Genomic DNA, 124,526 nt, shown 5'->3' with positions numbered 1-124,526 from the left:
CCCAGTGTTCTGCATCTTAAAATTTGTAAATAGTGTAAATAAAACACATTCTTCCTTTTTTCTAAATGCCTTTCTCTGTTACATAAATAACTTTCCAGAGGTCAAATAGGTTGAAAGCGCTTCTCCTTCTGTGCCAGTATGGTTAGCACCTGTGATATTTAAATTGTTTTATCTTTACTGTACCCTATTGTAACAGCGCTGCAGAATCTGTTGGCTCTATATAAATATATATAATGTAATGATCACATAAAAAGTCCCTCTTTGGCTCTTTGAAATATTGGGAGGTATGGTATATATAATATATATATATATATATATATATATATATATATATATATATATATATATATATATCATACTGGCCTTTACAGAGCATTTAAATATAAAGATATACAGTTAAATGGCAAAATCAGTATACATAAACACATATAAAATATAAAATATTCTTTTTTTAACTTACATTTTATTGAGAGACATAGCGAAATATTTTTCGGATGGGAAACGTACATAATAACACAAAACCACTTTGTTGTAGCAGACAAACATAACAGATTGCGGTAATAATTACACTCCATACATAATAAAATAATACAAATCGGAAATCCTGCCATATCGTTAATTAATCGCTATTTGCAACATTCTGCCTCGCTGCTCCCAACTTAATAAACTTCAGCAGCAGATCAGGTCAATGCTGCAAGTGACCAAGGAGGAATACATGTTTCTAAATGTATCTATATACATATATATATATATATATATATATATCACTATACATTGTTGTGCACATTTAAACATATTTTCATTCCACTTATATGTACAAAATATAGCAGACTAATGATATTCAGCAGAGAGGACATTGATATTGTATGTATGTCTGTTGGAGCCAGAGTACCAAAGCAAGATCAGTGATAACAGAAGTGTTTCTTTTTTTAGAGCTAGGAAATCTTAATCACACGAGACTGATGTATGTGCATTATTATAGTTGCAGCATTGGTATCTGCAGCTACGTGCAATGATTTTCTTCCAGGTCACTTTTACCTTTTAAAGATAATAGGTCATGGTAACTGGGGCTGTCCCTAGGGTTTCTAGCACATTAGAGGAAGCATTAATCTAGAACCCCCTTCTGGTAGGTACACAGACAACTATGGACAGAAGCTCATGGTGTGGTCCAGGGAGTGCTGGCCCACTTCTATTCAAATTCATCCAACTTGGACCAGCCTGCTCTTGTAGGTGGGATGTAATGTTAGATGACCCTGCAGTACAAGCAGGACAGCTCCACCAAGCTGCTCCGAAGACAGGCTCTGCACGTAGTAAATGTCTTTTTGTGTTTTTGTGTAAGATGTGATACAGGAGGCCACTTGGCTCTACATGGCTCCTAGTGACATATCCTGGCCTGGACTGGCAGGTTCATGGGGGCAGCTTTCCTCCTGGTACAAAACCATAAGGAGGAAGATCACTGTCTTGGGCTATCAAGCTTCCCACTGTCCTGCCGCACGAAGGGTGGGTTGCAAGGGAGATCTTTGATCTTAGGCCAACTGGCCTATTTACTTTATGGATGGTCAGCACATCCTCTATAAACTTCATTAAAATTAATTAAGATACAACGCGATGAGATATCCCGGGACTCTGTTTGTTAAAGGTGGAGGGGATTGGGGGCACAGACAAAAGTTGGGCCTACAGCAGCCCCAAAGGTGAATACAGCAGTGATGCCCCCATGACCAGAAGGTGCCAACCTTTCCCTGGTGGGTCCCTCCACCAGCTTAGCACACTTGGATATTAAGTAATTTGCCTTTATAGTAGGACCAAAGCGAAACTAAACAAAACATCTTGTAATGAAGTCTAATTATTGTGATTTGTGAGATACCAACCACAGTTACATAATTTGTATGGTTCCTTTTGTGTTTAAGGCTGGTCTTAATAGCTTTGCGTTTGGCTTCTTTGTCCTTCTCCATTGTTACAGTAACATCCATGCACTGTAATCAACACACAGGCCCACCCCAGCCTCCCACTCCCTTTATAAAGAGTTTCTCTAAGCTGCTAAACACTTTCTCTGTGTTATCACAGCAACAATTTTTTTAAGTGGGCTGCTGGCTCCAAAGAAACATTATGTACAGCACTCCAACGCAGAAAGCTGCACGCATGGTGCGATTTCCAAACAATCTGTTCTCCATCATTGCAGGATCCTTCTAGGGTCCTTTTTCTAAAGTCTGGTTCTTAGATGTAACTACTTTAAGCTGATCAACTATGTCACTAGGATGTTTAAGACATCTCAGAATGACCCTGAAATCCCACAATGACACAACCCCATTGGAAAAATACCTTGATAAACAACAAAACATCAGAAAAAGATGCGTGAAAACCAGCACCAAAAGTGTTAACACTAGCAGCAATAAAGAAACAGTGTGCAATTCCAAAATCACACCAAAAATAGTAACTCATCTGAAAGAAGGAGGGGAGTTCAATGTGTGATCAGTGTATAAAAAGTGAATAATGGGTGGAATACAACCTGATATATTATTATGTTATTCACTTTCCAGGTTCTTAGTTGTCTAGTGCTTGATCATGTAGAGTCGTGTGAAAAAGAAAATACACTCTCTTTGAATTCTATGGTTTTACATATCAGGCCATAATAACAATCATCGATTCCTTAGCAGGTCTAAAAATTAGTTAAATACAACCTCAGATGAACAACAAAACATGACATATTACACTGTGTCATGATGTGTGTCACATCTCAGAATCTACAGGCCTCAGCATGTTAAATGTTAACGTTCATGACAGTACAATTAGAAAAACTGAACAAGTTTTTTTGGAAGGGTTGCCATAGCAGTAGGGCTTAGGTTTGCTAAATTTTGTCTGAACAAACCACAAGGCTTCTGGAACAATGTCCTGTGGACAGATGAGACCAAAGTGGAGATATTGGGACATAATGCACAGTGCTGCGTTTGGCGAAAACCAAACACAGCATATCATACAAACTGTCAAGTACGGTAGTGGAGGGGTGATGTTCTGGGCTTGGTTTGCAGCCACAGGACCTTTGAGTCAATAATAAACGCCTCTGTAAACCAAAGTATTCTAGAGTCAAATGTGAGGACATCTGTCCGACAGCTTAAGCTTGGCCGAAATTGGGTCATGCAATAGGACAATGATCCAATGCTCACCAGCATAACTGCAAAATAAAAAGAATCAAGGTGTTGCAATGGCCCAGTCAAAGTACAGTCCTCAGCCCGATTGAAATGCTGTGGCGAGACCTTAAGAGAGCTGTGCATAAACACATGCCCTCAACCCTCAATGAACTGAAGCAACATTGTAAAGAAGGGTGGGCCAAAATTCCTTCACAACGATGTGGACTGATAAAGTCATACAGAAAAGGATTGCTTCAAGTTATTGCTGCTAAATGTGGTTCTACAAGCTATTGAATCATAAGGTGTACTTTGTTTTTCCACACATGGCTTCTCCATTTTGGCTTTATTTTTGTTGAATAAATAATGACATGTAATATGTCATGTGTTGTTGTTCATCTGAGGTTGTATTTACCTAATTTTTAGACCTGCTAAGTCTATAAAAAGTTACCAGTTACTAATAAGGTTAGGTTTCTTTAATTCCGCTTTGAATCATTGGCAATTTCATATATATAGGATATTTCGAAACTGGAGTATAGACCTTTTTTCTGGTGACCCCCTTTCTCTTCCTGGAATGTATTTTTTGTATAAATCATCAATTTCTGAGTTTGAGATATTGTGGATTACATTTTCTAAATCTTCGCAGATGGAACACAAAAATTGTTAAATGCATGTAATGGATAATTTCTTATTCAGAAGGCTTTTTGTGAATCAGCACCACCATTACATCAATCAGGATGTTCCAGTGTACCTAAACTATCTGTGTTTAAGAATTTTGTTACTTTCTCCACAGTTCAGAAGTTGAATCAGTAAGCCTAGACAAACTGTTCCTGTGATGCTGTTGTCCACTTTCTGTTGTGTTTTAAGTGATCTGATAGCAAGAATGGTGGCCATAGTTAGCGGGATAGCAACTCAATGAGGGATGAGGTAAATGCAGCTACAATGAGTCACCTACTAATTAGATCAGTTAGAAGTAAAAGTAGGAATATTAATAAGCATTTAGGAAAATAAAGAGCCAAGGGGTCAATTTCCATGATGTAGGAGATGGTGCGAAAGGCAAATACATTACAAAGCAAGAACCAAGTTAAAAGTTAGGTCCTGAAGAAGTTCCACCTTACAGTAGCAGGGATAAGTATAACTGTGAGTACAGGCTACAATAGTGAGGAACATTAATGGTTAGCTTACTGCTAAAGATGCAGAGGCTTCATCATTGGTCCTCCTGTAGATGGCACAAAAGGAAATATAACCCTTAGGTGAGATGGCTGGGGTGGGTGTGCATTTTAGCTTTTAAAACGTAAAGCCTGCATACAGTACGACAAGACGGTTAATGTTATGTAGTCACACCAAATGGATGCCAATGCCAGCATCCTGAATGTAGAAAATTAACATATTGCATTAGTACCTGAGAAAGAAGGGGTAATTAACCTGCGTTCTTTGTTTCATGTAGGGCGAAGGAGAGTTTGAGCCAAGAAACTTTAGCTGTGTTATCTTTTTCATACAAAAGACACAGAGAATGTACCTTTAATAAAACTACATTTGAAAAAAAAAACCAAGACCAATATAAAGGAAAGATAGATGAAAGAGAAATCTATGAAGAGAAAAATGGCTACTATTACGTAACGATGTCACCAGGACATTTCCTTTTTATAATGAACTATTAGAGAAACCCACAGGAGACTGTTCTTCAACAGTAATGACATAACCACAGTTTCCATGGTAACTATCTATGATGTCATTTAAGAAGCAGTGTGATTCCCTTTGTTAATTTGGTAACAGTAAATTGGTTTGTGTTAGCGTTCCTGCTTGTCACGGGGTCAGGTAGCGAAGGAGGATCCAACTATGCAGATATATGGTCTTAGCGTAGTCCAGTACACAGTCCGGTCAAAGGGCAACGGCAAAACAGCGAGGTCAAAAACGTATCTGAGGTCGAGGCAGGCAGATCAGTAGCATAAACGGTATAAACAGGTCCGAGGTCAAGGCAGGCAGATCAGAAGCATAAACGGTATAAACAGGTCCGGGTCAGAGGCAGGCAGCGCAGAATCGTAGTCAAAAAACAGGCAAAGGTCGGTACACAAGGCAATAGAGATATCTCAAGGAACAGCAAACCCAAAAAGCAAAACACTTTGAACGGGTAACGTAAATGAAAACAAACAGCCTTTAATAGAGAAGGCACTCACAGTTAGGCCACGGCGTGGCATGCGTGGCGTGCGTGGCGTGCGTGCGCCGTGTGCGCCGCGTGACGTCATAGCGGCCGCGGCAGACATCCGATCCGCGGTCCCGGCGGTCAAAGAAGGTGATGTGCCGGCATGTCCTCGGCGTGCAGGCACTTCCCCGAGCGAGGAAGTGGAGGCAGGACTACCCTGCTGATGTCGGGTCGCGACGGAGGAGGCAGCGGTGACGGGCGCGCCGCCGCGATCCCCAGAGGTGCAAGTCGTCATCAGCATGGAGGAATGAGCCGCCGCGAGCACTTGAGGTACGTGCTGCGGCGGCGCGCGTGACACTGCTCAGCTCAAATAAAATATGCTGTAATAATTTAAGGATCAATTAATGCATTATAATTTATATTATAATATATATATATATATATAGTTATCTATATATATAGTTATTTGTATATCAACAAACACAAATGCTGGCTGGTGGTATAAATACACAATGGGGGCTGGCTGGAGGGCACACATAAATCAATCAATACTAAAGGGGGGCAGACAGGGGGCATAAAAACATTTTTTTAATTGTTATAGCTTAACCTGTGCAGGTATGGGTGTTCGTGTGGCAGAGCCTGTCCTTATGTGTGTGTTTGGGTGTTGGTGTGGCAGAGATTGTCCTGGTGTGTGTGATTGGGTGTTGGTGTGGCAGAGCCTGTCCTGGTGTGTATGTGTAAGTGGGTATCGGTGTGGCAGAGCCTGTCCTGGTGTGTGCGCTTGGGTGTCAGTGTGGCAGTGTATGTGTCTATATGTTAGTGTGAGATGGTCAGTGTATGTGTATGGTCAGGTGTGTGTACGAGCAGTGTAGGTACTTGTGTGTTTGTAAGCTGGTGTATATATATATATATATACATATAGGTGTGTGTGTAAAGGCAGGGGTGTGTGGTGAGGGCAGTGTATGAATGTGTATGTATGGACAGGCATATGTTAGTATGTGTAGATATATATATATATATATATATATATATGTGTGTGTGTGTGTGTAAGGGCAGTGTATGTATGTATATGTCTGTGTATGGGCAGTGTATGTGTATGGACAGGTGTGTGTAAGGGCAGTGTATGTGTGTATGTGTGTTTGTAGGCTGGTGTGTACGTGTATATGTGTGTAAAGGAAGGGTTGTGTGAGAGTAGTGTATGTCTATACATGTGTGTGTATGTTAGGGAGAGCTGACCCACCCAATTCAAGCAGGCTTTGTATACAATTACCAGCCAATCACCGGTAAGGTACATCGCTTGCCGTGATTGGCTGGTTGTTGTATACTGGGTAGAGGGGTAGTCTTATACGGTGAGTAAAGCCCAAACTCTATATTTTAACTGGAAAAGTTGGGGGTTGCCTTATACGCCCAGTCGTCTTATACGCCGGAAAATACGGTAAATATAATTAAAAAAAATGATTTATAGCTATTTGGATGGTAAATAGTGTGGCCCAGTCGTCTTATACGCCGGAAAATACGGTAAATATAATTTTTAAAAAATGATTTATAGCTATTTGGATGGTAAATAGTGTGGCTCAGATAAGCATGTGTAAGGGGTGTGGCGTGTGGGCACGAGAGCTCGACCATGCGATACAATACATAGGGCCGGTATCCAAATAGTTCCAAGGCTGCTTTTCATTCCCATTCCAGCCCTGTGGTTTAGAATAACTCCAGTATATGAATTAAATAATTACCAGTATATAACGGGCAAGACAAAAAAAACACAACTGTTCTGCAAAAGGCTTAGATTTTATTATTGATCTTTTAGTGGAAAAAATAGTGCCCCTTTCTTTGTCATTCCGTCGTATGAATTGGGAGTGAGTATCTTTTTTAAAATTATTAACTATTTTTGTTTTCATGAAGCCGAATCTTAGGTGCTGCAACAGTAGCTTTACGTAGCCTTCAGTGCACCTGATAATCCTACCCTAGTGCCATCATGTGTACTTCTGCATCAGAATGGCACTACATTTAATATTAATTCATTTAAAAAAAATAAAAAATAAAAATTAATATTTAAAAACATGGTATTGTATGATTACCAAGTAAAGCATTCAACATCTCTTTCAAAAGTTTCAGTGCCAGGACTCCTTATAGTGTTACCTCCCAAGATTTCAAATGGCCAAAGAGGGCATAGTTGCCAACTGTCCTGTTTTGGTAGTTATCATGTGGGACATGTCACAATGCTTGGTTTTCCTAAAGAACTGAATAGCTGAAGCTCCAGTAACCATATGCCCTTCCAAAATTGGGACTGTGCCACAGAAATAAAGACTGTTGGAACAGAATGTATATTTTACAGCAATACAGTGCTGTAACAATAAGTACTTACCTAGGGAGAAACTGGTCAGAGGATTCTCCTTCATGGTCCAAGGTTCCTTGCCACTAAATGGCTGCTCTGAGAAGCCAATGGGTGACAGGAATGTGCTCCTATTGAAATCATTGGGAGCTGTTTTGGCCGCCTCTCAGCATTCACAGAGCCTTCGCTAGAGCGGAAGTATAGAACATGCATTGAGGTTTGTTTGGCCAATCGGGGGCAAAGGGGGGGGTCATATGCAATGTTCCGTCTAATTTTTTTTTTTTGAACATGACATTTTTATTGAGATATACACGTTGATGGACACATCACAATGCAAGATGGTAAATGCACAGAAAAAAAAACAATCGGAGAGTTCACAATACATAACGACCAAAACCCGCCTAGTACAGACAGAAAAGGAGTGACATGCATATAAAAGTAGCAACTGGACTGCCAGTAAAATCTCAAGATTTTCAAAATTTTCGAAATGTGATGAACCAATGAAAACACACAATCCAAGAAGAGGATAGGAGAAGAAGAGAAGGAAAGGAAGAAGAGAGAGAAAAAAAAAGAGGAAGAAGGGGGAAATAAGGACACAGCCCTCACGAGTCAGTGATTTTCTTTGTGTGCCAGGGAGTACGCATATTCCCCAGAAGAAGGCCACCCGCCACAGGAGGGAACGCGTGCGTATAATAGTCGTCCCAAGCCTCCCAGGTGGAGTGAAAAAGATGCAACGTGTTAGAGGCCGTATGAGCCATTTGTTCATATATATACGGGTCGTGGTGATGGAGTATAACACCTCTCGGACCGTGGGGGGGGGAATCCTTCCATTTACGAGCAATGCAGATCTTTGCTGTGAGCAAAACATGCGCTAAAAGTTTCCTACTCGGCGCCTCTAGCGACGGTGGGAACATGTCAAGCGTAGCCACCTCAACCCCCTCATCTACAGGAATGTGCAGCTGTTGAGTAATGAGATGGAAGACATGCTTCCAAAATGAACGAAGGGCAGGGCACGCCCACCAGAGATGTAACATAGTGCCCACCTCACTGCACAGCCTCCAACAGAGTGGGCATGAAAAAGGACACATTTTAGCCAGAGTAGCAGGTACGAAGAAGGATACATCATCTAATTTTTCTTAGTTGGCGTGCGCAGAAAATTTCTCTTGTGCAAAAATTTTCACAGAGCAAAAATGTTGTGCGCACAATATCTGCGCTGCATAAAGTTTCAAAAAAAATCTTATTATTTTATTTTTTGGGGAAAAACTGTTGTGCGCACAATTTTTGGACGTGTGCGCTCCCTTAAAAAACTATGTGCACAAGCGCACAGCTTAGAGGGAACACTGGTCATATGGATATTTTGCATAATACCCCCATGCATTTGCAAGGGGAACACCATGTAAATTTTAACCTACCCCTAAGCTATCATATGTGTATATGACTGCTGCAGTGTATGTTTAAATACAGGATAAAGGGCATCTGAAAAATACACTACAGAAACAAACGTCAGAGCAGAAGGAATGACAGGACAAGAGGTCATAGTCTAAAACAAAGGGCCATAGCTGCAGATATAGTAGCACAAGTACTTCTTTAATAGTAGTATATACGGGAAGGCACAGGTAAGGCAGAGGTAACTCATTTTACACAAACAAATTAAAATATGAATCTCCCCATCTGCCATCAAATTCCATGTTCCTATTAAAATTAGCAACTGTGTCATTTCACGACGTATGCACAAAACCCTTGTGTGAAAATTCAGCCGTGTCTAGAACAGGTGAGTGTAAAGGGTTAAAGAAAGTTCAATTGCAGAGGAGGAGCATGCGGGGGAAATGATGTCAGGGGAATAGTCCTGATCCAGAGCAAGCTGACAGTCACGCAGTAAGTATTTAGGCTTTTTCCTGTCCCCCTGTGTATTACCGTCTCAGAGGCAGCGAATGATCGTACCGTATTGTTAAAATGCTGTTTCTGGAAAGAGAAGGATTCTTGTGTTATTATTTTGTGCTCTCCTTTCAGAGATAAATATCGCCGGATCACACAAACCAGCCCGCAGACTGCGATGTAAAGAAAGTTCCTCTTAGTTGGCGTTACTCTGTCAATTCTAGTTTTGTCAGACCCTTCGAATGTATGTACTATAAGCCGAGTAAATTGTTGGCGGTATATAATTAAAAGAATATAACAATATAGGGTAGTTTACGTAGAAGGAGGTCATCCAGGGAATGGTAAATAAATGTGTTTTATTGGGGCTGCCTTCTGAGCATTTAGATAATGTTTAAAATGCTCGTAATGTTTATATAATACCTATACATCCTCTATTCCTCCAAAATATCATTAAAGGGAAACTCTGGCAATCATATGCACTTTATATTTCTGTGTGATTCCTCTTGCCAATGTGTTAGGGGATTCTTCTCTTTCCTCGCCTTACATCTTGCTTACATCTTGATCCAACGTGTATTGTTATTATTATTATTCTTCCCCATTCATTTATTCTGTCCCATGGCATAAACTAAACATTTAACTTGTTAGAAAAAAAATATATCCCTATATATATATAATATATATGTATATATATATATATATATAATATATATGTATATATATTATATACATATCATACATATACATATCGATATATACTGTTTGGCTGAAACGTTGCTTTTTTTTTGTTTTGCTTTCTCTGAATAAAGTAACCTAAGGATTGGAAGCTGTTTGGAGTGCTGGGATTCTCTTCTGTGTTCGTATACTTCAAGAGGGTTTATGCTGTCCCTTTTTTCCTGCTAGCACCCAGCTTCCTGGGAGTTGAGTGCTGAACTTTTTTATTTTTAAAGTGGAGGCAGGGTTGTGTGGGGTCACCTAAAGTTGTGTGACCTCGCTGTAGAATGTGGCAGTTTGCACTGCATAGCTGCATTGAGGACATGCTGAGTAAGTAAGGGTAAGTGTGTGTGTTAGTATGAGTGTCTGTATGTGTGTTAATGTGGGTGTTTGAGTGTCTGTGCATTTGTGTGAGTCTCTAGGCGTGTGCTTTTTAATGTTTTTTTTGATTGACATTTTGAGGGTCAGCTTATCCACTAATATGTACGCAAAGATATTTTTAAAAGGAACAATTTTTTCACGATTTTACCTATAAAAACTTTACATGGCCAGTGCAGGTAGAAAAAAAATATATAGGTGTATTTAGGTATTTGTCTTGATTTCAGAAATGCTTCATATACCATGGTATGTCATGTTTTTTGGATGTAGAGGGGTTAATAAACTTTTCCAACAAAAGGCATGTGAACATGGGCACCTGGGAACTCTCTTGCCATATGAATTGAATGTAAGTATCTAGTTTGAAATGATCCCATTTTTGCATACAGGAAGCAGAATCATAGGCAGCTGAAGGATCTTCTGCTTCTTCCCGCAGTAGTTTAATGTAAGCTTTAATGCACCCATTTAATATTATACAGTTTTTACAAAGCAATGCTTGTAATTGTACAGTATAAACCAAGGGCGAGCGTGTGTGTGTGTGTGTGTGTGTGTGTGTGTATATATATATATATATATATATATATATATATATATATATATATATATATATATATATATATATATATATATATATATATATATATATACACACATTATCCTGCAGGATTGGCTGGCCCTGTGAAAAGCAAAGTTACATTAGTGAGATTTCTTGAAAGACTCCTTACGCATTGAATTATGCACCATACAAGGTGAGCTCGGAGCTTCTTTCTGTAGAAACTTAAGAGCGTTAAAGCCAACTCTTCCTTTAGCGAATAAAACCGAAAGGGGTATAAAACACTAGGATGCATAAATTCCCACCAAAAACCAGCTTGTAAGCTCCTGCAATAGAAGCACATTAAGGGAGGAAAGTGCGGCTGCCCACCCTCAACAGAGACACTTGCAAATTAAGCTTACATCTTTAAAACAACGATACTGTTTGAAAAACAAAGACATAGTGTATATGCCAATACTATGGCTGGAGAGTTTTTAACATGTGAGCTATTGAAAAATAAATATCCCTGTTGTAAGGAAACCCATGCTTCTCAAAAAAAAACCTGACGTAAGGTGACAAAAGATTCAAAAGAGGGATAAGCACGCAAAATAATAATTCAGGAAGAAACTTGAAAAAGAATTGAACAAGAATTGCCAATGATTAGAAAGTTTAATTATATTAAATAACGTACTAAAGAAATCAATTCATCATCCAATTTATTGCATTTTACCTAATTCATGATTCATTAGAACTGCATTAACTGTGATTAGAAAGCTTCACATGTGGGAGCAAACCACTATTTGTACGATTCAACTGAAATGATAATTAGGAAAATCAATTCAGCCAATAACTTTTCATCAAACATGATAGAGAAAGCAGGGGAGTAACTATAAGCCACAGCTCCTCGGTGCAAAAATTGTCCCGGGCCCCAAAATTTCACCAAGCAACATGTTCCACAATGCCACCTTTGCCCCAAATAGCTTGTGTGTCACATTTGACCCAAGCAGATTATCAGTACCATCCTAACCCCTCAAACAGCTCATCTGTGCCATCTTTGTCCCCAAGCAGCTGGTCTGTGCATTCTTTGCCCCTACACACGCATATGTAAACCCACTAACACAAATTTACACATGCTAACACACATACATATGCTTACACATACAGTTATTCATACTCACACTAACACACATACACACTCACATCATTTATAGATACATTTTAATGCACACACAAACACAACACATACACATCTATTCTAACACAAATGTACACATTCATGTTCATGCATAGAAAAACTTTCACATACATACATAAAACGTAAAATTAGATGCCCGAACACACCTTTTTGATTACTGTACCTTTTTTTTACCCACTAGGGGTAATTTTACTCAAAACATTTTTAGTATGATGCAGCCCAGGCCTAGGCTGAGGAGGCTTAAGCCTTCTTGGCCTTAGATTCTGATGTTTGTCAGTTCACAGATAAATCTAGTTGTGTATCTATGACTGCTGGTTCTCCTGTCGTCAAGGCAGTGATTTTGCGGAGGGGTAGTGTCTAATCCTTACAGGCCAAATATCCCTTCTTTTACCATTGATGTGCCAGAATTTCTTGGGATGGGATTCAAGCAGTATATTCTTTCCAAAAACTTCAAGCAAGCATGAAGTAAAGGTGCATAAGCTCTGTGAGAACGGAACTAGGTACACTCAGGCATTCCAGGTATATACGGAAAAGGATTGCCACCTTGACCCTACAGGTTGGCCAGAACATCTAGGAACCAGTGCCAGTTTGGAACCTAATATTCCCCCATTATGAACAAAGGGTACCACTTGTATGTAGATAACTTCTTTACAAGTATCCCTTTATTCTAGCTACGGTATTGTTTTTGATAGTTTGAAATATCCTGGGGTGTCGCGTTTTCAAAAATATATGGTTTGATAGGGTTGAGTTGAGCTCTAGATGTCCCAAATAAGACAGGGGTGCAAGATGTCAAAAATGGGTAGTATTACTGTACTCACAGATGTTCCTGAATACATATTGGGTTTTGTTTGGCAGTAACTCAATACACAGCCATTCATTTGTAAACCTTGGCAACAAAAGTGAGGGGAGTTATTGTGAGGGGACAGCAAATTTACACTGTTATACAGGCTGAACACTCACTACTTTACATTGTAGCAGAGTGTCATTTCTTCAGTGTTGTCACATGAAAAGATATAATTAAATATTTACAAAAATGTGAGGGGTGTACTCACTTTTGTGAGATACTGTATATGCCATCTGGCTCTGACCAGGTCACACAACATTGCCTTCACAGATGCCACCTTTTCCATGTATATTGCTATTTTTTTGTATTAAAAGTTGCTTTACTTGCATTGCTTTATTATGTGTTTGTGCACAGTGCAAGGTTTTTGAACGTAGGGTTCTGTTCTGCACAGCCTGATCCTGGTCAGAATGAGTAAAGCCAGGTAGAGGGTCTCAAGTTCCTTTGCCATGACATTCCTTACAAATCTAGGTTTTATTGCCAACTATATACCTGTATGGTCCTTGGAAGGGTGAATGGCAAGATAAGCCTCTTGCTTTCTGAAACTAACAGAAGAGCTCTGCTTAGCGTGGCCTGTCAAGCCCACACCAGGATCTGGAATGTCCTTAGCTTGTGTAGCCCCTCGTTAGGCTGCCATCTCTAGGCATCTCTACAATATATGTGGATTACACCTGCAGTAGTATGAATTCTAGGGTCTGGATTTAATGGTGGAGTGGTTAGACATATGTATGATTATATTTCACATTAAAAATCAATGGTTTTATTCACAGCTTGCATAAATGGGTTTATTTACTAAAGTAGAAGTTGGCAGGAGAGTTGCAGTTTCAACTTAACATTTTTTCATACTTCCCTCTCCTGTTGAATAAAACTTTGCGTTATCTCTGTAGTAGTGCTGTGTTTTGATGTTCTTATAATTGGAATAGTTTAGCTGATGTTGGAAAGCAGCTTACCACATGCATATACACCAAATGTTTATATTTTAACTACTTATTTTTTGCAGATGATTAACTGAGGTCTGATGCTGTTTGAGGAGATGTTCTAATAAAATTTATATTTTATTGTCATTTTGGTGGTTTAAGGGAGTTCAGTTATAGCTGAAGCATTTAAAGAGGTTGTTTTTTGATAATAAGACTACCTTTAAACATATATTTTCATATGTAAACCCATACTTTGTATTTAGCATAGACATTACTGTAAGTATATCTGTGTATATAGCCTCTACCATGTATATTTTTTTGCTAGTCATATATATATATATATATATATATATATATTTTACTACTATGTACTTCATCCTGAAGGTATCTCTAATACATGTCTCCCCATAGGGTATGTGGAAGATATAAACGTATTCTGTTCTGAGGATGAAAGTTAAGAGATTTGTATTGGCGTCAAGGCCAGGTAAACCATAGGTTGGTCATCCATATTAGAATCAACCAGATCCTTTGCTAACTTTGACATTGACTAAAGAGACTTTGCTAGGATTGTGCGGTGTCACAATGTCCAGAATGTTTTTAATACTTTTCGTTGCAGAAACAAATACCCTTTAAATTATTAGAATGATGACTAAAGGCTATAAGGAAACTGCTTTTTTCTGTTTATAGCATTTCCTTAGAGACGGTGTTTGTCAACGTAGAGGTAGATGCAGATCCTTCCATTAGTTAAGGTTTATGCACATCTGCTAAACTACTGTCTTAAAAGTAACAAGGGTCAATAAATTCTGTATATTTGGGGAGACAAAACAAAATCAGTAGTGTCATTATTAGACATGTAAAACACATAATGAGATATAATTTTGACCATGAAGTTCCCATGCACAAATTCCCATATTCGATGCTTTGCATGCACTCTAATCTTGTACTCTCATTTTGTAGGGTCACCATTGCAGATATGTCTCTAAATAACATATTGTAACCCTCTTATCCAGGAAGTGATGGAGAGCCAGTGGCAGAAAATTTCCGTCTTGAGGAAGCTGTGCTTCAAGAAGAGCTACTGGATGGACAGGTCCTCGCTCGAACCTTGTACTTATCAGTGGATCCTTACCTGGTGAGTGTGGAACGTCTGTCTCTTATAGTTTAAGAGGTTTCAGTTTGCAATGCTTTGCAACCACTTCTTGAAGTCATGGTGTTCTTATGAAAAACACAGTAAACAACCATATAGTCATCCAATCCACTAAAGAAAAAATAACTTCTCCATGGAAGAAATAACTTTATCTGTGTGTGTAATATATACATTGCTGTGAGGGAATGAGTTTAACCATGAATACTCTAATCAACAACTATTATAAAGATTAGTATAAGCCTGCCAATTGTTCAATGGCTGATTTTCCATACCCTTCCCATATATATAAAATATGTATGTGTAATGATGTACACGCGTGCTTATGTTATGAAGCAAATGAACCCAACACGTGTTTGTGGTCAGTTAGAATAACCATTTGTTGATATTAGTATTTTCTACTTGTAGCAGGCTTGGCATGGTGTTTACTGTAAAGGGTATTAGAAGGTTAATGGGACAGAGAAATGGTACTTCAGACAGGTTGAACGGTGGGAGCAGCGGGTTATACATCCAAGTGTAAATTTATGTTTACATTTGTATATTCATATTTACTGTCTATGGCAGTTAAGCAGGGGTCGCAATTGTGGCTGGGCCTGCCACTCTAGGTGGCCCGCTATAACTTCTGCAGGGGCCCTGCTTCTTACCTGTTCATTGCTCTTGTACTGCCCCGGGGAAGGAGGAACCCAGCGGAGTTATGTGAATTTACGTCACCTCTGTTCCTACTTCCCCTGGGCAGGACAAGAGTAGTTGTTTGCACAGAGTGCGAGCAAAGCAGAGGGAAACAGCGACCCCTGCGGAAGTCTGTGAGTGGCAGAGAGAGATCTGCAGTTCAGGTAAGGTGGTGGGGAGGGTGTATGAACGGGTATGCGTGATTGAGTGAACAAATGTTTGTGAATGAGTAAATGAATGAATGTGTGTAATAGCATGGATGTGTAAGTGGGGGGGCATGGCACAGGGAGGCTGTTTGAGGCTAGGATGCCACATGGAGGCTGTTCGGGGGCAAAGGTGGCAAGTCCTATGCTTCCTAACTGGTTGTTGGGCAGGTCCTGTTGATGCAGTCAGGGTGCCAGGGCTAACGTGATACTAAAGGGGGCATTAATTCACAAGAGGGTGCTTGCTTGGAGCATCACATAAATCAATACTAAAGGGTGGTGGGATAAATATAGTTTGTGGGGCTAGCTGGGGGCAATACACAAGGGTGTTGGGCCATTAGGGTGACCACATCGGCCATGTTTTCCAGGACAACTTTTACATATTGCCGACCAGCCCAGATAACTTGCTGCCCTGCAATATGGGGGATGTATAGACTCTTGGAAAAGAACCAACTAGTCAGATATACATCCCCATACTGCAGGGCAACATTTTAACTGGGCTGGTGGCATCAATTCCCTAGGGGTGGCAGCTGGGGCCATTATATAAAACAATACTAAAGCTTAGGGGCAGACTGGGGGCATAAATACGCATAGTGCTGGCTGGGGGTGATACACAAGGGGAAAAAGCACAAAAGGGGGGTCAATGACAAAGCAATGTGGAAAATACTTTGTAAAAAAAAAATATTATTGTTTTAGATTAGCCCGTCCGGATGTGGGTATCAGTGTGGCAGAGCCTGTCCTACTGTGTGTTTTGGGTGTCTGCTGGGCCTCACCTGGTAGTTGCTCCCCCTATGCAGCTAAAATAGCTTCCACTCTTCTGAGATGACTTTCCACAAGATTTTGTCTGTTGAAAGTTTTGCCCATTCTTAATATTTGAGGTCAGGCACTGATGTTGGACGAGAATTCATGGCTCATAATCACAAAGTTGTTCGATGGGGTTGAGGCCAGGGCTCTGTCAAGTTCTTTTACACCAAACTCATCCAACCATATCTTTATGGGCCTTGCTTTGTGCACTGGGGCACAGTCATACTGGAATAGAAAAAGGCCTTCCACAAACATACCAAGACATTTTGGACAATGCTATGCTGAAATGTCATAAAAGTCACTGTTGGTGCAATGGTCAGGTATCCCCAGTACCTTTGTCCATAAAGTGTACTGATGAAATAAAAACGAAGTCAAATGATGATCACATGTGACGGTTCCCTTTTAATTAAGATCCAATTTACATTTTACTAGTTGTCAGAAATAAACATTCTTTTCATGCTCTTAAATTGCTCAAATTTTTTTTGCTTGTGTTCCAGCGCTGCCGCATGAATGAAGATACAAATGCAGAATACATTAAGTCATGGATGATTGATAAGGTCCTTGACAGTGGTGGGATTGGAGTTATAGAAGAAAGTGGAACCAGTCAGTTCTCTGTGGGAGATATTGTTACCAGCTTCAACTGGCCTTGGCAGACACGGTGTATCCTGGATGGCAAATCTTTGCAAAAAGTAATATATGTATACATAGAGACGAAATACGAGCAACCAGCAGAAATGAATTCTGTTCTGCTGTGTAACATTAATTGGTTTGACTTCCTCATTGTCATCTAATATGTTACCAATTATCTTAAAGAGAAAATTGAGTGTGATTAAAGGAACGATATGATATTTACAATAGCTTTAAGGAATATTAATATTCTTTAACTCAAGTACAGCTCAAAAAAAGAGAAGTAGTGGTCATTTGCCAAGTTGCTGCTGTGTTATGGGTGGATATTATATACTTTTTACTAAATTATGTTAGCTTGTAACGAACTTACATTTTTCAACATTTGCCCCCTACCAGCTAGATCCTTCTCTTGTGGATGGGCACCTGTCTCATTTTTTGGGTGCCGTAGGATTAACTGGCTTGACTGCCCTAATTGGTGTGAAGGAGAAAGGTCATGTGATTCCAGGAGCCAATCAAACTATGGTTGTCAGTGGCGCAGCTGGAGCTTGTGGATCATTGGCTGGACAGGTATTCTCTTATTTTAAGTCTTTCATCTATCAACATGATAGGTGACCATGAAGAGCAGTATAGTGCAGTTCAATTCCTGCTCAATTGGATACTGAACTTATTATGCCTGCTTGTAATGTGCAGAAACAATACTAACAGAAACACGTTTTGTAACTTGGAACACATTGTGGTGACAATGTTTTTGTAAGATGTTTTCCAGAGTACAATGAGTTTATAAAGCAATGGTTTTTTTCATTATACATAGTTATAAGGCTCTCTCACTCAATACACAATCTGTTTTTCCTCCATGTTCTAGATTGGGCGTCTCCTAGGCTGCTCTCACATTGTGGGAATTTGTGGTACAGATCAGAAGTGCTCTGTTCTGACCTCAGACCTGGGGTTTGACTGTGCATTGAACTACAAGGATAATAACCTGGCAAATAAGCTGAAGGAGTGCTGTTCGAATGGAGTGGATGTATATTTTGATAATGTAGGGGGAGCTATCAGTGATGCAGTTATCAGTCAGGTAACATTTATTACTATACGTGTAGGGCACCCACATTAAAACAAGCACTCTTGCTTCTGGTCCTTTTTCAGAGTAATTTTTTTGCAGTTTGAACCTGTTTCTAGATTAACTTTGTCCAGTGATTTTTAGTAAGCTCTAATTTGTGTCAGGATGAACAAATTAGTCAGGCCATCCGACCTACGGGTTCAAAGGCCAATATAGAGCTCTAGAGATGATCAAGGAGCTCTTGCCTTTACAGACCCCGACAGCGTCTTGGAGCTCATTCGGGAATTGTTCAACTTATAATTCAAGAGTTTGATCCTGCCCTGGCTAATTGCTACAGATAGGACCTCAGATGGTCAGTAATACATTTGATCTCTCTTCCTTGTGAGGTGTAATTGAGCCTATTTAAGGACCTGTCACAGCTTTAAACTTTAACCGGATCGGCCAGTCTTTATTTACCGGCGTACAAATGGACGTGTCAGGTGCACATGAATCCAGTTTTCTCTGAAACAACCAGGGAGTAGTAGAATAACCCTGTAAATGCTAGACAATCATTACTGATGGATGGATGCCTCATTAAAGCAAATGTTTTATAACTGACACATGTTTACTTAATATTTTTCCCAAGCAGATGAACCAGGATGGCCATATCATTCTGTGTGGCCAAATATCACAATACAATAAGGATCTTCCATATCCACCTCCTCTGAATCCCCAGACTGAGGCTGTCCTGAAGGAGCGCAACATCAAAAGGCTGGTGGAGTCTAAACTTTCTATTTGTGTAATACCATCAGTGGTGGATATAAATTTTCTGCTGCCCTAGGTCTGACTAAACTCATGCACCCCACCTAATTTTCATCTGCCCCACCTCTTCCTGCAGAAGGGAGCACCTCTTCCTGTTTATGATCAACCCCTTCCTTGTTTGGTGCCACTACTTCCTGTTTAGGCTCCACCCTTTCCTCACTGTTTCAAAAATATTATCTATTTTAAGATAATAAATTCAACCATTTTAACCAGGATCAGACATCCATGTCAGCTATACTAGAAGGAATCACAGCTCCTCAAATTGGTTGAATTAGTACGTCGTCAGTCCGTTATGTGAGCAGTAAGGCCACACCAAGGCAAAGGCTCTCTGTCATGACCCACATCATCTTACCTGCTGCCATCAAAAATATGTTTTACCTGCTCTTCTCTATCTTTTTGTGTCTTTTAATCCATTTTCACTGTGCCACCAGTGTGCCCCAAATCCCATTCTGCAGCACCACAAAAACAAATCCCTTTTTTGCACTCGCAGCTTCAGTAAAAATAAACAGACATTGCATCATTGAAATTAAATAATACCAGTTATGGCACCCCAGTTTCTGTGGACTGAGTACAATCGGAACTGTAGTCCACAGTAGCTGGAGTTTCAAAGTTAGCCATTAGGGTTGCCACATTTTCTTCCAAAAAAAATACCGGCCGTAGTCACAGAACATGATCAGTCCATAGGGGCTGAGTCAAAACCCCATCTTGTGCATAGATCTGTGTATAGGTGTCTATAATATGTAAGTGCCATCTTTGCCCCCAAACAGCCTGCCAGCTTACCTAGCTGGAAACTTTGGAGTTGCTCTGACTGTGCCTTACTCCCTCCAGGCCTTCTCCAGACATGCAATAGAATAAAATTATTGAGCAAATGGGCTCAATTCCTCGAGCCTCTAATGATGCTGCCCTAGGCTTATTCGGTTTAGGCCAAGATACAGCACTGAATACCATCAGGACTGTAGTGGCTGATCTATCACATTGGATGATTCTGGCAGTTTTCCTGCACCTTTGGGGTCGTGATGTTCTTTTCTGTCCAAAAGGCTACAGTTTGCATAGGTAATTGTAAATATTATGGCTATTGATTCAAATACTGCAGATAGTCCAGATATTGCAAAACGTGCACAGGTGATAACCGATGGGCTACATTTGCAAATGTTTTCAGTGCCACGGCTTCCTAAAAAGAGCTATGTGGAATTTCAGACATACTAGTCAGGCACACTGTTGTGGCAGCCACCCTTAAATAAAATGCAGTACAGAATACAGAAAAAAATATTGTGTTTATGTTAACTCAATCTCTGCTTATCATCAGACCTAGAGGACGCAATTTTTGGTAGTCAGAAGATACCTGTAGTTGCCATCCCTGCTCTGGTTGCTTTAGAGCAAAGGTTTTAAAACCATTGTCATTTATAAGTGAAATTATGTTAGGACTTTGCATTTCTATCTACAACATTTGGCTAACTGTTGTTATTATATGATGCAAACAGCTAACCTTACATTATGACATAGAAACTGGCGCAGTACTGTAGCCTTTTATTAAATGATAGTCCTAATACTACGGTAATAGCAAAACCATGTATTCCCCTTGAAGTCTGTTGGAGGGTGCAGGAACACTCTGCAAGCCAAGCTTTATACAGTGTTTAAAAAAAATCCACCACCATAAATGCTGTTTTCTTTCCCTTTAGGGAACGGTTTCTGGTTCTAAGGTATACAGACCAATTTGAATCTGGTATTATGGAGCTTAGTCAGTGGGTTAAGACTGGGGAACTGAAGGTAAGAGTCTGTCGAATTTACTCATGCCTTCATAATGTGGAGACATCGGAATTTACCATTTTTAAACTTGGAATTAGAAATAAAAGATTTTTATTTTCGCTTTTTTTTTTGTTTTGTTTTTGTGTTTACGTCTTTCTCACTGTTCTTAACAGCAACCATACATCTTAAGCCTGTTTGGGATTTTTTTCTTTTATTTGACTCAAATGAAGGCTTGAGGCACCATACTCAGAAGGCAATAACTTTTTCAGTGGAGTTGCTACACTTTGTGGCTCGGTATAATGTTTGGAGGAAACTGATTTAACGTAAACTCTCCTCAAACATTGAATTATGCATTGTGCAGGACCAGCTCGGTTGTTTTTGCTGAAGAAAGTTGCTAGTTTTCCAAAATAAGGACATTGTAACCACTAAACAATTAGTCATGCTTTTTGTACATCAACGTCTCATTTTGTACACAGTATTTCTCCACATGACATTATGTAACACTGAATCTGTTCTGTATTTTATTTTTTTTAAAGAAAGTTGCAAGTTGTGATTTCACAATCTGTAGCCTGCCAAGCTGTTTTCTGGAAAAACTATGAACAGACAAATGCATAACTGTGTTTAATTTTGTTAGGTAAACATGAAATAGAGTGTTTATTAAGTAAAAGTAATGTTTTAAATGCATTTTCATGTGTTTGATAGGTGAAAGAGACTTTTGCACATGGCTTAGAAGAAACAGCAGGTAATGTGACTATAAACCTTCAATTTGGGCTAAAATTCAATTTTAAGTCAGTAAAATCGAATAATTGTGCGTGCTTTACAAGTAAAACATTGTTTGGTTTGCCAGTGGAAGTCTTTGAGAAAAACCTACATTAAATTAAACAAACTCCATAAGAGCTAGCTGAGAATATTCCTGAAGATCATGGGAGATATAGTTCAGCAGCAGAAACAGGGCTACTCTTTATATACTGTATGACCAAAGGTATTTGAACACCTGGCCATCACCTATATGAGCATGGTGGGCATCCCATTCCAAAACCATGGGCATTAATATGGAGTCCCTCCTTTTGTAGCTACAACAGCCTCCAATTTTCTAGGAAGGTGTTCCATCAGATTTTGGAGTGTGTCTGTGGGAATTTGTGCCATTTAGCCAAAACAGCATTTGTGAGTTTAGGCACTGATGTTTGACAAGAAGGCCTGGCTACCAGTCTGCATGGTTAACCGCAACCAATTGGTTGATGCCAGAGGAGGCCCCTACAGGCGATCAACAGATCGCTCGCACGGACCTTTAACTCCTTGCGCAATCCTACGGATTCCCTATCCTGTTAACCCCTGCAATGCTGCTAGAAGGGGAATTGACCAGGGAGATTAGTTAGGAGATACTTCCGAAGACAAACATAAAGATTCTTCGCGTTGTGCATCTGTGTACGTTTTGCCGCCGCCATGTTCGTTTCTTTGTGTTAGTTTTGATGTTCGCCCGAATGCGAATGCACAAGTCTAATATTTTTTTTCTCTATATAAATTTGTATTTGTCTAAGAACTAGTTTCAGATGTCCCTTGATATGGGAAGACTGGGTTAAAAGGACACTCCAGGCATCATATAGACTTTAATGTATATAATAGCTGTGTGGTCTCTTTAAATTGTGCGTCGCGGTATAATGGGATGGGTGTATATAATGTAACACAGAAGTAAACGTGCATGAAAAGCACTAGCTGTGCAATGGTTTTATAAAAATACAGATTTGGATGGTTTTCAATATTGGATTCAGTTCACCTATATGACAGTTCCCTATTGTCTTTTCTTGAAGGGCTACCATTAGCTTCTCCTATTTGCCATACAAATAGTGGTACATATTATTTGACACATAACCTGTGGACGTACATTAATGCAGGTTGTGTGTTTAAAATGACAATACCACTTTAGAATATTTTTGCGCGTTGAATTTGACCACATTCCTCTTCTGTAATAGGTGTCCCGTTAGTTTAAGTTTATAGGTTTAGAATACTGTATTGTACATATATTTCTACTTACAGCCCATTCTTTTGTTGCAGGGTCTAGCATACATGGTGAAGAAAATAATGTGTAATCTTTATCTTTTTAGGTGCTTTCCTGTCAATGATGACCGGGGGTAACATTGGAAAGCAGATTGTGCAAGTTTCAGAATGAAACTTTATAATACAAATAAAAGCAGACTGCTTAATTGGCTTGATTCTCAAATGCTTTTATCTCAAACTTTTAATACTGCAAATATAGGTATTTATACAGTTATATTATACATGAGGATCAGGTGGAATTTAAACACTCACACTATGATGAGTGGAGTTTTACCCTCATTACAAAAAAGACTAGAAATCTGATAAATTCCAAAGCTAGGGGTAAGAATTGTAGGGCTGCAACTAACGATTATTTTCATAATCGATTAGTTGGCCGATTATTTTGTCGATTAATCGATTAATCGGATAAAAAAAATGAATGTAAATTTTTTATTTATTTAAAATAATTTAATAAACAAATGATGTTAAATACAAACAGCAGAATAAAAAAACTTTGATAAAATGCATTTCTTGTCTTTATTTCCCAACCAGCCCCCCCAATTTATGCACATTTGAGCCCAGACATGCCACGCTGCCTCCCAGACATGCCACGCTGCCTCCCAGACATGCCACGCTGCCTCCCACATATACCACTCCACGCTGCCTCCCACATATACCACTCCACGCTGCCTCCCACATATGCCACTCCACGCTGCCTCCCACATATGCCACTCCACGCTGCCTCCCACATATGCCACTCCACGCTGCCTCCCACATATGCCACTCCACGCTGCCTCCCACATATGCCACTCCACGCTGCCTCCCACATATGCCACTCCACGCTGCCTCCCACATATACCACTCCACGCTGCCTCCCACATATGCCACTCCACGCTGCCTCCCACATATGCCACTCCACGCTGCCTCCCACATATACCACTCCACGCTGCCTCCCACATATACCACTCCACGCTGCCTCCCACATATACCACTCCACGCTGCCTCCCACATATGCCATTCCACGCTGCCTCCTACATATACCACTCCACGCTGCCTCCCACATATACCACTCCACGCTGCCTCCCACATATACCACTCCACGCTGCCTCCCACATATGCCACTCCACGCTGCCTCCCACATATGCCACTCCACGCTGCCTCCCACATATGCCACTCCACGCTGCCTCCCACATATGCCACTCGACCCCCACATATGCCACTGTGCCTGATACGCCTTATACCCCCTGATACACCACTCCATCCTCCCCAGACATGCCACGCTGCCTCCCAGACATGCCACGCTGCCCTCCCCATATATACCACTCCACTCTACCCCCAGATATGCCACTGTGGCCCCAGATATGCCTTATACACCCTGATACACCACTCCGTCCTCCCCAGACATGCCACACTGCCCTCCCCACATATGCCTTATATACTATATATGCCTTATACCCCCAGATATGTCACTCTGTCTTCCCCAGATATGCCTTATACCCCCCAGATATCTCATAGTCCCCTCATAGAGTCACAGACCTGTTCACAGCACACTGACACCATACTTTTATAAATAAGTAATGGGTTACTCTTCACTGCCCCCAGGATTTAGATTCCCCTTAGTTTGCCCCCCTTTATCTCTAACTGCACCTTAAGTTAACTTTATTAATTTAACCCTCAGTCCTCATCATTAAATTAACCCTAAACACCCCATTAACCATAACTACCCCTAAATTAACTCTAAATACCCCATCAAAACAACTACCCTAAATTAACCCTAAACACCTCATTAACCACAGCATCCCCTAAATTAACCCTAAAGACCCAGTCAACCACAACAGCCCCTAAATTAACCCTAAACACACAACTGCCTCAAATTAACCCCAAACACCCCATTAACCACAGCTGCTCCTAAATTAACCATAAACACCCCATTAACCATAGCTGACCCTAAATTAACCCTAAACACCCTATTAACCATAACTGCCCCTAAACACCCCATTAACCATAGCTGCCCCTAAACACCCCATTAACTATAACTGCCCCTAAATTAACCCTAAACACCCCATTAACCATAACTGCCCCTAAATTAACCCCCACCTCCCCTGACTTTCAGTAGCCCAAATATTAATTTTATACTTACAGTTAGATGAGTGTCACAGCCATGTGGTTCTGGCCTTCTGGGAGAAGGAAGGGGGCGGGGCCAGTTGTCACAGTGATTTACAGGGAGGGACTGGTAAGTAGGAGCTGCTGCTGTGAGTCAGACTAAACTATTATATAATGAGGGGTGTTTTTCAGAGCGTTTGCTCTGAAAAAACCCTCATTTTATAATCGATAATAATCGATTCAACTAATCGATAATGAAATTCGTTGGCAACGAATTTCATTATCGATTATTATCGATTTTATCGATTAGTTGTTGCAGCCCTAAAGAATTGCTAACCATATTGGCGGCTGTAGTTCCTGATCATAAGGAGAGACAAACAAGGTGGCAAGTTCAGCCCCAGGATTAACCACCCGACATGTGCAAGATTTTTGGCACACAGAACTATGAGCAGCTTGGTGGAAAGTCTGTTGGGTGCAGACTAAGTCAATGGGAACCTGAAGCTATAGATCTTGGTGATGTCCCCATTACATTTAGTCAGCTATAACGTCAGCATTCATTTGGAATGAAATGTACCGGTAGTTCTTGCACACAACTTAGTAAAGAAGCAAAGGAACGCAAACATTTTTCAACACCTTTAATTTTGATTAAAAAAATAGAACTTTCACAATTACATAAATAGTAGTATAGTTCATAAAGTGATTAAAACCCTATAATATCTGTCAAGGGTTAGGTTATATGTGTCAAACTGCAATTATTTTATACCAAAGGTATAGCCTTGGCCAATAATATCAATTTAGTTCCAAATAAAAAAGGCAACTTCAATTAACGTAAAAATATAACTTTTTGATTCACACAGAACTGCAGCAAACATAAATCCATGTAAACAAAACACTAATATTCCAGATGAGCTACAATAACATGTTTGGAGGACTGAAAGAACGAAACAAAAAGACATTTTAATAAAATAAGATCACTATAAAACTATTATAATTAATGGGACACAACAGCCATCATGCACTGTAATCCATATAATAACTGAGAGGTCTGTGATGTACTTATCGCCAGTCAGCTGCAGACGGGGTTCAGACCCCCAGATTTCAATGAGAGCACTTTCCTGCCACAGATTGGCTGCTTAAAGCAGCCAATCAATGGCTAGAATCATGGCACCTGCGGGCAGGAGGAAGAAGGCAGCTTATGTATACAGACTTCAGGTGTGTGATTTTTATCTTGGTTTTTGAAGAATGCATATGAAAGTACAGAGTACAGTTATATGCATTCTTCCTTAGAAATGGGAATATACTGTATACAGTGCTATAACAAGCAACAAATATGTACATTGAACACGAGCATAATACATAATATTTAGTAACGTTGCCTTCAAGAAGTGATAACACAAAAACGACCACTGTATTTTTATAATGTGTATCATGTGAGTATATTATGAAACTACATAATCAACCCATTTTAATACTGTAAATGTGCAGAGAGGATTAAATATAGAGATTACTATACTGCCAGCATCTGTTCATTCTTGTATATTTCATCCAACTTTATTCCATAATTTGGATACAGGGGTGATGGAGCACAGCATTAGAATCTGAGAAACAATCATTGGCTCAAATAGGTGAGGATGTTAGAAGTTATGCGAGTTTGTGGCGTGAGAGCCAGGTAATCCACACATCATTCAATCAAAGGTTTGCTCATCTGCTAGCGCTCACAGGGTTAACAATATAGAGGGGAAGCTGTGTTTCACCAATATGTCGATTGTATGCCATGTATAACTGCAATGCAGGGCTCCCCGAGTGAGTATTCAAGAAACAGGATTTTTATTCCTTTACTCTATTTTAGAAATTATTTTCTCTGCACCAAATGAAGTAAATCTATTTCTACAGCAAAGGATAAGGTTGCACCCTTAATACCCCAAGAACACAGGACTGCTATACGATGAGTGGAGTACGTGCATTTTGGATATATGATACAGATGATATGAAGAAGCACCTGCCTTCTAGCAACACAGAACGAATTAGGTGGTCCAAAACTTTAGAGAACCCATAGTATACGCAGTGTTGACTTTCAGCAGTCCAGCTGCTATTACTCTATACTTGACCTGCTGAAGATCAGAGCAGCTTTAATGCCACATATTGCATATTTATTTTACATAGCAGTCAACAGGTCTGATTGCAGGTCAGCCTGACCCTTAACTAAATTTCCCACTGAGAACATGTAAATAGCAGAAACGCGTAGCCTTTATTCCTAGTTACTGAAGGTTTTCATTAGTGGGTCATCTATAATACATGTTAAATGAAACAGAAACCATTAGTTATGATGCCTCTAGTATGCAGTACACATTTTTAGATAAATTAAAACACATTTCTACAGGATCCACCTTGTAATTACTATTACCCATGAGCTTAGGGAAAGGCTTTCGACACACTCCGGGACAGTTAAAATGTAAATTCCAAGAGAAACATGGAATTATAAAGCAAAACTTCTTAAAAAAACTTCTTAAAAACATTAACTAACATTGCAAACAATGCCAATCAAGATTTTCATCTATAATGAAAACTGATAGGGCTACATTAAAAGGGCTGCTGAGCCGTTCAGGAGGGGAGATCGCAAAAAAAAAAAAAAGAGAACAATGTAATGGAGCAGGGAAAGGAGAGCGATAGAAAAAAGTGTAAAATGTAATGGGGGGAGAGAACGGCAAAAAACAGGCAAAAACAGGTGAGAGGGGTTTCAGCAGCATTGAAATAAAATTATGCTGCATAACGGGAAGGAAAAAAAAAGTTTATCCAGTGAAGTTGGGTGAGCTGGACAAAGCATGGCAGACGTTAACTCTTTCTCTGACGAGCTTCCATAAGGATGCTGCAAGGATTGGGTGCCAAAGAGCACGGTCATACTTTCAGCCTGATATACACTTTCAGAACTATCTTAAGCGAAATCCCCTTCCCATGTCCAGAACTACTTACCCACCAGTCATACTATCCACTAAGGCAACAAAACACCATATGGAGAATTCTAACTTATTCAGGCTAATGTAAACAATAAATGATTGTCCTTCAACAATTAAAAACATGGGAAATGTTATATGAGCTTGAAACATAGAATTACATAGCAGCTGCTTCACATAAAAAAAGGAAAGACACAGCCACACCAACTGGCCAACCATTAAATACAAAGCTCCAGTACTGGTTGGACTACTTTATGGGCCGAATTAGAACTTGGACTTTACTGAGAAAGAAAGCCTAGGTTTCACCATTATGTTTCTGCACAATCCTAAGTATCAAGTTAACTTGATGTATTCTGGATGAATACAACAGGGGAACTTCCAATGCAAGGGAAGTACTTTATAATCCGGAACTAGACCTATATTTTCAAGAGCAGCACTTTAGTTGCTGACTTAACAGCTCCAGGCAAAATACGGTAGATTGCTGTGGTTGTTCGAGCAGCTCAGAAATCAGGGAGTACAATGATACATTGCAGACAGATGATCTGCCTCCCTTTGAAATCTGAAAATTACAGCGTTGACGGAATTCACTGATCGCTGGCTTAGTTGAAACTCAAAGGATCACTTTTCAAATCATTAATATAAATGGACATGGTTTGATAATTGCTTGAACTTTGTGACATTAGATGCCAATAGGACCTGGCAAAAAAAATCACGCACTAAAACAATTAGATTGTCCATTGTTACCTTTAACAGAATATTCGACCTACAAGCATTTTTTGAAACTACATCAATTTAGCAAAATTTAGAAAAAAACAATTTGGTGACCTCCTCAATCTGCAGCGTACTGAGAAGAATGAACTAAGACTCTGTGAAACAGATTTTCTATTTTAGAGACCAAACTAAAATGGGTTTTTAGTTAGAAGATTGAAATATTGTTCAGGTTTAAAAGCATACTAAATAGGGCTTTATCCAGCATTTACAATAGTGTCCTTCAATAATAAAGCTACATGGGATCACTCACTTCACCCACTTCATTATGCATTTCTGTAATACATCCAATATTCACACATCTATGTAAATAATTTCATGGTTTGATGTTAGAAACCTGGAAGTATATTGCAGACATTATAATCTGACATATTTCCTTTGTATTGTACGTCAGTATGCTACTCAAAAAAGTGTTGAGGTAACTTCTGTGCTATCAATCATTACTGTGACCGTGAGTCATGAATGTCAGTAATAAACTGTTTTGCAAGTACTTGGGACTTTATACTAACGTTCTTTTTCCAGCAGTTAATAAGATACCCGTGTAATTAATTAGAACTCTAGTCAAGAGCTTTGACAGTTCTTGAGTTCTGTTATATAAGCTCTTAGTTCAGGGGAATTGAACATCCATAATTTCCTGTACATTACTAATGTAGCCACCACAAGCCACAGCTTCATGGGTGAGAGGAATACTGCTAAGGTCCCATAGGTCAGCAACAGGAAGACACAAGAGTAGACCTGCCAGGCCAGCAGGAGAAATGCAACCAAATGGATTGGCAGGTAGATGATCTTCCTGCTGTATCGCAGATGGGAACAGAAGCCATGACCATGGCATCGAAGCAGCAGACACCAGCACGCGTACGCCATCATGGGGAAGTTGAAAAACGCCAACTGCAACAGTTCACAAAAAAGACATTATGTATTAACAACAAAAAACACCAGAATATACGATTATTAAACCAAGACAAACTAACAAAAATAATTTTAAAAACTTGTCGTTTAAGTCTTAAAAAAGTATACAAGATTTATTTTCTCTTTTGGAAAATATGTTGCCTCGCTTTCTGGTTTTAAGCACCTTTTCAATAAGGTGATGTGTTGCACTACAGAAGGGTCATTGGATGGAACCAGAAGGAAGAAGCAGTTCCCAAATAGCGATTTCTAGTCTGATTGAGAACACCACAGACTTTATGATAAGACATCTTGACAGAGCCTTCACAACAGATTTAGAAATCAGCTCATGAAAAAGACAGCCCTAGAAAACAGTCTACATCATGTGACAAAAGGTGTGGTAAAGTGATAGATGGCAGGTATATTAGACCAGCCTTGGTCAATAGTAGCCTGCTTTAACCCCTTCGCGACCTTTGCCGGTTCAGGACCGTCATGACAAGAAGGTCACTAAATGACCTTTGACGGTCCTGAACCGTCAAAGAGTTAAATAAGCTTAGAAAGTGATCAAGGATCACTTTCTTCGCTTAAACGGCCTTGCTGCAATGCCTCGATGTCGAGGCATTCAGCAAGGCCGAGATCGGCATCGGGGGCCATGTCTGGCCCCTCCCCGGGGCGTCAACAGCTGCCATACATTGTATGGCGGCGGACGCCCGTTTTAAAAGCGTTTAGGAGGCGATCAACGATCGCCTCCTAAACTTAAATGGTGTCGCTGGAATGCCTCGATCAGGAGGCATCCAGCGACACCAAACACTTACCTTTAGGTGGGCTGTGACCGCTCCGGAGAGCGGTCACAGCCGCAGCTGCCGGTGATCTTCGCCATCAAGTAAGATGGCGGCGGCCCGGGAAATAAAACAAGAGAGACGAAAAAGTTCGCTAGAGGGTCTCCAGACCCTCTAGAGAACTGGCTCCACTTGCTGGTTGAATACAGGTACTGCATTCAACCATGCAAGTCAATGGAGCCCAGCTTTCTAATCACTATGTGATTAGTAAAATATTCAAAAAAAAAAAAAAAATGGAAAAAAAAAAAAAAAATGTGCTAACATTTAAAAATAATTATGCAGTGATGTCACTAGATGAACCATCCAGTACCAGCAAAATGTGTAAAAAAAAAATATAAAAAAAGTATTAAAAAAATAAAAAAAAATAAAAAAATAAAGTTTATTATTTTGAGCAAGTGCTAAAATTTCTCAAAAATCTCAAAGAGTTAAAATAAAAGCACTTCAAATACCCAAGGGGTGTCTAATATATAAAAAAAATGGCTGATGGGGTAAATTGGAGTGGCCTAGCTCACAGATAGGGCATAAGTACAGACTGACCAAAATGGAGAAAAAAAGCGCACTTCCCAAATGTGGCATTTTAAATCTGAAACAACCCGACAAACCCATGCATGTCGGGTATCACTGCACTCAGGAGATGTTCCTGAACACATATTGGGGGGTTGTTTGACAGTGACATATACCAGAACCTGTATATCTATAACTAAAGTACAATTTGTGTGAAAAAAATTACTATTACAAAGTTTGACAAAGTGTAGTTCTATAATTGGTGCATGGAAAGGGTTAAAATAACAGCATTCGGAATACCCTGGGGTGTCTAGTTTTCCAAAATATATGGTTTGAATGGGTTAAATTTAGTTAACCGGCTTCAAAGATATTCCAAAGAGGAGATGGAGGCAGAATGACCAAACGACCACCTGAATTACGCATGCCCCAAAAGTAGCCTTTTACCAGCCAAACAATCTGACAAACCCATGCATGTGGGGTATCGCTGTACTCAGGAGATGTTCCTGAACACACATTGGGGTGTTGTTAGACAGTGGCATAGACCAGAACCTGTATATCTATAACTAAAGTACAATTTGTGTGGAAAAAAAAATAAAAAAAATTACTATTACAAAGTTTGACAAAGTGTAGTTGTATAATTGGTGCATGGAAAGGGTTAAAATTACAGCATTTGGAATACCCTGGGGTGTCTAGTTTTCAAAAATATATGGTTTGAATGGGTTAAATTGAGTTAACCAGCTTCAAAGATGTTCCAAAGAGGAGATGGAGGCAGACTGACCAGATTTGTTAAAAAAGATTTGGAAATCATAAAACGCTGCTTGTACTTATTGCCCTATAACTTACAAAAAACAGCAAAAAAACATAAAAACATTGGGTATCTCTAAACTCAGGACAAGTAGTAGAATCTATTTAGCTAGTTTTTTTACTTGCTTTTTTAGGTGAGTAAAAGATTTTTCAAATAAAAGTCATAAAATGTCTTTTTTTTCAATTTTTCACCATGTTTTTTTTATTTTTTTATAGTAAATAAGATGATACGATCACAATAATGGTATCTGAAGAAAGCCCATCTTGTCCTGAAAAAAACAATATATAACTTATGTGGGTACACTAAATGGGTGAGGAGAAAATTACACCTGAACACAAGCACCACAAAAGTGTCAAAACAGCCTCGGTCCCACAGGGTAGAAAACGAAAAATGAGCCCGGTCCTTAAGGGGTTAAAATATGTCCCAGGGAAATATGTTGTTTGTTTACAAACTGCACTACTGGCAGTTTGCAAAACATGGTAAGGGTCCCTGGGGCGGAGCACCTGGAAGAGCAGGGTGGGCCAGTGCTCCAACAGCACTAATTGCTGTTTTGATCCAGTCCAGAGCCTGCATTCTGGACAGGAGCTCCACAGGTGTGGGCTAAGTAACAGCTCACCTGTGGCTAATTAATTAGCAGGCAGAAGGTTAAAGGGTTTGAGCCTGATTCAGAGGAGGAAGCCACTGTTATGCCAGCTAGGAGAGCTGATAAACTGAGGGGTGGTTTCTCTCTGCAAAGCCATATTGATGGTAAATTGTGACCTGTTTTGTCCTAAGCAAAGACTGTTATTCTGCTTACAACCGCTGCTGTTTATTCCTTTAAAATAAACATTGAAGCTGAGCTGGATGTGTCCTGGACTTAATTTACCCTAGAAGACTGTGGTTACACCCAAGATCCTTGACAAAAATCCCAAGGAAAAGGGAGGCCTGTCACAATCAGCAGTACTAATCTTTGGCCCTCAAAGCCCCATAATGGGTCAGGTTTCTAGAATTCCTCTTGACTAGTACTGACAGCTCAAACATCATTGAGCGTTTGTGAGGATATTCTAAATAACCCTTCCCCCTGAAAGTGAAACAACAAACTGGCTGTTGACAGATGTGTCAAGTGGTTTACAGTCATTGCTCAACGCAACAGAAATAAATGTTCAAACCTGAGATATTCCAACAAAGTACGTCAGGCTCCCTTGTAAAAAATGTCCTCCAACAATCACTCCGAAGGCAAAGCATACTCCCATATGGCCATCTATTATCTCACCGATAAACCAGGGACCTAAGCGTTTGAGAAGAGAAGCAAAAATTATGAAATCGTATATAAATCAATCATACAAATTAATCTGTAGGGTGAAGTTGAATTTGGAAAAAACTGGAAACAGAGAATGAGTTCTAAACAGTCTTTGGTCTTGTAATAGTACTCTTCCCACGGTAGGGTAATCATATTGGCCCTTTAACTACTGAAAAGATACGGGTGCAGAATTTCATAAGTGTCCTTATATCCATGGCAAACTAATGAAAATGTTGCTAGGCTTATATTTTTTACACTATGCTTTTTGCTTTCTTGGTGAAGCCCTCCACCAGCTCCCTATTAACAAAAATTAAATTTAAAATCCCTGTACCAAAATATAAAGCCTGCTCCGATATACATTTTTACTGAAATGAAGTCTTTCATGCGTGCTTATCACCTCTTTCTGCTTACAAGTCCTCATTTCTGCTGCCCCATACATCTGGAACCTACTTCCACCGAACCTCCAGCCTTCATGCTCCTTCTAAATATTCAAGAAAAATCTGAAAACCCACCTCTTCAGAGAGAGACACCATCTTTGCAGCTAGAACTTCCAGCAACAGGACTATCCCCCTTTCTTTATACCTTATGCTTCTCTATACCCAATATCCTCTAGAGCATAAGCTTGTGAGCATCTCCCTCTAAGACAAATCAGTACATTAGGTAGTGTGTCAATTTTAGTTTTGTCAAAAAGATAAAGCTAGGAAAATATTTTAAGTCGCCCATGGTGCATATGAACGACAAAGCCTACTCATCACCACTCGAGTTACTCTTTCATATCTGCTCAGCTGAGAATAGAGATGTGAGTCCAACACACAGTGACATTTGGTGGCTGCATTACAGTACCCACAAAGTAAAAGCTTCTCCCAATGCACGTTTAGTCATCTTATTTCCTGAGAGATTGTTACTTACCAACCGCAGTGTACAAGTTCAGCAGCAAGATGGCATAAAAGAAAGTGTTGGTTTTGCCCATCACGTGTACAGAGAAGGACGTTAGTGCAAGAAATCCGGGAGGCCCTGGAAAAAATCATGTGAGGAAAATTGGGACAAGGACTGGTTAAAACAAAGGTTTATCACTTAAACATTCTAGGTATCAATCTTAAGGAACTAGATTACACTCCACCAACCTCACCTGGCATCAAACAAAAATCACCGAAGGTTACCTTTGTGGTTCAGCACATTTCAGAAGATAGCCAAGCATAGGCTCCAAAAGTGCCGCTTGTATTGTATTTATCTATTAGATTTAATAATTGCTTTTTTTTCTAAAATATTGATTATAACCCACTGTAGCTAGACACTGTGCGGTCATAGGTTACATAGTTAAAAATCTGCACACTGTACAGAAAAACAGGATATTAATGGGCCCCTATCTAGATATTCTACACATCCACAAACTGCTTTAATAAACCGATCAATTATATGCATGGATATTCAGGGGATATAGCAGATTCCCACTAAAATGTTTATCCAAATGGCCAACTCTCCACGTCATCCAACACAAGAATTCCAGGTTGTTCTATAACTACTGTGACAGTGAACCGGGCATGGTGGTGGATAACATATATATTTCTAAGAAAATACTGCAGTGCAATGTATTTGATAACCCCAGGGAGAATGTTTTTTTACCAACAAAATAATGGTAATGTTGTAGTTATGTTTGGGTCCCTGGGGTGGAGCATTTGGAGAGAAGGGAGGGCCAGTGCTCCACTCCACAGTTTACTTGCAGCAGGTGATGAAGCCAGTCCAGGAGTTCTGGTTCTCTCAGATTGTTACTCACCTGTTACCAATGAGCAGCAGGGGGCTGCTACAAAAAGGAGCCCTGTGAGTTATTCAGGTGAGAAACACACAAGCAGTGAGTGAGACTGCATTTTTCTCCTAAAGAATCTGCTGAACGGTTCCTAAACAAAAAGGTCTGTGCTAAATGTGTTTGTTGGTAGCGGGTAAGCCATCCAACGAGAGTTAGTGGCTGTTTGTCAGTAAGTGCTCAGAGAGCAAGGCTTTTCTTTTTGTTTGTTTTATTTATGTTTGTTTAATAAAAAGGACTACAATTTCTAAAAAAAATTCAGCCTTATGTGGTATTTCAAACCTTGAGACTGTGTGGTTACCTGATCCCAGCTCACACTACCCAATCTAATGGTCACCCTATAAGCACCTTCCAAAGGTACGAATCACATAAAATCATAGCACAATGAACACCTGCAAGATCCTTGTGAATTATATGGAGCCATCTAAGTTCCTTGTCATCCTATGAGCATCACCTAAAGGTCCTAGTCAATATCAGGTCCTTGTTAATGAAACACAATTGTGCCGATTGGGATACTTGTCAGAATAAAGCATTGCACGGTTTCCGCACTATTAATTGAACATAGATAGTGTAGCCGCTTTCATCTAAATAGAAAATAGTTTGGCACCCACCTTTAAGGACTGGTTTCTTCTTATACCTGAATATGAGCAGCACGGTGATTTGGCTCAGCACAGCCAGTACAAACAGCACTTGCCCCTGGGGAGAATTCCAACAACCCTTAACAGAGTTTCATTTTCATCACAGAAAACAGTTTTCAAACCAGCTATAATCATACAACATCATCAAGGAATGAAAGAACCTTGAATTAAAGAGATAGTGTCACTTGACAATTAACAGTATTTATTGCTGTAATTGTCCATTAATTCCTTGGTGTGGGAGGCATGATGTATAAAGCCCAAATGCTTTAAACCATGCTTTAAACCATAGATACATGTGTAAAAATAGATCATAGATGTAATAATTAATCCAAAGCCAAAGTTTTAGCAGTTGGCCTGCTGGCCTGGGGCATTCAGGTGTGTTAACACAACGCCATGGGGCATCGGTTTTAGGGAAGCGATTGTTGCTGCCCATCAATCCGGGGAGGGTTATAAAGGCCATCACTCAATATTACTCAAAAGTGAAAACATTCAAGACAATCTTCCCAGGAGTGCTCAGAGAAGTTGCAAAAAAAAAAAACACCCCAAGAGATACATCTCAGACTCTACAAGCCCAGGGTCCCTCAATGTCACCTTTGCCCCCATATAGCTTGAGAGCAGCTACTTTGCCCCCAAACAGCTTGTGAGAGACCAGCGCAGTCCAGGTCAGAAGGGCCCTTTCTGAACAATTTAGAAGCGTTACAGAGAGAGACAGGAACAAATGGTTGGAGGAGTCGCCCGGGCCCTGTCGCACTTGCAACTGCTGCAACCCCTGTAGTTATGCTACTGGTTATATTTACCTAATTTTAAGACCAGAAAGGAACAGATGATTGTTATTATGTCCTAATATGTAAAAACATAGAACCTGGAGAGAGCGTACTTTATTTTTTTTTTGTACGCAAGCGTATGTGTTAACCGCCCCCTTTACATTGTACAGTGCTGCGTAATTTGTTGGCACTTAAAAATAAAAACATAATAATAATGATACAATAATATACATATGCCACTATAAGTTAACAAAAAATACACTTTATGTGAAATAATTAAATATATAAGATCACAAGTCACTTCTATAATATACAAATCCATTTTATCAACACACCTTATACTACTAAATCCAAACTTTGTTCTGTTTTTATTTTTAGTACCAAATAGATCTTGTTCTACATTGCTATATACGACTTGGATTGTTAAAATGATTTATGCTATAGAGTTTTATTCAAGTCTTGGAGTAAATATTCATCAGGAACCTTGAGGTCTATAAAGGGGGGGGGTGTAAATTTATGGGCAAGTTAAATGCGTGGATTGCATTCCAGCTGCAGCCTCTCTGACATTATCCGAATCACCGATCGCCTGACTGATGTAGCTTCCAGTAAGAGGTATACAACAACATTATTGTTCTCATGGTTATGCCAGGCATCTGAGTCTGGAATGTGCTGCATAATCCATCGCACTGGGCTGCTCATACGTTACATACAATAACAGGCAACGTAGCTTCACCGTGCTCACAAAACACTGACCAATCCACTGCAACAATGTTACAGATTTCTGTGATTTCATGAAAATTAAACATACATAGACTTAGTCACAGAATCAATGGTTTCTTCTTGACCACATTTGCAAAACAGGGATGACCAATCTTTTGGTACTTTCTCAAGTAAATATAACTTCTATTTTTAACTTGGTTGGTCCTGCTTTTGACAACTACTACTGTCACATGCAATTAAATGAAATTCAATTTAGGTCTTCTGTACAGTATATTCCTAGTGACCCCTCCATGTTAGCCACAGGTGATTTGATCATCTGTAACACAATGGGTTTGCAGAACAACAAAACTGTGGCCACAAAAGACTTCCCCAATCATGTTTTTTAGTTTCCTGACCTAGGGGTCAGTCTAGCCATACATTCTAACGTCATACAGTCTCACGTAAACCTCTTATGCTCACAACACACACTATACATTCATGCTAATGCCATACGGTAACAAACACCATGCAAGCTAGCACAGCGCTATTGTACACATGCACGCGCACACACACGGGCTAACACTATAAACAAATTACACGTTCCAACACTATCGACACTGACACTGACTCTGGCATTACAATACAATAGACATACTGACTCTGGCACTATACATTTATACACACACACTCACAGACTGACAGCACTATACATATACACACACTGACTAACACTACGGTATACACACACACCGACTCAACACTATACATATACACATCTATTCTACAGTATACACACAGACTGACTCCAGCACTCCAGCCTCATTGGCAACAATGAGGCCATAAATGTTTGAGAAGGCGCCCGGTCTCACTTTTCAGGCTGGCTCACCCGACTATACAATAATTGGTTAAAAATTACACACCATGTGCCTTTATGGAGAGTACTTTACATGTAATGCACACCTTTAAAAAAAATATATGTCTTACTTACCAAGATATAATGGTCGGTAAGCAGAATAAGAGTTGGAAGCAAACTGAAGCTAAGAGATATATCTTCTTCTAAACTGAACAAATGGCTTCTTGTCTGGCTGTTTTCAGCTGTATCCTGGAATAAATAATACACTGATTCGCCACAGAAAAAAACAACAAAAATACGCACTGTTCGGTGCTTGTAACCCGAAAAGCCATTTTCACCTGTGTGCTCCTAGCTCCTAAAATTCTTGAGGGAATATCCCGATGCAGCGCAAGGGATTGGAAGGGGGTAAATGATGCATGTGTCTGCAGAGATTTGGGGTTCATTAACTAAACCTTACATTCCTCCATATGGATAGCCATGGAGCTCACAGATCTTGACATCTGGAAGCTTGGCAAGATCGATGTAAACATGCTCACAACTTTCCCCTGGGTTGAAAGAAGCCACTGGGGACATGGAAAATTGGAGCTACTTAGAGTTGGTTAATTTGCAATACCTTTTCATATGCATAGTAGCAGAATGCAGTCACCCAACAACTTCAAGCTCATGGTTTGGTGAACCAATATACCAGGGTGTCTCAAGTAGGAACTCAATACTGCAGAAGCAGTACCTTAATATTAATCTGTTGCACAATTTATATTACTGTCTCACCAGTTGTAACTTGTAAGAGCTGTACAAAGTGTTTTGTGACACTGTACAGCCCCAGGGAGATGTTTTGTGCATATTTTATGTACAGATGATGTGCAAATACTGCGTATGGGTACCTGGGGTGGAACCAGGGCCGGCCTTAGGGGTGTGCGATCTGTGCGGCCACACAGTGCACCATGGTAACAGGGGCGCCTGCCCGGGACTTAAATTAAAACATTTGGGTTTTTTTGTTTGTTTGTTTTTTTAACATCCTCCATGTTAAATAACGTTTTTTCCACTTTATTTAACACGGAGGATGTTAAATAAAGATTAAAAAAAAACAAAAAACGGTCGCTCGTGAATGAGCGCCCCTCATTCTCCGTGACTCCGTTCCGGTGCCGGCGTTTCATGCTGAGCACAGCGGCAGAGCGGGAAGACAGATGCCTCCCGCTCCCACCGCAGGTAAGGAAGTAGGGAGAGTGGGTAGATAGTGAGAAGGTGCAGAGGGGGGTAGATAGTGAGAAAGGGCAGAGGGGGTAGATAGTGAGAAGGGCCAGATGGGGGAAGGCAGTGAGAAAGGGCAGAGGTGGTAGATAGTGAGAAGGGGCAGAGGGGGGAGATTTTTTTCCTTTCTATTTTTTTGGGGATGGGGGCGCCAGAGGAGTAGTCCGCACAGGGCGCCAGAACACTTAAGGACGGCTCTGGGTGGAGCATTTGAACAGCGGGGTAGGCCAGCACTGCAACAGGTACAAGAAATGGACATTTAAATGTCCCCAAGCCAAAGAATCAGAGACATTGTTGAGAGGGAGTCGGTTCCTCTGTGCTCCCAGGAGAAGGAAAAGCCCTGAAGGAAAGTATGTGAGCCAAGCGTTACCTGCTTGGACTTTTGTATGCATTGTCTGGGGAGGTTTTCCAGAGCCTGGCTTAGCCAAGTCTGGCAAGGAGGTATAAGGTAGAGAGTGCTTAGGCTGATCAGCCAAGACCAGCAAAGTATAAGCCATTTTATTTTGGAGATGGTGGTCTTGTGCATAAAAAAAATAAAAAATAAAAAAAAGCACGGTTTGCTGAAAATACATAGATCCTGAGCCTTATTGCCCAAGAAGACCTTGCTTATCATCATTGGAAGTGACATTTATGGCCTTCAGTGACATGTTTTTGTCACACTGTATATTCTGAATTTTGAGAAAGCAGTTCTAAAAGTCTGGTTTCATATGTAAATGTAGCATCTAGTTAACACAGTCTGTTTTTGGATGTACTGCACACACACACATCTGGTTCCTATGAATAAAGTGAAACTGGCCAATGATTACTAAAAAGCAACAGCTCATGCAAGTAGAACATAGAAATAAATGAATTTCTGAACTGTTACATGGACACGTCACTTAAAAAGCAAATGTACTTTACTCCCAAGCTCCTCTCTTCTGTTGTTAATTAATTTGTTGTAAGGACGTAATGGTAAGCAGGCAATGCAATAGGGATTCGGATAAAGCAAGCAAGATGTTGGGTTGTATAGCTGGACGCATTACTAGCATAAAGAGATTCACAGATGTCTGATGAGACCGCACCTGTGCTGTAGTGATTCTAGGAGGTGGCCTTAAAACCGTAAACTAAACCAAACGCATGATATCCTACCTTGGCCTGAACTTTGATCTCATGAAGGCCAGTGACGTAGTCTGCAGGAGTCCACTCCAAGACGTACAGAGGTCCTGATACATGGCCAGCCTCACCCAGCATGACTTTATCGATGCTCACCTTCACGGAGGTGATGGGATTTGGAGAGAACACCAGGATTCTTAAAGGGGTGGGAAGTTACATCAGCTTGCGATGAATAGATATTTGCCATATGCACAATGATAAATACCTGTTTAAATTACCTTCATATATCCTACCACAATAAGCAAGTACTTCATTATATAATTTACCATCGGCTCCTATCTATTTACTCTAAGTGCAAAGTTGAACTCTTTACCCACAGCTGGAGGGCCTTATGGACCTAATGACTGTACCCTATGCAAACCCGAAGCTATTACCAAAACATGCTCTCCCTTTCATGTGTCTTAATTAAAAGCAAGCTAAGAAATAAAATTATTTAATCAAATATAGGTCTATGTATGATAAATGTTACATTAACAGTCTGCAGCTCACTTTTCTGAAACCATGACCTGTAAATACAATACAAAGTGAAGCTGACCAAGCCCACAAAGAACATGAACCTGAAGAGTAATCTGCGGTCAATTCGGCAAAACCTTATAGCCATAATATGCAACCAAGATGGGAAAGCGTGCATTAAATAAGAAGGGGGTTAGCACTTGCGCTAGACATCCTCCAGTTAAGATGTAGGAATAGCACTTATTTCACTGTATCCATGACTATAATGTGAATCTTATTATTAAAAGCATACTGAGTGAGATGATTTTCTGCAAAGCTGTTAATCACAGTTTGAGCTTTAAAATGTAATTAAAGTAGAGAGAACTGACAAGCATCCAAGCAGATATACTTTCAAAAATATGGTGTTGCAAATTTCTACAGTAACTGCAATTTCTATAAATTATTTTTTTAACAAGATAGCAAAGCATTGTCTACTCACAATGTCAACTGAACCACTTTACTTACTTATCAGAACACAGCGGAAGTTTTAGTGACCTTTTCTCCTAAGACCTAATGCACAAATACTGAGATTTGTTATTCTATGAACTATGGTAAATTCTAGTGCGTCAGTCTGTGTTTCAGAGATAATAATGGAATACAAAGATACCTGATGTGCGTAGAAAGTTGGATCCTCCTTAAAGGCTCCTGAGCAGGATTTGAGTACAGTGCAGATTTAGGGTTGGTGATGAGAATGGCTGGCCACTCCTCAAATTTTAGATCTATAAAGCTAAACATGTCATGATCGAAGGTGAAGATACGGTACCTGGTACAGAAGAGACAGAGAAGATGACACATGAAGCCTCTATGTGGTGTGCATGCATGTAAGTAAATTTATTGTACTTAAGAGGGGAAATGTCACATCCAATATGAATCAGTGTGTTAATCCAGTAGGTAAATCCTTATGGCACTTGTATTCTTATTAAATGTATTCACATTTATTATTTACAGCTCATTTCATGATATTTTATTTCCATGTGGTTCTTGGTAAAAACTGCACTGGGACCCTGGTAAGGAGTTCTAACATACATACTGCACTCTTCCTAGGTCCATGAGCCAACACTGCTATAGATTATCTTTCTATAACGCTATTATCAGAAATGTCTTAGGGCAAGGCAGTTGTTTAAAAAATGTTATGACAGCAAGATGGCAGATCCAAAGCTGCATAGCGGTTTAAGAACTTGTCAGGAACTTGACAACTCTCCTTTAACTACACTCAGCCATAAGTCGGTGATAAACAACCTTTAGCAGCTTTCCATCTCTTACAGACTATTACTCCAACGGTCTACAGAAGAAGGAGAAACATATTTTCCCCTGTGGTGTCTTAAGCAGGTACCTTCTGTTACTCATCCAGTCTCCGAGTTCCAGCTCCAGGGTCCCATGCTGATGTTGACTATGCAAGGCCGGAGCTAACCCTCCCAGGGTGTGCAGGTGTCCACACAAATACGCCACAGCTGAACTAGGAACATAGACACGCATATTACACTTATCAGCACTAAGAGTCCAATGAAAAAATGCATTAATAGTGGTTTCTGCCACAGACACAAAAAAGATTTAAATTACTGCCAATTATACGGAGCATGAGATAAATGCAGCCTTAATGGAAAATAACTAGTTCTAAAAGATTTAAAAGAAACAAGAACATTGTCAATGAAGTAACCAGTATTTCCAACTGTTTTTCGACATTCAAAATACTTTGTAGGTAAGGCTTATTGTCATGACAGCATCTAACAGGAAAACTCTGGCTATGTAATCTGGGATAAAGAAATGGTATTGGGTCACATGATTTTGGCCACTGCTCCGTGATATAGACTAAGCCTCCCTGTTTGTTCACTTATGTCCCCCATTATGTCACATCAATCTCCCTATGGATTGCAGGGAATGCAACCCGTACCTTGTTATTGATGAAAGGATTGTCTGTACAATAGGGTTGTTAACCAGTGTGAACCTGCTGACTATCCGCTCTCCATGCAATTATACTTGGTTGTTGGATGCAAGACTGGTAGCACAAGTCTCAACACAGAGAAAATGACAGGGGCATTTTAAAACACAAATTAAAGTCGCAATGTGTGGTTTGTTGTGACTTCTGTATCTTTAGAAGCCCAATGAAAGCATGGAGCCTGACCTCATTACAGCCCGGACACCTGGGGAAGAGGAGACAATGGTGGAGGTTGGGTAGTGACCAAACCATACTGAGTGATTGCTGTAGAGGCTGTCCGTTGCCAGCGTGGAAAGCTTGTGCATTTGTTTCTGTAAAGGAACAAAACATACCATTAGAAGTGACAGTTACAAATTACATGTTGGTAAACACCAGTAACAGTTTTATGCACAATTCTCAAAGTAAAAAGGAAAGCATTGTGATCATATTGCTGAACAACTCTACAATGCTACTCGTTTCTCTTTTGATCTATACACTTGCTAATAACGCAGACAGGTACAATGCACAGGCATTCTTCAAATGCACAGATTTTTCTACCGCTGATGAGCTCGGAGCAACCATATGGGTCGATATAAATAAAGAAAACTGAGGGGAAGACTATTGTGTATTACACTACATGTCTGAGTAACCAATGGTCAAGCATTTAAGAGACAAAGAATCAGGGCACTCTACAGCAGATATGCAAATAAGGTACTTTTTCTGATTTCAAATTAAAGAAAAATAAAATTGTCCTAGATTCAAGCAATGGACTAATCCTCATGCATCAGCTAGCTAAAAGCTGTTAAGCCTCTGAGCACCAGGGGAATGTTGACACGGCCCTCAAATACAATAGATTAATACAGATTAATTTATAATAGAAAATGTACTGCTGCGAGCGATAACTTTCTAAAATCAGTCACAATACAAAACCTGTAGTGAGCGTGTAATGAATTTAATCTGAATTAGACCCACAAATGCTAAATTCTGCATAGTTTACCTTATCTAGGATGCCAAAGAAGTTGTATGGTCGCTTGGGCCCTGGGGTAAGGGTGGCATCTACACAGATAAATGAATAATTCCCAAACGGGGTACGGTGAACATAATGGAAAGAGCCTTCTTTCTGCCATGCAGAGTATTTCCTTAAAAAATATTGAAAACAAATGCTATATTTTTGCACTTTTGCTGTAGTTATATATAGGAGACAATCTTATCAACAGGTCAATACCTACAAAGGAAAATAAATAATAAAAGATGCTTGTTCCAAAAGCATGCAGGTGATAGTATACAGCACCACAGGGTCTCCACACATAGGAGGGGGGTTAAATGCCACAATAATTTCCAAAAAAGTATACGTCAAATATATAATTGGACATGGTTTTTCCACTGTTTTCTCAGATTACACCTTCATAGGAGCTGTACTCACCTGTCCATTGACACACAGACACACACATTTTTATTTGTGTGTGCACCCTGTTATGTCACTATGTTGATTTTTCCCTATAGACCCCTTATTATTTTTAATAATGCCACCAAAGAAACCGCCAGTTACACTGCCAATCCCATATGCCAATCCATGCGGACAGGCAGGGGATGCCAAAGATCCAGCAGCAGTATCCTCTCTTCTGTCAATACCTTTCCATATAAACATGAGTCTTCCGTGTATGAATGAAGTCTCACCTGTACATCTAAAGTTACAAAACTATGACTGAATGTAGAAGAAAGTGGTGCCGAGCGGATCACCAAACCCACTACACACAGTACAGCCACAATTGCTGTTTTTTCTGTGTCAATTGTTTCCATGCCCTGGCAACTCTTGCAGTCTAGCAAGACAGTGTGTTTTTGCTGAAATTATTATTGGTCTATAAAGAAACATATCACACAGAAATCCAAGATGAGATGGTACACAAGGCTGCAAAAACAGTGCTGAATTAGGTATTTACTATATTTAGTTAACCCATTATGTTTCCCAAATCCAGCACTTTACAATTACATACACCAAATAACTTCTCGTTCTCTGCATTTTCTTCCCCACTAATCTCTGTCCTACTGTTAAGTTACTGGTTGTTGCTGATTGGTTCAGGCAGCCTTTTTAAAGGTGGGTGGGGGAGAAGATAGAGAGGGACAGGAACCTGATAGATTATGCTTACCCTGCCACCCTGAAATAAACACATAAACAAAAAAACACATACAAAGCAATCACACGGATTGCCAAACAAACGAACATGCTGTAGGTAGTCAATTGATATATGTGGCTAGGCTGGGTTGGGTAAAGCTGGGTTTATAAATAGTGTCTAGAAGACGCCTGCAAGTTAGAGTAAAGGGATGGTAAGGTGGGCAGAAGATTGCCCATTACACATCGTATAGGTAAACTGCATTTTAACTCTTTTGTGTTTTATTTTTTTACCTGTAGTAGTTCTTAAAGCTGTTCAGGTCAGCAATGTTAAATGAATCTGAATTAAAAGAAAAAAGTATTTTAAAACAGATTATGGTTTTGAGCTTCAAACTAAATAGATAACTAAAACCTACCCAAAAAGTCCATGTACAATATGGAGGCAAGCAATGTGTGACTCGTTGGCCTTCTTTCAGAACATGAGTTAAATATATAGCCCTGGAGACCTACCGTGGTTCCCTCGTATATCAATCCATTTGGTTTTCTCCAGAATCCGGGACTTCTTCAGGACAGATTGGTAAATCTGCCATTCGACTTCAAACTGATCTGAGCCCATCTTATCCTTGGTCTTTCCATCCGTAAGATCCCCTTGAATACATGTTAAAGTCTTAGTAAAACAGCATGCAAAATCACATGGGCACACACAACTAAACTTGTTTAAAACAATAGTGTTACAAAATAAAAATGTTTAGTTTTAACAATACTTTATAGGCTTAATAAAATGATCTTAAACTTGACTGACCCACACAAAGCCCTGGCCTCCATCCCATTGAACACCTTTGGGATGAACTAGAATGGAGATTGTGAGCCAGGACACAATCTCACAAATATTCCAATGAATGAATTCGAAAAATTCTCACAGAAACTCTAAAATCTTGTGGAAAGTCTTCCCAGAAGCGTGAAGCTTTTATAGCTGCATAGGTGTGTGGGGGGGGGCAAATACATAGTAATGCCTATGTATTTAAAAGTCCCTGTTGGTGGGATGGTCAGGTGTCCCAATACTTTTGTCTATATAGGGTGTGTATATATTTGTTTACAGTCTGTATCCATTACAGATGTTTGTATCCATTACAGATGTTTGTATATTTGTTAGGCAAGCCTAACAAATCTATAGCTCCCTCTAATGTCAAAACTCTACCTCCTGTATATGTGCTGGACGCAGCACACAGCAATAACAGTTCTGACCTCTCTGTGAAAGCCGATTCAAACTGAATCCATGGTTTGCTTAAAATTTTAATTTAGACTGTTGTTCTCATGCCTCCCAAACCCCCCTATTCAGAAGTCCTTCTTTGGGATCCACGTCACTCTGTCTTCTTTTCCTTCCCCCAACGTTACTCTTTCCTAGAGCTCAGAACGTTTGGTGGCAGTGTAACACAGGGACATTTAAAGGGACATTTCAGCCATCATATGCACTGCGGGGAACTCTTTGTGTCTGCTCCCAGCTAATGCGTGTTTTTTCTTTATTTTTGTTTTTAAGAATGCATATTAAATTATAAATGTAAATAAAATACATGATTCTTGTACTATATGTCTGTCAGTTACATGCACAGCTATGAATAGGTCACAGCCTTGTTGGTAGTTGTTGTTATCAGGATGCATTTTGAAGCGTTCCATGCCACGCCGATAGGTGGCAGTATCCTTTCCGCAATGTATTTCCTGTAAATAGAAAGCACTCACCTGTGGCTAAAACCAGTGCTGGGCTGATGACAGGGAGGCTTTCTGTGCAGAAGCTTTCAAACTGCGAGACCCTGATGGGATCCAGGAACTTACTGACGTGGATATCAGTCACCTGCGTCATTCAAAGCCACACTTTCTTACAAACCCACAAGGCATATTATTATCAGAATATCACAATCACAGAACCTTTAAAGGATAATCTTAATTACCATAGAATATTATAAATTAATCGAATGAATCAGTGATTTTCCTAAATATGCGCACGCTTCTCCCGTATCATAAAACTAACCTCAATATACATTTCTCTCTATAGCAATATACGTGTATAATGTATTTATAGCATGTGTGTCTTTCGCATTCCTCTACAACGTTTATCTGTGTATGCCCACTCAGGCTTATTTCTTCAGCCCCCGGTCCTCTCTATCACCCCCTTTTCACCAGCCATCTCTCACCTGCACAGCCCAGAAGATGTTGCTGAGCTCCCTGCCGGGCACCGGTCCCCTGTCATTCTCCATATGGCGCCTCTTGAAACGCGCCCTGCGTGGTGTTGAGCTGTACCTGCCCAGAGCCAGTGCCAGCAGCACCACCAGCAACAAGCCACCTGCCAGCTTCAGCATCCCGCCCAATGCCCACCAACACCGCATCCCAATCCTGCCCTTCACCTGGAAACCTGTCAACCTCAGCTCTTTCGCAGCAGTCACTTCCGGCACCGGCAATACCATAGAGATGCGCCGGGGCCGCTATAGCGGCATGCTTGTTTGGGGTCAGTCCGAGGACCGTGTGCGGCGGGATAACTAGTCTAATCCTTTATCGAATGTGTGTTCCCAATCATATTCTTACATATCACGTATATTATCTGCACATTATTTCATTTAGACAAGAAATGTAACAGTATTACAAAACAGATACGATCCGTTTACTGAAACAACGTAATGCTATTAAGATTGAATAATGATTGACATATGCCTCTCAAGAGTTTCTATGCTATCTTTTTTAGTCATGGCGCGTATAAACAGTGTAATAATAAAGCATTCATACAGCGACTTTCTTGACGGTTTTCTAGTGACATGCGAAAGTGCCAGTGCCACGCTGCCGTAAAGCGACGTCTTGCACGGATACTGAGCCGCACACTCTGAATTGCTGCCACACTGCCGCACGGCGAGCGCGTCGTCGTAAATCAGAACCCATCTTCATCTGAGTTTTTTTTTCTGCGCACTGTCGCGAATCCGTGGTTCGGGGTCAGCGATACTAAAGGGCTGAGGAGATGGAGTCAGGAGCGAGAGACACCGAGGAGCCCGGGGGAGAGCATATCCCAGCGATGGTAAGACGCACAGTACAGGGGCTGTCATTTTAAACACTGTTGACATTTTGTCCTACGCTCCGGGTATCATTGTCATCATCTTGGGGCAGATGAAGGAGATGGGGCAAGTAGAGGGGTAATAAGACATTGTCAGGCTAGGCACAGGGCTGCACATCTGGGGAGAGTGAAATATACTTCCACCCCAGGGCAGCAAGGCTCACATAGCGTCTAGCAGAATAAGATGAACTCTAATTCCTATAATCCTGGCCATAGAAGTTGTAGTCCAGTAGCGGAGGAAGTGCTACAGGTTGCTCGGCCCTCAGTGATCACGCTAATACAGAGTAGCCGTGGATGTATACATTATATCATGTTATATTCTCTGATCTTATATAATATTACATGCAGTCTGAGTCCCGCGGCCGCTCATGAAGTGGGGGGGTTAGTATAATAAGTGGGTGTATGTAAAGTAACGGGAAAATTGTGATCGGTCACACCTGGATAAAGCGCCTCGTCGCTATGGTGATAACAGTAAGAGGGTCTCTAGTGCTGGATGTTGTTGGGACATGTACGAAAGGGGTACACGGATGTTATGGTGTTAGTATGTGGTCTGGTTGGAGATTGGGATCTGGTATAACGGCGGAGGTGCTGCCGTGTTTGTAATAAGGCTCTGCTTGAATACTGGTGTATTAACACTTACCTGAGATGCTGGCACAGGGGGGCTCATCAGGCCGGCGGGGCTAGTGGGCTCTTAGCGTGGTTAATAAACATGCCTGAAAGGGGGGGTGGCAGTATGATCCATCTACTTTGCCCATTTTGTTTTGCTTTAAAAACCTGAAAGCTTTTTAGGTCCTTTGTCTTGTCAGGTTAGATCTATGCACAACCCCGTGCACATTTCAATTCCCTTAGTATATTAACCTCTTACCACCTCCACTGGGAGGCTGCGCTCTTTCTAGACAGCTTGCAGTAATGGTATTGACATGGCACAGCCGGAACCTTGCCCTGGTGAAATATTATTATTATTATCTTTTATGTAGCGGAATTAATTAAAAGACAGGCAGCCGTCAGTCAGAGGTTATGCTGGGAATCCCGTGTGTCTATCTCTGTGTTTTAACCCTTCGGAGACTGACTTCTAGTACATTCTCTTTTACCTGGCTGGTTAAACTTCAATAAATGTAATGCGGCTCCTCACATCGTTGATTTGGTGCGTTATTTATGCGAGTTGGTGACAGATTGTGCCTTCCACGTACAAAAAATATTTAAAAAGCTTTGGGACATTTTGCGTTCAATAGGCTGCATTTCTGTTTACATGAATTATTCACTAGGCCCATGAGCATCTAAATGAATTCTAATGTAATAAGAAGTTTCATAGACCACAAAGCGTGTACATAACATAACGTTACTGAATGTGTATATGTTTGAATAAATCTGCAAATGGAACAAAAGCATGAAAGCGTGTCAGGAGAAGCTGCAACTACTACTCCCATGGCACCGAGACAGTGGAGCAGCATCAAGCTCGGGGGGGGTTATGCTGCCAGCCGTGGTGGGCTTCAGAGGGACTTGGGGGAAATCTGAAGCATCCAGCTGTGAATATGGAGCGTCTCGAGACTGCTAAAAGTTTGGTTCTGCAGTGAAAATGTAATATAGCCTATTGATGTGCGGTACAGTGCCAAGCATACCCTTGGGCTTGCCTTTTAGCAGTGTAAAGATTAAATATAATCTTCCCGTATTGCTGGGTGCGGCTGATTGTTTGCAGTCTGTTTTTAGGAACTGAGCCTGTTTTGGAAGTTTATTGTCATTATGAAGACAGATAAAGAATATACAGCCTGCCCCCTGAATGCGAAATGGCTGGTTGCAAACGCAGTCACTTATTTTCTTAAAGTACAACCTATAGGTTACAAGTTTGAGGCAAGTGAATATATATATATATACCGGTGTGTATGTATGTATGTGTGTATGTATATATATATAATAAAAATCTTGAGTCTAATACACAAACTACATCTTCTGGAAATATTTTCATCTATGTTTTTTTGCTTTGAGTTTGAACGTAGAATGTACCCATTTTCTAGCCGTCGTAAAAAGGGGAAAATTGTATTGTGTGTGTGTGTGATTTTACAGAATGTATGATGAACTTGTTAGCAGCCATTTCTGATAACGACTTATTTTTGCTGTTAAAAGATTGTATGTAGGTCTGGTTAATGTTGCATCCACTTATAATTTAGTCTGGAGTCGTCGGTGAGCGCGATCAGGTTACTGAGCCGAGCTGTTATCTTGGCAGTAAACAGGGAAACAGATGCTGTATGAAAATACACCTGGCTAATGCTCAGGGGTTTTGTTTACAGCAATAATCAGCTCTGTTTAGTGTCTGACACCCAGGCGCTCTCTAAATCAGGCTTAGTGCACCTGCAGATCTCCAGCTTTTAATGCACTATAACTCCCACAATCCTCAGTCATCCACACTCTGAACGCACATGATGACTGAAATGTCAACCACATGCTCAGCTTCCTTACCAAACCATACAGGTCCAAGACAGATAAAGCTGGTTTGGTAGATTCAGGCATACTTTTTGGTATTTACCAGTGATTTCTGGTTCATTGAGAGCAGCATATACCGTAATAAGTAATGCATATTATATAATGTATATGACGTATTTGATACATCATTATAGAATTTTTTCCCCTCAAAGATTTCAGTTTGCAATTGAATTGTTCACGTTATAGATCACATTAAAGGTGGAAAAAGCTCTGACATGATTTATCTTTGTCTCATTCTTTAAAATCACATGAACCTGGCATTTTATCAGGGGTGTTTAACCTCTTAATGACAATTGCCGGTTCTGGCACGTCACGGAAAAACAAGTCGTTTACGACAATTGACGTGCCAGGACTGGCATGTCTTTAAACGGGTGCAGAAAGCGATCTACGTTCGCTTTCTGCACCCAAACGGCGTTGCTGTAATGCCTCGACCTCGAGGCATTCAGCAACGCCACGATCAGCACCAGGGGCCATGTCTTGCCCCTCCCCAGGGCGTCAACATCCGCCATACATTGTATGGCGGCGGACGCCCGTTTTAAAAGCGTTTAGGAGGCGATCAGCTGATCACCTCCTAAACTTAAATGGTGTTGCTGGAATGCCTCCATCAGGAGGCATTCAGCGACACCAAATACTTACCCCAGGGCGGGCTGTGACCGCTCCGGAGAGCGGTCACAGTCGCAGCTGCACGCAGTCTTCACCATCAGCAAGATGGCGGCGGCCCAGGAAAAAAATAATAAAGATGCAAAAGTTCGCTAGATGGTCTCCAGACCCTCTAGAGAACTCTGGCTCCACTTGCAGGTTGAATGCAGTACCATGCAAGTCAATGGAGCCCAGCTTTCTAATCACAGTGTGATTCGTAAAAATAAAATAAAATTAATAATAATTAGAAAAAAATAGTTAAAAAAAACCAGTAAAATGTAAAAATAATTTCCCACTGATGTCACTATCAGGGGAACCTTCAAGTTAAAAAAAATAATAAAAATGTAAAAAAAAAGGCAAAAAAAATAAAATATATTTATAAAAAATATATTTTTGTGAGCAAGTCCTAAAATTAGCACATTAGCTTAAAACAATTCTCGCATGGAAAGAGTTAAAATACTGGCATATTAAATGCCCATGGGGTGTCTACTTTTAGAAAATGTGTGATTTGATGGGGTAAATTGAATTGGCCGGGTTCAACAATGTCCCAATTAACATTGGGGAGCCAAGGATGGCCACACATCTAATTTACAATTAGAAAAATGCACACGTACCAAATGTGGCCTTTTAGTTCCCCCAAAAAATGACAAACCCATGCATGTGGGGTATCACTGTACTCAGGAGATGTTGCTGAACACATATTGGGGTGTCGTTTGACAGCGGCATATACCTTGTAAATTCATACATAAAGTAGGTGTGTGGGGGAAACATACACACAAACAAATACTGGTGAAAAAATGCTGGTGGTAAAATGTGCGCATGCAAAGAGTTAAAATACCAGCATTTAAAATACCCTGGGGTGTCTAGTTTTCAAAAATATATGGTTTTGTTGGGCACACTGAAATGGCCCGGCTCAAAGATGTACCAAATAGGGCATGGGCAGTGGATCCCCAAATGCCAAAGTTCAACATTGAAAATGCGCATGCCCCAAATGTGGCCCTTTTGCCCCCAAACAGCCAGGCAAAATCATTCATGTGAGGTATCGCTGTGCTCAGGAGATGTTGCTGAACACATATTGGGGTGTTTTATGATAGTGACATATACCAGAACCTTTTAATTCATACCTGAAGTAAAATGTGTGTGAAAACACAAATGCAAAAAAATGACTACCACAAAGTTTTACAAAGACTGGTGGTAGATATGGTGCATGGAAAGAGTTAAAATACTAGCATCTGAAATACCCTGGGGTGTCTAGTTTTCAAAAACATATATCATTTGATGGGGTAAATTGCATTGTCCGGCTTCAAAGATACCCTAAATAGCACATGAGGGTAAGAATTACCAGATTTGGAAAACCTAAAAAACATAAAAACATTGGGTATTTCTAAACTCAGGACAAATAGTAGAATCTATTTAGCAGTTTTTTTCATTACCTTTTATAGATGAGTAAAAGATTTTTCCTGAATTTTTCACCATATTTTATACTTTTTTTAATAGTAAATAATATGATACAATCAAAACAATGTCATCTAACGAAAGCCCTTCTTGTCCTGAAAAAAACAATATATAACTTGTGTGGGTTCAGTAAATGGGAAAGAAGAAAATTACAGCTAAACACGAGCAGCGCAGAAATGTTAAAACGGCCATTGTCACGAAGGGTACAAAAAGTAAAATCAGCCTTTGTCACGAAGGGGTTAAACTTTTTATATCCACTGTAGGTGAAATGCAGACATACCTCAGTTTCCAGAGAGAATGCTAGAGAGAATGATCCAGGTCCCCTGCAGCGCTATGGTGGATCCTCCTCTCCAACAGCTGGCTAACGTTGCGCAGTGCGCGCAGACCACCTCCACTGTGCTGGCCGATACTTCCGCCAGAAGTGGAGGACAGTAGCAGAGGTTGTCTGCGCGCATCGCACAGACAACCCCCCACCGGCTGTCAGAGAGGAGGATCCGGGTCCCCTGCAGCACTGCGGGGTATTTGGATCTTATTGTTATTATCAGACCTCTATTTAAGGTCGAATTACAAAACGATACAATCGATTCAACTACTCGATAATTAAATTTGTTGGCAATGATTATCGATTATTATTTTATGGATTAGTTGTTGCAGCCCTAGTATGTGTCTTACAAGTTTGTGGGTGACAGGTCATTTTAGGCACCTTTACTTTTATCTGGATAGTGCCCTTTTTGCATTCAAATTGGTAAAGATTAATTCCAACCCAAAAGCTTGTCATACGTAATTGATATCACTGGCTAGCACAAGGATAAGCATTTCATACGCTGGACTACGTTGCTGTGACAGCTTTGAAGCTCTTGAGGAATAACCGTTTGAAGGATATATCATTCAGGGCCTGTGATTCCTGCTTACTCCCTTCCATCAATGGCTTTTAACCTAAATAGTCTAACCTAAATTGTGTGTTCCTGAGTCTTTGAAGATGAAAGAATGTGTTTAACTGCTCCTACAGGAACAAGGAAGCAGTCTGCTGGGTTATTGTTTCTTCATTATCTGATAAGATGCTGTTTATTGTATTATGTCCTACTGTGTCGGTTGCAATTGTGATATTCATAGAGAAGGACAATCCTCATCTATATCCATTCACTTTAACTTCCACTAATGTATACCAGGTTCTTGCACTTAGAAAACATGTTCACCTCCTCAATATCCTTCTCAGCAGAAGCTGAACCACCCACGTGTAAACTATTGCCTAGCCGCAACCATAGGTTAATTACAGAAAGCTCTTAATAGAATATAAACTCACATGTAATATCTTGGGAAAGCCTATCCATGCCTTTAACTACACCCCCAAAAATGTATTCCTCTTTGGCTGTTTGTAGAGGGCTGTGTGGAACAATGTTTTTTCATACCCTGAAGACATTCTGATCCCTAGAATGGTAAAGGCGCAGAACATGGGCGCCTGGTGGGGACGCCATCTAGATGTTCTTCCCTCTGTTAGCAATCAGGTGCCTGCAAGATGGGTTCACAGGCACCAAACACTGAAGGGGATCATTGCTGAGGATGACTGATACATGGACAGAATAAATAATGACTCATTTGGAATCTTCTATCAATTTGAGAAATAACTGACCTGCAACCATGTTTTGTGAGGCCTGATACAGAGAACCTACCTTCTGAGGTGCAATGTTTCTGTGCTGCCCGCCCAGACTCCAGCCAGTACTTATCTCTGTAATTCTGTACCCACTTTATTTAGTCCCGTCCTTTGTGGCAAAAAGAAGCATATACAGGCCTTGTCGTTTCAGACCATGGTATCCACTGTGCTTCTGTGTCTAAGAGGGCCTATAACCGAATAATGAAAAGTATTGACGCAGCACTGATAAAACAAGGCCTGAGAGTGATTACTGTTTTACAGAGAAACGTGCGAGGCGCACTATTCCCACAAAGTCCTATCTATTACGGCTGACATTGTCACACTTTACTGTTTTCCCGTTTTGTCTTCAACAGCTACAAAAAATAAATAAATAAATAAACCACAAATGTACTTTTAAAACTGTGCGTTTGATTCTTACATTAGTGCAAAGATGGTTTTGTGTGTTGAATTCCCATTATTTGGATTATCATTTGACTTTTCAACCGACTAGATTGTAAGAGCAGGACCCTCTTTATCTTTTGTACCAATTTGTTATTGTGTGTGATTTTAAGTTTATCTCACCGAATCGAGTGTGAAGCGCTACGGAATCTGCTGGCGCTATATAAATAAATGTAATGTTTTCATATGTAGGCAGGCTACTTTTCGTTACTTTAGATACTGTGTTCTGGCTCCTCTTCTTCTCCCTTCAAGATGTCAGCTGTGTAAGATGTTTGGATATTAAAAGGTTACAAAGATACAAGGAAATGCTATGTTTTGTTTCATGTAGAATGGGAAATTATTCTTGTGTTTAGAAATACAGACCCTAGCTGGATCTTGACTGTTACTTGGCTTCCGGCCACTAACATTTGCCACTGTTTCATGCTCTCTCTCACGCTCATCCCAACTCTCTGGAATTTCCCTGGAAACATAGAATTCTAACCATGTTGTAGTTACCGGATGAACAGGCTGCTAACAAACTGAAAACTGAAAATGTCCGGTATTATGATTATAATGATCATACAATGTCTAAACCCAAGTGGCTTGTATGCAAGGGTCACCCCACAGTTACTGATGCCTAGGTGTAGGATTTCTCTGGTGTCCCCCCTCCCCCGTAACACACGCTTACACCATACAGTAACACAGCATACACTCATGGTAACACTAATACACTAAAACACTCTTAACATCATGAAGTAACCCAAACCCACCATACACTAACATACATGTCTTGCATCTAATAGTTCAACACACAAAATACAGTATCTCACAAAAGTAAGTACACCCCTCACATTTTTGTAAATATTTTATATCTTTTCGTGTGACAACACTGAAGAAATGACACTCTGCTACAATGTAAAGTAGCGCAGGGCTTGACAAATTTGTTGTGAATCTAGGCGCCAGGTAAAAAAGTTAGGAGCCAGGATTTTTTTAAACTAACAGTTGATCTGGAGTGATCTGATCATCATCAGCTCACTTACTAAACTCACAGCGTTTGACCCGGAAGCACCCTGGACTTTCAGGTCAGTGCTGTTTTTTTTTTTAAATTTTTTTAACTCTTTCGATGCTGATGTTCCATTGGAGCACAGCATTGACTGATATTTAGTCCCCACAAGCTTGTGGGGACAAATGTGTTATACACAATTGTGGCATTGAAGGGGTTAACGCTGCACTGTCGCTCTCATGGAGCGATCAGGCAACAGGGGAGGGTTGGGGCTGCTCTCCACACTCATGGGGAGACCAAAGAACCCTCTCCCCTGTCCCTGAAGCTGCCTCTGGCAGCTGGGACTCAATTGCTGGTCTATAGACCAGACATTGCAGGGGGGAGTCTCTTTGATGACTGCTGTAGGCTTCCATGCCTACAGGAATCATCAAAGGGCTTGTGGGGGCTCGTTTTGGTTGTTGTTGGTCTGCCTGGGCTTCCAGGCAGACCACCAGCAGCAGAGCCCAGTACAAAACGGGAATTAACCCCTAAATGCCGCGACCGCGGCATTGAAGGGGTTAACGCTGCACTGTCGCTCTCATGGAGCGATCAGGCAGCAGGGGGGTGTTGGGTCAGGTCCCCACACTTGTGTGGGGGCCCAATCAACACACAACCCCCTTCCCTGAAGCTGCCTGTGGCAGCTGAAAACACGATTGCTGGTTTTGCAGCAACCGCGTTTTCAGCCTACAGGCTCACTCCGTGGGAGTGTTCTCAGGCTCGGGGGCGGGCTCGGAGTGGCTGTGCTGTCTGCCCAGACTTCTGGGCAGACAGCAGCAGCAGCGCCCCCATGTGGTGACTCAGCCTCTTACATCCACAATTTTTTCTGGTTGTAAGAGGCTGACAAAACCTACCGTGTTTCCCCGATAGTAAGACACCCCCGATAGTAAGACGTATCGGGGGTTTCAGAGGGGTCGGCTAATATAAGCCGTACCCCGAAAGTAAGACATATGTCTTACTTTCGGGGAAACACGGGGGATTTGCCGGGTCCGCCACTCTAAGGGGCCGGGAAGTCCCCACCAAGGCCGGCCTTACGTGTCTGCGGCCGCACAGGATTTAAATTAAAACATCGGGGTTTTTTTTAACTTTATTTAACATCCTCCATGTTAAATAAAGTTTTTTTAACTTTATTTAACATGGAGGATGTTAAATAAAGTTGAAAAAAACCCCCGATGTTTTTATTTAAACCCTGTGCGGCCGCAGACCCCTAAGGCCGGCCCCTTAGAGCAGGGCCGACCTTTGGGGTGTGCGACCGCACAGGGCGCCACACTCCAGGGGGTGCCAACCTGCGGCACCCGGCACCCCTCCAGAGACGGACAGTAATGTCCGCCGCTGGAGGAGCAGGCTCGCAAGGGAGCGGTATCGGAGGTCTTTAACAGACCTCCGGCTCCCTTGAGTGATTTTAAGCCGGGTTCAACCCGGCTTAAAATCACTCAAGGGAGCCGGAGGTCTGTTAATGACCTCCGATACCGCTCCCTTGTGATCTGCGCGGCAACAGCTGTTGTGCGCCGGGGTTTCTTGTCAGATCCCGGCGCACAACACTGAAGCCGCGCCCACCGCTGTCCGTGCCCTCTGAACCAGGAAGAAGACAGAACTGAAGAAGAGGAGCGAAGAGGAGGAAAAGAAGCTGAAAGAAGAAAGGAAAGGTAGGAAAGCATTAAGTGAGAGTGGATTGGTGTATGTGTGTGTGGATTGGTGTATGTGTGTGTGGATTGGTGTATATGTGTGTGGATTGGTGTATATGTGTGTGGATTGGTGTATATGTGTGTGGATTGGTATATGTGTGTGGATTAGTGTATATGTGTGTGGATTTGTGTATACGTGTGTGGATTTGTGTATATGTGTGTGGATTGGTATACGTGTGGATTGGTAGGTGTGTTGATTGGTAAGTGTGTGAGAGTGATGGGTGTTATGCTGTACCATTTCCAATGTCTTTTTCATGATCTAATTATGCTCTAAAAGTACATCATAACTCCCATCACTCTCAATTTTTTCCCAATATAAGACATACCCCGAAAGTAAGACATAGTGGGGCTTTTAGGGATAAAAAGAAAGTAAGACACTGTCTTACTTTCGGGGAAACACGGTAGGCGCCAGGACAAAATTCTCTGTTGCCATGGCGACCTGGCGCCTGGGATTTGTCGAGCCCTGAAGTAGTGAGTGTACAGCCTGTATTACAGTGCAAATTTGCTGTCCCCTCAGAATAACTCAACACACAGGCATCAATGTCTAAACCTTGGCAACAAAAGTGAGTACACCCCTAAGTGGAAATGTCCAAATTGGGCCCAAAGTCAATATTTTGTTGAGCAGCACTCATGCATCATTATTTTCAAGCACTACCTTAACCCTCTTGGGCATGGAGTTCACCAGAGCTTCACAGGTTGCCACTCGAGTCCTCTTCCACTCCTCCATGACGACATCACAGAGCTGGATGTTAGAGACCTTGCATCCCCCCACCTTCCTTTTGAGGATGCCCCACAGACAGTGGCGGAACTACCGGGGTCGCGACTGCCACCGGGCCCTGGAGTTCTACCAGTCAGGGGTGCCCAAGGGGTGCCGAGCGGTCGTTTTCAGCAACCACTCGGCGCCCTTCTGTCTCCTCTGCTCGCTGCCGCTGCCTGCCTCAGCGTTGCCCCGACTGCAGTGGTGCAGTGGTCTGTCTCGGGTGACAGCATGTGACGTCATATGCCCGTGCTCAGCAGTGAAGCCATGCGCACCGCGGCAGAGCAGTGAGACAGAGGCCTCGCGCTCCCACCACAGGACTGCACGGGGATAGAGAGAGGGTAGATAGTGAGAAAGGGGGATAGAGAGAGGGTAGATAGTGAGAAGGGGGTAGGGAGAGGGTAGATAGTGGGGGGTAGATAGTGAGAATGGAGGGTAGGCAGAGGGTAGATAGTGAGAAGGGGGAATAGAGAGAGGGTAGAATCGGCGGAGAGGGGGTAGATGGCATGAGAAGGGGGTAGATTGGGTTGGGTTGGCCTTAACAGATTCTCGCACTGGGGCCCTGAGGCTTCTAGTTACGCCCCTGCCCACAGATGCTCAATGGGGTCTGGAGACATGCTTGGCCAGTCCATCACCTTTACCCTCAGCTTCTTTAGCAAGGCAGTGGTCGTCTTGGAGGTGTGTTTGGGGTCGTTATCATGTTGGAATACTGCCCTGTGGCCCAGTCTCCGAAGGGAGGGGATCATGCTCTGCTTCAGTATGTCACGGTACATGTTCCCTCAATGAACTGTAGCTCCCCAGTGCCAGCAGCACTCAAGCAGGGCCAGACCATGACACTCCCACCACCATACTTGACTGTAGGCAAGACATACTTGTCTTTGCACTTCTCATCTGGTTGCCACCACACACGCTTGACACCATCTGAACCAAATAGGTTTATCTTGGTCTCGTCGTTCCAGTTATCCATGTCCTTAGTCTGCTTGTCTTCAGCAAACTGTTTGCGGGCTTTCTTCTGCATCATCTTTAGAAGAGGCTTCCTTCTTGTACGACCAATTTGATGCAGTGTGCGGCATATGGTCTGACCCCCACCCCTTTAACCTCTGGATATGGTGCTGAGCATGTGCACTCAGCTTCTTTGGTCGACCATGACAAGGCCTGTTCTGAGTGGAACCTGTCCTGTGAAACCGCTGTATGGTCTTGCCTACCGGAATGCAGCTCAGTTTCAGGGTCTTGCCAGTCTTCTTATAGCCTAGGTCATCTTTATGTAGAGCAACAATTATTTTTTTCAGATCCTCAGACAGTTCTTTGCCATGAGGTGCCATGTTGTACTTCCAGTGACCAGTATGAGAGTGAGAGCGATAACACCAAATTTAATGACACCCGGGAGGGAAAATGGCTAATTGGGCCCAATTTGGACATTTCCACTTAGGGGTGTACTCACTTTTGTTGCCAGGTTTAGACATTAATGGAGTTATTTTTAAGGGAACAGCAAATTTACACTGTTATACAGGGTGTACACTCACTACTTTACATTGTAGTAGAGTGTCATTTCTTCAGTGTTGTCACATGAAAAGATATAATATATTTACAAAAAAGTGAGGGTGTACTCACTTTTGTGAGATACTGTATATGTGCAATAATGTGGGGTGTGATAACATGGTAATCAGGCCTGTGCTGGCCATGTGGCACGATGGGTTGGCCATTAGCACCACATACTTAACCTTACCCTTGTTGGAATGGGTTCAGCTGTGTGGGGGCACTGTGGGAGTACCTCATTTAGTGGCCGCTGGCTTACATCCCTGGAAACCTGCCCATCACCACCTAAAATGTACAGGTTACAACAGCAGAACCTCTCCTTTATGGAGTGAAGAAATAGAAACACATGTGAGACCCTCTGATCATTAATATATTTCCTCGTTATTCTGATCTATTACAGTGGTTGGACGGCTCTATTGATTTCGCAAAGGCATTTCACCAGCATTTGTCAAAGTATGTCCCTCGTATTTACTCTAACGAGATGCAGCCACAAGTGGAAAGGCAGGAAGAGCTGGCCCAGACCTCCATCCTTACCCCACTGGAGTGGTATCTCTTTGGAGAGGACCCCAAAGACTTTTTAGAGAAACTACGGCACAGCGAGGCCCCTCCACTCTGTGGCAAGGTGTTTAGAGGAGGGGAGACCACCTATTCTTGCAGGTTAGTGATCAACATCAAAGTTAAAAATGGGAAAGGTTAACATTGGGAGTTTGTGTTCAACAATCAGTTATAAATCATGAATGCATTTTGTTCTCATTAACACAGAAATCATTGCCATTACTAACAAAAGCTATTTCTCAGTAGTCAATTACCGTATTTGCTCGATTATAAGACGAGGTTTTTTTCAGAGCAAATGCTCTGAAAAATACCCCTCGTCTTATAATCGGGGTCGTCTTCTAATCAGACCTCAAATAGAGGTCTGATTAGGAGACTAAGATCCAGATCCCCCGCACCGCTGCAGGGGACCTGGATCCTCCTGTCGTCGCCCCCCCCACACACACACACACACTTACCGGTGCTTCCGGAGGTGAAGTTGGCAGCGGGGGTTTGTATGCGTCCGTCGCAAATACCTTCCCCGACTGTCAGAGATCAGAGTTCAAGAGTTCCTGATCTCTGACAGCCGGGGAAGGTATTTGCGACGGACGCATACAAACCCCCGCTGCCAACTCCACCTCCTTCCGGCTGCCGCGGAATGAGACGTCAACCCGCTGCCCCGGCAATACAGCAGGAAATTGGAAGCACCGGTAAGTAAGTGTGTGTGTGTGTGTGTGTGTGTGTGTGTGTGTGTGTAGGGCATTTCTGGAATGCCTTACACCCCTATATGCCACTCTGGCACTTAGGGGGTTAAAAGGCATATTATGGGGCAGAGTGGCATATAGGGAGGTATAAGGCATTTCAGGAGGCAGAGTGGCGTTAAGGGGGCATTTAATAGTGCACTCTGCCTCCTGGAATGCCTTATACCTCCCTATATGCCACTCTGCCCCATAATATGCATTTTAACCCCCTAAATGCCAGAATGGGATATAGGGGTATAAGGCATTTCTGGAGGCAGAGTGGCACATAGGGGGTCAAAAGGCATACCATGGGGCACAGTGGCATATAGAGGGTTAAAAGGCATATCATGGGCCACAGTGCCATATTGGTGTGGCAAGCCTGGGGGCAGATGTGCGTAACTGGGGGACAGGTTGGAAAATACAAGAAATAAAAACAAAAAATATATATTTTTCTCAATCATAGCTTTTATTAAAAAAAATAGTTTACATGAATTAACATTTACTGGTAAAACTTTTTTCCTTTAGGGTCGTCTTATATTCAGGCTTTTTCTTTTTTTCCTAAGTTAATATTCAGATTTTGGGGGGTCGTCTTATAATCAGGGTCGTCTTATAATCGAGCAAATACGGTATGTTTTAAATTCTAAATTAATTGCTGTTTTAAAAAAGTTTAATGTATTAGTAAACAATTAGATCCTATCCGTTCTTATAATCCGATGTATTAATCTAGTTACTAGAGATTATGTGTTTATTGCAGGGACTGTGCGATAGACCCAACCTGTGTGCTTTGTATGGATTGTTTCCAAAACAGCGTTCACAAGAATCACCGATACAAGGTAAAAACTGTGTTATAAGTTACATTTAATTGGGTTGTCCATACCAACATTGAGACTAACAGCAAAGGAAGTCGAAAATCTTTAGCAATTTCAGAGTTAGTTGCCATTGCAATAGGTGTGTGGAGATCCTAGGAGAAGAGGAACTACAGCAGAATGTATATATATTGCAGAGGACTTTTTGTTTTTAGATAAGGCAGTTATATACAATATGTGCTGGTAAGTGTATTACTTTAACGTAACTGTGATAGATAATTATTGGAATTAAAATAGACAATTGTAACGGAATATGTTACTGAAGCTACTGGGACTTCGTCATAACATACTGACATAGTCTCCAGGGAATGCAAAAGAATGTTCCTGCAGTTTGTTTCACATTTAGCATTCAGATCCCCAGAAGTGTGCTTTGTAAGTACAGCCCGGTGTGCGTTTTTTCAGATGCATTCTTCTCTGGGAGGTGGATTCTGTGACTGCGGCGACACAGAGGCTTGGAAAACTGGACCATACTGCAAGATTCATGAGCCAGGAACATCTGATCAGGTGATCTTTATACTGATATTTATTACCCTAAAATCATGAGTTATGTACACCCAAAGTTAGAAAGAGGTAAGGTTTTGAACAAACGTATCCACTCATCTAGTGTCCTTAAATGATCATGATGGATGTAAGTGTGATCAGATCAGATTTTAACAATATGAATATGTCTTTGCTATTGGGTGGTAACCTGCCATGTGGAAGGAGTTCTGAGAAGCATGGGCATCATGACAGATAGTAATGACTTCATAGCAGTACACAATGTAGTTAAACAATGGATTGTTGTTAAAATCCCTTCGGAAATATATAATTGATTCTGGACGTTAAAGCTAGAGAAGTTGTAGCAGCACAACTAGAAGAAATATCTTTAAGAGCTTTGCAATCCTAAATGTGGGTGAATTGATATTTTATTAATTATTAGAAATACTGTAAGAAGGGATCTTGGCTAATTAGCCCACATAGTAATTTTTCAGAAGGCAAATGAGATTCTCAATTGATTTCCTAAACACAGCAACTTCTAGATGATGCCCCATAAAGAAATATCCTTTGTACTTGTGGAATTTGTCAAACTAACTGCTGCATTTGTATTTTGTTAGCAGTCACTGTGTATGCAAACCTGGAAGGTCCTCTTACTAGGACATATCAAGTCACGGCAAGCAGACTTTGCAAATTGATAACCTACAGACATGATAAGTGTTTGCAGTCATAATTGGGTTGGTCCCCCAGAGCTTTCCCCTCCTGCTCCTAAAGGGAGTCGGGGAAGTGGAGGCTGTGTTGGGAGCTGGGGCTAGATGAGCACAGAGGAAAGTCAAAACTCCCATAAAAACTTAATATGGGACAGGGAGTGGGTGCAGCTGGGAGGGGAATAGCCCGTGGACGTATGATCAGATACACAGAGCCTTTTAGGTATGATGGCAGTCCATTTTATTTTTTTTGTTGTGATTAGTGCCAGGCCCACACTTAACTGTGGATTCCTCTGACATGCAGAATGCGGGCTTCCAGTTGCCTGAAGCGCTCTTGGCCCAGACGAGAAAGGTCTTCCCCTTGGTCATCCAATACATCGTTGACATGCTGATATGGGAGGAACAAAAGAGTCTTCCACGATATTTGGATACAGGGTAATATCTAACCCTACATTGTTTTTCCATATATATGTTGTTTATATAGGTTTTTGTATGTAACCCTTGTATAGCTAATTACAGCTAGTATACCTAGTACTGTTATGTATCTAAATCATTCCTAAAGTTTGCTAGGCGCACTAAATTAACATTTGGCACAACAACAAGTTGAAAAAAAGCTGAAAAGTTTATTAAACCTTCAGAGAAAAGGACCATTAATATTTTGTCCAAGTAGGGGCGTGGCTTGGATGGCTAAGGAGTAGGTCGCGTGATAGAGGAGCTCCTCCGATTTTATTCAATTTATACTACTTATTTGGCGTTTTTGGAACCTGGTGAATAATTTTCCGTTTCCACTCTACTTCTGCGATGTCGGTGCACAAGAACCGCTCGTCGTCTCAAAACCTACCTGGCTTTTTTGAGCCAAAACCGAAGAGGAAAACGGCTTCCCGCGCTTTGGCCTCTGCTCGTGAGGGTGAGGGGGAGGAGGAGACCACGTTGTTTCCAGACACTGCTGAACCGCCGACTTCGCCGTCTCCTTCTACTGATGACCCTGAAAATCAGATTGTCACTATCACAACGATGAAGCTTTTATTGGAAGACATGAGACACAAGTTTCGTCAAGATATTGAGACCACCTTCGCTGCCGTCCAAAAGGACCTACACGATTTGGGAGAACGCACACACCACCTGGAAGACAAAATGGAGGACTTCTCCACTGCCCACAACACGGTGGTTGATGTTTGCGATTCACTTCAATCAGAAGTGGACTCTCTACGACTCAAATTGAGCGATTTGGAAGACCGATCGCGTAGAAATAATATCCGCATTCGAGGTATTTCGGAAGATGTTTCGCCGGACAACTTACGTTCGTATGTCACTTCTCTCATACGAGCTTTGCTGAATTTCCCAAGCTCGGAAGAGGTTTGCATTGACCGTATTCACCGTCTACCACGACCTGCCTCGCTGAAAGGCTCTCCCCCCCGTGATGTGATTCTCCGTGTTCATTACTATGAAATCAAAGGGAGGTTTATGTCGAAGGTGAGGCTCAACTCCGATGTTCCTGAACAATATCATCACTTACAGTTTTTTAATGACCTCTCTCAATATACCTTACAACAAAGGAAATCCTTCTCTGAGATCACAGCTGTTTTACGATCCCACAAGATTTCCTATAAATGGGGTTTCCCCACTCGCCTTTTACTCACTAAGGGCGGGGCTTCGCATTCGGTTCGGTCCCCTAAAGAAGGTGCAAAATTGTTATCAGAATGGGGCTTGGATGTGTTGCACCCGAATCTACCACCCACGATGCCGGCGGCTCGATCCTCTTCATCCTCGCCTAAGCGGTTGGCTAGGGAATGGTCTACACCGTCTTCTAAGCGTCTGGTTTCATAGATGTACCTACCTCGCATCTCTTCGCATCTACACGACAACGGATCACTAGCACCCTCCATTGTTTTTTTTTGTTTGTTTTTTTCTTTGTTTTTTTTTTTCATTTCGGCACATATTTTCCTGTCTCCACGGTTGGCTGTCGACTTCTACCTTGCTAGCTCTAGGTGATTATGTTCCTCCGGCTGCCTGGGACTTTTGCGCAACGAAGACACTTCTCGACTGCTTGAGTCTGCTACCGTCTCATGCCTACACTCGTTTTACGCTCAGGTTGACTGTGTTCCTGTGGATACCTGGACCGTAACGGTGGCACGTCTCGTCATATGAGTGAGATATTGTGACCTTTTCTTGTGCCGTTTACTTGTTTTTGTTTTAATTTTCTTTTATCTGCCTGTTTTTTTTGTGTTTTGTATTCTACTACTTCTCTCACACTGGTCATCTTTGCTATATATACCTGGGAGTCTCTCCTGCTTCTTTCTCTCGTTGAGGGACTCCAGAGGGAGTGGGGCACTATTTGCCATTCTCTTCTGGGCCGCTAATTACTCCAGGCCCAATGCACACATATACGCACACATATATATACAAACTACATTTTTTTTTTTTTTCTTCTCAGACTTCCATACACCATGGTTCATTCCTTTTCACGACATTTCATTTCTCACACTACTTATACTGGGGGGCTCCTCCGTCACACCCTTTTCTTCTCAGGTAGATCTCTTTTCTCATCCCCTGTGTGCCTGACCCACAGGGCTTTCTGTCTACCACCCCCTTCTGCGGCTTCCAGCTCGTTGGACCACAAGTTTCGGACCTTTGTTCTATTCATAATGTTTTGGTTTCAACGTTATTATTGTTATGGCTTGGATCAAATGTCGGGCACCAGTTATGGTGCTCTTTCCATGCAATGTCGGCCTTCCGCTATCTGGTATGATTATAACTATTTCCTGGATATTATGACCCACTATGTCTCCGTCTTTGATTTTATTTTCCTTATTGTGTGCTGGGTTTTTTTTGTATAGAGACCGGGCGCGCTGTTCTTTTCTTACTGTCCTTGGTGGTCTTCCTTGGGGGTCTCCGTTGTTCTACACTACTTGCGGATTGTACAGCTCCCTTTTTCTTTTTTCCTAGTTTTAATTTATGGCGACCATTAAATTACTGTCCCTCGATGCGAATGGGCTTAATACACCATACAAACGTAGGATGCTGTACTCAGAAGCTAAAAAAGCTAACGCTCACATTTTATGCATCCAAGAAACACATTTTAAACACTCTAAGCCCCCGAGTTGTTTTCTAAAAGATTTCCCGTGGCAATTTCATTCGATGGCCACAACATGTAAGGCGGGAGTTTCTATTTTTCTATCCAAGCACCTTTCATTCCAGCTTATCAAAAAACGGTTGACCCCCAGGGTAGATTTCTGATTATTACTTGCATTATTAATTCCACAGAATATACCTTGGTCTCCTTCTACACACCAAACACTTCACAATTACACTTTGTCACAAAGTTACTGTCCAAGATTGACCGCCTTAAGAGAGGCCGTCTGATTATGTGCGGCGACCTTAATGCCCTCCTAGACCCGTTATTAGACACTTCTACTACTTTTAGGGGCAGTTATGGTAAAAGGGTGAAATCTCTGGCTTCTTCTCTTACTAAGTTGTTTCACTCCTTTCAACTGTATGATGCGTGGCGCCTCCATCATCCTTTGGACCGGGATTATTCCTTCTTTTCGGCAATGCACAAATCCTACACGAGAATTGACCTTATTTTAGTTGACAAACTTACACTCCAACTGGTTCGGGACTGCTCTATCGGTGTTATCAATTGGTCAGATCATGCGCCTGTGATTTTGACGTTGCAGGTCGCTCATTCTTTTATTGGTAAGGGATCTTGGCGCCTCAATAACTCCATACTCTCTGATGAGTCGTTAAAGGCTCAGGTCCAATCACATTTAGCTTTATAATTTCAGGAAAACCAAGACCCACATACTTCGATAGAAACGTTATGGAATGCCCATAAGGCGGTCATTAGAGGTAAATTTATCAGTATCGCTTCCCATTTAAAGAAACAAAAAGCACACGCCACCGATAAAGATTCCTTGCTTTTGCGACTTTATGACCTTGAAACCCTTAATAAACAAAACCCCTCCGACCAGGTGCTTGCTGACATCGCTTCGGTTAAGCTCCAACTCTCCACGATTCAGGCTGAACTTACATCCCAGATGCTATTGCGCTTGCGCCAACGCTTCTACTCCAAGGGCAACAAAGCTGACTCTATGTTGGCAAACAAGCTTCAACACTCGGCGACCCTCTAATGGACTCCCACTTAAAAACCCTTCCCATATTGCTGATAGGTTTGCCAATTTTTATTCCTCCTTATATAACCTTCGGGATGATCCCTCTACTCCTCAACCCACGGTTGAATCTATTAATACATACCTTTCCTCCGTATCTTTGCCCACTCTTACTACAGAGATGATCTCTCAATTGGAGCTAGATGAACTTCATTCCACAGTTCGTATGTTGAAGAAAAATTCGGCTCCGGGTCCTGATGGCTTAACGTGTTATTATTATAAAACTTTTTTCTCAGTATTGGGCCCGCACCTCCTGTCCCTTTTTCAATCCTTTATGTCTAAGGGTCATATCCCTTCCGAAAACTTATATGCCCATATCGTCACAATCCCTAAGCCGGGAAAACCTACTGATAAATGTGAACATTTTCGTCCGATTTCATTGTTAAATAATGATGTCAAACTCTACGCCAAAATTATTGCTAATAGGCTTTCTTTAATACTCCCTCCCCTTCTTCATTCGGACCAGGTTGGTTTTGTATGCCATAGACAGGCAAATGACAACACCCGTAAATTTATTAATGTTCTATGGAAAGCTTCTCATGATAAGATCCCGAGTGTTTTATTATCTTTTGACGCGGAAAAGGCTTTCAACCGTCTCCATTGGCTGTTTTTATCGTCGGTCCTTTCCAAATTTGCTTTTCCACCTTTCTTAATTCGTTCAATTATGGCTCTATATTCCTCTCCCTCGGCCTCGGTCTCTTTTTCGGGTTTTATTTCTTCCCCATTTTCTATTTCTAACGGGACGCGCCAGGGTTGCCCACTCTCTCCACTCCTTTACACCTTAGCGCTGGAGCCTTTGGCTCAGCGTATTCGTTCAGATCCACAGATTTCAGGCTTTCCCTCTACAGAGGGCAAGGTCATTACTCTAGGGCTCTTTGCAGATGATATTTTGGCCTCAATCACAAATCCTTCCACCTCCCTTCCGGCGTTGCTTCACCAATTTTAAGCAATATGCTGCAATCTCGTATAATACAATCAACGTACACAAAACTCATGCGATGTCTCTTAACTTACACAACCAGTTGCATGGGCGTAGGAACCCCTAAAAATCTGGGGGGGGACAGCATTTCCCCCCATCAGATCCCCACTTTCTCACACTATCTACCCCCTCTCCCCCCTCTCACACTTTCTTACTATCCACCCCCCTCCCTACCCTCCCTTCTCACTAGCTACCCTCTCCCTACCCTCCCTTCTCACTAGCTACCCTCTCCCTATCGCCCCCTTCTCACTAGCTACCCTCTCCCTACCACCCCTTCACACTAGCTACCCTCTCCCTACCCCCCCTTCTCACTGTCTACCCCAGGGGTGTCCAAGTTTTTTCTGCAGTGGGCCACTTCATCAGAATTGTATACGTGCGCGGGCCGCACTCATTTTTCACTGTGAGAAAATATGGCCTTTAATAAAATATGCAGATTAAAATAAAGTAAATAACACAAAACCTTTACTTTTCCTCTCACTGATTTCTGGGCCTAGAAAGTTTTGTGACTACAAATTCAGGACTCAGGATAATTAAAAATGAAATAGTTCTATGTATTCTAGGGATGCACCAAAATGAAAATTCTGGACCAAAACATTCACGGTTCACTTAGCCAAAACCGAAAATGACCCCCCACCTTTAAAAATAATAATAAAAACTCACATTTTTAATAAAAGTAGATAACACACCACAGTTGGACAAAAAAATTAGCAATATGACTTGGCATGATAGGAGTGTGATTGCTAACAGCAATCACAGTCCCATCATGCCTAGGTTCCAGCATTTACACATCCAACCAGTAAATGCTGTAACCTAGGCATGATGGGACTGTGATTGCTGTTAGCAATCACACTCCTATCATGCCAAGTTAGCCAGTACATGCTGGTACAGGGTGGCTGTAAGTGATGTGCAGACCCCATACTGCTGGCAGCAATCACAGTCCCATCATGCCTAGGTTCCAGCACTTACACATCCAACCAGTAAATGCTGTAACCTAGGCATGATGGAACTGTGATTGCTGTTAGCAATCACACTCCTATCATGCCAAGTCATGCTGGTACAGGGTGGCTGTAAGTGATGTGCAGACCCCATACTGCTGGCAGCATCAATACACAAGGGGGGCAGCTAGCTATGTTTCAGCATGTACTGGCTGACTTGGCATGATAGGAGTGTGATTGCTAACAGCAATCACAGTCCCATCTTGCCTAGGTTCCAGCACTTACACATCCAACCAGTAAATGCTGTAACCTAGGCATGATGGGACTGTGATTGCTGTTAGCAATCACACTCCTATCATGCCAAGTCAGCCAGTACATGCTGGTACAGGGTGGCTGTAAGTGATGTGCAGACCCCATACTGCTGGCAGCATCAATACACAAGGGGGGCAGCTAGCTATGTTTCAGCATGATTGCTAACATCAATCACAGTCCAATCATGCCTAGGTTCCAGCACTTACACATCCATTCTATCACACACACACACTCATTCATTCATATACTCATTCATTCACAGATTCATTCCCTCAATCACGCACACTCATTCAAACACCTTCCCCACCCCCTTACCTGCACTGCAGCTCCTCGATCCCGCTCACAGTCTTCAGCAGAGGGCGCGGCCTCCCTCTGCGTTCTCTGGTACTGCACAGAGGATGTGATGTAATGTCATGTGAACTCTGCTGGGTTCCGGTTACTCTGTGCAGTACAGAAGACCCTGCCACAGGTAAGTAGCAGGGCTTGAGGTGCGGACCGCGTAGGATCGGTTGCCCTTGCCCTGGGGGGGATTTCTTAATTATCGGTCCCCCCCCGCATGAGTTACTGGGGGGGATCTGTCCCCCCGTCCCCCCCCCCGGTTCCTACGCCCATGACCAGTTGTCTGCCTCGCTTCAACTTTTGTATGCCTTTGACTGGAGGAAAGATTATCTTTCCTATCTAGGCGTTAAGTTACATCGCACTATAGCTAAATTACATGATTTCAATGTTCGGTCTCTCTGGAAACAAATTCTTCTCGACCTTCAGAAGTGGCGGTCTTTTGACCTCTCATGGCTTGGCCGTATATCTTCAGTAAAAATGGTGGTTTTACCGAAACTATTATACGTCTTTAGGGCAGTCCCGACCAGTATTCCCCATTCATTTTTATTCCACATACAAACGACCTTGGACTCTTTTATCAATGTCAAGGGCAGGTCGCGCATTTCTAGATGTGCTTTCTATTCCCCTAGGTTTAAGGGAGGTTTGGGGGCCCCGGACATTCGGACTTACCATCGTGCCACTATCCTTTCTCAGGCAATTTTGTTCCATTATAGTGCAAACCTTCCTCAGTGGGTCACGCAGGAGAATTGCCTTGTTCGCCCCTACTCGGTTTCCCAATTATTGTGGCTTAAACCACGTTTTCGGCCGAAATTATTTCCACTCCCTCCCACAACGCTTTGCTCGTTCCAGATATGGTCTGAATTAGCTAGACGCCGACCTTCTCTATTTCACATTACTAGGGCTACCCCGCTTACTTCCCTAGAACTCCTGATCCCAGAACTGCGACTTCATTGTTGGCAAAGTAAGATGCTCCTGAGGGTGGGTGACCTTTATGATAAGGGCTCTCTGCGATCGTTCTCTGATGTCAGCTCTGCTTATGTGATACCTAACTCTGAATTTTATAAATTCCTGCAAATACGGCACTTCCTGCTCTCACATTCCCCCTCATACATTCTTTCTGACGACCCTATTGTTCATATGTGCACCAAAACCTCCTCCTTTAGTGGCATGATTTCTCAGTGCTATGTTTCCCTGTTGATGCGTCTTTGGGAAAATAAACTCCCCCATATGTTAGCTTGGGAACGTGATTTGCAATCTACCTTTTCCCTTGAAACTTGGTTAGATTCCGAAGAATCCATGCGGGATGTCTCTCATTGTTTTAACCATATTGAGCTCCAAAAGAAACTGGCGTGTAGGTGGTATCTCACTCCGCAAAGGTTGGCCCATATGTTCCCCTCTTGCTCTCCTCTATGCTGGAAAGGTTGTCCAGATGTTGGATCCATGCTGCACGTCTGGTGGTCTTGTCCCCCTATTTATGAGCTCTGGGGGAAGGTATTTCATATACTTGAGTCTGAATTACATTTTCCTCTCCCTCGCACCCCGCAGTTGGCACTACTTCACATGTTTCCGGATGATACTCCCTCGCATGTTCGGAAATTAGTTATTCATTTTTTTTTGTCTGTTAAATTATCAATTGCTCGGAACTGGAAATCGCCTGCGCTTCCTCGCCTTTCTGATGTCCTACACCATCTTGACCATATCCATGTTCTGGAACGTATGTCTTTCCAAAATGACCAAATGTTACCTTTGTTCATGAAAATTTGGGCTCCCTGGCCCCAAATTCGTCTCTCGCCCTTGTGGCAAGCTTGAGGGGATTGGTGTCTATTGATGTGTTGCGCCCGGTCTCTACTTACCTTACAATGTATTATTCTTTTTTTTTATGTGATTATTGGACGGCTCTCTATTATACCTGACTATAGCTATCTTTGATGTACCACTTTGCCTGACTGGATCCCTATAAGTCCTTGCCTGTTTTTTTTTTTTCTTTTTTCTTTGTTACAAAGTGTTTCGAAGCCAAGGTTGTTTTCCATCATCAACGCTTTCTAGTACTGCGTAAATGGTCGAGTATCTTCTGTTTTGAGGGGCTGCCGTGTGCATCCTTTCTCGTTTTTATATTCCTATTGACTTCTCCTAGCTCACTACTGAGTTTTGTGTGTACTAGATGTCGCTATGTTTATTTTATCTACGCATGTACGTGTCATGTTACCCTGTACATTTTCTAAACTCAAGGATATTGCTCTACGTGACCGCTTTGATGTGAAAGCTTGTTCTTTTGTACTTGTACAATGTATTGGAAACGATTAAAAAAAAAATGTTGAAAATAAAGAAAACATTTAAATTTAAAAAAAATATTTTGTCCAAGTAAAATAGCACATTTAATTGTCATCTGTTGGTGTATTGTTGGCAGAACACAACCTTCTTAATGCTCTTAATGGAGCAACAATATATTAGTATAAGCAGATGAGCACACACTGGGCCCTTGAAATATGTTGGTCCACTAAAACTTGCTACAATCTCCTAAAAGGGCTACCTTGAATTTTTTTTTTATATTAGCCAACCAAATCATGCTTTTGTATTGCAGCCCAAAGAAGTTGGATCACCACTACTGTGTGCTGTTCAGTGATGAGCATCATTCCTACGATCACTTTATCTACAGCTTGCAGAGATCCTTGGGCTGTGATCTGAAAGAAGCACAGACATTAATCAGTGCTGCAGAGAGGGAGGTCAGTAATATCAATGGTGGCAGTGATACCCCTCATATTTGCTTGGGATGATTATTTTTGGTATTATAAAATGTCCTTAACTTTCTAAGATGGAAGGGGGTCATTTCAATGGAAATGCAGTCCCTTCAGCTCAATTATGCCTTATACAAAGAAGAGGCATACTGCAGCATCCAAATATAGTATACTCACGTGTACCTACAACCTACACCAATCAGTCATAACATTATGACCACCTGCCTAATATTGTGTAGGTCCCCCTTTTGTCACCAAAACAGCCCTGACCCGTCGAGGTCGACTCCACTAGACCTCTGAAGGTGTGCTGTGGTATCTTTCACCAAGACGTTAGCAGCAGATCCTTTAAGTCCTGTAAGGAAGTGGGGCCTCCATGAATGCATCCTGGTGCCATGTGTTCTCCAGGTAAGCGACACGCCTGGTAATCCATGTGATGTAAAAGAAAACGTGATTCATCAGACCTTCTTCCATAGCTCCACGGTCCAGTTCTTATGCTCACGTGCCCATTGTAGGCCCTTTCAGCAATGGAAAGGTATCGGCATGGACTGACTGGTCTGCAGCTACGCAGCCCCATACACGATGCACTGTGTGTTCTGACACCTTTTTTATGACAACCAGCATTAACTTTTTTAGCAATTTGAGCTACAGTAGCTGGTCTGTTTGAATCGACCACAGGGTCAGCCTTCGCCCCCCACGTGCTTCAATAAGCCTTGGCTGCCTGTGACCCTGTCGCCGGTTCACCGCTTTGCCTTCCTTGGACCACTAACCAGCACCTGTCAGTGCTCATAATGTTATGGTTGATCGGTGTATATGCTTATAGCTTCTCTTGGTTGACTGTGGCTAATCACCAGGGAACTGACTGTATTTGTCTTGGTTTCCTTTGCACCACAGATGGTCCACTTTGGCATCACTGAATGAGTTATATTGCAAACATGTATGTTTTGGGTTTTAGTGTTCTTTGTCAGTCTGGCATAGCTGTTCTCTGCAGGAAACTCAGAGCAAGGTGTCCGCATTGTGACTTCTTTATGACCTACTGAGTAGTGATGTCCGGATCATGAACGAATCGTTCATTTGATCCGGTTCTTTTTAGTGATCCGGATGAATCGGTTCACTAGACTGAACGATTCATTTGTAGCGGTTCAGTCTGTGAATCATGCAGCTGTAACCTGATCCTAGAGCTGTGAGTCATCTGCAGAGCGCTCAGACACAGACTCTGGGGTCAGGTTACAGCTCATTAATTCACACAGGAACGATGACTCATAGAGTCAGAGAGTCGTTCAAAGAGTCGAATGATCCGAAGAGTCGAATGATCCGAAGAGTCGAATGATCCGAAGAGTCGAATGATCCGAAGAGTCGAATGATCCGAAGAGTCGAATGATCCGAAGAGTCGAATGATTCGAATCTTACAGGGATCCGGATCTTACAGAGATTCGAATCATTCAGAGAATATTACTGATACCATACTTTTATAAATAAATACTTTAATAATGTTCACACTGCCCCCAGGATTTAGATTCCCCTGAGTTTGCCCCCATTTACCTATTACTACACCTACAGTTAACTTTATTAAATTATTTAAATTAACCCTCAGTCATCAGCATAAAATTAACCCTTATACCCCATCAACCATAACTGCCCCTGAAATTAACCGTAAAAGTCCCATTAACCATAACGGCCCCTGAAATTAACCCTAAAGACCCCATTAACCATAACGGCCCCTGAAATTAACCCTAAATACTCCATTAACCATAACTGCCCCTAAATTAATTGCATATACTCCAGATAAATTACCTAATAAATTGGTATGGTTGATGGGGTCTTTAGTGTTAATTTAGGGGCAGTTATGCTTAATGGGGTGTTTAGTGTTAATTTAGGGGCAGTTATGCTTAATGGGGTGTTTAGGGATAATTTAGGGGCAGTTATGCTTAATGGGGTCTTTAGTGTTAATTTAGGGGCAGTTATGCTTAATGAGGTGTTTAGGGTTAATATTGGGGTAGTTATGCTTAATCGGGTCTTTAGTGTTAATTTAGGGGCAGTTATGCTTAATGAGGTGTTTAGGGTTAATTTGGGGGCAGTTATGCTTAACGGGGTGTTTAGGGTTAATTTAGGGGCAGTTATGCTTAATGGGGTGTTTAGGGTTAATTTAGGGGCAGTTATGCTTAATGGGGTGTTTAGGGTTAATTTGGGGGCAGTTATGGTTAATGGGGTGTTAAGGGTTAATTTTAGGGGCAGTCATGGTTGATGGGGTGTTAAGGGTTAATTTTAGGGGCAGTCATGGTTGATGGGGTGTTTAGGGTTAATTTAATGGTGAGGGTTAATTTAATAAAGTTAGCTTAAGGTGCAGTTGCAGGTAAATCGGAATGTAAATCCTGGGAGCAGTGATTATTAATGTATTTATTTATAACAGTATGGTGATATTCTCTGAATGATTAGAATTCCAATGAAGGCAGAGAGTCGTTCAAAGATCCGGATCTTACAATGATCCGGATCACTGTAAGATTCGGATCCCTGTAAGATCCGAATCTTTGAACGACTCTCTGCCTTCATTGACATCACTGGAGGCAGGGGGGAGGATTCATAATGAAAGGGGCGGGGCCAATCGTTAGTGTGCCTGCACGGAGTTACTGGAAAACAGTAACTCCGTGCAGGCACACTGAGTGATCTGAAGATCCGGATCATGAATCGGATCATTTCAGTGAACGAATCGAAATGATCCGATTCACTTTAATGATCCGAACTTCCCATCACTACTACTGAGCAGAAAAAAACTGTTACAAAATGACAGTGCTGCTCAATGGTTACAAGCTGGCAATTGGACTAACAAGTTCCAGCACATTGGAAAAAACAACTTTACTCAAGCATTTTATGGCCACCGTCTAATCTGAAGACTGGAAGTGCTAGGGTCAGGGTCAGGAGAAAGATCAGGGCGATTACCTAAGGATCTGAAACTGATAGAAAATCCAGGGCTAGATGTTAGGATATAAATCCAGTCTTAACTAAAACAACACAATTCCAGCCTAACACATAATAATCCAAGAAAACAAACCGGAAATCAGGAGCAGAAGTTTGCAAAGCTTTAGAGTTTAAAGATGATGCCATTAGATGCCCTCCAAGTTGACTTGCAACATTGCAACTGTGTGACCCATTCATTGTGTGTATTCTCAAGAAAGATTGTGTTTTACATAGTAGTAAGGGCCCTCCCATATACATAACATGTGTAAGCAGAATGTTGACCGTATTTCAGCCAGAGTTGTTGTTTTTATGTATTTTTTAATTTTTTTAAATATAGAAAATTAGATTTGTGTACTGTTCACACCTGCTCACTGTTCTACACCCTTTAATGCCTTTTTTCTGCACAGGGTCGAAGAGCCGTCAAAGAGGGTAATTTACAGGAATGCCAGGGAACTGCCGAAAATCTCAAGGTAACTTTTTTTCATATTTAAAACACACGGCTGCATCTTTGGTTAAACAACTATTGCTTTGATAAACACACATATGGCCATCTTAAGTTTCATATGCATTGGAGTCAATTTGCATGGATTTTAGTGTATTTTATTTACGTTGTGCAAACTGTGCATGAATTCCTTTTTACAGGAGTTTGAGAAAAAAAAGACTTCCGTCTCATTTTCCTTTTCCTCATACCTGCTTGTGGTGAAGTACGCAGCATACTTAAGTATGCTGGCCATCTGTACAGTAGTGCTTGATAGCTTGACACACATATGTGCTAGTTATAAATAGGAAAATATTAGCAAATAGAGTGTGCCTTTAATAACAGGTGGTTCCCTGGGGACCAATTCAGGTCATATTTGTATTTATTTGAACTTAGGGTTCTTGCCATGCTATGCTGTTGCCACTTTTGCCCAACCTCTGCCTGTAATATCCCACTGATGTTGATCATCAACTTGAAGATTAAACTGTACAGAATGTCATTCCAGTTTACACAAAAATATCTCGCCATCGTATGGTTAAACACTTAGTAACCCTATCCATCATCAAATGGATTGCTACAACTGTTCCCATGTTTAGTTTATATGTTGCTTTTGTGAAATTTTTCTGGATACGCATACACTACCGTTCAAAAGTTTGGGGTCACTTAGAAATGTCCTTTTTGCAAGAAAAGCTATTTTTGTCCATTAAAACATGAAATGGATCAGAAATACAGCGCATTTGACGTTAATGCTGTAAAAGACTATTCTTGCTGGAAACGTGTGGCTTTTAATGGAATATCTTCATAGACGTACAGAGGCTCTTTATCGGCAACCATTACTCCTGTGTTCCGATGGCACGTTGTTTTGTTTTAAGTTTAAAATGCTAATAGATCGTTAAAAACGTTTTGTAATTATGTTACAGCTACAAATGTCCTAGTTTTCCATGAAAACAGCTAAGTCAGACCAAACTTTGAAAGGGCAGTGTACTAATTTAGGAATGGCATTGTGTTTGAGTGTCTCCTTACGTAAACTGCCACACCAGAATTTTTGTTATTAATAGGATGCTGGGTGTGTGGAGTTTTTGTATTTCCTTATTGGGTAGAAACAAAATTCAGTCAAATTATTCTACTTAAAATGCCAAATGTGGCCCCCTGCTGGCTGGCTGGGTAACAGAGCGATCTTAGATTAGCTACAATAAGTCCTAACATTCATCTGTATAAGAGTTTGGATACATGATGTACCATAACATCTACTCACAACCCTTCAGCAGAACAATAGTAACACTAGATGCCCCAAAACGCTGTGTTATGTCCTTGTAATGTAGTGTAATTGAACTTCCTTTCTCTTTTCCAGACGTATTCAGAGAACGTGTCCCTGCGGCCCCTGCGTGTGGAAGTATTGCCAGCCCTTGTGATGGCGCACCAAAGCCTTGCTCTGAGTCTAGGCATTTGGCTGAACAAACTCTTGGCGTACTCTAGTAAGCATCTCTATCTCTTCATGCCCGCGATCAGCAGGTCGTTTGACAGGCATCCATCATTCACATAACATTAGAAATCAGAGAAGAACTGTCTGACCCATTCAGTCAAAAACTTTTAGATGCTTTTCCAAAAATATGTAAATCACCTTTTTGAAGGTTCCCACTACACATACAGATTTGTCATGTGGCTGATATACATTATATTCATGTTTGCCCCAGTATTCACTGCAAAATCTCTGTTTACCCACCGCCAGGTGACTTTCGTCAAATCTTCTGCCAGGTTTGTCTGACGGCTTCTTCCAACCAGCAGTGCTATGTCAGCCAGCTAATTCTATGGGATGCCAAGCTCCATAAGGGTATGAACACGTTCGTTCTTTCAATGACTTAAATGACTTCTCCATTTCTTTCTCTTCTCTCATTTCTTTTGTGCAAGAATACACCTCAACAGGAATCTTAAACAATATGTCTTCTTATTAGGCGTCCGGAAGGTTCTACATGACCTGATATTCAGCAGCTTCTTCATGGAAGTAGAGTATAAGAAACTATTTGCAGTAGAGTTTGTGAAGGTAAGGGGGATAAGTCTCTCCGTGTGCTGTTTCACCACTGTTCAGATTTTACAATTTTTTTGTCTTTCTGCATTTTTAACACAAATCATGATCATATCAGTAATTTTTTGCCTTCGCACTTATTATTTTTGTTATTATCTTTTATTTATATAGCGCCAACAATTTACGCAGCGCTTAATACAATACATATATTCAAGGGGTATGACAAGACAAGATAAGAATTGACAGACTAAGACAAACCGATACATTAGGTGAATAGAGCTCGGCTCGCAAGCTTATAATCTTGAGGGAATGAGGTGACAAACATAAGGCACAGAGAAAGGGTGAGAGGTAGTGTGGCGGTCGTATCAATGACAATGAGGTTCTAGCAGCTAAGATGGTGCGGCTTCTCTGAAGAAGTGAGTTTTGAGATGTTTCTTGAATGTTGGGAGGGAGGGTGAATGCTGAAGGTTCAGTTCCAGAGATATGGGGCAGCTTGAGTGAAATCTTGTAAACGGGAAAAGGAAGCTGTGATAAGTGAGGAGGAGAGCCTTAACCCATGGGAAGAAAGTAAGGATCGAGTAGGAGAGTATTTTGCTGAAAACGACCGCTCGGCAACTCTTGGGCCCCCCTGACTGACAGAAATCCAGGATGCCTCTGCTCCCCGCCACCGCTGCCGCCGCCGCCGCTGCCGCCGCTGTCACCTGCCTCAGCGCTGCCCAGAGTGCAGTGTTGGGAGCGTGAGGCGTTTGTCTCGGGTGCCAGCGTTTCACACTGAGCGCCGGCATATGACGTCATATGCCGGCGCTCAGCAGTGAAGCACCGGCACCCGAGACAAATGCCTCACGCTCCCAACACAGGAGTTGACGGTAAGTGACCTACAAAGGGGGTGTAGGGAGGGAGTGGGTAGATCGTGAGAAGGGGGGGTAGGGAGGGAGAGGGTAGATCGTGAGGTGGGGGGGCCCTTAACAGATTCACGCACCGGGGCCCTGAGGTTTCTAGTTACGCCCCTGGTCATTACCAGGATTTTAAATTTAACCCCTTGACTGCTAACGACGGCATGGTGTCGTCGCTAGCAGTCCCAGTCAGGTGCTAACGACGGCACCATGCCGTCGCTAGCACTATCTTACCTTGATGGAGGTCTGTGGACCCCCATCACCACCTACCCCGGCGATCTGCCCCTCATATTGAAGGGCATCACTGGGACCCCCCGATCCGGCCGGTGACGTCGTGCGTAATGACGCGATGACGTCACCGCGCAACTTTATTGAAAACTGACAATTGTCAGTTAAAGAGGTATGGGGGCATGCTGCTTAGATGCCTGTATGTCAGGCTTCTAAGCAACTACAGACCCCCAACATATACCGTTGGAAAGGTAATCGCCTCACCTTTCCAACGGTATAATGCTTGTGAAAAAAGAATAAAAAATATTAAGTTAAAAAAATAAAAATCTACAAAAAAAGTAAAAAAAATTATTTGGGGGTCTCTAAAGGCAGATAAATAAAGATCAAAATTAAATTATCTAAACATAAACTAGTTTAACTTTAAAGCGCCTTGCATTTTTACTGCAAAACTTATTTTTTCTGTAAAAGTGATTTTTTTTTTCTCCCTTTACAATCATTTCTTTGGGATTGTAAGGGGAAAGAATGGTGTGTGCTTCTGTGAGTGAATGGAGATATGAAAGGCGTGTGAAGTAATTAGGGTTGAAGCCTTGACGTGGCATTACTGCTCACGTAAGAAGTTAAATTATGGCACAAAAAGTACATATTTGCAAAAAACTACACCCCTTGCCGCATCAAATGAGGGGCTGCATGTGTTTCTAGTACAAACCTGGAGTGCGCAAGACACAAATGAACATGTCTCTATGGTTAGAAAAAACATATTTTCTGGCCAAAGCGACATATTCCATCATTATTTGTGCACTCAACTTTTGTCCTAGAAATACATGTAACCCCTCATTTGAAGCTCCAAAGGGTGTAGTTTCTTGAAATATGTACTTTATGTACCCCAATTTAACTTCCCAGATGTCTAGACCACTTTAACTTCAGATATGGCAGATTGGAGAATCTTGTTAAAAAATTGTCTTAAAACATTTAGGGGTGATGCCTGCATTTAGACAGCTCTAGACAGCTGGAAAGTTAAATTATGGTACATAAAGTATATATTTTCAGAAACTACACCCCTTGGCGCATCAAATCAGGGGCTGCATGTATTGGTAGCACAAGTCTGGAGTGCGCAAGACATAAATGAACTTGTCGCTTTTAATTTAAATTTTTTTTTATTTTTAGAAGTGTGATATTCACTTATTTGTTGTGCACATCAGATTTGTGATACACATACAACTAAGACCTCATTTGCTGCAGTTAGGGGTGTAGTTTCTAAAAATATATAGTTTTGTTGGCATATTTTAACATCCCGGGCAGCTAGAGCTGTTTAACTGACGGCAGCCATGCATTAAATTTAAAGATGTCTTTTGTGATAGTCTAATAAATTTAACTTTTAGCTATAAAATATTAGAAAAACACAGTCTACTGTTCTCAATTTCTGTTTATTTTAGACCGGTTACCTACTACAAATATTTAGCAACACAGCTTTTGATATTAGAGTTTAGAAAAATAACATTACAAACTAGTTTTTATTGAGTCAGAAGTGAAAAATTACACTTTTTTCCCATTTTTGGCTTTATTTTGCAAACCTAATGAGACATACACATATAAAAATGGTATATTTGGAATCTGCTGGGTGTGCTGAAAAAACCAAAATATGGTTTGTGTAGTTTATTCCCAAGAAATTTACTTCTAAACGCGTTTAAACGTGAGATGCACCAAAATGCCAAAAACCAGCTTAGCACCAGGGTAGGAAATGGCTTAGCAGCCAAGGGGTTAATTCTAAAGGAAATAGGAAGCCAGTGGAGGGTTTCACAGAAGTTTAGAAGTTCAGTTCACAGAAGCTGAATCAAGTTCCTGAAGTTCTCTCCCTTCTCCTCTTGCCCTTCTAACCGCTGATACGTCCCAAATTCTGCATATATTAAAGTAAAATAACATTTGTAGATGTTTGGTGATGCTGTTCCCGGAATCTCTGGTAACTTGGCTGTATGGTATTGGTTTTTATCCTTTCTGCAGCATTACAAACAAGTACAGAAGGAATACATGGATGACGATCGAGACAGGAACATCTCGGTCACAGCATTTTCCGTGCAGGTGTTCACTGTTCCCACTTTGGTATGTACAGGACATGTTATCAGCTAAATCACATATCCGATTCTACATGACGCAAAGAAAAATTACCCTTTTACAATAGCATGAAACATGAATCCGTTAAATCGGTACATACCACGTGCTTAAAGGAAAACCGTCACGTCATTACGGATACCCACATTCTCATATTAAACCTACTATTATATCTTGTGCTTTTTGTTTTTAAATTAGTGTAATTGGTTTTGGACATATTTAAATTATAAAAAGCTCATGGAAGATATATGACAAAAGGTAGCCGAACTAGGCTTTACAAAGGACCCCTGGTCCAATCAGAGGGGGACAGTGGCATCACGAAAAAGGACTTGGAACCCATGATGGAAAAATAGTTATAGAAATCCTTGGAATGAGAAGCTAAGATATCTGCTCCCACATAAGGGTTTTTTTTTTTTTTAGTAACAGTACTACATCGATCTATTTTGTTTACTGACCTAAAATGTATTTATTAGGGAGAAAGGACATATCCACTTTAATAATCTGAATAACTGCACCCTAACTCTAATCCAAAATGTAATGACCATTCCCTCTTCATTGTATGTGTGTTGCTCTGCATCACAAGTCCTAGCTCTACAACCATAATCTAGTGTTCTTACACCAAACCATATCCAGATATATATTACTCCTTACTCTTTTCTGGGACTGTTTTCTCTCACTTTGGCATAATATACTTTTTGGGTGCATTTTGTCCTGAAAACAGAACATCATGTTAGAATTCTACCTCCATTAACCTTTTTTCTGTCTCTTGGGAACCAACACTGCGGATCATGCTGTGTTTGTTGATCTGAATATCTGCATTTTTGCACAGGCTCGGCTGCTCATCGAGGAGCAAAACGTAATAAAAGTCATCACTGAGACTCTTCTGGAAGTCCTGCCGGAATATCTAGATTCAGACAACAAGTTTAACTTCCAAGGCTACAGCCAAGACAGGTTCTGCAGAGTTTATGCCACAATATGTGACCTAAAGTAAGTGGAGAAAGAACCCTTTGTTGATGGATGTTCTATGGAGTGTCTGAAATATCAAAAAACTAATGTACATTCTCATATAATAACACAGCATTTAGAGATTTTCAACTGGATAGGAAATATTCCAGCCAGATGTTACCTTGTCCATGTAAATCTTCTGCCATTTTTGTATCGTGCGCAAAATACGTTGCATCAGTACAAGTTGTTTTACATGTATTTTCCTGTGTACTGTATTGATTCACTGTTCTCCTATATACTTTACGCTGTGAATTAAATAAAATGTAATCTCTAAAATACAAATGTGTTTATTTTTTTTTATTCTTTTAGGTACATTCTTATCAGTGTACCAACATCATGGTCGGAGAAGTTGAGAGTTAAGTTCCTGGAGGGATTTAAATCATTCTTATATGTATTATCCTGTATGCAGGTAACGATAATGAGTTATGGTGGGGTTTGGCAACTGTGTTTGATGCATGAAAACAGCGATGGCTCGTCAGTAGCTTCTATCTTCTGTTGCACCTTTAATTCCGAGACTCTTTTGGTTTGCTGTTCTGTTTAGTAAGTGGGCGCCTTTCAATGAATCAAGGCAGCTTTGATGATAGTTAATATTGATCTGCAAGAAGGTGCTAACCCACCTATGGCATACAACACTTGGTGAAAGTAAAGAAGCCAGAACCTGCCAGAAATTAATCTTGTGCCTACTCTGACCCATTTATATTTTCACTCGGTTTTTTTAATTTTATTGTACAGTCATGTGACACAAGAAGAGGGCGCTGACAAGTGTAAGGCTTTTTTGTTATGGGGTTTGTTTGTTTTTTGCATTCGTGGTAGTTTTTTGTTTTTTTTCCACTTTGTCTTATTTGAATGTAATTACCATTTTTAATATTAGAATATAATGACAGATCTGCCAAAAGATCTTTGTTGAACACACTGGACCATTCACAGCCAGATTCATATAACACTTGGCTTTAGGTAGGGCACCAATGAGGGCCCCCCATGCTTTTTTTATAAATAAGCTATGGTAAGGTGTCACCACTTTGCCTTGCGGGTGATGCATCTATGAGGCCATTCAGTGAAATCATTTTCTGACGTTGAGCTTTACTCCGGCAGGGCATGGAGGCCATCAGTAGGATGATAGGGCAACATGTGGAGATGGACTCCGACTGGGAAGCAGCCATAGTCATGCAGATGCAGCTGAAGAACGTTTTAATGCTGATCCAGGAGTGGTGCGCCAGTAACGTAAGAGAAATAAAGAAGAAAATCTTCTGTATCCAGAAAATATGTAGTTACATGGAGAGGACTGCTGTGCAAATCTCCTGATAAATAAAAATAAGCTAGTTCCATTGGTACCAGGGGCATTGTGCAAAAAAGGACTTCTTTTTTCTGCCCGGCACAAGTTGCTGCTCTCATTTATTTCACAGATGTGTACTATCGTACATTCTTTACACAGAATTATTAATCGGCTTAATGCTTGGAACGGATAATGACACAGAGTGTTTTTTTGGTTTGATTTCTACTTTTCGTCTACAAAAGGAAGAGGTCTTGCTGGAGGCCTACAGGGAATGCTACCAATCAGTCCTCCGGTGTAGCAGTGCCAGCAGCTGTCAGGAGAAGACACGGATCAATATGTGTGGCCATTCTTATGAAAGTTACCCATTTCGTGTGTCTGTAGATCCTGTCAGTATCCACCTACCTCTCTCTCGGCTTTTGGCAGGTATGTATTACACCAGCATTTTCCATATCTCATCATCTGTGAAATCTATTTAATCATTTTAATGTGTGTTGTTTTTATGGTGGTGTAGAAAGTATTGCGTAACATAGGTGAGATTTGCCTAATGGCGATGCACTCATTAAAGTAAGAGGCTAGAGAAACAGAATGAAGCTAGATATAGATCTAGTAACACTGTGATCTTCATCTTCATTTCTTTAACCGTGCTCTTGTGTTTTAGGTCTGCATGCGCATATGAGTAAGACGGGCACCATCGCCAGACTACCTCATATTATTCCCACTGTAAGTACAAACGTATCATTAGTATCCTTGCACAGTAGATATATCCTGTCAAATATTTATTTGATTTAATCAATTAAAGTGTCTGAAAACAGGGCACTATAGAAAACGGTTTGGATTTTGTGGACACCCAGTTGAGTAGATCTCTCCTTTTTTTTCTTCATAATATTTAAACATAATTACTCTGAAGATCTAGGTCTTTAATATTCTGATTTGCAGCTGCATGGTCGCCACTCTTTATACTACCGTTATGTTCTTGTATATTTCTCGCCGCTGTTTAGGAGGAATTCCTGGTTGAAAGTCTTATCGAGTGCCCTCTGAGGTGCCTAGTACTAGTCGGGCAAGTGGCCGCTGAAATGTGGCGGAGAAACGGTCTCACCATTATCAGCCAGGTATTGCAAACTCATGCATAAAATATATGCACTTGTGAATTTTATTTTTTATAGTAATACTTCTTTGTAGAACAATATATTTTTGCAAGGAGGCCATGCAACCTTTTAACATTGTGTTATTGTTAACCTTTTTCTTCTAATATGAAGACTTTTTTTTTTTTGCACATTCCATACATTGCTTATTTTAATGTGTACAAACTTTGCCTTTTATTTCAGTGAAAGTATGTTACTTGTAGGGCTGCAACTAACGATTATTTTAATAATCGATTAGTTGGCCGATTGTTTTTTCGATTAATCGGATAAAAAAAATACATTATTTTAAATTGAATAAAAATTGCAATAAAAAACGTACAATTTACACTTTCATCTCTTTATTGCAATGGCCTCTCTCTATTCACCTTCTTATTTTACTGACATAATAATAAAAGCTACAAGACCCCAAACACAGTGTTTCTCAAACTAGGTTTTAATACAAAGTTATTAGTAAATATTAATTCATATGTTAACTATTTCTCATATTTAATAAAAACTGAGAAAAAAGCCTTGTTTAAATTTTTTTATTTACCAAACTGACCCCCAGCTTGCCACTCTGCCCCTATATATGCCTTATACCTCTTATATGCCAGATTCCACTGTGCCCCCTGATATGCCACTGTGCCCCCTGATATGCCTTATACTCCTTATATGCCAGTGATATGCAACTGAGCCCCCTGATATACCTTTTACCCCCAGATTTGTTTTATGCCCCCCTGATATGCCTAAAATCGATATGTCTTATACCCCCTATATGCCACTGAGCCCCCTGATATACCTTTTACTCCCAGATATGTTTATGCCCCCCTGATATGCCTAATATCCATATGCCTTATACCCCCTATATGCCCTAAAAATTCATAATACCCCCATACACCATTATAACTCACCCATACACCACTCTGGCTCCTCCCCCTCCCATACACCACTCTGGCTCCTCCCCCCTCATACTCCACTCTGCCTCCTCCCCCCTCCCATACACCACTCTGCCTCCTCCCCCGCCCATACATCACTTTGGCTCCTCCCCTCCCATACATTACTTTGCCTCCTCCCCCTCCCATATACCACTCTGCCTCCTCCCCTCCAATACATCACTTTGGCTCCTCCCCCTCCCATACTCCACTCTGCCTCCTCCCATACACCACTCTGGCTCCTCCCCCCTCCCATACTCCACTCTGGCTCCTCCCATACTCCACTCTGCCTCCTCCCCCTCCCATACATAACGTTGGCTCCTCCCCCTCCCATACATCACTTTGCCTCCTCCCCCTTCCCATACTCCACTCTGCCTCCTGTGAACCTCCGTTTCTGACAAGACACCAGGGAGCCGGGTAGAGAGGCAGAGTGGCGTATGAGAGGGGGAGGAGCCAGAGTGGTGTATTGGAGGGTGGCTCCCATACACCCCTCTGACTCCTCCCCCCTCCCATACACCGCTCTGCCTCTCTACCCGGCTCCGTTACTGAAGGCACTTTCACTGCAGCTTCATAGAAGCCTCAGTGTAAGTGAAGGGCAGTAACAGAGTCTGTCTGTGCGATGCAGACCCTCACCGGCTATCAGAGAGGATGATTCTCTGTCATCCGGTGGGGGTCTGCATCGCACAGACAGACTCCGTTACTCACCTTCACTTACACTGAGGCTTTTATGAAGCTGCAGGGAAAGTGCCTGTGTCAGTAACGGTGCCGGGTAGAGAGGCAGAGTGATGTATGGGAGGGGGAGAGAGACGGAAGTGAGAGACCGGCCGACAGTGAGGGGAATCCAGGTCCCCTGCAGCGTAGCGGGGGATCTGGATTCCGGTGTTATAATCCGACCTCAAACAGACGTCGCATTTGCTCTGAAAAAAAACTTTTTATAATCGATAAAAATCGATCCGATTAATCGATAATGAAAATCGTTGACAACGATTTTCATTATCGATTATTATAGATTTTATCGATTAGTTGTTTCAGCCCTAGTTACTTGCCTAAATTATTTATGGTGGGGTGTTCTTTTTAGGTGTTCTACTACCAAGATGTTAAGTGCAGGGACGAGATGTATGACAAGGACATTGTGATGCTTCAGGTACTTTTGTTGACTGCTGTTGATGTATTTGGTCTTAAAGTGACAGTCCAGCCATCATTGAAACTTTAATGCATAATACATCTGCTTTACCTTTTAATTAGCATTTTTTTTTTGCATGCAGATGCATTGATGGCTTAATTGGAATCCTTTTTCTTTTCTTTGCTAGCCCTCAGGTTATTCGCATTGCAGAAGATTAATTTAGCTCAACAGTCCTGCTATTTGGCTTGTGTGAGAGTTCCAGGGTGTAATGCGTAATTTGAACACAGTTTTTTAATCACTACATTCAGAAATGTATCTGTTAAGAAAGAAGATTAAGCCTTCTGCCAGTCCCACTTGGCTTACTAATAATGCAATACATCATATTAGTTTACTAGTAGCTCATATTGGTAAATGTATGGTTCTTTTAATTATTTCTCTATTTTCTTGGGAAAATAACATTTTCTGTTGTTTACTATCTTGTTGTGTACTGTTAGCATAAACCTATGGCCTGTAACCACTTTTTTGTATGATGTGGTGTCCACAGATTGGCGCATCCTTAATGGATCCCAATAGTTTCCTGCTGCTGATGCTACAGAGGTTTGAGCTTGAGGAAGCCTTCTCCAAGACCACAGCACCCCCCAAAGATATGGTATGAAATTCTAGGCCATCAGAGCGCCCAAGCATTGGGCATTCAGGTGCCATCAGCAAGCAATACTTTTGCTATTTTAGTTGTAGGGAAAATAAGGGAAAGATGGTTGACACTGAGGAAGAACAAAACCACGCGTGCTGTGATAAATAGAGGGGTTCCAAATTTGTAATGGGGAACACTGGAAATGTGGATGCTTTGTGGAATTTTAGGGGTTGCTCAGGGCACTATAAACTTTAATGATGATGGAGAGAAAAGGGTACTTTTCACTCACTCACATGCCCAAATTAAGTGAATATCTCAAAGAACAGTATTCTTTTGTCATACCTTAAACTGGTTCCCTGGTGTGTGTGTATATGTATGTGTATGTATATATATATATATATATATATATATATATATATATATAGTCCTTGTACTATATGTTTTTGGTGTCTGGGATAAATATTCTACAGCCGGGGTAACCCGCAGATAGCTCTTCACCTGTTGTATATCATCCATGATGCTTAGCAATTATTTTTACCTTCTATTAAGATCACAGAGTCTTCCCTTTCATGCAGTGATTCAAGTGTGAAACCTACAGATTCCACGATGATAGATGCATAGCGTGGAATCGTCCACCATGCACCGCATCAGGAACTTATTAATTGGACCCCAAGGTTGACATAATTTCGCTTTGTTCGGTTTACACAATCCTTATTGTACTTTACCGGTTTCAGGACCTGGCAAGGCAAAGAAACATACTTATTGAAGAAATGCTAGATGTTCTGATTTGTGTAATTGGTAAGTTATTCATAAATCTCTTTCGCCTGTCAAAGAAAAAAATGGTGCTAAATAAAAGCATAATGGTATCTTAAAATGTTCTGTAAAGACTTGAAACACATGCGTTCTAACTACTGATCTATTTCTCTGAAGTGAATGGAAGTTTATTGCGTCCTCTTTCTGTCTGCACTCAGGAGAGAGGTACGTTCCCGGCATTAGCGACGTGACCGCAGAAGAATGCATGATGCGGGAGATCGTTCACCTGCTTTGCATTGAACCCATGGCCCACAGCACAATTGCCAAGGCCTTGCCTGAAACTGTACGTCTGTGTCTTTTTGAGTAATTTCATTCATTAAACGCACTTTACTTCCGGGTGAACTGTCCAGGGACGGGCTAAGGGGAATTACTAATCCACCCCATTGCCTCTCAAAGCCATAAAAAAGATCTCTACTGACACAGATTGGAGCCTGTGTATAAAAAGGGATTATGGAGCCAAATTTGAAAGGTAGTCGTATCACCATAGCAACCAACGGAATACTCTTATTGATGAAATCACTTTTTAGACATAATCCTCGATGTGTCTGTCTGTTTCATTCATTGGAGGCAAAGGTCATAATATGTCTTAATGGATTAATGTGACAAGAGGCAGAACAAATCAGCTAATCAGGCCCCCTAGGCTGTTACTCTAGCTTTAAAATAGACTTAAAAATAAGGTATACGATCTAATTTATAGGGTATCTTTTTAATTAGAGCTTTTATGTGCAATATGAATTATATATATATTGGTTCGCCCCTTAATGACAATATACGGAACCTCGGAATACAGTAGATGATAAACTGTTATATGTTTATTTATGCATTTATTTTGTAGGAAAACACCGACGTATGTTTGGATAAAGTGATCAATAAAGTGGCCACTTTTAAGTAAGAATACAAAATATGTATGAATGTGTATATAAGTATGTGTATGTGTGTGTATATATGTAAGTGTGTGTATATACTACTGAAATGATAAATATGTCACAATAGGATATACCGTATTTGCTCGATTATAAGACGAGGTTTTTTTCAGAGCAAATGCTCTGAAAAATACCCCTCGTCTTCTAATCGGGGTCGTCTTCTAATCAGACCTCAAATAGAGGTCTGACTATGAGCCTAAGTTCCAGATCCCCCGCACCGCTGCAGGGGACCTGGATCCTCCTGTCTCTCCCCTCCCCCATCATACACACACTTACCGGTGCTTCCTGCTGTATTGCCGGGGCAGCGGGTTGACGTCTACGCGATCCGCGTAGACAACATACGCTGCAGTCGGGAGGAGGTGTGGCTAGCAGCGGGGGTTGTCTGTGTCTGTGTCGGAAGGAGGTGTGGCTAGCAGCGGGGGTTGCACCGGTGCGGGGAACTCTGATCTCTGACAGCCGGGGAAAGTATACGCGACGGACGCATACAAACCCCCGCTGCCAACTCCACCTCCTTCCGGCTGCAGCGGAAGGCGACGTCAACCCGCTGCCCCGGCTGGAAGCACCGGTAAGAGAGGGCTGAGAGGGGAGAGAGGGGTGAGAGAAGGGGGGAGAGAGAGAGTGTGTGTGTGTGTTAGCTAAATGGGGGTATAGGGTGTGTGTGTGTTAAATGGGGGCATAGGGCATTTCTGGAGTGGCGTTAAGGGGGCATTTAATAGAGCACTCTGCCTCCTGAAATGCCTTATTCCTCCCTATATGCCACTCTGCCCCATAATATGCCTTTTAACCCCCTAAATGCCAGAGTGGCATATAGGGATATAAGGCATTTCTGGAGGCAGAGTGCTCTATACAATGCCTTTTAACTCCCTTAATGCCACTCTGCCTCCTGAAATGCCTTATACCTCCCTATATGCCACTCTGCCCCATAATATGCATTTTAACCCCCTAAATGCTAGAATGGGATATAGAGGTATAAGGCATTTCTGGAGGCAGAGTGGCACATAGGGGGTCAAAAGGCATACCATGGGGCACAGTGGCATATAGAGGGTTAAAAGACATATCATGGGCCACAGTGCCATATTGGAGTGGCAAGCCTGGGGGCAGATGTGCGTAACTGGGGGACAGGTTGGAAAATACAAGAAATAAAAACCAAAAAAATATTTTTCTCAATCATAGCTTTTATTAAAAAAAAAATAGTTTACATGAATTAACATTTACTGGTAAAACTTTTTTCCTTTGGGGTCGTCTTATATTCAGGCTTTTTCTTTTTTTCCTAAGTTAATATTCAGATTTTGGGGGGTCGTCTTATAATCAGGGTCGTCTTATAATCGAGCAAATACGGTAATTGAATGCTATAATACCCCAAACCTATTAATCAACATAGAAAGAACGGACAGTGTATGAGGAATGAGATATTAATGGATTTGAAGTGGGTATGGCTTGGTAAAGTTGGGTGCAGATGTATGAGTTTGCTGGGCCAGCATTAGGAGTAGTCAATTTTACCTTGAGCACACAGGTGGGGTAGGTATTGTGTAAAGTTGTGTTATCTTCATACAGGAAACCTGGGGTATCGGGACATGGCGTGTATGAGCTGAAGGATGATTACCTCGATCAGTTCAATGTGTTCTTTTATCATTATACCAAGACCCAGCGCAGTAAGGTAAGAGCCGCCCTTCGTACAAGAGGTTTTGTTTCATTTGTTTGTTTTTTTTGTTTTTTTTTTTCATTTATTCTTTTTATTAAGTTTAAATTTTTTCATCATACATTCTTTAAAATTTATGAACAGATTTACTTATAAGTGCTATATCATTTCTCAATATCCAAACAGAGATGTTAATTCCTAAAAAAACAGACATTCATTCTTCAGACGGCCAACTAACATACAGCCAAATTAGTTTCATCTTCAGATTTGATAACTGTCAGGGGTATAACTAAATAGACCTAACTGCCAAGGAAATAAAGTCAAACTATGTCAGACTGTGTCGTGTTGTGTTTTTCGCCAGGGGAGCCAAATAAGATCATATTTTTTTAGGCTACTGTATGTTCTGAAATAATGTTTCTCCATATTGTATTGATAATCAATTTGACTCAAGATTTGTGACCACGTCGGAATTATTTCTAACTTCCAATTGCGCGCAATACAGATTTTAATCGCTGCAAATATATTGATAGCTAAATAAAGATTTGATTTATTTTTAAGAGGTATATCTATATGAAATAGAAAGGATTCAGGAGAGAGATTCCATTGAAATCCAAATAAATTTTTAAGAAGATCCATAAGTTCAAATTTTAAGTTGTTTAATCTGTCGCAGTTCCACCACATGTGAGCCGCTGTTCCTACTTCAGTTTTACACCTCCAACATTTGTTGGAGTTAATTCCTGCTATTTTGAATAGAGTAGAAGGAACATAGTACCATCTATGCAATAGTTTAAAAAACTGTTCATGAAGATTTATACAGTGCATAGCTCTTCTAACATTAACCCAAGCGGAGTACCAAACTTCTGCCGGATAGCAGATGGCTAATTCGGATTCCCATTTCATAATAGTGTTAGATTTCTCTTGAATAGATAGCTGTTCTGACAATTTCCCAATTTTAGAGATTAAGTTTTTCTTATAATGACTTCCAATAAATCTATCGAGATTGTTTGGTAAATTTTTGGTAAAGTTTTAGACTTTTTTTTTTTGTTTTTTTTTTTTAAGAAGCCGTGAGTAAGCTTTAAATTAAGCGATAAGCATGCAGCCAGTAAATTTGACCCACAGCTCAGCTCAAACCTATTCCTATATGCCCAAGGCACCCCCTGTTTGCCCATGGCTCCAACTCTATTTTGTTGCTTTTAAAGTGGCCCTGTCACCTATAAATACATGAAGGGCACGGTCTGCTTTCAGTAGGTAATACAAACACTAGCCATTTATGTACGGTGCTAATTATATCTATTGAGCTATATATTCACATTTATTCTCTTCTGTATAGGAAGAGTATGTACTTGCATACTAGTGATAAGCTTCTGTTTATGTGAGCGGATCTATATTCTCAGAGGCACAAAAATCCATCCATGGTGCCATCCATGCTGATAGGAAAGGGTTGTACTTGGGAAAGCATTAGCAAATGTGGGCGGAGCATGTTCAATGTAGGCAGAGTGTGCGCAGGGCAGGACAGGGCTCAGGTCACACCCATTATTGGTTTTAAATACACTTCTGTTCTCTTTGTTTGCATTTGTTGTATTAATGTGTTTGAAAGCGTTCTAACTTTACAGCATGTGTCCACACCTGCCTAAAACTTTTGAACAGTACTGTGTGTATATATATATATATATATATATATATATATATACTTATGTATGTATTGTGTTCCTCATTCTTCTGGTGTATTATTACCGTTTGTGTGTATACGGATATTATTTTGTGTGTTACTGCAGGCTGAACACACCCAGAAGAAGAGACGAAAGCAGGACAATAGCTCTGAAGGTAAAGGTGCAGGGTGCTTTGTCAGACTTGCTCCCGCATTGTGTGCGTGCTTTGGCATAGTTTTGGTTCTTAGGTCACAAAAGCTACTTAAGATATTGTTGTAAGAGCTTGATATTGGAACCGCTGTAATGCCATAGAAACAGTGTTGTAAGTTTTACACTAACACAAAGAATTTATGGGTTTATTTCTATCTTACTTGTACAGCTTTGCCTCCACCACCCCCTCCAGAATTCAGCCCCGCTTTTCGTAATGTGATTAACCTCCTGTGTTGCGATGTCATGATGCATCTACTCCGAACAATTCTCCAGAGGGCAACAGAGGATGAGCCAAACACATGGACAGAAGCCATGATCCAGATGGTACAATGATCTTGTCTCTTGTAGGAGATGCTGGCAGTTCAGTTCATGACTGCTTTTATCATTTTTCTTTCTTCTATGAAAAGATAGAAGGTAACAGTCAGGGCTCTTTAATGAGCAGGCTTTCAAATAGTAGTTTTTTCATATCTGAAAGAGAACCTATGTGTATTTGGAAAACATGTAGAGACTTGTTTTAAGCAAAGGCTACACTCTGAATGTAGGATAGCCACATGGAGGCAACATAATGTGTGCTGCAAGTCTTCTAACATGGAATTGTAGGTGAGGTAAAGAGGTCTAACACCTTCTATGAGCATGGTCTAGGAAGCACAATAGACACCTCATTGTGGGCTTTGGATAGGCGCGAGGCAATCAAGCGAAGGGACCTTGCCAGTGGTGTAACTACAGGGATTGCAGTGGTCACAGCTGCGGCCCCTGCGACACCTTGTTCCTGTCTCCTTGTACCGGTTCAGAATAGTTTTGACGTTGCGGTGCCATTTCTAAACCATTTTGAACCAGCACGGGGAGACACAAACGTAACATGTGACCTTGCTACCCCTTGGGGATGTTGTTCAAGTCGCTGAGATTTTTGCTGCATCTCCATGCCTGGTATATGAACATATATTTGTTTTGTGCCTGCATAGGTGCTCCACCTCATTGCCCTGGGTTTGCTAGAGGAGAAGCAGCAGCTACAAAAGGCAGCCGAGGAAGATGTAACATTTGATTTCTATCACAAGGCAACAAGTAAGGCATTGCTGTCTCTGCTAAGATTTTTTTTTGACTTGATATTCTAAAAGAGCAACACTGGCACGTTCTGTTATTTGGTATTATCCATTCAAAGGATGCATAAGGGCTTTGCAGGAGGATTAACCTTTTCACCTACCTGACTTTAAGCATTATGATGGACCAACTCTAGTGAGCTTCTCTTTCAAAAAAGTTGGCCCTGTATAGTTCTGCCAACATTTGAATTAATGAATGCAACGAAAAACACTTATTTAATGTCAGTTTCTTCATATTTCTCTATTTATTATGCGTTTTGAATCTTGGTTTTTGGCTTCTGTAACTTATACAATGCTTTATATACACATTGAGTAGTTATCATATATAAAGAATGCATCCACTTCAGTTTTCTCGATTGGTATGTTCTTTCTCCCCTGTGTAGGAGCCGGGAGCGCGGATGTGAACTCTGGGAGCGTGCTCACGCTTTTGGAGAAATTGAGGTGTGTTGCCCTGCTGGAGGCTCAAAAAGATATGGTCGGCTGGGTGCGGCAGGTGAGTAACTAAAATAATCTTGTTCCAGTTCATAAGATGGATTTATTTTCGTATTGGCAGTGTAGTTCTTCTATGGCCCATGATAACAAACACAAGGGAGCTGAGCTGATATGGCCAGGCAGTGATTTTGGGGAACATCAAGACCATCAGTGCACCCTCTGCCATCAAACCTGACATTGCGTCTTCAGCTCTGCTAGTTTGAAAGGGAGGAATTGGTGCTTCAGGCTCATATTCTTAGACCACAGTTGTTAACACAAGGCAAACATACATAATATCAAACAACTCAGCATTAAAACGGATTGCCTTTTTGTTCATTTTAGATGTTTGAAACTGTGAAGAGGCTTCGAGAGAAGTCCAGCCAGACCGCAATGGCATCGATTTCTTCTGATGTTATTTCGGTTGACGAGGTAAGAGCAACATGGTGGGAGAAAAATCGAGCCTTGTAATTTTTGCAGTTAATGAAAGTGTATTAAAGTATGAATTTCTTGAAAACAAAATAAGCTTTGTAATTAGATTACAGCCCGCCATAGTACGCTATTGCCATATAATGTGAAATCCTAAAATGTCCTAATACAGAGTTCCTGATTCATAAAATATCTGACGTTTAAAACCAAGCCTGAACCCTGATAATTGACATATTTACCAACGATCTCTTTTTTACAAGCATTACACATAAGAAACGTGTTACTTATGATCTTAAGTTTGTTTTAATAAAGCCCACACTATACAGATATAACTTTGAGGAATCTCTAAGACCAATGGGGGGCCAAAGAGGTTGCTTTATCTGCTTTTAAGGTGGCATTACCCATGAGTTGTTTCACCAAGGCTCGTTTTTTTTCTTGATTATTCTAGATTCACACACATATAGTGTACATTGGTATTAACTGGCTCCAGTAGGGTACTTAGGGGGTGGAGGGGCATTCACCTGGGTGCCTCTCATCATGGGGCTGCCTCTCATCATGGGGCTGCCTCTCATCATGGGGCTGCCACTCATCATGGGGCTGCCACGACGGCACACAGAGCTCCCAGCTCCCCAGGAAATTCCCTCTCTCCCAATGTCTTACCTTCCCCGCAACTGCTTGCGTGTCCCTGTCTCGTTTCCCGCAGCTCCGCTTCTTCTTCTGTCTTCATTTGCTTCTCCCTCCGGTATCAGCTCCGTTGACCAGGCCCCCTGGAATACTTCTTGGACAGCCTCTTCCCGGTTCCTCCACTCAGGGGAATGGGCCCTTTCGAGGAAGCGATGGCCCTGGTGGGCATATGAAAGAACATTTGGGTTGTTTTGCTATTGTATGTTGAGGATCTCTGTATCTGCCCCTTGTTTTCTTTCAAAAACAGAGTCCTGTAGAGAAGGAAAAACGGAAACGGAAAGCAGAGGCGGCACGACTTCACAGGCAAAAGATTATGGCTCAAATGTCTGCTCTGCAAAGAAATTTCATTGAAAGTAATAAGCTTCTATATGACACCACTCCGGAAGCGCAAGAAAGGTCCACTCCTATGGAGGAGAGGTGAGAGACTTGTAAACGTGTAAAATAATGCGTCTTTCCAATTGATACCATGTGTTCTACTACAGAATACTTGCATGCATAAAAATACTGTTTCAGAAGTAGAATCATAGGTTTCTATGGGAGGTAAGAACCAAATGACTGTCTATTCCCTCATTAAAAAGCCCACAAACGTCATTCTTTTCATCTTGTTAGTATTGCAATTATTGTATCCATATTTCAGGATGTTTAAAATGTGTAGCATTTGATACTGTTTTATCCTCATTTCAGTGTTCTAAATCCAGTCATGAAATTGGTACTAAATAAAAGGACTTTTTTTTTAGCTCAACACCCGAAGAAGGCTCAAAGATTGCCTTGGGTCCTAAGCGCGGCCCATGTGTTCCTGAGCAGGAAGTGTTGACTTGCATCCTCTGTCAAGAGGACCACGAAGTCAGACTGAACAGCGCGACTATGGTGCTAACTGCATGTGTGCAGAAATCTACCACTCTGTCCCAGTGCCGGGGCAAAAGTCATGTACACTCAGGAGGTACGTGCCTATATTCAGACAAAACAAGTCATTGTTTCTTGTCTTGTTTTTTTATGCTAAGCAATGTTATTATGCAAAAGAAACATAGACCTTTTTAGTGAGTGTCCACTGAAGGTAAGATGTTAAATGATGACCCATTCTTGTTCTGTAATTGAGTCAGGGCAGACTACTACATTTTAGCCTTGCGACCATACATTGCTAAATGCTGATGTGGACTCTTCTGTAGTATGCAGTTGACAAAAGGAACTACATAAAAAGCACAGATAGGACTTCTTGTTAGGTTGCTGCTGGTTATATGTGGAATTGAATTACTTAGCACAAGTCTCTTGTAGTGTCCCATAATCTTCAGATCCGACCAGCACAGCTGCTTTCTACCAAATCAGTTTTTATTTTAAAGTACCAAACCCCTACAATTGCAGTTCTCTAATGGTATGGAAATGTTTTTTAGTATTTAAACAGCTATACAGATTTATTTTTCCTGTCTAGAATTGGTAATCAGTGTTTTCCTATGAAGAGCAACAGATCCCTCAAAATATGTATTATGTTGCTGAAAAATTGTTAAAATACATGGTAAATAAATTAAATGCCAGAATCAAGCCAATTAAATATAGTAAAAAATTGGGATCACGTGGATTCAGCGTAAAATGCTACAAAAAATGGTCCAGAACTATATAATAAGGTTCTTTCTAGCCAGCCTCCCTCAAACAATTTTAACATAGCCAGAATAACAGAAACCTTGAAACCTTGTAGAATGAATTGAATTTCATAGATCTTTGAAGTGAAAGTAGACAATAATGTCTTCTATCTTTTAATACAAATTTAAGAGCAATGCTGAAGTGTGAAGGCAAAGCAACTTGATGATTTAGAACCCAAATTACCTGCATTTACTTTGTATTTTTTATCCTACCCCATACAAGATCTACAATAGATACTGCCTATTTTCAAATAGTTCAACAAAGCAACTGGGCTTTTTCTGTATTACTCCAAAACCACACCAATATATATATATATATGACGGCACAAGTGAACTTTAAATGAGCATTCCTGTTTCATTGAGTGTGTATGTGAGTTTGCAGAGGAGAGTGTGTAAGTGTGTGTTGAGTAGTAGTATGTGTATGTTAGTGGCCAGAAGGTCCCAACCCCCCCCCCCGTGTGTATGCCAGGCCAATGAAAAAAACTAACTAAAATAAATCCTTGAAGAATGGTCACCATTTAGAGGAGACATACTTCCACATAAACCCCCTCTAAATCCTACTGTATATTGTGTATAATAACCTTTTAGGGGTGATGCGACCTGTCCAGCTGTGACAGTATTAGACAATAGCAATAATGGGATTAAAAGGAAATTCTATTGGGGGGGGGACATGTTGTTGATGGGAATCTAATTACCGTCATAATCCATTATAAATGTTATTTTTGTGTACCTGTGTTATCTCTGAAGGAAAAGAAGACATGGCACAGGGGAACAAGGAAGTAATATTAATGTTTATTGTTAAACACACCGTGTGTAGTATGTATAGGTATAGTGAAAAAATACACCGTCAAATCCACTGAGATATTTCACTTGTAAGGGGCCATAGTAAGGAAAGCCCACCACATAAGCATTTTACCCGTTTTTTTCCTTAAGAGAGCTGCATTCATTTTTTAGCTCTTTCCCCAGAATCATTTGATCCACTTTTTACAAACCCCGAGATGCTGTGTGGGACGCATACAGGGAGCTGCGGACACGTAATGCATGTCGTATGCTGGCAAAAGTAAGTTCTGATATTGTTGCTTTCTGTTGTGTCATAACTATGACTATGAGACTAAGATCCAGATCCCCAGCACCGCTGCAGGGGACCTGGATCCTTCTGTCTCCCTCCCATTTACCACTCCCCCACCGCACACACACTTACCGGTGCTTCCAATTTCCTGCTGTATACCGTAGACAACTTACGCTGCAGCCGGGGAAGGTCTGCGTGATGGACGCAGACAACCCCCGCTGCTAGCCACACCTCCTTCCGGCTGCAGCGTAAGTTGTCTACGCGGATCGCGTGGACGTCAACCCGCTGCCCCGGTATACAGCAGGAAATTGGAAGCACCGGTAAGGGTGTGTGGGGTGTGGGGGGAGTGTTAAATGGGGGGGAGACAGAAGGAAGACTGCTGCCCCGGTATACAGCAGGAAATTGGAAGCACCGGTAAGTGTGTGTGTGTGGGGGGGGTTAAATGGGGGCATAGGGCATTTCTGGAGGCAGAGTGCTCTATGAAATGCCTTTTAACCCCCTTAACGCCACTCTGCCTCCTGAAATGCCTTATACCTCCCTATATGCCACTCTGCCCCATAATATGCCTTTTAACCCCCTAAATGCCAGAGTGGCATATAGGGGTATAAGGCATTTCTGGAGGCAGAGTGGCACATAGGGGGTTAAAAGGCATATCATGGGCCACAGTGCCATATTGGAGTGGCAAGCCTGGGGGCAGGTGTGCGTAACTGGGGGGCAGGTTGGAAAATACAAGGAAATAAAAACAAAAAAATATTTTTCTCAATCATAGCTCTTATTAAAAAATGTAATAGTTTACATGAATTAACATTTACTGGTAAAACTTTTTTCCTATAGGGTCGTCTTATATTCAGGCTTTTTCTTTTTTTTCCTAAATTAATATTCAGATTTTGGGGGGGGTCGTCTTATAATCGAGCAAATACGATAATTTATCACATGCTAGGGTTCTAGTTTTACATGTAGCATCAAACAAATGCAAATGTCACTGATTATACAATTACCACCATAACGGCATTTTGCTTATATATGCAAAAAACTAGATGGGAGCTTACTTGGTGAAAGCATTACTTTATTCCCCATCACAAAAAATAACAAACTGGAACATATCAACAAAATGCAGACAACCTCATGCATTTCAGGCTTACTGGGGCCCTCATTCATAAGCCCGAAATACATGAGGCAGTCAGCATGTCCAAAACATCAAACCCACTTTGTTACTTTATCAGCCAAGCGTAAAAAAAGAAGTGCTTTTACTGAGACCGAGTGGGCTCCCGTCCAGTATTTTTGTATTGCTTGGGGAGAAATCGGAGAGGTTCCCAGGTGGAGATGCTCCCTGGTTAGATGGATGATTATTGGAGCGACCAGCAGAAGCACCTTCCTTCTTAAAATCCTTTTCTACTGACATTGTGGTAATATATACCATAATTACCACCACATCTGCACATAACAGATACATAAACACAACCCCTCTGCTCCTGAATGGGGAAACCACATGTCAGTAACATAGTGATCGGATTCCTGAATCTGTGCTGTACAATTGCCTCACAGCAACATTCTTCATCTGCTGGCATCACTATGTAGATCCTGCATAAACACCAGTCACTTTTGGACTGATGGTTAGTTGTTGGTGAAACAATCTCTTTGGTCCTGCTTTGGTACCAACAAAAATAAAAAGAGAGATTGACCATGTGAGCTTTAGCTCCTGCCTTTTCTGGAGATAAAACAAGACACTCTTGCTTGCTGTAGACACCATGAGATCCCTCCGGGAGAACTGTGCATTCCTTTGGGGATTCATCTTACAAATAAGCATCATAATAACTATGAAGTGAAAAATGAAACTTAGAGTAGGTGAGCTGTTAATAATAAATCACTAAATCAATATAAATCAAAATAAAAAACGTGTTGTTCACACCCTGTGGTATCAAAAATAAATATAAAAAATGGATACATATACTTATATCCGAATGTGGAAGGATCTTCTGTCCGAATATTGTTTGTTACATTAGATTTAAAATTTGTAACTCTTTTACTACTAAGATTGTTTCTAGTTACACAGGCTTGGCATTTCCCACAGTGAATAAAACCTTTTACATCATTTAAAAAAATGTTGGTTTCTTTTCTTTTATATAGCTCTTAACTAGCTTTTTTTTTTAATTTGGAGCTCCTCTAAAAACGATCCTAGGAGAGGGAGTGAGAATTTTATTTAATTCTTTGTCTTTCAGGAGTATCGGCCAGTGAGTTTGTATTATGCTACGTACTTGTTTATGATTTGCATTGAAATGGACAATCATGAGAAGCTCATTTTTTATAGCTCTTTCTTCTTTTACTTTTGGCTTCAGAGCTTTTTCCCTATCTGTTTGTTTAACTTCTGTTATAATAATTTCTAATTTTTCAATTTTAATTTAACCATCTGTGTATCTAAGGTGTCTATATTAGAACAATTCCTTTTAATCCTATAGAATTGGCTTTTAGGAATGTTTTGGACCCAAGGTGGAAAATGGCAGCTAGATGTTTCAATAAAGCTGTTTGTGTCTGCCTTTTTTAAAACAACGTACATGTTTCTATTTTAGTCTCACAAATATGTAAATCTAAAAAAATCATTTGACTTTTACTAACCTCTGAAGTAAATTTTACTCCCCATCAATATTCCATTAATATGTTTAAGAAAAGGAGTAGCTCCTCCTCGGTACCGCTCCATACGAGAAGGACATCGTCAATATAGCATTTATATAGTATGAGATTCTTTCCCCCAGGGCCGGCCCAAGACAAAATGCCGCCTGGGGCGAAGTTTAAAATGCCGCCCCCCTCCCCCATTATGTACCCTTACTCTCCCTCCCCGTACTTACCTTTCAGTAGTCCTGCGCCAAGTCTCCCTGCTCGGTCTCGGTGCTGGCTTGTAATGCTGAGCGCCGGAAACGACGGCATCTTCCGGAGCTCAACATTACAAGCCGGCATCGAGACCGAGCTAGAGGGCTCGCAGAGGAGAGAGAGAGGGGCCCCGAACGGGTACTGACAACTTGGTAAGATAAAGCCACTCGGCGCCCCTCTCTCTCTCTCTCTTCTCGGCTTTAAAAAAAATAAATAAATAAAGGGCTTGGGGTTGCCCCACTTGGCTCCATTGTCGGGCCGGCCCTGCTTTTCCCCGTTACCATCAGTAAAAATAAATAGATGTTCAAAATAAGCCATAAATAAATTGGCGTAGCTGGGAACGAATTTTGGGCCCATTGCTGTTTCTGTAAATAAAAAAGGTCTTGAAACTAAACAAAGTTATTTTCTAATATCATCATAATACCTTCAATAATAAAATGTATCTGTTGGACTTTCCCAAAAAAATCTGACTGCTTGACATCCTATATTATGTCTAATTATGGTGTATAATGATTTTACATCGCAAGATACCAAAAAGAAATTGTCTTGCCACTTAATATTTTGTAATTCGTATTCGTTTAAAACGTGAGTAGTGTCCTTTTAAACATGATTTGGTTTCACTTACATATGGTTGCAATATGGTTGCATATCTATGTATTCTATTGGTCTTCCCGGAGGGGAAGTGATATTTTTAAGTATCTTAGGTAAAGTATAAAAAAACTGGGATTTTTGGATGTAAAATAAATAAATATTTGAATTCTTGTTGCGTTATAATCCCTAAGGTTTTTCCTTGTTCTAAATATTTATAGAACTTAGTAGAGATAGTTGAACTAGGATCTCCTTTCAAAACGTCATAGGTGGTTTTGTCATTTAATTGTTTATTGGGTTGTTCTAGGTAATAAGTTTTTGATAAAATGACTACACCTCCACCTTTATCGGCCGGTTTTATGATTTTTTTCTGGATCTTCTTGAAGTTCTCCATTGCTCTAGATTTATAGTTAATTGGAAAAAAGGTAGATTTTAGAGGATAGACGCCAACGGACTTTCTAACGTTTTCTACCTTCTGTCTGGGACTTCTATGCTGGCTGTATACATTGGTCCTGTAAGCATATTTATTTTATTTACTTGATGCCGGAATTAAACCTACATATAGATGTTTATCCTGCGGGACCTTGATTGATCTTATTTACTCTTTACGATCCACGCATATAGCACTTTATTAGTGCTGTTGTAAAGTGTGAGTTTGATACTGCACCATTTTTCGATCTTACCCATTCTGTAATTAGAGGTTGCGCTATGTATTTTTTGTCTTTTTATGTTTCATGTTACGAATTCTAAATATTCGGACAGAAGATCCTTCCACATTCGGATAGAAGTATATGTATCCATTTTTTATATTTATGTTTGATATCACAGGGTGTGAACAACATGTTTTATATATTGATTTAGTGATTTATTATTCACAGCTCACCTACTCTAAGTTTCATTTTTCACTTTATTGTTTTTGGGTGTGTTCAAGTGAGACCACCTTGAGTATTTGGTTTGGAGCTTTTCTTGCTGTTTTGTTAGCACTGTATTTCACCTCTTGTTAGTTTTTTATCATAATAACTATATTCAGGAGGTCTTGCTGAATTTGTGGACGTCCTGGGTTTCTTATACCAATACGTATGTGAAACATGTGTCTTTTCTCAGAAGCATGTTGGAATATTCCACGGGTGACAGGTCTTCCGAGGGATGGCCCCCTCAGGTTCACAGCCTGCCGTCTCTTGTTTTATATGTCTTATTAAAGTATTCATGAAAATGTTTTTCAGTTTTGTGATAGATATTTGTCATTGACACCATGATTTTGTTTTGCTTTCCTTTCATTACTTTGTGGGACCAAGAAACCTTTACCTAAAAAAAAACATGCAGAAAATACAGTAATTGTACAAATTTTTTAAGCGTTTCTGCTTATAACTTGCCAGATGGTCAAAGGGAATTGATCATCAAAAAGTTACAGAATTGTTTTCATCATAACTTACATGTACAAATTACATATCTTGTATACGTCAGGTATTTCGAGGCTATGCAGCTAAATATGCGGCAGCGGCTTCATGTCGAACTGATCTTCGATCTTGGGAATGGAGAGTATTTGTGTCCTCTCTGCAAGTGCCATTGTAACACTGTTATTCCCATCATCCCACTTGTTGCTGATCAAGTGAACAGGTAACATCTAGTTATACCTAAAAGGACTATGTTTTTTAAAAGGGATTCTGGTGCAAAGTTTGACAAGTGCCATTATCGCCATAGTAACCACGAGATGTTTCTATGTTGCTAATTGGTTGCTAAACCAATGTGATAAAACCATCTTGCTCGCTTTGCATCAGAATCACCTGTTCCATAAAACCCTCAATGTTCCCTCTCACGTTTATATTTCTGAATTTACTAATGTTTTTGGGGTGATTTCTCCTGAGACTGCTTATGCTGTTTCTCAAGTGGCAGCCCATAGGCTGGACTTGTCTCTGCCTCGTCCTACCTGTTTGTTTATTTTAATAATTTATTAAGCCCATCTTTGCTACTCTAAATTATCTCCAGTTTTAAGTTTCAAGAGGAACTCATCGGAGAACCTTCTAATGCTAAAAGTTTACAGCCTATACTTAACCATTAGCTTCCATATGATGGATGAGATCGAACTGCAAGGAGGAAGGTAGTCATCCAAGCTTACTTTCAATACACATCCCTAGATACCGTATATACTTTGAACATAACATGTTATACTTGATATGATTTGTAGCTTGACACTAAATCGAAAGAACACTGCTTAAATAAAATACCTTTGTACCATGGCCAGGAGTCCCTGGTGAATGAGGAACCTACAAGAGTCCTCTAACCGATTACTTTTATTTCCCTGCAGCTCTGATGCCGAAGTCATTGGCCAAGTACTGTCGTTTCCCCGCTGGTTGGATGTGGTCGCAGCCAGAATTACTGGCTACAATCTGAAAATCACTAACGGTATCTTTTTTAACTCTTTCTTTACATTATTTTGCCAGCATTTACTGCCTGATGGCTTATTTAATGCGCCCTGAAGCTCCCAATACTTACATTATTTAGCATTTTATGAAAATGATTATCAGACCATAGCAACCTCATCGGGGGGGCTCTTTAATAGGTCACAAGCCACCCTCAAGTCTTCTATGAAGAGCTTGTAGTCCTCAGTCCTTTTATTGGACCAGCATAGAAGAGACCTCTGAGATACCGAAAGCTTATGTGACTATAGATCTTTTCTGACATCACTTCAACTATAGAGTCCATCTGCCAATTCTGTCCATATTCCCTGTAAAGAACTTGCAATTTGGGAAGGCTAGTCTGACAATTCTTTTTTTCCACCTTAGGCCCTCATGGGTGGTTTTAGGCACAGCCAATTGCTTCTTTCACCCCATAGATAAAACCCATCTAGGGGCAACCTTTTGTCATTATATATAGTTTACCCACTTAGATGCACTGAATCTGCTTCTAAACTTCTAGAAACGTTTAGAATTTTCTTAAAGAAGTCCACTTAAAGAGGCCCAAGTGAACAATATATATAATTTCCTTTTTATTCCTTTTAGGAGACAGATATATTTCACCCAAATTCTATAAATGTCAAGGGGACCAAAGCAATGAATTCCGCTCCATCCTGAGTTTTGGAGTACAGCCCCCGTGAGTAACCTTACACAAGTAATAGTGATACCCAAGACCCTTTTACACTGTGTACTTTTGACTTCCACCATGCTTCATCAGCCTTGGAGGTATGGGTGGCTGGGTTTGATGACTTCTTTTGACTCTTGTCAATTTCTAGCTAGCAATACAAACATTCTCTGCCCAGTCAGCCTGAGACCCAAACTCTCTTTGCATTTCTCGTTCCATAATCCAAAAGTCTGCCGTTATTATTTATTATAATAATAAAACACTGGTGGCAGAGGTATCTATACAGTGTATGTTTTTATGTGTGTTTGGTTCAGCTAATACGACTAATTACCTTAAACAGTGACGTCATGTGTATACGTTTGACGGCAGATAAAATACTTCCTGGAAGTGTTTGATTTTTCCGAGTGCACTGATTCCACCCCTTAGTCTGCACTTATAAATTTATACCAACCCAGAATCCCTTGTGGTTGTGGCAGCACCATGGGATTTCTGAGGGAAAGAAAGAAGCCTTCTGGCTTGTCTGGTGTCTGTAGATGAGTGTTTAATAATACTTCTACTACCCCTTAATTTTAAGTGGAAGGGTTTTCCATCACCTTTACCCACCATAACTTTTGTTATTGGTATTTCTCGTGCTTCCCCATGTATTAAGCCAGTATCACAACCTCATACTGACGAGTCCCATTAAGGATGAAACCGCAGTCCATGAGCCGTGATCTGGCTACTGCACCTCTTACCCGAGTGTACAGAGGGCAATTACTTTCAAGGGATCCATGTAAGAAGTGGATAAAGAGGCAAAAGTTGATCATTGGTGACCTTGTTTGCATGTGCCTACCCAGAATCCCTTGTGGTTGTGGCAGCACCATGAGATTTCTGAGGGTGTCTGTAGATGAGTGTTTAATAATGCTTCTACTACCCCCTTATAAATTTGTTCCATGTTCCCAGAATTTGCTTTAAACCAGGATGGGGACACTTCACATCAAAGGAAGTTATGCTGCGCTGACCTAGTGGCGGTGACATTCGTTACATTACATCTGGGGAGAAAGAGCTATATAACGGTGCAAAAACCCCTTAGTGGTGCCTGTTAGATGGTCGGTAACGGTGCTCCCTGTGTATTAGTGTTGTAGCATGGGCCTTATAAATATATTTGTTGTTGTTTTGCTAATTCATTTCAGGCCAACTTATTCAGCAAGTACAAAAGAAATGTTGCTCCATTTTGCTACCACGATTTACCGCGTGGGCCTGAATGTTGCTCCTAATGAGTCCGACCCTCGTCTACCTGTCATGACGTGGAACACTTGTGCCTTCACCATCCAGTCCATAGGTAATCTTTCTACATTCAAAACACGATACCATCAATGTCATCAACTGTTTTCCGTGAGCGGCCACTTGAAAACTTCCTCAGTAAATTCCTCCCCGGTATCCTAATGTTTTTAAACTCATAAAATAAACCTTTAATTCAATAAACTTGTTTACTTTAACATGGGTTTAATTTTCTTTTTGTGAATCATCACTAAAACAATGTCATCTTGTTCCAGAGAGCTTATTACAGGACGATGACAAACCTTTATTTGGTTCTCTGCAGAATCGACAGGTAATTGACCATGTGACTATATAATATATATATATCTATATATATATATATATATATATATATATGTATATATATATATATATATATATATAGATATATATATAGATATATAGATATATATATTGTATAACATTTATATAAAAATGTTGGTTTTCCTTAAAGAGAACAAGATACAATGTAAGAACTTAAGTACAAAATACTCTTTTTGGTTTGATATATATCTGGTATGGGTTATTTTAGTAGCGATTTTTGTTCTAAAAGGTCAGGGAGATCTCTTGCAGTGTTTTGGATGAAGCTGAGGATTCTAGGAAATGTGACATTTTGTCACCATGTTTTATTGTCTCGGTAAGAGAACAAAACATTTATAAATATGCATCTACAGTAAATGTACAATGTCAGAGGCTGACTTCTCTCCCAAAGAATGGAGCCAAAGCCTTAGCATGTCATAAGCCAAGATATAAAAGCTTCTTAGGGTTCGATGCTTTGCTGTAATGCGCTTAGAGATGCCAATGCTGCTTCTTGTCTTCGTAATGAACCCACGTCTCTAGTAGTTGATTAGATTGTAGGTCTGGATTTACATCCAAAAAACTTAATCCAAAAAATCGTAGTTTTCTAAATATTTTATGCACTTCTTTGCTTTGATATAATCGGCATAATCACAAAAGACATAATTTTTTAAAATTCTCTGCTTTAGGAGAAAACCATTGGCCAACGTTGAGTCCATTCACCTCGACATCCAATTACCTTGTTGCTTGTTTGCTTTTTTAAACTAGAGAGTTCTCCACAATATTTAATAGTATGATACTATTAATCCTACAGATTTTTTTTAGAGATCCAAAAAGCCCCCACTATTTGTAGATCTCTGGTTTAGAAGACTCGCTAAAACAGACCCCAACCGGTTTTAAAGGCCTGGTGGTTTTTATGTTGTGCCTTTTATACCTGTGGTTGTTTAAAATAAAGACTGTCAAAATTAATTTTAATGTTCCAATATATTATTTTGTATACGTGTCAGTTGACTTATACTTTTGCTCGTTCGTTTGTGTGGAAATCTACGTAATTGTTTTGGAGATATTCAATTTCAAAGGTCACATTGTGGAAGTTGACTCTTGTGTCTCAATGTGGCAGAGCCAGCATTATCCAGGCTAAACAAATCAACAGCAACTTAACAACAGGGATGGATCTACTAGTTAGTTCCATGTATCTATAAAAAAAGGGGGTATGCAAGCTTCATCTTTTTTTCTGCTTTCCTTGTTTTTAGCACTCAGGCCTCAAAGCCTTGGTGAAATTTGCTGAAGCCCAACGGGCAACATGTCCTCCAACGACACTACAGAAACATCTGGTTCAGTTATTGGCAGGTATATCTTCATATAATGTGTTATATATTTCCATCCCTACTCTTGAAAAACATTTCACTTATTGCAAACATATCTAAATCTGTTAGGCTGCTCTTTATGAAGATGGAATTACCAAATACGTGTATTGGGAATCCTAAACTAAAATAAAGACTTTAAAAACTCACACAAGTTAATATTTTGCATTTAAAGAGGAAAATCTCACAAGTGACTCAGCCTACTGCTAGATAATTGCAATATAGAGTGCTCCTACATATACATGTTAGCAAACGCAAGCCAAAAATAGGGTACATTACTTATTACATTACATTTGTTTATAAAGCACCGGCAGATTCCGCAGCGCTGTTACAGTCGGTATAACAATTTCACATGCAGTAACAAACTGGTACAAAAGGAGAAGAGGGCCCTGCCCGAGCTTACAAGCTAGTCGGTGGTTGAGGGGGAAGCAAAGACAACAGGAGAGACGGCTTGGATGGGGATGAGTTGATCTGGTTCCGATGATGTGTTGTAGCCTCTTTCTGCAGTGGTACCTAGTATGCATGGGCGTGTACCCCCTTTGTAGGCTACTTACCGCGCAGTCTTGTGTTGGGAGTGCGAAGCCTCTGCCTCGCTGCTCTGCCACGATGTGCGCGGCTTCACTGCTGATCGCCGGCATATGACGTCATATGCCGGCGCTCAGCATGAAGCGCCGGCACCGAGACAGATGCCTCACGCTCCCACCACCGCAGTCGGGCAGCGTTGAGGCGGGTGACGCCGGTGACAGGGAGCAGGGGAGACAGAAGGACGCAGAGCGGTTGCTGAAAACGACCGCTTCTTTCTCCTCCTGCGGCGTTTCTATTGGGGAGGTTCCTACGGCCCTGGGGGGAATTTCTTCATTAACGGTGATCTATCCCCCCGTCCCCCCCGGTTCCTACGCCCATGCTGGTATGTCGTTTCCCTCCCGTTTAACTCCTGTGTTATTAAATAGCCACTTATGACGAGGCCACTAGGGGAGAGGCCACAGCAGCTACATTACCAAGAAAGCTTGTTTCCAAGTGAGGCCTGGTAATTTATAGGGCTGCCTCACAAGTGGTCAGATAAGGTGATTGCATACAGGAGGCAGATGTTTCATACCATGGCTCACAACAAATGCAATTAAGCTAATTTACCAAATGTAACCCTTTGATAGCAGCAAAGTATGGAGACAGGCAGGATACAGACATACCAGGTGTAAAGCAGGGGTAACGGCAGGAGATGAGGGGTTCAAATGAAATCTGGGATATTCATACCTGTAAGAGAAGGAGATATGACAGACATTAGTGATTGCCAGAGGGGTAGTTGGATGAAAGCATGAAGACCAGAGATGGATGTCTGGATAGTCCAGTGTAACTCTTAAATAGCCACTTATGATGAGGCCACTTGGGGAGAGGCCACAGTAGCTACATTTCCAAGGGTAACTAAGTAACTTAGAACTAAACTTCAAAGACCACATTTGTCAACATATCTTAAAACGTGTTTTTGTAATTCCTTTTAACAGTGTTCCTGCCGAACATGGAACTGGAAGACACCCCGTCCTTCCTGTCTGTGGACATATTCCACCTACTGGTAACAATCTGCCTTGCTTTTCTCCTTTAGAATTGATGGAAAGGTTGCTGTATTTATTGGTGTAATTATGGATGTTCTAATGTGCATATACCAAGAACATGTAAATGTCGCTGCCATATCATGCGATACCCTTGACGCTACTTATAATGTTTAACAAAAAGGGTCCATTAAAAGCCTTGCGTGTGACACAGATCAGAATTTGTTCTTAAAAGATTATAACAAAAGATTGATCTTTTTTCTTAGGTGGGCTCAGTTTTGTCATTCCCATCTCTGTACTGTGAAGAAAATGTAGATCTACAGCCTTCGCCTCTGATATCTGCTTACAACAACCTCTACCTCTTCCATCTGCTCACAATGACACATATTTTGCAGATCATCTTTGCATCGGCCACTGGTGATTTTTTAATGAATCAGAGCAAACTGTGTTATAACTAGACTAACCTTCTGCTGTGTTGGGTATTGATAAAAGTGGATAAAAGGTAGTTTCTTGTAAGCTCTATTAAATAAGGTCCTTCTCGTCTTTTGTTGCTGGTGTTCTGAATTCGTACTACTTGCTGCACTACTTGTTATACTCTGTTTGCCCTAATAATAGATTCAGAGCGCTACTAAGTTAAAAAGGAAATTAACTTTTAGAAAGCCGAATGTTTAAGATGCGCTGTCAAAGGTAGTTTGGATGCTTTTCTGTTCACGATTGTTGAATACAATTGAACCCTGAAAGTGTTATTTTCTGGCGCTGTATGCAAACCATCTGCCAAGGTCGTTTCTTCCTTATGCTGTCACCCGTATGATGATGCTGGACTTGCTGTGCTCTATGGAGTGCCTGTGGGACGCCAGTTCATGTTTTATTTCATACATTATTGGACCCCCTCTGTCAAGATGACCAAACAACACCGTTTCTTAACAGCAGTTAATATGGTGGTGCTGTTTTTGCACTAATGAAGAGCTAAAGTATGAGGTATTTGAGAGATGTGTTCATAACTTGCTGGGAGAAAACTCAGTATTACAATAACGAACTGACAGTGTTGCAGAGACAGGTTTCTGAAGGTCCATAGAACTAAATGGTCCACACAGACCCCAGTAAATGTCCACCGTGAGCACTGTTGGTGCCGACTGCTGCAGTGTTGTTTTTCCTTAAATACACATTTCTTTGGATCACTGAGACTTTCCATCTTCCTCTCTTTGGACAGCACATCTATTTTTTTAAAGACAGTTAATGGGGCTATGGCAGGGGTGTCCAACCTGCAGCCCTCCAGCTGCTGCAGGACTGCATCTTCCATAATGCTCTTTCAGCTAAGGGGTTGGCTGAGGAGGATGGGAGATATGGTCCTGCAGCAGCTGGAGGGCCGCTGGTTGGACGCCCCTGGGCTATGGGAACCCTAGCTGGTGAGGGGGTTGAAGCAATTCTCAAAAGCACAAGTGTTCATAAACATTGAGTCCCAGGCCCCATAATGCCCCCTAAACCTTGGCTTTCTTATACGGCCTCCTCAACATGTGAAAGGTGGTTGGGTTTGTCTGAATAGAATTAGTGCTAAAGATGATGAATTATATGACACCCATCAAAACTGCCCAGATTCCAAAGTTTGCATATGCTGAATAAGTCATACATGTATAATAATACATTGATCTGTCCGACCTTTTGGCAGACACGGTGCCTTCTGCAGACCCAGAAGACTGTGAAGAGGCTCGAATGGCTGCAAGTCTTTGCCGTGATCTTTGTCAATTTACCAATGGGTAGGTACCCAATACAGTATTTTGAAAATTCCCCTGCATGCTTTGGTAATAGCTGTGTTATGATCTAATTTCCTCTGCCTTAATAAGTAACCGTATTTCCCTAGATACGCCAATGTTTTCAAGGTTTTTCTGGATTTAACCTCACATCTTAAACTCCATCATTTTCGCTATATTGGAGATATGATACCATATCATCTTCCATTTACTAATCTGAAAACTAGACAAATCCACAGGCAGGTGCTGAGTTTACAATATTTTAGTGCGTCTCGAGTCTCTTAAAGCCTGAACGGTCAAGTAGCAGGTAAACACAGATTGGAGCCCCTGCTATACAATTCCCATGTGCATCAGTCACAGAGGTCAGGTCCATGTGTGGCTTCACTGGCTTGGCTATTTCTGCCCCCCAATATAACAGGTATAGTGTGTAGTAATATAGCTAACCATTCTTCTAAAGCTTAAATAGTCTTTTGTGTACAATATCCTTAATCTATACATTTTAATAATTTGAAAAAAAACTTGTTTAAGTGTTATATATCACATTATAGTATTGTTGTAGGTTTTATATTGTTGGTCTTTTCGTGTATTTCTACAAACTTAAGACTGTATGTCTGTGATAGAACTCACCTATTTTGGGTCACCGTAAAAAGACTGTCTATATCTATATGAAGGCTTGGTCACTGATTTCACACGTTATTCGTTGTGTTACTCCGCAAGCACCTTTTACTGTAACATAGTAAATTTCTCTGACTTTCATGGTTGCAGCTGCTTTTCGGCAGACCTGCCGGGCTGGTATGTTTGGGGCTGTGTGAAGAAGGGGCTCATGCCGTACCTGCGCTGCTCAGCTCTCTTCTTCCATTATTTGCTGGGAGTGACACCACCCGAGGCGCTGAAATCACCAGGTACTGTTTAGGACAGACAAATCTTAGTATATATCACCCTTGTACTGTACTTATTTATATGTACCTGCTAATCACACTTAGACGGGCTCTGGGATAATGGATAACGATACACTCTGGCCACCACTGGCTTCATAAAATGGTCTGTTTACTGGAATTTCTTTTTTTTGGACCTGAAAATGGGGTGGGGGGGTTGTCTGGGAGGTAAGTTTAGGACAGGGAACTGAGACGTCTGACACTGCTTATATGAAAGCAATGACACTGATCGATGAATATAAAGCACAAGTTATAGTTTTTTTAATGCCAAAAGTTGTGACAATGATCGTTCCCCTTTAATTTGGGTCTATGTCTGCTTTCAGTTGGCTGCTGACATTGCAAGCTCGTCCAGTTTCGTTTCTTCTCCCTCAGTCATCAGTTTTCGTTAGGGATGATGGGGCCCTTTGAATTTTTTATTATGACGTTTTCCTTCCAGTATCGTCAGAAGACCAGCTAGAAGCACTGTGCAGCTACCTCAGTTTGCCTACCAACGTGTTCCTACTTTTCCAGGAGAATTGGGATGTTGTGAAACCACTGATTCAGAGGTACAGATCCCGTATGGGGACCCATTTCATTTGCGTTCAGTTTGTTTATAGTTTGGCTATTTGGAAAATGTCACAAAATATCTGCCCTGGCACCTGCCTATTACCACGTGGAGTGAGCTTTCTTGCTTGTATTTTAAAATATGGTCCCGCAGATATAATATGCTCACTAACTAGTAGCCTGGTTTGCCTTATTAACTTTGCTCTGTTCACTATGTAGTTTGGGTTCTGATTCACACGTGCTGAGCGTCCTCTCTGGCAAAACGTCTGCACTCAGGTTAGTAGTTCAAAAAAAATTCAGCTGCTTTGGATCTTATTTTTGTGCAAATCGTAACCTATGTGGGAGATGGGACGAAAAGAATAATTTTGCTTTACTCAAGCACATGGTGAAGCAATTCTACATTCTGTGTGACAAAAATAATTATCGTCTGTGGATTCGATGTCTTGACATATTTCCTACGTAAAATTGTACGGTATTGAAGTCTTTATTTGTTGTTTTTTCGTATTTGATATTTCTCAGCTAGTATTTATATAATTTAATTATCTGGAATTGCAGGTATCCAAGGAAACGCAACACATTGACTAAACTTCCCGAAGACTACAGCTCCCTCCTGAATCAAGCCTCTCAGTTTAGGTGATTTGAAAGATTTTCTACATTTTTGCCATTTTCCACACTTCACATACATGCTGTAAATCATTTCTATAGATTTGTAGAAGGTTAACTACGAGTCCCTATACTTTTCAGCTTTAAATTCCCACTGAGTAAAGATTTATATTCCTTTAAGTGTTAAACCACGTTTCAACTCTTTCCAGATTTGCTGATTTTCTTTCAAATTAAGTAAAACTGTGTTTATACAGTAAATATATGTATCCGAATCATACCCCATGTGTATAGTATGGGAGCTGCCATCTTTACTCCCTGTTGTCAGAATTGGGAAATATAAAAGGCAGCCTTAAGGTACATGATGCTCTTCCTCGTACAGTTTGTATGTTTAAGGACTCTTGGAAGTAAATGTGATACTGGCATTTGCTTTTGAGATTTTTTTTGTATTATTGAATGGCGTTCTTGACTGTGCTCCTTCTAGGTGTCCAAAGTCTAAGGATGCAGAACGAAAGCATCCGGTTTTGTGTCTGCTCTGTGGCACGGTTCTCTGCTCCCAGAACACGTGCTGCCAGGAGGTGGTGAATGGAGAAGAGTTGGGCGCTTGCACTACACACGCCATACAGTGTGGAGCTGGCATCTGCATGTTCCTTAAGTATGTCACCCAATATGTGGACAAATTACATTTGTTTGGGGAACTCTATGTCTACAAATTGAACCAAGACAGTAACAACATCTATGTCATCAAAGACAAAGGGGTCATGGGCTCATTCAAGAAGACCTGCAGGGTTTATAGAATTCTACCCTCCCCTTGAATGAAGCAGGCCCTTCAGTAATATTGAAACCCCTGGCATGTGGCTAAATGTGTTCACCACCAACACAGAACACGGCTCAAAAGCTCTTATCTCTTACGATATCCAGCAGGAATATGTCTAATATGTTAAGGATTCCTTCTAGAACATATAATTTCCAGTGACATGAAGAATGTGTGTGAATATGATGTTTTGGCCATTTATAAATATTAGTTTTATTGGGCATGCAGAAAGGAAATCCCCATTTCATTTGGCCTCATTTTTAATTACAGTTGAAAATTTTAACTTTTTGTGGATTTTTTTTTCAACAGAATCCGGGAATGTAAGGTTGTCCTTATTGAAGGAAAAACAAGAGGTTGCATATACCCTGCACCTTACCTGGATGAGTATGGAGAAACTGACCCCGGGCTTAAGTAAGATGGGCCACTGGCTTTTGTGCTTTAATGCAACAGCTGAGTGCGCAAAAAGTTTATCATTTATTTTATTGACTTCTTTTTTAGGCGTGGGAACCCTTTGCGTCTCTCACACGAGCGGTACCAGAAATTGCACCAGCTGTGGCAGCAACACTGCATTGTTGAGGAAATAGCTCGGAGCTTGGAGATCAGCCAGATATTCTTTGGCTTCAACTGGAGCCTGCTTTAAATGCCATGGTAAGAACCCAACAGGTGAGCAGAATGTCCCACCGTTTACTTGGTTTAATAAGACCCCTGATGATTTGAGCTTTTTCTGTGTGTTTGATGCATTTGCAGAAACAGGTATGATAAAGTAAAAAGAGATGTCCCTGTCCCATTAATGTGAGGATATTAATGCGGATGTGAGCATTAAAGAGAAACTCCAGCGTCCCAGCCCCCCCTAAACAAGCAATACGTATGAAAGTACTTTGTTCAAAGTTGAAAAAGAATTATACCTGCTTTAGGGAGAAGTTGCAGCTGCAGAGCCCTCTGTGGTCCAATATTTCCTGGCAGGAAAGCACTCCTATTGGAATCAATGGCTGGAGCGTTTGAGTCAGCTCTGGATCTGACTGGTGATAAGGAGATGCATTTGGGAGTACTGGGGTGGGTAAATGCATATGGAGGAATCTGCAGAATGCCTTGTGCATTTGCAAAGGAGACTCCATGTACATTTAAAGGGACCTCTCTGCTATCATATGATTAAAGTGCATATAAATGTTGGGGTTTCACCAATCTCTGCTTTGCAGCCTCTTTATTTTTACCTGTGCAGTATTATTGTTTAAATACATATATATATATATTTTCTTTTTCAGGTGGATGCTTTAAAAACCGTATACTCCCCATGTCCCTGTTAATCACAAACAGAGATTATTTTTGTTATGGACCCCTGCTTGAGACATCCTTATGGACACCAGCTCTAATCACAATGAGAGGGGTTCTTCCCTCCTACAAAAAACAAAACGCAGCTAAGGTTTCAAATAGTGGAGAAACCATACTTCTTGCTAGGTTTAAGCCTACACCGTCTGGTTGACATTTGTATAGGCTCTTGACTCAAGCCTTCTGTTAGTTTATTAAACTAATGAAATTTGAAAAAAAAAAAATTTTTTGCAGGAATTATTTGTTTCTTAACTTGAGGACATAATCAGTGAACTATGAATGTTCAATTTTCGTATTTGGTTTACAACACAAACACATCATTGAGTGTTTTGTATATTAGAGACTATAGTGATGAGTCACTAAAGCAGGAGTTTGCAGAAATGTTGCAGTTTTTAACTTGCATACCTTATTATTAAACATCAGTACATCCCGATTCTAATCGGTGGCCACATTGAAGCAAGGCTAGTCATGCATACGAGTGTAAAAGAGAGGGGAGTGAGCGGAGACAAACCGCTAGGAGATTAAACACCAATTCGCAGGACCAGTAATCAGCTGTGATTTGTGGAGCCCAGTTATGGTCGTTATGAATGGCCCCTAGTGAGATCATGCGAGAAGAAGTGATTCTACTCTGGTGATCCATGATTAAATCCCTGAGATTTCATCGAAAATCAAAGCTGAACTGCTTTACACAGAACCAGCTCACTCCGTGCAGAGTCAAGACTGCAAGTCACCTGCAAACTGCCGCTTAAGAGGGCAAAAAACAATGTTTAGAGGTTGTTTCAGCTGTTCTGGTCTTTTATACTTTAAATCAATGCAGACTTTAACCACGTGTGTCAACTAATTAGATCATTTGTATCCCAATTCAAGATGTCCACTGGGTTTATTCACGAAATATGGGTGCTATGTGTGTTAGGGTCAGATAACAGATTGAATGACACCAACTTAACTATAAATATATAATGAAGTGTGTGGATTAGTAGGTTTCTCTTGAAGGAAGGCCAAGTTGGCCTTCTGTAATGCATTGCTAAGTTGGTTGTATCCCACAGCAGGAAATAAATGTATTAACCCCCTTTTTTTATTACAATATATCTTATTTTGCCCCAATTAACGTGCAATCAGTACACAATATAAAGCCCCAAACTCTTTCGAAAATAGGTGGACATGTACGGGTTTAGAAACCCCACACTACCAGGTTTTCCAAGATAACATCAAAGAAGTGTCAAAGGCTTTCAACAAAATGCTCTGAGCTGCTGTCTTGATGACCAAATAATCTTGAATTTAAAAAGAAAAAATTTAAACAGAAATGTAGCCTAATAATAGCAAGGAAAGAATATTTTGGCATGACAGGTAAATGGTAGAAAATGCTTACTCTCACTAATGTGACGTAAATAGAATTAAATAGCCTTTCCCAAAATATTACTGAAGTAATAAGAATGTAAGAGATGAATTTTAAATACGTTTAAATAAAATAAATCAATCTGATGAAAATGCACACGAACATTTTTCTTTGTGAATTATATTCTGCTTATTAAATATTTTTCCTATCCATCCCATTAAATATCACGTTGCTGGGCTATAATGAATAATAAATGTGGGAATTTAAAGGTTCATCTGCAAGAAAGAACATCTAAATGTGAGCAACTAAACTTGTTTGGAATATGAAAAGTCCCATAATACACACATTACTTTGTTAAAATGTATGCAGACTTTCACATCTAAACACTGGGGTTTACATACAGTGCTTGACAGGCTGAAAGTTGTGAATGTGTTTCTATGACAACTGTTTTAATGTTGGTGCTGATTGCTTGATTTTGATGGGGATCTTCATGGTCCAATTCTTGTTGCTATAATAACTTTTCAGTGTATAGCCCTGTCTTCCTTGTGGTGCCTAAAAATGTCGCTTTCACCTTAGTCTTTTAGGAGGTGAGCGGGTGTGCAGGGTGAGTATAGCCTCACTGGACCCCAAGGCTTGGCTTAGCAAGCTATGCATAAGCCAAGCCAGACACACCAGGAAAATAAGAAAACTAGAGAAAACCGTGTGCTTTCATACATACTTTTATACCGTGTACTTTCATAACGTGTACTTTCATACATACATTCAGGGGACAGAAGAGCAATTGTCCCCTCAGACCGGTCCAAATTCTGCAAGCAGGGTCAGCCTGCTGTGGGAGGCTATAGAGTATACGGTAGGAGTCACATAATTTCATGTTATTTGGCCCCCTAAGTAGCAGTGCAACACGTGCATGTGGGCACCAGGCTCCAGGTTAGTATAAGTGAATGTGATAGAGTGTGTGAGTGTCTCTGCATTTGTGTACATGGAGGGACAGGGGTCGGGGGCTACTTGGATTTACTTGCCCCCACCCCCAGGCCAAAAAGGTACCAGTCCTATCCTGCAGCCCTGGGTCATAGTTCTCCTTCCACAATCCAGAGTTGAGTTTTGTGTTGGGATAAAGTGAAGTTCAGCTCACCCAACTCTAGTTTCCAGTCACTGTAACACGTTGGTAGAAGCCATGTCATATCCTCCTATGCATATAGCAAAATCTGTTTAGTAATAGGCACATGTGGTTATGTTTTCATTACTTATGGCTTATATTGAATTTTGGGGTATTTATTTACACTGAACATCTAAATATTAAACTAATACACGGCTCAGCTGCAGGGAATGAGTTTTCTAACCTGGTCATGGATTTATAGCCAATATGGTGGCCTGGATTTTTTTTTTTTTTTTTTTTTTTTAATAAACCACCAATTTCTTCCAAAACCCAATAATATTTACTCTGAAAATGTTTCTTTGCCATCTTCAAAAAAATATTCATTTAAACCCGTATAATATGTTTGTGGTTTTTGAAATGTACTGCCTTCTACTTTATATATATTTAAAACAAATAAAATTACATTCTAAAAATAACTATTTCTTGTTTTGATTTGAGCACCTATTGTATTTAAAACTTTTTTTTCTGTAAGTTTTGCTACCCAAAACTGCTATGGCAGGGGTGGCCCTCCAGCTGCTGCAGGACTGCATCTCCCATCCTCCGCAGCTAGCCCCTTAGCTGAAAGAGCATTATGGGAGATGTAGTCCTACAGCAGCTGGAAGGCCGCAGGTTGGACGCCCCTGTACTATGGTAATAAGACCACTTTTCAAGTTGATACAACCCTCATATTTGTTTTTTTTAAATTAGTTTACGCTCCATATATTGAACTTTCTAAGCTTTATAAGGCATGAAATCCTGTGCAAATATTTTTTAATCACTGAAATGTTTACGTGGAAACTGTATATATACTTGTATACTTTAAAGTAACAATTTTGGTGCAGCGTACTAATTTCTCCAGAATTTCCCAGAGTTCCTCTGATTTTGTATGTAATTTCTCATATTGATGATATAAAAAAATTAAATTTAAGGTGCATTTTTAACAGTGTGCCTCATGCATTTTGCAATCAAGAGACCAGTCTTTCATTTGGGAATTAGTTGTGTGGCAGACCTAATGCATCCCAGGTGATTTTTAATGGAGACTCACATCTAAACCTTGTGATGGGTTGGGGAAATAGTACCTATTATCTCATTTACAGAAACCAAAAGTATTCCTTTTTATTCAAAGCAAAAAATGGTCCTTACCACAGCCATTCACAATGCCCAAAGCTTTTAAGCTGTTTTTGTCAGATACTCTATACATGTATGTGGATATTAGTATGGAAAATAACCACAGGGCATGCTTGTGTCTAATGTTGGTATTAGTGTGCGTGGCAGTGTTTGATGTCAATATATGGATGTTAGTGTATGGTGTTAGCGTGAGTGTGCGTTTCAGTGTATGATGTCAGAGCGTCAAGGGCAGCCTAGGGTTAATGATGCGTGGGAGAGGGGGAAGATAGTGTGTAAGTGAGTGGGTGTTATAGCACGTTTACATGTTAGTATGTGCATATGTTTTAGTTAGGTGAAGTGTGCACTGAATAATTTATGCACCTAGATGCCACCAGCCCTAGGCTCACCCTTGCATGTGTTGTTTGGTACAAGCTTTACTACTTCTTCTTAGAAGCTATTCTTTAACACACAAAACATTGGTCCCAGAGTCAGCATACTGTAAGTACTGTGTCCTGTAGCTCACCCAGAAACGATATATCTATGGCTGTGAAGGACATCTGAGAGGCAGCCGGTGGATGTAGTAAGTACCTCCAGGACCTCAAGAGTTGAAAATGTTTGTTTTGTAAATAGCATATGACCCATATTGAAAGGTCCTGTATGTCGTTTTAGTTGCACACATTGCTCCTGGCATTACCATTTTAATAGTCTATTACTCACATCTCAAGGGCTTTTCTGCTTCCCTTAATTCTGATTTCATCAAGAATGACAGGTGTCTAAGTCTTCCTGCTAAGCCTGTCTATTTCGGTCAGATGGCAGATGTTAAGTCCCAGCTAACTTGTGCTCTCCTGCCCTTCATGTCTCTTACATTAACCTTTCATGTCCTGTTGTGTGGAATAAAACCATAGTTTGTTTGTTAAAAGGTTCCTGTGTGTAAAACCTATATATATTTTTTTTAATATCATGGACAGCCACTTCCTTTTCTTAGAATTTACAAGATTATTATACCTTATTATGTTATACCCCCCTTTAGTTTATTTACTGTTCCAGGGGCGTAACTAGAAACCTCAGGGCCCCGGTGCGAGAATCTGTTAAGGGCCCCCCCACCTCACGATCTACCCTCTCCCTCCCTACCCCCCCTTCTCACGATCTACCCACTCCCTCCCTACCCCCCCTCTGTAGGTCACTTACCGTCAACTCCTGTGTTGGGAGCCTGAGGCATTTGTCTCGGGTGCCGGCGCTTCACTGTTGTGCGCCAGCATATCACGCTCCCAACACTGTACTCTGGGCAGCTCGGCACCCCTTGGGCCCCCCTGACTGGCAGAACTCCAGGGCCCGGTAGTTCCGCCACTGTACTGTTCCTTTGTTGGCTTGGCCAGCCGAGGAGGAGAGACAATAATGTTGAAACATTCTGCCGCTTTTTCCCCAACAATCTTTTTTAAACACACCGGTAGCTGTAGAAAGGGGATTTAGCTACTCTGAAAGCTGTGAAGACCCCTTTAATAGCAACCAAGATGCTGGTGGTTTTAAAGTTATTACTTCTTAAAACCTGTCCTCAGTGCCTGACTGACAAGCGTGTGGAGCCGAAGCCAGAAAGTAGCTCACATTTCAGGTGAATAACCCACTGTCTCCATAAATCAACATCCATTTTTTCTACCCACATGAAGTGTTGTCACACCCCGATTCCATTAATTGTCAAGTCTCTCTGCCCTTCTCAAGTTAAATAAGAACCCCTCCCCCAGCATTTATGTCAAAATAGATTATCTACCCCTTACGATTGCAAAATATGTACAGAAATGTTGCCATCTATAAAGTGGACCTGTCATCCACAAGCGTGTGGCCTTTTAGGTCTGCTTGGGCTATGGTATACACTTTAGGTTATCCTTGAAAAATATCTTGCAAATGCTTTAGGCAGGTGTAAAAATGCTGTAAAGTGCTTTCAAAAATAGACATGTTAATAGTTTATTTTTATCATTTAACAAAATGCAAAGTGATTGAACAGAAAAAAACCATCTAAATTAAATCAGCATTTAATGTGATCACAAAAAAAGCATCACTTCTTCTAGGTAGAATTGCAAGTTTTTTTATGGAACTCAGGCAGGTAGGTTGTTCCAAACATCTTTGGAGAACCACATCTTTGTGGATCTAGGCAGCCTTGGTTTCTTGAGATCAGGGCTCTGTAAGGGCCGTACCGCCAGTTCTTTATATTGAAGATAGTTCTTAATGACTTTTGGCTCAATATGTATATTCAGTCAATAATTAAAGCAGGGTAAATAATCAATTCACTGATCCAGCTATGCAGCAATATTTTTCACAGCAAAAGGAATACAATGTTTTCAGACTTTACAAGTGAGGCTATAGAGATGTGCACTGAGGTGTGTGATAAAGATAAACGTTAACCTATGTTGGGTACAAGTCATTTTCCATACCGTGTACCAATGTCAAACAGGAGAATGTTCAACCACAGACATATGTCTTTCCCTTGTAAAAATGGATAGAAAAGTGGAGTTGGGTGTCTGTGTCAAGTTTTGTGTTGAAAATGTAAATGTGAAACAAAAATCCTCTGGATGTTAGCAACTTTGGTGGTGATGCCTTGCATAGACTGTCATTTAGTAGTGGATGCAACATTTCCAAAATGGGTGAGAATCAACGATCACCCACATTCATGGCAACCTTTGACATCCTGCAACAATAAAGTCCAAGGTGAAGGAAAACCCGCACTATGGTCCTTTGGACCAACTCAGTGAATTTGCTCTATCTCTTCCTAAATTTATAAAAGAAGAAAACATTCATGTTTCCACATGCTTTCATATTTACCCAAACCTTTCCCTGTTTAATTTTTTTCTGTTCTTAAAAATCAAAGCAGAATGATATTGATAACATTCCAACCTTACCAGATAATGTGTGTACACATCATATTGGAAGTGGCAGAAGTCTTGAGGTAGATAACATTGGAGATGCCAGAACATAATGTGATGTGTGTGCATTATTATATTAAAAAAGGCTTACTGAGAAAGGAACCATGTTGAAAGCTGAGAACAAGATCAAGGTCAAAGGTAAACGGTCAATTTCAGAACAATGGTCAAAATGTAGTAGAAATACTTGCCCTGCATAGGTGGATAGATCCATTCTTACAATTTGCTCAAGGTCGGGTCGACAGCACATGCAACATCATTGGTTCTTTCAGCTGTGCAGGTCGAACCTTTGTACAGTATACCATACCGAATGCTCATGTCATCCCTGAATGTGCAGTTGTAAGACTCTACTCACATTTCACGAGGACACGGGACGCACAGTGAGAGGCCTGAATTGGATAACAGGGCTCTTTAGTGAGTAACCATAAGAACGGGTGCACAGATATGATGAAATGTAGCTGAGGGTAAAAGCTCCTGAGAACAGCACACAAGTAAATCACGGACAAATGTTTATCACAGCCAGGGTCAGGATACCAGAGGTCAAGGATAACAAAGGTCACAGCCAGTGTCAGCATACAAGAGGCCACATATTGTCATATAACATAGCAAGAGTCTTGGATACCAGAGGTCACGTATAACGTATTTCACAGCAAAAGTCAGGTTACCAGTGATCACGGATAGAAGTATAACATATCCAGGGTCAGGATACCAGTGTTCACAGATAGTCGTATAACATAGCCAGGGTCAGGATACACAGTTAAGAGATTAAGGAATAAATAATAACAGAAGTTTCAGAAAACATTGGGAAGCAGGGCCATCTACACAAGAACCACAGTACAACTGAGCATTGGGATATTGCAACTTTAAATAGCCTGGGGGAGGTCCTGAACAGTGTTCCCTCTAAGCTGTGCGCTTGTGCGTACACACATAGCTTTGAGAGGGAGCGCACACGAGCAAAAATTGTGCGCACAACTAATAGCGTACCGAATGGGGGGGATACGAATGGGGGGGAAACGTCAAGGATCTCCCTCTAACCGTCTTAAAAAATTCTAGGGAGCGGGAGGTCTGTTAATGCAAACCTCCGATCCTGCTTCCTTGCGATGCACGCGGCAACTGATGTTCTGCGTCGGGATTTGATGTCATATCCCGGCGCACAGCACTGAAGCCACGCCCACCGCCTCCACTGCAAAGGAAGGAGAGGACACAGAAGAGGAAGAACGAAGAGGAGGAGTTTAGAAAAACTTCGCCTCAGAGGGGATATGATAACGTTATATAAATATATTTGGGGCCAATACAAACCATTGTGTGGAAATCTGTTCATAAACAGGACTATGCATAGGACACGTGGTCATGCATTTAGACTGGAAGAAAGGAGATTTAGACTAAAGCAGAGGAAAGGGTTTTTTACAGTAAGGACAATAAGGATGTGGAATTCTCTGCCTGCAGAGGTAGTTTTATCAGAGTCTGTACAGACGTTTAAACTGCAACTGGATGGATACCTGGAAAAACATAATATTCGGGGATATAATCTTTAATTATGGGGAAACAGCTTATTGATCCAAGGAGAAATCTGACTGCCATTTTGGGGTCAAGAAGGAATTTTTTTTCCCTGGTTAGTGCAAAATTGGAAAGAGCGAAGCCGGGGTTTTTTGCCTTCTTTTGGATCCAACAGCAACAAATTAACAGATATAGGAAAGGCTGAACTTGATGGACGCATGTCTTTTTTCAGCCTATGTAACTATGTAACTATGTGACAGTGACAGAGAAAAGGTAGGAAAACATTCTTTGAGAGTGAATTAGTAAGTGTGAGAGATTGATCGGTGTTATGGTGTAGTTTAAACTGAATGTTTGTGAATGAGTGTGTGTGTGTGATAGCATGGATGTGTAAGTGTGTGGGGGAGGGATAGCATGGCATAGGGAGGCTGTAATCATATTCTTATCATGCTCAGGTTCCAGCATGTACTGAGCATGCCTGAGCATGATAGGAGTGAGATTGCTGTTAGCAATTATATTTTTTGTTCAATTTTGGTGTGTTAACCACACCTTTATTAAAAGTAAGTAACACACCAAAATTGGACAGAAAAATTCGATAACAATATTAATATATATATATATATATATATATATATATGATTGCTAACAGCAATCCCACTCCTATCATGCCCAAGCAACCAGTACATGCTAGAACCTGGACATGATAGGAGTGTGATTGCTGTTTATCATATATATATATATATATATATATATATATTTTGAGCTGGGATCAGGTAACCACACAGTCTCAAGGTTTGAAATACCACATAAGGCTGAATTCTTTTTAGAAATTGTAGTCCTTTTTATTAAAAGGTATATAAACAAACATAAATTAAACAAACAAAAAGAAAAGCCTTGCTCTCTGAGCACTTACTGACAAACAGCCACTAACTCTCGTTGGACGGCTTACCCGCTACCAACAAAAACATTTAGCACAGACCTTTTTGTTTAGGAACCGTTCAGCAGATTCTTTAGGAGAAAAATGCAGTCTCACTCACTGCTTGTGTGTTTCTCACCTGAATAACTCACAGGGCTCCTTTTTGTAGCAGCCCCCTGCTGCTCATTGGTAACAGGTGAGTAACAATTTGAGAGAACCAGAACTCCTGGACTGGCTTCATCACCTGCTGCAAGTAAACTGTGGAGTGGAGCACTGGCCCTCCCTTCTCTCCAAATGCTCCACCCCAGGGACCCAAACATAACTACAACATTACTATTATTTTGTTGGTAAAAAAAACATTCTCCCTGGGGTTATCAAATACATTGCACTGCAGTATTTTCTTAGAAATATATATGTTATCCACCACCATGCCCGGTTCACTGTCACAATATATATATATATAGTTGTTGATTTTTGTGTCTAATTTTGGTGTGTTACTTTTAATGAAAGTGTTTTTTTTTGTTTTTAAAGGTGTGTGTGGGGGGTCATTTTCGGTTTCAGTCAAGTGAATGCTAAATTTTCAGGTCCAGAATTTTCATTTCGGTGCATATATATATATATATATATATATATATATATATATATATAGATACTAGGCCAGACACTAAAGTGGTAGGCCTACACCACATCAATGTTTGGCTTAGTATATAGTGATTGGGGTTATGCTGCATTATTGTCAATGTCTGGCTCAATGTATGGTGATAGGTGTTGTGTTG

General features: G+C 40.9%; 3 protein-coding genes across 5 annotated transcripts; 2 read left to right on the top strand and 1 right to left on the bottom strand.

Moving 5' to 3' along the window:
- The first annotated feature begins 14,454 nt into the window (after positions 1 to 14,454).
- PTGR2 (prostaglandin reductase 2) lies at positions 14,455 to 23,297 on the top strand. Its single transcript, XM_053475329.1, has 9 exons — positions 14,455 to 14,527; positions 15,054 to 15,172; positions 17,358 to 17,549; positions 17,884 to 18,054; positions 18,350 to 18,559; positions 19,173 to 19,294; positions 21,025 to 21,112; positions 21,794 to 21,833; positions 23,194 to 23,297. The coding sequence occupies exons 1-9, from the start codon at positions 14,491 to 14,493 to the stop codon at positions 23,256 to 23,258; spliced, it is 1,044 nt and encodes a 347-aa protein (XP_053331304.1). The 5' UTR covers positions 14,455 to 14,490; the 3' UTR covers positions 23,259 to 23,297.
- Positions 23,298 to 29,426: 6,129 nt separating this feature from the next.
- TMEM62 (transmembrane protein 62) lies at positions 29,427 to 47,349 on the bottom strand. The gene is made up of 14 exons (XM_053475277.1): positions 47,121 to 47,349; positions 46,669 to 46,780; positions 45,442 to 45,579; positions 45,226 to 45,271; positions 43,819 to 43,960; positions 43,029 to 43,153; positions 42,240 to 42,362; positions 41,514 to 41,669; positions 40,391 to 40,550; positions 38,150 to 38,263; positions 35,672 to 35,756; positions 34,169 to 34,273; positions 33,129 to 33,247; positions 29,427 to 29,835 (listed from the first exon to the last, which is right to left on the bottom strand). Exons 1-14 carry the CDS (start codon positions 47,310 to 47,312, stop codon positions 29,509 to 29,511), a joined length of 1,944 nt encoding a protein of 647 aa, XP_053331252.1. The 5' UTR covers positions 47,313 to 47,349; the 3' UTR covers positions 29,427 to 29,508.
- Positions 47,350 to 47,895: 546 nt separating this feature from the next.
- On the top strand, positions 47,896 to 115,074 carry UBR1 (ubiquitin protein ligase E3 component n-recognin 1). Of its 3 annotated transcripts, none has more exons than XM_053475273.1 (48): positions 47,896 to 47,989; positions 60,083 to 60,339; positions 61,708 to 61,786; positions 62,222 to 62,323; positions 63,305 to 63,435; positions 72,316 to 72,457; positions 75,829 to 75,891; positions 77,251 to 77,374; positions 77,629 to 77,730; positions 77,852 to 77,940; positions 81,042 to 81,140; positions 81,979 to 82,136; positions 82,464 to 82,563; positions 83,247 to 83,375; positions 83,670 to 83,850; positions 84,086 to 84,147; positions 84,426 to 84,536; positions 86,559 to 86,624; positions 87,148 to 87,252; positions 87,969 to 88,032; positions 88,206 to 88,330; positions 88,883 to 88,935; positions 90,525 to 90,627; positions 92,385 to 92,433; positions 92,638 to 92,792; positions 93,431 to 93,530; positions 93,949 to 94,058; positions 94,379 to 94,465; positions 95,394 to 95,563; positions 95,884 to 96,086; positions 97,747 to 97,840; positions 102,767 to 102,919; positions 103,608 to 103,705; positions 104,302 to 104,392; positions 105,553 to 105,701; positions 105,916 to 105,971; positions 107,230 to 107,326; positions 108,840 to 108,907; positions 109,151 to 109,301; positions 110,551 to 110,638; positions 111,398 to 111,534; positions 112,004 to 112,112; positions 112,330 to 112,386; positions 112,666 to 112,743; positions 113,195 to 113,365; positions 113,834 to 113,935; positions 114,023 to 114,172; positions 114,787 to 115,074. In XM_053475273.1, the coding sequence occupies exons 1-47, from the start codon at positions 47,933 to 47,935 to the stop codon at positions 114,162 to 114,164; spliced, it is 5,217 nt and encodes a 1,738-aa protein (XP_053331248.1). In that variant the 5' UTR covers positions 47,896 to 47,932; the 3' UTR covers positions 114,165 to 114,172; positions 114,787 to 115,074. The 3 variants fall into 3 exon arrangements, with proteins under 3 accessions (XP_053331248.1, XP_053331245.1, XP_053331247.1); XM_053475270.1 differs by having other exon boundaries at positions 97,735 to 97,840; XM_053475272.1 differs by having other exon boundaries at positions 97,735 to 97,840; positions 114,023 to 114,187.
- Positions 115,075 to 124,526: the final 9,452 nt, after the last annotated feature.

This window comes from Spea bombifrons, chromosome 9 (genome assembly GCF_027358695.1).
Source record: "Spea bombifrons isolate aSpeBom1 chromosome 9, aSpeBom1.2.pri, whole genome shotgun sequence".
Classification (NCBI taxonomy): domain Eukaryota; kingdom Metazoa; phylum Chordata; class Amphibia; order Anura; family Pelobatidae; genus Spea; species Spea bombifrons.
This window is presented reverse-complemented; position numbering and strand designations above follow the sequence as displayed.

Coding starts and splice junctions, on each gene's coding strand:
- UBR1 (XM_053475270.1), top strand. CDS start 47,933: ATGGAGTCAGGAGCGAGAGACACCGAGGAGCCCGGGGGAGAGCATATC. Junction 93,531..93,948: donor TTTCTATCACAAGGCAACAA/GTAAGGCATTGC, acceptor TCCCCTGTGTAG/GAGCCGGGAGCGCGGATGTG. Junction 112,113..112,329: donor GTGAAACCACTGATTCAGAG/GTACAGATCCCG, acceptor TTCACTATGTAG/TTTGGGTTCTGATTCACACG.
- PTGR2 (XM_053475329.1), top strand. CDS start 14,491: ATGAAAGTTAAGAGATTTGTATTGGCGTCAAGGCCAG. Junction 14,528..15,053: donor TGTATTGGCGTCAAGGCCAG/GTAAACCATAGG, acceptor CCTCTTATCCAG/GAAGTGATGGAGAGCCAGTG. Junction 15,173..17,357: donor TATCAGTGGATCCTTACCTG/GTGAGTGTGGAA, acceptor CTTGTGTTCCAG/CGCTGCCGCATGAATGAAGA.
- TMEM62 (XM_053475277.1), bottom strand. CDS start 47,312: ATGCGGTGTTGGTGGGCATTGGGCGGGATGCTGAAGCTGGCAGGTGGC. Junction 46,781..47,120: donor ACATCTTCTGGGCTGTGCAG/GTGAGAGATGGC, acceptor TGAATGACGCAG/GTGACTGATATCCACGTCAG. Junction 45,580..46,668: donor AGCACTGGTTTTAGCCACAG/GTGAGTGCTTTC, acceptor CATGTATTCAAG/GGGATCTTACGGATGGAAAG.